General features: G+C 47.0%; 1 protein-coding gene and 1 long non-coding RNA gene across 2 annotated transcripts; both read right to left on the bottom strand.

The window, feature by feature from the left end:
- Positions 1-25746: 25746 nt before the first annotated feature.
- On the bottom strand, positions 25747-26580 carry LOC144153394 (arylamine N-acetyltransferase-like). The gene has a single exon (XM_077685043.1). It carries the CDS (start codon positions 26578-26580, stop codon positions 25747-25749), a length of 834 nt encoding a protein of 277 aa, XP_077541169.1.
- A 38644-nt stretch (positions 26581-65224) lies between these two features.
- LOC144151536 (uncharacterized) lies at positions 65225-135218 on the bottom strand. The gene is made up of 4 exons (XR_013318892.1): positions 135094-135218; positions 121960-121992; positions 120414-120522; positions 65225-65483 (listed from the first exon to the last, which is right to left on the bottom strand). It is a non-coding gene; the product is annotated as an uncharacterized LOC144151536 (long non-coding RNA).
- Positions 135219-144179: the final 8961 nt, after the last annotated feature.

The raw sequence follows: 144179 nt of genomic DNA, 5'->3' as shown, positions 1-144179 counted from the left end.
TTCGAGTCAATGCCGTCTAAAGCGCAACGCCTTGGTTACTGAGCCACCATGGGCGATACCCAACTCAGGTGCCCAACTCGGGTTTTATATTTTAACACGAAAGCGCTTTATGCCGGGATACGCCAAGATTTCACTCACATCATATCTGTCACCGAAATGACGCCAGGGCCCCTTTCCAAGCCGACCCGCATAGGACGTCGTTCGCCAAGCACACCCAAAAGACAGCCGCAGACCCGCAAATTATGCTCAGCTTCGGATTTCGCTGCTCATTTCACTTTCGTGTTTTACCTATTCCTATGAACGATTAATCAAACACAATTTTTTATGGTTTATTTCAACACAAGCCAAGTTGTAATTCAATATCGTTAGGAGCTGAGCTGTTTAGGCTTGTGTTCCGTCTATGCCCAGTGTCGCAAAAAACTAGGCCCTCCAAAGCGTAGAGGAGGACAATGTTAGGCCAAGAAGTGTGGGGGAAGCATGCGAGAATGCAAGGAGCCGACGGACAGGTGTTGGCAGTGCGCGCCTCAAGAGCAAACGCTTCCCGTGGTTGGAATCGAACCTGGATCCATCGCGTTATAATACCATCGTTTATTCAATTCTGCTATCATCGCATTTCGGGCGCTCAGATCCCCTGTGGGTTGGGAGCGCCAGCGTTGTATTTGAGCTTTTGCTGAGTTGAAGTGGACACACATTGGGGTGGGGAGGCGCGCGTCAGGGATTGCCTGCGCGTACTGATGACGTACTCTCTGAAGTGCAGGTGTTATCCCAGTTGAGAGAGACGGCATCAGTGTCCGCTTTGCCGTTAAGATACGCCAACCTAAGTAAAGTCAATTTGAAGCTAGTGAAGACCACGTGCTCCACTCTTTCATCAGCCTTCCCATCGCAGTTGCGAAGGTGGCCGAATTTTTCCTCAACACTACGATTATTCTAGCTTGACTTCCCCGGCTTGTTTCGTTTTTTTTTTCATTTTGTACAATTATGAGGCTCCCTCACTACGGAGAGTGTGTTCCGGTATTTTTGCAATCAATTTCCTGTTCTCCATCTCTGCATTACATTATCTTTACACGATTTGTCGCTGCAAGCGCAGGGGATAATTTGTAGGGACATGCTGCGTGAACTGTTCGGTACACTCATCGGCCCTAAGCTCGTTTCTCAGCGAGAACTTGTCCACGTACATAGAGGTCTACTGATCCCTGCGTTTCCTACATGCCGGATGTGCTTGCAATTGGCCAAAATGTATACCCCACATTACGTAGGCTAACTTTTTCCGTTTACTCAAGAGAATTGCTGATGACGCCTGCCCTCTGCATGTCTTCAATCACTGTGTCGTCATCGAATCTATCGTCATGTATTGTCGGCACTTTGAAAATGTGCGGTTGTTGTAGTCGGCGGCAATGCATTTGGCGTGAAATTTGAGAGTGTGGTGGTGCAATTTGGGTTATTGATGACGTTCTTTTGTATCCGCTCGCTTGAACCACCCAGGCTAGAACTTTGCAGCACCATATGCGCCACGAGATTGATGTGATTTCCCCGGGTGCTGTTGCACCGCAAACTTCAATGCTTACTCCGCCTACCATCTCGCTGATACAAGCTGTCGCTCGGCGAAGGTTTTAGAACATTTTCCTGCCCTCCGTGTGTCGTGTAAAGACCATGCAAAACTCGCTACCCTGCGCCTAGCGGAACGGTTTCACTTCTCCCATTTTCAGAAACGGATATCCTACCGAATAGAAGAGGGCGGATGGCAATCCAATCTGCATTATTGCTGCTCGCAGATCACGTTGCCAGATGCTGTCAGTGTGGCTGGGTGTAGCATAACCGCCGAGGGTCGGACTACCACCGTTCCCCGATAAAATTTATTCTATCAATGAAGACGATCACTTTTTTTTTGCACCGCCCTGACAGACGAGGTTCTGGTGCCACATCTTTTCTTTCCACCCTCTCACTGTGGCTACAAAGGGTGCTAGTCCCGCTCGTAGCAAGTCGTCGCCCTCTGTCTCGGATTACAGTTCCTGTATATGCTTCGCCAGAGTTGCGCGTCTGATTTCCATCAGCGGCGACGCAGCCGGTTCCACAATGACAGAAAAGCTCGCTTTCAGTGCTGCGTACCGAACGCCATTTCCAGTAGTGCGAAAGATCGGCGGTTGCGGCCGCCCCGCGCTAAAACGGGAGCAGAAGCGGCTGGTGCAGCCGCCAGCGTACGCACGCGCCGGCGTCGCCTCGGCGGTGCAGCCGGTGCAGCGGCTCCTACATGCGTGACGGCTGGCTTTACTGGACGGCTTTGGAACTCAGCATGGCGGATGCACGAGTAACTCGGCTCCGCATGTACGCTCCCTCCATAGGAATACTGACCAACAGGCGGCATTGAATGCAGCTCCCTGCGGTGCCGCTGCAACAACGACCAAGCCCGAGAATTGTATCCACACTTTGGCTGATCGGCAAAATTTAGTGCATCTGAACGCTCATCGTGTTCCTGTCAGCGCACCTTTTGATAAAGACGGCTTGTATCTGGTATATCATGAGCATACCTCGGCAAAGTTGGCGCGGCTCACTCATACTCACTCACAATTTTTTTTCGAATCACCACTCACTCAAACTCAGACTCAATGCTGAGCAGCACATCTGCGCTCACTCAAACTCAAACTCACATTGAGCGCAAAACTCAGAACTCACTCGGGCTCAAAACTCAAAATGTACTCAGAATTCAAAATTTACTCAAACTCAAAGTGTACTCAAACTCAGAATGTACTCAAAACTCCAAATGTATTCAAACTCAAAATGGACTCAAAACTCAAAATGGACTCAAAACTCAAAATGTACTCAAACTCAAAGTGAACTCAAAACTCAAAATGTACTCAGAACTCAAAATGTACTCAAACTCAAAATGGACTCGAAACTTAAAATGGACTCAAAACTCAAAATGTACTCAAAGTGAACTCAAAACTCAAAATGTACTCAAAACTCAAAATGTACTCAAACTCAAAATGTACTCAAAACTCAAAATGTACTCAAAACTCAAAATGTACTTAAACCTAAAATGGACTCAAAACTCAAAATGTACTCAAAGTGAACTCAAAACTCAAAATGTACTCAAAACTCAAAATGTACTCAAACTCAAAATGGACTCAAAACTCAAAATGTACTCAAAACTCAAAATGAACTCAGAACTCAAAATGGGCTGAGAAGTCAAAATGAATTCAGAACTCAAATGGCCTCACAGAGATTGAGACAGTGAGAGTGTGAGAGTGAGAGTGTGAGAGTGAGGTGAGTGTGAGAGTGTGAGTGTGAGAGTGAGGTGTGAGTGAGAGTGAAAGTGTGAGTGAGTGTGAGTGTGAGTGTGAGTGAGAGTGAGAGTGAGAGTGTGAGTGTGAGTGAGAGTGAGAGTGAGAGTGAGAGTGAGTGAGAGTGAGAGTGAGAGTGAGAGTGAGAGGGTGAGGGTGAGGGTGAGGGTGAGAGTGTGAGTGTGAGTGTGAGTGTGAGTGTGAGTGAGAGTGTGTGTGTGTGTGTGTCTGTGTGAGTGAGTGAGTGAGTGAGTGTGGGAGTGTGGGAGTGACCTTTTGCTATATACCGTTTGCTATATCCTCATAATTAAAACCCGAAAGCATTTTTATATTTGTCCCACGTGATCCCCCTCGACGAGACCTTTAATTTGATACCCCACACACCTAGGCAGGGTCATATGGAATTCATACCAGTCAAAATAACCATGACTCTCATGACTGTAACCAGGACGCTTTATTTAGGTGTCCGACGTGATTCCCCTAACTGGAACCTTCAATTTGACACCCCACATGCTTGAGCGGCCTCACCTTGAATTTAACCCAATCTATGACTCATAATGACTATCTTATGATTCGAACTACTAAGCCTTTTTTTATTTGTACCACGTGATTCCCCTCGTCAACACTATAAATTTGATACCCTACACGCCCTAGCGGGGTCACTTCGAATTTTGCCCAAATATAAGACTCGCCATGACAATCTAATGGTTATTACAAGGAAGCATTTTTGTATTTCTCCCACGTGATTCCGCTCATCAAGACCATTAATTTGATACCCATCACATCCTAGCGGAATCAATTTGAAATTAAACCAATCAATGTATAAGCATGACTATCTCAAGATATAGCCCTACCACATTTTTGTCCCACGTGATTTCCCTTATCGGAACCTTTGATTTGATGCCCCGTACACCCAGTAGCATCATTGTGAATTTTAACCTAATTTATGACCCATTTTGACTATGTCATGATAATAATCAAGAAGCACATGATTACCCTTATCGAGACCTTTAATTTGATACGCCACACGCCCTAGCGTCATGAACTTGAATTTTAACCGAATCTATGACTTACCATGAGTACGTCATGATATATCCATAACTCATTTTCGTCCCGAATGATTCCCCACATCGAGACCTTGAATTTGATTCCCCACATGCTCTCGCAGCGTCATTTTGAATTTTAACACAATCTATGACTCATTATGACTGCCTGATGACTACAATCGGGAAGCATTTTTTTTATTTACCCCCCTTGATTCCGTTAATCCGGACCTTTCATTTGATACCTTACACGCGCCTTAGCCTCATCAGTTTCACTTTTTACCCAATCTAATGTGGTCATTATTCGGTCTTAAGGGGCGCTGCCCAGTCAATTCAGCTAATTCGTTTGAAACAGCAGTAAGGACAGCCCCCGCCCCCATTTCCCCCCCGGCTCTCACCTCTTCCTTTGTGACCCTTAGTATATCAGGCCGTTAACAGTAACAGGCGAACAACCAGCACGCCAGCGCCGCCGTGTGCTTTCCCACCACCCTTCCCCACGCTCTTAGTGGATCCGTCAGGAGGAAAAGTTAAGACAACCTTTTTTTACGACCTCACCAGTCAATTATCACTCACGCGCCCAGCCGCGAAAATTAGGTATACAGCAAGTGCTTCTGGCCATGACTCGGAACTCAATGTACTCAGAACTCAAAATGTACTCAGAACTCAAAATGGACTCAAACTCAAAATGTACTCAAAACTTAAAATGGACTCAAACTCAAAATGGACTCAAACCTAAAATGGACTCAAACTCAAAATGGACTCAAATTCAAAATGTACTCCGAACTCAAAATGGACTCAAACTCAAATTGTACTCAGAACTCAAAATGGACTCAAACTCAAAATGCACTCAGAACTCAAAATGGACTCAAACTCAAATTGTACTCAGAACTTAAAATGGACTCAAACTCAAAATGAACTCAAACTCAAAATGTACTCAGGACTCAAAATGGACTGAAACTCAAAGTGTACTCAGAACTCAAAATGAACTCAAACTCAAAATGGACTCAAACTCAAAATGTACTCAGAACTCAAAATGGACTCAAACTCAAAATGTACTCAGAACTCAAAATGGACTCAGAACTCACTAGGTGTCAGGCGTACTCAAACTCAATCGGACTCAAACTCAGTCGGGATCACTCGGCTCAAACTCACTCAAGCTCAAACTGACCATGCCACACTATCCTCGCGCTCACTCAAACTCAAACTCACGCGTGAGTTTGAGTCCAAATGAGTCTGAGTGAGTGGACTCATGAGTGAGTTCGCCGACCTGTGATCATGAGTGCTCATCATCGTCGTTCTTTACGAAAGCGTATGACGCCACTGGCACATATTTCATTCAAATCGCTGATGGCGGACCCCTTTATTGAGTACAATGTGCACAGCCGGTGTTACGGTCTCTGGCCATCATACTATCGTTTTGGTTTCAGTGCTCGGACGTTGCTACCACTACCTAATTTCTGGCCTTCACATTTTATCTGATCGCGGTACCCTCACCTACTGCTCCAGCTGTATTCTTCGACTAGAGCTGCACCTTGCAGCTGCCACCCACGCCGCACAAGGCCATTAGATTTCATCCAATGATTTTGTGCGCTTGTCAACCTCAGTATTTTAGTAGCTCCTGGCGGACAGTTTGTGCTTGCCTCATATCGGTGCGACTGTTGCGAACCATAAAAGAAGTCTTCCTGTTCTCGATTTTGGGTCCTCCCAAGTTCTTCCATAGGGCGTGACTAAGGCTACGATTGTAACGGCGCATGACTACGCGGTTTCCGCAGTGACGCTCCATGCAATGCCCGATCAACATAACAACCAGAACTCCGGCTCCTTCATCGGATACCCATGATGTTTCAAAGATGAGCGGCACTGCTTTCATGCCGGCACATTCGAAACCACAGTAGGTTCTTTCGAAGTCGTACAGCGAGATTTCGCTTTTTATGATCGTTTTTAGCCCACAATTACATCGTTACGCACCCTAATAACACCTGAGACGCCAGCTCAGTGCAGAAACCACCGTACCGTGGACACCAAGTGATGTGGCTTCTAATTCAAAAGAAAGTGATAAGATGATAAACCGTGCATTATTGTGTCGTGTTCGAGTTCTAGGTCGTGACCTGTTGTGTTGGTTAAGAAGGGTGGCACATGGATATTTTCCGTCGGCTACCAATTATAGAGCGGCTGTGAGAGAGTAATGGCCTCCGCTAATAGTCGCTTGTACTCCTAAGCACGCAAGTATATCATCATGAAACTCTAGTGCTGCTAGTGCTCTACGCAGATTTCGACCGTATTTATATTCTGTCCTTTCACATTAGTGACAGACCACCCTACGCTCTGCTTGCTGCCATCCCAAAAGGCACTACTGGGTGGCTAGGTTACCGGGCGGTACGGCTGCAAGAATGCAAATTTAACGACGTAAAAAAATTCAGCCATTTTCTGACAGACGCAGTCTGTCCCGGTTATCGTCCTTTAACCGGATCGGCGTACTACGTCTATAACCATTGTTTGGCAATTTCCGATTTCCTCCTCATAGATGACTAGCGACGCCACGACTCTTTCTTGCACACAATAATGAAGTACCTCAAGGCACCCGAGTAAACTTTCCCTATGTGCGTTTCTTCTGTTTGATGGAGTCCTCTACCATCGCCACTACCTCTGTGACGGGCCTGATCCTTTGCTCATTGCACCTCCACACCTACGTCAATATTTCCACAAACAGCTCATTGTGAGCCCATGGCTGGCCATCTGTGTCTGTTACGTGTACTTATGAGTGAGCCCGGAGCTGCTTTTTCTGAATATGATCCCTACAAATCTTAGGAAGTGATATCTGCGTCTGCGATTAGTGCCAGCGTTTAAAGATACCAACTAGGTTCCCTTCACGTCACCTCCATTCTTCTGTACCGTTTTTTCTTATCGGCCTAGAACTTTTTGGTCCTTTTCCTCTGTCCCGTTGAGGCCTGAAGAGAATCTCCTTGTCCCGCACTGATCACTTGAAGTATTCATGGTGACACGGATGGCAACACCCCTGACACGAAACTCAAAAAGCTATTAAGACGACGCCTTAGAGAAAAAGCTATAGAGAGAAGCTTAGAGAAAGAGCTATAAAGAAAAAGCTATAGAGAAGAAGCCTTAAACGGTGGCAGTCGATGCCCTGGTCAAGATGAGACCGACTGGCTACCCTCATTTCTATAAAGAAAGAAGGAGATCTCGGTGATGCTGTCTGGTAACAGCGGAACTCCTGTCCACTATATAATCGTCCTTCTCCATTATCTCGCGCATGCTGTTTTCTAAACCCTGTCTTCGAAGTAGTGGGGCCCCGAAGAGGACCCGCACTGGAGTAATATAAAAACTCCTAGAAACCTGAAGTGGAGCACCCGGACAACTGGCGTCACTTCTTGGTTAGACAATCCCATAACAAAAAAAACAACAGTAACCTGCATGTCGGTCTCCTTAATAGAAAAGTTCATTGATAGTGTAGTTGGTGTCAATGTCACGTGAACGGATGGTGGGGTGGTCTTTACCAGCTTGGAGCAATGGACACAGGGAAGCCGTTAGCGAGTTTGACATAACACACATTTAATGCACACACAAAAAAAAACCTAAGGCAAAGCACTCAATATTTTAACTACACACAAATGATAACCACTCAAACCTCCACAATCCCAAAATACAACTCACATGCAAACCCCTAACTTAACAGCTCCATATACAATTCAAATCAAAACTCAAGTGTCTCTATAATAAAGTTCTACACAATTCGTCCGACTCATCTTATTCTATCACCCTCTAGGTGATCTCTCTAAACCACAACTCCCTAGTTGTGTCCTATGACTGCGTCCCTATTGGACTGGCCTACCCCGCCCCGGTCGTCGGCGCTGGCGTGTCGCACCCTTGCGTGGCCGCGACTCGGTGGTAGCCGTCGTCTTGCTTCGTCGGTGCCGGCGTTCGATGCGCGCGGTCACTCCTTGGACGGCGTGGGCTCCGCGCGTCCTGAATTCTTTCCTCTATGGCTACCCCCTGGTAGCCGCTCTCACCGGAAGTCGGCCGGCGTTCGACGCGCGCAGTCATCCCTTCGGCGGCGTGCTTCCTCGCTGGCTACCCCCTGGTAGCCGCTGCCGCTGGAGGTTCCAGGTAGGCTCGGCCCGAACGTAGCCTTTCGGGGCCGTCGAGACGAACGTCGACGGAGCGTGGACGCTGACTGCTGGTGCCCGACCGATGCCGCTGGGGCCACGAAGACACAGGTTCGTGGTACACCTAGGATGACGGTGCCGATGCGCAGTCGGCCCGCTCCCGCCCAGGTTCGGAAGGCGTGGTCGATGGCCTGGCCGCGTCCCCCTGGCTCGTTCCGTGAAGCTCACGTGCTCCGGCCGCCTCCTGGTTTCTTCGGTTTCTTGCCTCTCCTTCCTCGGCCTGTGTGCCGGGATTAAATAGCCTTTGCCAGGCCGTCGCGGCACTCTCGCATTCGCTGTGCCCGTGTCCGCCGCACGGGTCACCACCACATTGGTTAATTCTCCACGTGCCTCCATCGCGTCACTTCGTCATTAGTCCTCCCGCTTCACCGGAAATTTGCATTCTCTTCATCTTCCTCTTCGTCAGCCTCTGGCTCTACTATGACACGTCATCTTTGTTTTCAAGGGGGGATTGCCCCCTTAATCATGACAGTCAATTAAAAAGCAAAGCAGCTCACATCAGGCGATGTGGTTGTCGAATTATTTCTAAGAAACGATCTGACAGTCACTTAATACAAACACACCTGCATGACCTTAAAAACTAAGTGGAGCACCGCATCAGATCTTAACGGCACGCAGGGGATGATTTCTGAGACCTTATAATTCAAGCTGTCTCCAACCTAGTTCGGACAGTGTGCGGCTAAGGTGTTACTGCAGAAAAGACAATAACGATCAGACGACATGTTAACGAGATAAAACCATACCTCTAATTATAATTATATCTAATTGAATCCTGTACTTCAATGTCGGACAATAAATACCGAACCAACGCCGATTCTTCAAATGCTAGCTGTATGGGCGCAATGCTGTCTTCTGCCGCCGAGGATGACCACCTTTAGACAACTGCAATATAAACCTAGCTTACGTGTGGTAAACAATCTACCCTGCATCCCCACCGTCACGTCGAAAATTCAATGTAGAGGAAGAGATCATCAACATGTAGGTAAACAAGGCTGTCACCTAGCAGGAATCAGACGACCATGACTTCAGAAATGTATGCAGACGCTGCTCTATATGAGCAGAGCAGCGTTTTTTCATAGCAGCCACCTAATATTGCTCGCCGATTTATTAACGCGTAGCCCATTCCCAAATTGGTGCTCAGAGCAGCCCACCAACCGGCAGGGCGCTTACGGTGGCCGGAAGTCGGTCAGTCGCGAAGGAAGATGTGCACGTTTCTAAGCAGGTACAGCAATACGAAGGAGGCAGTATAACATAACGTGGACAGCTTTCAAGCGTTCGTCATGGTGTGGTTGAGCGGTATACGAAAGCAAAAATCACAAACGTCTGTATGTAAACTTGCATTCAGTCCGGGACTTTTTGTGCCTTTTTTTGTTTTGTTTTTACACTCATTAAAGGATAATGCGTTTCCTCGTGTGTTACCAACAAAGGTAAGCGACTGCTGTTGTCCCGCTTACGAAATTTTAAGATAATTTTCTATTTTGGTTTATATAACGATTATTCAAATTTCGAACCATTTTTACCGGTCCCTTGAAATTTATTGCTCCAATATCGGGCTGTATCCGTATTATTTGATGTATTAATTGCTTTTGACACAGCTTGTCGATATTGCATCCTGCTCGACCTTCAATCTTTCCGAAGCTGTGGAAACGCAGTAAACACGCTGGAAAGGTATGTCCATAATAAACGTTTTGAATACTGGTCGGTTTACACTTATTGAGAACATGTACACAAGAAAATTGTATGACCCAGTGTAGGTTACTTAGCTGAAAATTATTCATTGGTAAAATGAACACACTTGACAGCACTGCCACCCATGGCGATCTACATAGATAACTTGCACATCACCTTCACGTCGTGTAACTCCTCTATCTGAATGGCAAATTAAATTTTGCGTTAACAGAATACCGAAGTGGACTGACACGAGCGGTTTCAACCTAAATCCCGGGAAAAGCACTTGGATTTTGTTTTCAGGGAGCTCAGAATTTACCGGCATCCCAAGATACAACGGAATGGAGTAGGTACACCTTATAATAATGAACAAAAGGTTTTGTTTTTTAATTGCATGATAAGCTTACGTCGATCTCACATTCAAAGAGCTGAAAATAAGATGCATGAAGATACCGAACATCTTAGAAGTCTTGTACTGCGAGTCTTATCGTGCTGATAAAAAGGGCATTTTATGTGTATTATGAGGTCGTGCAACAAAGGGAGTGGACTATTTGGCTGTGCTTCAAAAAACGGCCCTACAATGTCAAACACAGCGTTACATCTACCAGTATACATTGCCTACGGGGTTCTATGGTCAATAACTATTGAAAGGATGTATGCTGAAAATAAGCAGAGGTGTTTAGAGCATCAGAGTACGTACACAAAGCTGATGTTTTGGGTGAAAGCGAAATTCAAAACAAATATTTCATTTATTTTTATCATTCAAAACACACCCTATGATATGTTTTGAAGTGTTCCGTCACTTCCTTTGCCTTTTTTTCTGCGATTGAGAGCGAAGACGAAGGAACTTACGGTAATTTTAACTGACACCTACAAAACTGATTGCACTGATCGAATTTCGCGTAAGGATTTGCTTTCTGTCGTCTGCAACAAGTCTGCAATAAAAATGACAAATTCCATGTGACAAAAAAACTAATTTCACAACATTTTTCGACACTTCTAACACAAGCACGCATACACCTTTGAGAAATGTTTCTCATATACGCAACTATGGGATTAAAAATTTCTTACTTTTCGAACACTCAACCGGAATAAAAACAGGCATTTATGTCAGCAACACATTATAAAACAGTTAGCTTTAACGTAAGAAAAAAATTGACAGCGTTTTCATCTCTGTAAGGCTACCAGACACGCCAAATCACGGTCTGGATTAATACCGTATATACGGAATATACGGAAAACATACCGCAAACATATGGGGCCGCACTTCGCACTTTATTAAAAACACAATAAAAAAACGATGATAAATCTTTTTTTTCTTAGACAGGATTTGTCAATTTTGTTTTTGAAAAAAAATGATCTGCATTCGTGACGTCTCGGTGCGTAATCCTCCGTATGAATTCTGTACTTTTATGATTCCGTGTATATGGAGCGTTCCATTAGGGACTGCTTTTCATATGCATATCCTATTGCTTGCTGCTGATGTTTTATGTGCTGCATACTGTGCCCACTGTTCCAGTCCAACGACACTAAACGAAAACACCAGTATATCTTCGCCTGAGGAAGATGCTATAATATTTACAGTAATACTCTTAACACGAAAGCAGACACAACAATCTTTATAGAGACAGAATTCGTGAATGTAGTAGTGGCGTTAGCCGCAGGGAAAACAAGTAGAAATGCGGTGTTTAATTGAGTTGTTAAAGAGATAATGTCGCCTATAAGACAGACCATAAATATGTGCTCGGTACGTGAACACAGCAGCTCGGTGATCAATCATAATTGCCATAGAAACGCCTCATTACTCTAGCTGATGGAAATACCGCAAAAATTCCGTTTTCTTTCTGACGAATAAATGTATCTGGCTATAGGCTGCTGAATTCATGGTATAAACGAGCTCCTTTTTGTTCTCCGTCGCTTGTACACCTAAAGTTTCACTGCAGCTTGACGTAGTAATAAATGTCTCGCGGCTTGTTTTTAAAAGTTGCGCGACTGTATTCAAGCATTATTATTAAGAGTATCCGCCTGATATACATTAAGGTGTGAGCTCGTAGGCCACAGGGGTTTCTCCGCCGTACTGACTGCGGGAGAATGAACATTGTAGCATCTCCATAGACTTTTAGAAAAAGCACATAAACCTTGAGTTATTTGTGTGAACATATTTTCTGGCTTTCCTTTTATTAACCATGTAGTTCTCCTCAAAACGCTTGCAAGTATTGTCTGGTTCGGCGGCAGAGGGCGTATGGCTGGTTCCTGAGGATGGTGAATTATTTCATCCTTTTAGTGTTCATATTATTGTTATTTATTTTATTTATTGGTACCCTCAGTACCATATGGTGTTACAGAGGGGAGTGGTTATACACAGAGACAGAACAGAAGTAGTGCATTATACGATACAAAAAATTTTCTTTGTACAATGTTAGCTAAGGCGTTCTTGCGTTCTTAAATAATTGGTCATCTTGGATGGTGGCCGTAAGTGCGGGAAGCTCGTTCCATTCAATGAATGTACGAGGTATATATGACTGAAAGAAACTGTTGGTTCGGCATGATGGCACACCTACTTTATGAACATGATCTAAACGAGATGTATACTGTGGAGGTAAAATGAGCTCATCACGTAGGATTGGATGGTGAAATGTTTTGTGAAACATGCTGAGGCGAAATATTTTGCGTCGAGATGCTAAAGACGGAAGGTTAAGACTAGATTTCATCGCTGTTATTCTGGCTCTTCGGTTAAGTTAGTAAGTACAAAACGGACCGAGTTGTTTTGGGTCATTTCAAGTGAATGTATTAGGTTATGTTGGGATGGATCCCAAACGGAGGCGGCGTATTCCAGTTTCGGACGAATTAGTGCTGTGTATAAAATGAGTTTTAATAAGGAAGGAGCTTTAGAAAAATTACGGCTCAAATATCCCAACATCCTGTTAGCGATATTATTGACATAATCATTGTGAAAACACCAGCCCAGATTGGAGGTTATATGAACACCTTAATATTTATAACTGTTAACAGTATCTAAAACAACGTTAGTAAGGAAGAATATTAGGCAGAGCATTACAGGTTCTCCATACTCTCATGAATTTACATTTGCTAGTGTTTAGTTGCATTGACCAATTAGTACACCAGACAGAAATTGTATTAGGTCAGCTTGGAGGGCGGCTGCTCCATCATTAGAGGTGATTTCCCGAAAAAGAACGCAATCGTCGGCGATCAAATGTATGTGACAAAATATGCCAGAAGGCAGGTCATTTATTTAGATAAGAAAAAGCAGAGCACCAAGTGCGGAACCTTGCGGCACTCTCAAACGAACGGGTGTTTGAGGTGAACAAGTATTGTTAGCTGACACGTACTGGAAACGATTCCTTAGAAATATTTCGAGTCAAGTAAGAAGTTTGGGGTCAAGACTTGGTTGGTGAAGTTAGGATAACAATACCTTATGGCAAGCTTTATCGAACGCTTTCCAAAAATCAAGAAATATGCAGTCACCTATTAAAGAACGTAAAAGCTTAAGGGTTCCGTCTAGTCGGTAATTCATTGTCAACACAGTGCGAAAAAGACCAGGGACGAACTTGTTTGTCGTCTTCAGCGCTTGTTTGTCGTCTTCGTTCGTCCCTGGTCTGTTTTGCGCTGTGTTGACAATGATATTGAAGAACGGTCAAGGATGATGTTGAATTTGTGTGTGGAAGATGTCAGTTGTGTTTCACATGAGTAAGTCTTACGGGAACCATGCTGCGTGTTTGTGAAAAATGAACTTGACTCAAAGGAATTAGCAAGTTTAGCAACAAAATGTGTTCGAATATTTTTCATGGTATACTAGAAAGAAATTTGCAACAAATTGGCAACAAAATTAGCAACAAAATATGTTCAAATCTCTTGCATGTTATATTAGTAAAAGAAACAGGGCGGTAATTCAAAGGAGAGTGCTTGCTACGTGATTTATGTAATGGAACCAGCTTCCCGCCCTGTGTATCAAGAGGCAGGCAACCATTTTCGAGGGACTGCTGAGAAATCATGGTGAATATAATAGACGAGTAAACACAAGTGCTAATTAAAAACTTGGGATTAATAAATCCCTACCGGTGGCCGAAGAAGGTTTTAGCGACTTGTTTAGGGCGGCAACGCCAGTTGGTTCAAATGTTATAGGGGGCATGTCAGGGTAATTAGATTGTTGTAAGGAACGTACAATATTACTTGAATGAGCTCAGCAATTCGCTGTAAAAGCTTCATTGGTATGGTCGCACGATCCTTCGGGTGAACTGTATTTCCAGAATTGCCACCAAGGGTTTATAGTGTCATTTTCGCTTAGTTTATTATTACGCCAAAAATTTCTTATATCAGTTCACAACATAGATGGCAATGTATTCAGTAAAGAGTTCTCTTTGGCAGTCTTTATTGCTGTTATATATTCATTAGAAGCCGATTTGTAGGCAGCCCATCGATTAGCGTTTCCAGTTTTTTTCGCTAATTGATATAAGGGTTTTTTTGTTAGAAAGACGCCTTATGTGTGAGGTGTACCATGGTGCATTGTGGTTAGAAATAACTATGCGCACAGGAATATATCGGTTGAATAAGTCATGAAACATCACAGGAAGCATGTCCCAGTTATATTGTACGCTGAGCTTATCGAAACCTTCTATGGAACGGTCAAGGAATGAAGATAGCTCGTTCTTAATCGCCGAAAAGTATGTCTATTGTAATCACGAATGGTTTTTGCTTTTTGAAAGGATTTCGGACGCGATATGTTGATACGGAAAGATATCAATAAATGTTCGTTATGCCGGGCAACAGTGTCATGTCCAAAGCTAGGTCAGGCCTAGATGTTAGGGCGAGATCAAGAGTGTTTGCTGAAATTTGTGTTTGTCTTGTTGGCTGTGTAATCACTTGGGTGAGTGAAAAAAACACCCGCATTTCCCCGAAGGGGAGCATGGGGAAGTGCGAATGCACGGGTGATGCTATGAGGGGGAGTTATGTTGAACTGTGTTGGCATTCGCCCGTTAGTTGCATTTAACACCCCCGCGTGATCAAGTGGGGATTCACACACCCCGTTAGTCGTTCTCTGGAAATCTTGGTGAATTAAAGTGTATGTTCGAGGAGATCACACACACACGCAAGTAAAGTGAAACGACAGTATTCTTTATTCAGCACTTGTTGGTGTTGTCGTTGTAGTTGACGGTCATTATGACCGCCTTGTGGTCACTGAAATGTACGGTCAAGAGTTGTTGCAAGACCGCGCGTATCAGACAGTTCCTCGCAAAGGCCAGGTCGATGTAGCTGCCGTTGATGGTGGTGGGAGCCTCTAGCGGTAGGCACGTCATGGAGTGGTTGGCGAGCATGTATTCCATCAACCACTCGCCGCCCTTTCGCACGTCCACGTTAAAGTCCCCAACAACCACGACCGGGTTCGAGGGCTTTACGCGCCTGGCCACACTCTCCATCGCCGCGTCCACGTATTCGACGACGTCGTCGCGCGAGATGTTTGGCGCGAGGTAGAGGGTGACGACCACGATTCCGTCGCCCGAGTACGCGTCGGTGTAGACGGCACTGGACGGCGACACGTCCCTGACCGGCGAGGTGAACACGGCGTGCGACACGAGGTTCGCGTAGACGTGACCGACGAGGTAGACGCCGCAGTACTCGCCCCGACTTCCGCTCCTGGCGAAGCAGCAGTCGTCGATGGGGAAGTGGGAATGCACGGGTGATGCGAAAGAATTCTTCTTGGCCAATCGCCCTAAGTGGGTATGTGCTAAAGAAATTAGGAACTCTTCTTGGCCAATCGCCCTAAGTGGGTATGTGGTGCGGACGGACGGACGCCGGTGGACGCGTGATTCAGGGTCGCTTAAGAAGTGCATTCGCACTTAAAAGAGAACAAAGGTTTAGAAAATCATTGCCTAGTGTCGTAAGCACATGCATAGTTGCAGGCGTGGTGCGCCCAGGTTACGTTTGGAATATTGAAATCACTTAGCAAAAATAGAGGCAAGTTCCGATAGCGTAGACAAACCGTGTTAATGACGTTATGAATGTCGTTGACAAAATCGGAACAAAACAAGGGGGGCGGTAGCAAGCACCGATCGAAACTTTTTGAAAAGTGGGTTCGGCAATAGCCCACACGATTTCAAGTGAAGTGTTAGCGTGAATAGAGTGTGATTGGAAATCTTTTTTTTGATTGGCAGAAGGGCCCCGCCACCTCTACTTGAAGTGCGATCACAATGATAACACAAAAAAAAACAGTGGGCATGCGATAGAATTTTATGGTTGTGTATTTGAAGTTGCAGCTAAGTTTCAGTGAGTATTAGAACAACAGCGTTACAAGTGTCAATTGTCGAAGTTAGAAAATCACGCGTGTTCATTATACTTCCGATGTTAGTAAACAGGTCCGACACATGGGATAAGCTTGATCCATCGCCCCTCGCGCAATCCTACGCATTTGCACTTGATCCAAACGTCGACTGATTGAGATCCAAAACCTGTTTAGTGTGCTTTGTCACGCTTTCGGTTTGCGGATCATACATGTATAGTTTTTTATTCAGGACATGCTTATTATACTCGAGTTTAAACTGAGGAGCATTAGGTTGGCATTTCGCAAAGTCGATAAGTTGAGCGAGCATTACGTGTGGCGGGGGAAAAATCTTCTGTAACCGAAATATCCTTTATTTCAGCTTGGGTCGAGCAGAAAGTATTTTGTCTTTCATTTTATAGGAGGAGACCTTAACTATTGTTGGACGACCATCATTTGGCAGGAACGTTCCCAAGCGATTCGCACGTTCAATAGCATTGTCAAAAGATTCCCCATCAACCACACCTGTTCGGGCTTCTTTAATGCGGTCTTTCGATTGTTGCCATGTTTCTCGAGAGTCAGGGGTACCATGAAATCATAAATTATTCCGCCGAGATCTATCTTCAAATTTATCAACGCACGACTGCACAGCGCCAAGCTGAGTGGATAAGGTCTCAATCAAGTCGTGCATGATAGTCAGAGTTTGATCAATGGGTTCGTACTTTTTTATTTTTTCTTCTAAGGCATCAAGCCTTGATTGAATGCAGCCAATCTTCTTTTCAATCTGACCAATATTTATGTGACCCTTCTGGCTTCCGGGAAAGTGTATTACGCAGGTCATTGCTGGTACAATAGGGGTAGTATTTTTACGGGATGTTGTTTATGTTTATTGATGTGTTTGAGAATATATAAATTGGGGCAAAGTGTTAGATTTTAGGATTTAGTTATTAGAGCACACAGGAGCTTTGGTTTCCACGCTGTTGGTTGATTGTTCACTACGTCCTTTTCCAGTTTGGCTGCACGTTTGTAGGCCCGATGAAGCGAGCTGACGGGCAGACTCCTGCATGCTAAGGTGGGCTTGAATTTCTCAAGATATTTTACGTAGCTTTTGTCACGACGGCGTAGTTTTTTCAGCTTGTAGACTGGCTTGCAAGTGTCCCCGGTGAGTTATATCGCGGCTGTTTTAGAGTACTGCCTGCCGTAGTTCTGCCTCTCCGTCGGTGTGTTGTGGTGTTCCCATATATATATATATATATATATATATATATATATATATATATATATATATATATATATATATATATATAAATATATATTTATATATATATATATATATATATATATATATATATATATATATATATATATATATATATATATATATATATATATATATATATATATATATATATATATATATATATATATAGCGAATCACAATAGGAAATGAGGGGCTCGTTGAATATAAAGCAGAAATAAGAGTTGGCAGTCAAGAAAACCACGGAAAGCAAAGGGTAGGGTGTGGTAGGTTATTGCAACCGATAAAGAATTTGGAAAGAAAGAAATTGGAGAAAAAAACCCCAAGCACAGGAAACAAAAATACCTAAACATAAGTACCCCAGAAAGTGGAGGGGAAAATCGCCCCGCCGGTAGCGTAGTGGTTATCATACCAGACTGGTATTCTGGAGGTCGTGGCTTCGGATCCCACCTGGAGGGCGTTTTTTCTCCACTTTCTTTCGAAAGTCTTTATCTGTTTCCATAACCTACCACACCATCCCCTTTGCTTTCCGAGGTTTTCCTGGCTTGCAAATATTAATTCTCTCTCTCTCTCTCTCTGTCTCTCTCTCTCTCTCTCTCTCTCTCTCTCTCTATATATATATATATATATATATATATATATATATATATATATAAATTTCTTTCTTACTACAAAAATTCTTCATCTCTTTCTATGACCCAACGCATATACCCCTTTGCTTTCCGAGGGTTTCTTGACTGCCAACCCTTCATCATCAGCCTATCTCGCCCACTGCAGGGCAAAGGCCTCTCCCATCATTCTCCAATTACCTCGGTCCTGTGCCAACTGTGACCAATTTATCCCCGCAGACTTCTTGATCTCATCTGCCCATCTAACTTTCTGCCTCCCCTTGCAACGCTTGCCTTCTCTAGGGATCCACTCTGTTATCCTTAATGACCAGCGGTTATCTTGCGTTCGCATTACATGCCCTGCCCACGTCCATTTCTTTTTCTTAATCTCTACTAATATGTCTTTAACACGTGTTTGTTCCCTGACCCACTCCGCTCTCTTCTTGTCCCTTATTGTTACACCCATCATTTTCCGCTCCATTGCACGCTGAGTCGTTCTCAATTTAAGTCAACCCTCCTAGTGAGCCTCCACATTTCTGCCCCGTAGGTGAGTACCAGTAAGATGCAGCTGTCATACACTTTCTTCTTCAGCGGCAATGGTAGGCTGCTATTCATTATCTGAGAATGTCTGCCATATGCACCCCACCCCATTCTTATCCTTCTGAAAAAAAAAGTTCCTGCATTTTTGCAGCCGCCCCTTTCCATAGGGGCGATTTCCCGTGCAAGCCGGGTGAACTTCCCGAGCGTTGTAGTCCCACACAAGGGCCGAACGCCAGGCCGGGGAGTCTCTTGTACCTATTTTACTGGTAGGTTCCCGGCGCCACCAAGGAACACGAATTCACATGGTGCCTTCCACAGCCACGATCGACGCTCAATCGCAACCGCCTGTGGCAGGACATGCCGCCAGACTCTTTCACCCCCGCCAATGGCGCAACGCGGCATGATGGCCGGGGCCCCGCCAGATGGACAAGGGCCAGGGGCCCCTCGATAGGGCAAAGGCAGCTTTACAGGCGTGGATTCCTCTTACAAGGTCCGCACTCGACCAGAGACGGCTGCACTTATTAAAGAAACCGGTGGGTGCCCGGCGGCATCAGGATTCGAACCCAGTACCTTCCGCATACGTGGCGAGTGCTGTACCTCTGAGCCACCGCTGTGGTTAAAGTTTCGACCCCTTCCACTGGGGCATTTCCCGATAAAGTCGGGTAACATCCGAAGCACTGGATCCCCTTTTCAGGATGTGCTTGTACCAATTTTATACTGGTTGGTGGCCAGCGGTACCGAAGTACCTACCACTTTCTTGTAACCAATGATACGGTACGGCGTGGTATTACGGTTTCCAGGAACCCCCGAGGTAGGCGCCTGTTCCCACTCTCAAACTGGAGGGTGGCCAGCGGCTGAAGTCGCGGAGCAGCAGCCTCCCACGTATGCCACAGTGGTAGAGCGGGTCCAAAGCCCTTGATCTCCTGCCAAGGAGTACAGGGGGCGCTTGTACCCTTTTGGCTGGTGGGTGCCCAGTGGTTCCTGACCCCACGCGAAGGGGTTCGAGGGACCTCCCACATCGCCTCCCACAGCTGCTTGTGGTCAAGCTCCAAGCGTTCGTTCCACCATCGAGACAAGCTGCGGTACGGGGACGCTTGTACCCTTTAAAGAAACCAGTGGGTATCCGGCGGCCCAGGATTCGAACCTGGTACCTCCCGCTTACGAGACGAGTGTTTTACCACTCGACCATCGACGTCGGTAAAAAGTTCCTGCGTGTTTGCAGCCGCCCCTTTCCATAGGGGCGATTTCCCGTGAAAGCCGGGTGAACTTCCCGAGTGTTGTAGTCCCACACAAGGGCCGAGCGCCAGGCCGGGGAGTCGCTTCTACCTATTTTACCGGCAGGTGCCCGGCGCTACCAAGGAACACGAATTTACATTGTGCCTTCCACAGACACGATGGACGCTCAACTCGCAACCGCCTGTGGCAGGACATGCCGCCAGACTCTTTGACCCCCGGCAATGGCGCAATGCTCCCGCAATGCCAACGCTTATTCTGTCTTAATTCACTGAGCCCCTCATTTCCCATTTCTGATTCGCTACATGCATAGCGAGGGCCTCTGTTCTGGCAGTCTTGGTGCCAACGGTAGCTTAAGAGGGTTGAACGCTGGTCGACCACTCTCGACATGTCGTATACACTCGAGTCACGGCTCGGGGGTTAAAAAGAATGTCCCCTTCACTCCGAGTAGTCCGAGTGGCTCTGGCTACCACCCCCAATCACAGGAAACAAGAATACCTAAACATAAACACCCCAGAAAGTGGAGGGAAAAATCGCCCCGCCGGTAGCGTAGTGGTTATCGCACCAGACCGGTATTCTGGACGTCGTGGGTTCGGATCCCACCCGGTGGACATTTTTTCACCACTTTGTTTCTGAATCAAAAAATGCTTCATCTCTTTTTATGACCTAACGCATATACCCCTTTGCTTTCCGAGGTTTTTCTTGATTGCCAACCCTTATTCTGTCTTAATTCACTGAGCCCCTTATTCCCAATTTCCGATTCGCTACATGCATAGCGAGGGCCTCTGTTCTGGCAGTCTTGGTGCCAACGGTAGCTTAAGAGGGTTCAACGCTGGTCGACCACTCTCGACATGTCGTAGACACTCGAGTCACGGCCCGGGGGTTAAAAAAATGTCCCCTTCACCCCGAGTAGTCCGAGTGGCGCTGGCTACCATCCCCAAGTGCAGGAAACAAAAAATACCTTAACACAAATACCCGAGAAGGTGGTGGATAAACAGCCCCGCCGGTAGCGTAGTAGTTATCGCACCAGACCTGTATTCTGCAGGTCGTGGGTTCGGATCCCACCCGGCGGGCATTTTTTCACCACTTTCTTTCGGCCTCAAAAAATTCCTCATCTCTTTCTATGACCCAACGCAAATACCCCTTTGCTTTCCGAGGTTTTCTTGACAGCCAAGCCTTATTCTGTCTTAATTCACTGAGCCTCTCATTTCCCATTTCTGATTCGCTACATGCATAGCGAGGGCCTCTGTTCTGGCAGTCTTGCTGCCAAAGGTAGCTTAAGAGGGTTCAACGCTGGTCGACAACTCTCGACATGTCGTAGACAATCGAGTCACGGCCCGGGGGTTAAAAAGAATGTCCCCTTCACCCTGAGTAGTCCGAGTGGCACTGGCTACCACCTCCAAGTGCAGGAAACAAAAAATACCTTAACATAAATACCCGAGAAGGTGGTGGGGAAACCGCCCCGCCGGTAGAGTAGTGGTTATCGCTCCAGACTGGTATTCTGGAGTTCGCGGGTTCGGATCCCACACGGCTGGCATTTTTTCACCACTTTCTTTCTGACTCAAAAAATTCTTCATCTCTTTCTGTGCATACATATTCACAGATATATGGGTTAATGTACACGCTCATGTATACTCTTCTAAACAAAAAGAGAAGCATCGAAGCATGAAATGAATCTATAAAATAACATTAGAATGGTTCCGCAATCTTCTTTGAAATATGTCGCACTAAAAAAGGCAGGAATATGATCACCACCCAGCTTCAGGTTTATACACTACTGAAAAGCAAAAGACAAGAAGAAAGTACAGGTTACTAAATAAACTACATTTTTCGAAGAAGTAATACAATTCACTTAGCGTTCTACAAAGTTTTAAGAAGCGTTCAAACATAAAAGTGCCCAAATTGTGTTGGTTATTTTGCCTGATGGAAATAAAGTTTCTTCAACATAATTTGTCATGGTTTGGCGTTGGCCAGATGTAAGGTTCATATTATAAAATATTGCTTTTTATTGAAATTAGTATTTTTTGTTTCTGGTGCTCAGCAGATTGAAATATTAAATACAGTCCGTTCTAAGATTTGATATGCGCCCAAAAGGCGAATCCGCTGGCAGATCAGCAAGGCTACAAGTGTCATTGCATTGCATTCTAAGGAATATTTTTATGGAGTAGTTATTTTGGCTTATATTTTTTTGCCCCACCTGTTCTTCTAAAAGAGTTTGAAAAACAGTTTTTTTCTAGGAAACTTGCTCGAACAAAAGCGGTTCAGGTGTGCAGATATAAATATTGCACAGACGCTTTTACAGAACAGGATGTTGAATTTATTATTGTGTTTAGCTCCCGTCAAGTTCACCGAACCACATGCCACTGAACATTGTCCCTTTACTTGTGTTGTTGTCAGTTCATTAGAACCAATGAGTGTTTTTTTTTAAGTTTTATATCTGGTCTGAGTTCGGAGGAAGGTGGGTTTTTTTTTAAGTTTAACTATATTGTGACGAAGCCAAAGACTACGCAGTTGTCTTTAAAGAAAACGAGTTTATTAAAGCGAACTTGTGCTCCCCTAACAACTCAAAGAATACACAGGCGGCGAGACAGCAGTCAAAAAAGTGACGTGCGTCGGCGAGCGTCGGAGAGTGGAATGGAATTAAAGCCGTGGCGTCTGCTCTGCAGGCTTCTATCTTTCGGCGCGATTGTTTCTCGAACTGTCGATTTACATCCAGAACAAAGAAGATTATTCTAGGCTGTTCAGGTTATTTCAGAATCCTCTCCCTATAAGAAGAGATAACACAGGAGGCATAGAAAGAAAGAATGGAACACGAGCTTCTCTTGGCACAAATAACACTGACCGGCCCAGCCGGGTGGTAAAAGCAAAACATAAATAAACAAACCAAATGCATGGTTTGCGGCATTATCTGGCTTTCCAACAGCTATGCGCACAACTGCTTGGGTATTTATTTTCCTACGACTCAAGTTCAGTTATGCCACCGGAATAAAAAAATCTTTACATGATCTGACGGCATATTTCGTCCTAGTGACTTTAGTATACGTATAGAATGGTTTAGATAAATTACGAGCAGCAACGTATATATTCTAGTCTTGAGTACACTTTGTGCAATGTATATAACGCCTAGGAGAGTGCTGTTAGCTGGACCTAGCTTTCTCTGTTATATGAATGGTTTCGGGGAATATTTGCCACACTGCGTATTTCATACATTTTAGCTAAATGAGATGCTTTCGTATAGAAAAGGGAAGACAGATTGCGTAACCAGGTGATGACCGCGCTTGAGACAAAAGGGGGCTAAAGAGCGTAATAAAATTTATTCAGCTGGATACAGGCGTATTGGCAAGTGTACGATAACGGGATTACGAGCGCAGAATTTATCAAAGTAAGATGACTACGCCGTTCCTAAATATCTATTTCTGGGAGCAGCAGCCCGAGCGACATGGCGGGATAAGCTGCCCGGTGACTCGAGGGAACGAGACCCGAGGTCTCACCTTGTTTTACGGGAATAGAATCTCTCTGTATCGCCGAAGAAAGGTGGAACTGTCCGCTAGTCCTTTCCTTCTCCTTGACATGGTGCCCTACAATCTGTCACCAGTGAAACTGCGCTTTCTTTGGGAATGAGGCGGTTATGGCGTATGGTGCTCCGGGCGCTCGCTGCATCAGAGTTTGAGAAGGTGACATTGTGTCAATCACACTGGAGCCCTAAGGTGGGCCACTGTAAACATAGGTATTCTATAGAAGCGAGTAATGAGTACCGCATGCATCCCAAAACACCGCGATTTCAATCCAACTCACATTTCTGAAGCGAAAGCTTTCTTACCTTAACCGATGGCGTTCTGCCAAAGAACTAATGCATTGTCTCATACACCAGTTGGTCGGCTAGAATCTCTAATAAAATATCTGGACACACGGCGCGTGCACGAAACCGGCCTTCCATTTTGCCAAAACGGTTACTTTAAAATCACGAAAAAGTAACGGGTCTAAATAGGACAATACACGCAGCGATTACCAAGAAGGAGTATAATAGTATACCTTTATCTCAAAAAGCACGTATCGTTATACATTTATAATGTTCGCAGATGCGTTTAGTAAGTGCGCGAATAACCGTCGCATGGGTTGGTTCTTCGCTTTTTATTTGGGTCTTTGAACGTTTGGTGGTCGTTTGGACGAACTTTCAGAGAAGAATGGACCAACTTTTAGATGTTGCGCGTACCTCAACTTTTGTTAGGAAGGGAAGGGAAGTTTTTAGATACCGTGCAACGGGCCGAAATGCCCACGCTGTGGGGACGTAAAATCAAACAAACGATACACAATTTTAGAACACTCAGCAATATTTCAGGGAGACTATTAGACTTTCAGTGCAGACGGCCACAGATGACTTGAATCCCTCCTGGCAAAGACCATAACCCTAATCAGAAACACCTGACTCTTTCTGTTCCTTATGTTTTTATGTTGGCACAGAAAAATTCTCAGTTCATGGGCATTACCAGCTGGCTCATTTTCTTCGCTTGAAATATTGCTGGATACAGAATCCTATGACATGCTTATTCATAGCACTAAGCATGGCACTGTTCGCGGTTCTGACGAGCTTTCGGTAAGTAGCCGTCACTTCCATTGGCCAGGCAGCAAGAAAGCAACCAGATTGTATAGTACGCCCTAAGCTTATTTATGGCTTTTTATGCAATATAGCACAGAAAAATTGCGCACGCCGCAAAAAAAGCTCATGCTAGAAACTATGAAGTGCGAACTGAATTATAACAAAGGAGCGAAAAGTTAACCCGAGAAAAGTGGGCAATAGCTACGATTTCTTTCGATTCACATCAAGAAAAAGCTTTACGTGGGTGCAACACATATAACGGTCACTTGAATCCCGCGTGTTAACAATTCTTCACAAGCACGTGAACGTTAGTTGGCTACAAAGATTTTCTGGCGAAAATAAAAAAAAACGCCGGTGTGTTCGAGATTTCGGCGCACGTTAAAAATCCCAAGGTGGTCAAAATTAATCCGGAGCCCTCCACTACGGCGCGCCCTATGGCCTGCGTTGCGTCGGCGCATTAAACCCTACAATCGATCAATTAGTTTGCTGCAAGAGTCATTCTGGCAGCAAAATACGGAAATATTTCTTTTCGGACTCTTCAACCACAAATTTAGCATGAATCATTTTTTTCGGTAGCACTACGGGGGCTGAAAGTCTAAGAATGTAATGTTTGAAGTAAAGAAGGGTTATCAGCAAGAAATATTAGGTTATCTACCAGATTTTCAGAAACTGGGTAGGGCTTTGACTTCTTTTAGATGACAAGAATTTATACTTCTAAGGTGTTTATTAGGAACAAACAATGCAGTTCTTGCAGTGGGTAATTTCCGAATTGGAGAGTATGCATCTGACATTGCATCAGGAACTTGTAACCAACAAATACACTGTTCGGTGGGATTCGCCTCTATTAGCTTCGCACACGTACAAGCACTAGAAGTAAACAAACATGATTGTAACAAAAGGGTCAACGCAATATCGTTCTGTTGTCAGGCGTTTGTTTATAGTCGTGAACTTGGAGACAAGTGAGATACCTTTGTTCCTAAACACCCTTTTCACTTCATCATAAAGTGGACAAAAATATGACTTTATCCCCAGAATTTTGCACCTCCATTTTCTGGCAGATATGGTTTTACGCTGACCAGTAATTTGCGGGCGTACTGCGGAGAATGTCAGTCAGGCGAGCACGAAGTGGTTGCACGTCGCATTCCGGGCTTAGGTGGAGACCGAACGTGTTCGCCAGGACGTGCAGCAGTTCGTCGACATCTTGGATGTTCCGCCCTTCGACGGCGTCGCAGCCTGCGAGATGCAGTCGCCGCCTGTAGCGGCCGTTCAGCAAGGTCAGCGATGCTTCACTGTCCGAGCGTGCCACCACAAGGCATCGTCGCAGTTTACTCTCCGGATGCCGGGAGGCGTACCAGTTGAGCGGCACACAGCCTGTCCATAGCTGGTCGCGAGGCTCGATTCTGTACATCGGCAGCCATTCGCCCCGACCACGCACGCACAGTTCGAGCGTACCTGATTCGCAGTCGTCGCCGGCGTCCAGAGCTCGCAGTGTGTAAGGGTGATGGGCGGTTTCCTGCCCTGGGATTAGAGGGAGAGGCAGAAACAGATTAGGTCCTCCGAACCCGACGTCTACCAAGTACTCCTCGTCGAGCAGCTGAACAATAAGTACGAGGTGAAGCTTCAGGCTGTGCGGGGCGTCCTGGCGCATTCCCCAGCGTTCTCGGGCCATTCGTAGTCGCAGATTGTAACCCAAAGTCCGAAGAAGGCGGCCGAAAAAAGAGTTGAGCTCGAAGCAGTTGCCACCGCGACCACGCTCGACGATCTTCGCAAAGAGGGAGTTGGCGTCGAGGTTGATGGGTCGATCTAGCAGGACGTCGATGTTCTCGAACGTAATGTTTCGGAGGTGCGCTTCCACGAGTGAGCGCAGGGTTTTAAGGTCGGGGGTGCAGGAGTTTGGCATGCCAAGGCGAGATAAGTACAGCGCTTTTTGTTCTGTAGTCAATGGGTTCATTCTGATGGCGCTAGCAGGCGGCGATTGAAATGCGTGAAGTGAAATGAAACGCGTGCAATGACGACCCACTGCCTTTTCAGCTTTTGAAAACAAACGGAACGCTCATGGGGCTTTTTTTATACCCACAGATGTCACGGCGCTCGGGTCGCCCAGCTGTGCCGTTCGCACAACACTCATAAAGCAGGTAATAACGGTGCCATCGCTTGGACACAGATAAAACAACCGCGCCAATTAAAGAAAACGAAGGGAGAAGGTTGGGAACGGCCACACCCTGCGGCGCGCATCGACGCACGCTCTACCTCGAGCAATTATGACGGGAATCAACTGAGCATCGACCTCGCGTTGAATAAAACTGGGCCTGCTTGTACGCTTTAAACCCGGCTTTATTGAGTGTGCATCGCTGACGCGTTGCTTATAATATAGGGTTGAAAGGGCCCTGGTCCAAGATTTTCGTACCCATAAGGTGAAGCTATATATCAGTCATTAAAATTCTCAGCGGCAGAGAACGCGGAAGAAAGCCTGCAAAACGTCTCCGTTGGCCTCGATGCATCATGAGGCTGCAAAGGCGAATACGCTGCGCTATAACGTTCTTGATACATTCAGCGGTACCCGAAAGTTATAAACAGAGCAGCGCAAAAGGGGGAACAATATACGGTCTTGTCTACGTTTATATTGTCGCGTAAAATTGAGACTTCTTAAGACTACGCAGCTAATTCTGTTAGCAAACAGGATGTAAATCCCAGGCAGTCTAATGATTACGCAGTCCTATTTAACCCAATTTAATTCCTGTCCTCTGATATATACATATAAAAACAATTCACCATCTTTCCGTTGCGCAAACCTGAGTAGTATGCGCAGCAGCCATGGGGTCTACTCAAGTTCCCATCAGTTCAGCTGAAGAGGGCAACCTTAGAAGAGGGCAACCTTAGAAGGAAATGTAATCCTTCTCTGCTACACAGTAATTGGTGAAGACAATATCTTCTGCCCATCAGCAGATTTCAGATTCGTGGGGTGGGGATAAACACGAGCGCTTTCTGTTGTAGTACGGCTTCATTGGACTACGTGCAATACCTGAGACGTTGCGTGCATTGTGAGCAGTGCGCCCTACCTACAGGTGTCACTTCAAATGTTTCGTTGTTAGGACGGCGAACAACTTTGTATGGACCGAAGCACCTACCTACGGTGCAGTTACTCCAAACGTCCGCTCTGCCGGAATGGTGTCTAAACAGACGCTGCGTCGCTTCATCATGCTCCAGCTGGAGCACACCCTTGCAGCATGCTAACGCACGTAGTACCCCAGGAGCCGATGGAGTGTGCGTTGCTCATTTACGCAATATGCCCTACGAGTACAAGCACGCTCTCCTCGTCGAGTTCAACCGTGTTTGGGAAACAGGAGTACTGCCCTCCGCATGGACGTTTTCTGTGGCCAAACCTATTCTGAAGCCTGCTAAGCCACCACATACCTTATCAAACCTCCGTCGGATCTCTTTAACTTCATGTGTTTGTACAGTAATAAAGAGCATGGTCAACACACGGCTGCTGTGGTACCTTGAAAATCGCGACCTTTTGGCTCCTACAATCTACGGATTCCGCCATGGGCTACCAACACAAGATGTGCTCCTCTGCCTAAAAGAGGATGTTCTCGGCTTTGATGCAGTGCACCCACGAGCTGTGGTTGGAGTGGACATACGCAAGGCATTTCGTGGCGTTCCACACAGTACCATTATGACCAAAGCACGTGCCCTTGGCATCAGAGGGAAAATGTACTTCATCGCGGGCTTTCTAGAAGGGCGAAGCTACCAAGTCGAAATTAGCCAAGAGGCCAGTGCTGTACCAGTCATCCAGGTAGGCGTTCCGCAAGGCTCGATGATATCACCGACCCTGTTTAACATAGCTATGCATCAGCTCCCAAGACGCCTTGCGGACGTACCGGGCCTGAAACACGCGGTGTATGCTCACAATGTCACTGTGTGCACGCATGAAGGATCCATCGGGGAGCAGGAGGACGTCTTACAAAGAGCCTTCAATATTATCCACTACGCGACGGAAACAGGTGTACACACCGCCCCAGACAAAACCGCTTTCGTCGTCATTCATGGTGGCCAACACACCCCTGTCAAACAGGAAGAAAGACGGTCTTTTAAACTTTACATCGGTGATCAACTCATAACTCGGAAATCTGCTAGTCGAATACTCGGTATGCGCCTTGACGAGAACTGCACAGCGAGCACTTGGTTCCAACGGGTTACGAGGACCAGGAAACAAATCCTGCACGCGTTACGCACAATCTCTAACTGCACTCCTGAAGTAAACGAACGTGAAATGCGACAGTTTGCTCAAGCTTTTCTCGTTTCCCGTATCGTGTATTGACTGCCGTATCATCCGGTCAACCGCACGCAAATGCTCGCCCTCGATCGGCTACCTAACGAAGCCAAACGCTTTGTTACTGCTCTTCCAAGGTACACAGGCCTCGATGCGCTCAAGAGCTGTAGCAAGCTCAACAACCTTTCTGAGCTCGTCGACATGCACACCCGCACACAGGAAACAAAGGCTTCGCGCGACAAATGCCAGGTAGTACACGCTCATGCTCCTTGGGTATGGCACCCACACATTGGCAACTCTGCCCAACAAAAGACCGCCGTGGAAAGTCACTGCACTCACCGATGGCAAGCCACTTCCGCTTAATATGGACCCCACTCAGCGAGTTCCGCGCCTTGCCTACGCCAAAAGGCACCCTAAGGCTACGAGCTCCCTCTCCTTGACTGAACGCATCGTATAAACGGACGCTGCACTACCCGTAGATGGCACCAGCAACACTTGCAATGCCACTGCGTGGTACGACCAGACAAATGGGTGCCAGAACCGACGCCATCATGTATCGACAGAGGCGATCTAAAGTACCCGCGCAGAGTTAATGGCCACTGTAGAATATTTGAAGTGGGCCCTCTAAACGTCATCTGAAACTGACCCCGTTCAGTATCATGTGTACACTGATTCTCAGGCTGCCCATCGAGCATGCGCTTATGTTCTTTACACAGACCATGTTCTGCAGAAGATCCGACACCAGGCGTGCCTACTCCGTGAACGCCGTCGCGATGTTACCATCCTCTGGTTCCCCGCGCACTGTGGTATCCCCGGAAACGAGAACGCTCATAGATTAGCGTGCGCTCACGTTTACACCGCCCTAGCTAGAGCCTCCGATACTCCTTTTCCTCTCCTAGCTGTCCCGCGTGAGCTAGCAGATCCGATGGCAGACAAGCATTTGACAAAACAACAACGTGCGGTTTACATCACAGCAGTTGGCAATCCACTCTTGATACCACCTCTCCCCTCGAAGATATTCACACGGCGAGATTCTGTCCAGCTTCGAAGAATTCAGGCATGTACTCTCTTTACTCAGTTTTTGTTCAACCGTTTCCAGAGGTGACACACCACCGCCTGTAGCTGGCACCTGTTCCACGTGCAACTGCCGCGCTGATCTCGACCACCTGTGTTGGGAGTGCGTCTCTATATTCCAGCTAGGCTTCGTGCCTTGGCCACCCTAAAACGGGGACCCTGGCCTTCTTCTCTCCGGACATGGGCCTGTCCGGATCCCAACCCTCTGGATCGAGCCACCGAGCTCTGGCGAGCACTCCTCCTGTTCTTTCAAGGCCCGGCGGCGCCACCGGTTGGTGATCGGCTTCTGGACAGGCACAAGATTAAAGTGGCCCCCACTTAGCTGCCTCCAAAGCGTCCGTTAATAAAACGGCGGCAGCCCAACCCTTTCCCTCTTCTATAACACCGTAGTACATTTGGCCGCAGTGCCCTAGGCACATTATATTGTGGAATAAACGTGCTCTCATTCATTTATCCTCACCTGACTCCCAGAAAACGGCGTCGAGAGTAGTGTCGGAACGCTGTTGACGTTTAATCAGCTTTCGTGCTAGCTCGTGTGGTTCCTCTACTTTTGGCACAAAATAGCCGATGTGACCGTTCTCGTTCTTATGTACATGTAGCATGCCATCAAGAGTAGTAGGTGCCGTACAACCACAAACCAGCCGAAATGGAGTCATTGATATTGCCGCAAACCATGTACGGGTTTGTTTATTTAATGTTTGTTTTTACTGCCCGGCCGCGCCCGGCTCTGTTATCTGTGTTCCATGCGCAGCGCATGTTCTATTCTTTATGTTTATACCGCACGGGATATCTCATTAAGAGAAGGAGGCTGTTTCGCTCTTACGTCTCTAGCGTAGAATAATATTCCTTGATCTACAATGTTCTGTATGTGAATCGACGCTTCGAGAACCACGTGCGCCGAAAGATAAAAAGCCTGCACGGCAGACGCCGCGGTATTCCTCTCGCCGACGCTCGTTAGCGCACATCACTGTATTGACTGCTGCTTCGCCGCCTGTGTTTTCTTGGAGTTGTTAGGGGAGCAAAACTTCGCTCCAATAAACATCTTTCCCTTGAAGACAATTGCATCGTGTTTGACTTCGTGACATCTGGTGGAGGTGCGGCCTACGCACCCTTTATTCTCCCTACCACATCTGGAATCCGCTAGGGCACTCCAACTAGAGCCAGCCGCTGACTGAATGGTTTGCTGCACGAGTTCGGTCTCCTGCCAGAAAGACCCAAGGCAACGAACGCTGCAACCACCACCATAGTGCAAGAAACAACGTCGCGAATCGTGCGGCAGCAGCCCCGGGAACCGTCATCATTCCGGAGAACCCCCGCTGAAGACCCGGAGGAATGGATAGAGCAGCTTGAGTGCGTCCGAATCTTCAACAGGTAGGACAGAGAAGAAACCTTCCGGCATGTTTTATTTTACTTGGAGGATGCAGCTCCAACTTGGTTCGAGAACCATGAGAGCTCCTTGACCAACTGGGCGCAATTAGAAACCGAGTTCTTTAAGACCTTCACGACGATGGTGAGAAAATAACAAGCTGCGCTTGTGCTGGAAAGTAGAACGCAACACCCCAACAAAGGAGTCGTAATCTTCGTTGAGGAAATGTAGTGACTATTTGGTCACGTGGACCCAGAAATGACGTAAGAAAAGTAACTGAGGTTTCTGATGCGAGGAGTAAAAGCAAGAACTTTTTGCTTGAAGTGTCATCAAACCCCCTAAAACAGTTGCCGAAATCGCGTCTGAGTTGCCCGCCATGAAGAAGACGTTGGAAATTCGTACGAGGCAGTACGATCGTCCCATCAATGGGCTAGTTGCGCACACGATCGATGCCGGGGCTATTACCTCTGACACACTACGTGAGACAATCTGCACTGTCGTCTGGGAAGAACTGCGGAAACTCTTCCCAACAACGCCGCAACCCCAAGTCACCTCCGTGAGCGACGTGATCCGGGAAGAAATTCAACTCGCTTTGGGGACTTCTACGCCATCCGAAGTACCACGGCAACCACAAGCTATGACCTACTCCGCGGCTGTTCGTCGACCCCACCTTGCTTCAACCCGTCTTCAAGAAATCCCGCCGTACCTCCGTCCACTGTCGCCCGCCCGACCCCTGCAGCCCAAAACCAGACGCCGAGGACGACGGACGGATGGCGAACCTCCGATAATCGTCCGTTGTGCTACCACTACGGAGCGGCCGACCCCATCAACGGCCGCTCCCCTTATAAGAGGCTCGGTAAGCGAGGGTTCTACTTCGACGCACCTCACCCCCGACCAGGCCAGCCCCCATCTGAGATCGAGGAATACCTGTCCAACACCAGCCGTGGTGCAGCCCGTTTCAGCCATTCACCGTCGCCCTATCCATATCAATCGCCGAACCGCCGTAGCAAAGCTGACTTCGCCCGTGGAAGGTCCCCCAGCCCACGCGGGGGAAACTAAAAAGCAGCAACTTCTGGAGGGGAAGTTGCTCTATGGCAAAACACCGGAAACCCTCCAACGACGCAAGCACGCACCGAAGACAATGATTCACGACATGCCCTCATCCCGACGACCCGACCTAACCCTGACGAGACCCCCGAATACGACGATAACTACACGGCGTGACGCGTACCCGACATGACCGAGACTGCCGCTGAGAAGACGACGACGGACAGGGCCCGACCATCCACACGCACAAGCCGAGATGCGACGACCCGACGCACCCGGAACTCGAGGAAGGCGGCATCCGACGTCTGTGTCCCAAGCGAAGCGCATGTTTCGTTCTTTATTTTTATGCCGCACGGTCTATCTCATTCAGATAAGGAGGCTGTTTAGCCCTTACGTCTCTAGCGTATAATAATCTTCCTTGATCTACAATGTTCTGGATGTGAATCGACGCTTCGAGAACCACGTGCGCCGAAATATAAAAAGCCTGCAGGGCAGACGCCGCGGTATTACTCTCGGCGACGCTCCTTAGCGCACGTCATTTTGTTGACTGCTGCTTCGCAGCCTGTGTATTCTTTGAGTTGTTTGGGGAGCACAAGGTCGCTCCAATAAACTTTTTTGCCTTGAAGACAACTGCATCGTATTTGGCTTCGTGACAATATAGTCTCGTGAACTGCTCACAAGGTCAGATGCGAAAACTGTGCACCTGTCTGTTTCACAATCTGTGGAGTTTCATGTCGTAAATCAATGACGCGGACCGAAAATTCGGCTACCTCAGCCGACGTTTCTTTGAGGTAGATGCAGTCTCTGCACACCTCGTGAGATAGTCAATTGCCACCGGTATCCATTCGTTGAGGTAAGAAACGTGTTCAGGAGGTCTATGCCGACTTGCTGGAAGGTGCCCTTCAGTGGTTTTATTTTACGGTCTGAAGAAGCTCTTTGGTTTCAAAGGTGGACATCAGAGGGCGCTTTTCAGGAAGCTGTCAGGCGGCACACAGACAAAGAAGGAAGCGAAGCACTTATGTGTAGTCAGTAAAGAAGGAGAGGTAAGGAAGCGGTACAGGGCGGCGGGTTTGAAGGAGGTTTTCGGGAAGTGCCTGCTGGACCTGAATGTTCGGGGAACCACGGCTTCGAGCCGCACCGTCTTCCTAGGCCGCCATACTGGCGACGACGAGGCGGCGTGCGTACTTCAGCTTCCTTCGCGAACGACTAGCGAGCGCACATCATTTCGGCAGCAGCAGCACCCAGGACAAGCACACTGTACCAGCGCACCACTCTCACCGCTCCGAATCCAGTGACTCCGCACACATGAGCCCGACCATGCTTTAGTGCATAGGACATTTGGTTAAATAGAGCTGTTCCTATAATGTTATGAAGCACAAAATGTCTCGGCAAAGGCCCGTGTAATTTGAGCATCTACCCTTCATGACACTAGATTGCAAGATGCAATTCAGGGTCTTCTCGCTGCTGTTGCAGCAAGTTAGGAGGACTGACGTCTTTGAGGGAGTGAAAGTCTTCATCGGTGCCTGGGCATGCTGAACCAATCGGCACCCAGGAGAAGCAATTAATTTCGCTATTCTTACGCCTGGACTTGTTAATGACCGCCATATCGTGCAGTCGTCCACAGGCTTAGCTGGAGCAACGCTTTACCAACTTATCGTCTCCTCCTGCTTTGGTGTAAGGTAAGTTTGTCACAAGTGCTTTATTTCTGTGACTTTTTAGGGGGCCCTTAAGCTATCCGCATTCGTTAGAACACATTTTGTTAGTATCCTTTGAGATATTACGCGCTAAAGTCAAATGAGATGCTCCAGCTAAGTCTTTGGACGACCGCACTCCTGAAGCCGGGGCCTCCATATTGCGTGGCGCCCAGATGAGTCTTTCAGGTCTGCCAGCCAGAACAACGTATGGTGGCTGCTGATAAGTCTACAATGGCTGTTTTAAGTGTATCACAGGAACTAAATAGCCCAGGCGACAGCGCAACAATTTTTTTTGGTTGTTGAGTAATTCGCCTGTACTTTTGATAGAGTGCGGACGGCATAAACTAGAACTGGTAAGGCTCCGTCCTGCCACTGAATGAGAGCTGCATGAAGACCGACATTAAACATTTGATGGCCAATGTTTCAGAGGAGAAACAGCTCAAAAAATATTTTTTTCTCCCTCGCAAGTTTTAGTTTCTTCGACATTTAACACCATCTGTTGACAGACAAAGCTTTCCGGACATTTAAAAATTAAAAAGATCGGGCAGCATGTATTGCAGTGCGCTAAAAAACTCTTGGGTGTCAACTCGTATCGAGCCCGGCGGCTCAATTGGCTAGTGAGGTAAGGAAAATTGTGCGATTTTGTTGTTTTTACAAATGGTAGCAAAATAACTTTTACGTTATTCTATTTACTCGAACAATAAATTAATCTTTTCAGGGTAGGCATCTCGTTCAACTGTTATATGAGCAGCTTCTTCCCATTGTTTTCCAGTGCCCAGTGTGTCATTGTGTCAGTCCTAATGAACCAGATTTTTTTCTGACTTCATATTTGGGATGTCAGAAGTCTGTTTATATCATAAAAAATGTTTTCACAATCTTAAGCAAGAAATAAAGTTTTTGGCATCAACGGCTTAATGGCACCGGAGCGGAATTCTGTATCCACCGTTCGTCAAAATGAACAAGTATCGGCGGTCTTTTAGCCGTTCTCGCGGTTTTATGAAGGCAATTTCTTGCTCTTTTTTTCGATAAAAAACGTACGTCGGCTTTTGTCACCCGCGTCACTGGCTTCGCGAGATAAGAATAAAGTGTCTTGAAAGTGTATGTAATAGCTGGAGAGACCTAGGAAATGCCAAACAGCTTTTTTATCGGGAGGTATAAAGAAAGATGCTACAGCAGCCGTCTCTCAGGGTGGGGATGGCTCCGCCTGCCTTAACAACGTGCCCTAGGGACATGTTCCTAGGTAGAGGGAACCAGCGCACGTCAATAACGTAGGACCGGAAAACTTACATACATAGTCAACACATTAGGCGAATAATGGTGGCAGCGGCAGAGAAAACCTCACGGATGATTGCAAAGTCCTAATTGGCTACGACGTCAATATAACCAACCAAATATATTATATACGCCTCAATGACACTGACAAGTGCTTTTGGCACTTGGAGGCTCACAACAAATCTATAAATTTTTAATGGCTGGGACGCGAACAAATCCAGTAGAAGGAATAATCTGCACTGTCCAATTGTAAAACAATGTTTTTTTATTCACAACTTGTAAGAAGTTCTTACGTCACTCCCTAATTTATTTTATGAGAAAGCCCTAAATTGTTCATTGACCAGAATAGGCGCCGTCCGGCCCGCGTCTTCCTTGCTAACGCGGCAGGCTCTCAAACAGGCCGACCGCGTCAAAAGACTCAAGGAAATGTGATTGAGCTAAATAAAGTAAAGCCAAAAAACAAAAATAAAAGGAGACCAGGGTATCTCGACTCCGGCTTTTTCATACAAACACCGACGCGTGTATACATTTTTATGGTACTGAAGACTGCCCCTAAAAACAAATAGCAAACAATATCTACAGTAACGGGATATTCCCAGACCCGACACCGCTATATCTCTGTGGCTCTAGCTGGACAAAGTTTGAGTTTGTGATCGCATTGTGACCCTGGACTTGGATGGGGATTTAGAAGACGTCTAAAACTGGTGCGCGCCGCTCCAAATACAAGCAGTTTGAAGATTGTAGTCAGTTGATTAGTCTCAACAGTAAGGTACGCCGTAGGCGCAATATAGGCGCAGTTATGTACATGCTCATGTATCCATCGCGTTGGCTCAGTCGCTGTGTCACTCAATCTACTAAATCTACTACGGCGCGCCTCGTCGCCTGCATTGCGCGGCGCGTTAAACCTACAATCAATCAATGAATACCTGCTCATGTGGCGTGACTAGTGACAATGTCAGTTAACTCCAAAAGCTCATTGCCGTTTTACCGATGCCCACTTATCTGCTACGTAAACTTAGCGCACAACAAAACTTGCACATACGCTGAAGGAAAGTTAACGATGACAGTTCTCGTGAGGGGTGATGGGCATCTAACAATAATTACCTGTCTGTTGCAACGTCAGCCAAACGAACCAAACTCATCGCATAACTACTTACTTTATCTGGCCAGGGAGGATGATAGCTGCTGTCAGAGCATGGCCCACGGTTCATAACTCATAAATTCTCATTGAGTGAGACGGCAATATATTCACTCATAGGACTTTCCGGCATTGTATTGGGCAGAAATACTTTCGCATTCCCAAAATTACTGTAGTCTCTGGCGTACACCAAGCACCGACCAAAACCGTTCAGCGTATAGAAAAAATTCCCACAGAAAAATCGGCGCAAATTGCAGTAGTGGTAGAGGCTGGAGAAACAGCAGTGCTGGCGTCCACTCTCCTTCGTCGGGGACCCGGCTGTTGCATCATCATCTGCAGCAGCCCACTAGGTGCACTGCAGGACGAAAACCTCTCCCATCGACCTCTAACCGCTGCTGTCCTGTGGCCCTCGAGTCTATTCTTTGCCTCCGAATTTTATTATTTCTTCCCTTCATCGAGTAACGGGCCTTTTCTCCAGACCCGTCTCTCGGGGTCCAGTCAGTCACCGCTGTAACCGATTATCTTTTCTCCTAATTACGTGTACAACCAAAGGCAATTTCTTTTTGTTCATTTGAACTAAACACCTTGTACTATAGTTTGTTCTCTAATGTTCTTTTATCCTGGAAGCTCGTCTCCTGTCCCTGTTTCCTGTCACTCGCACCATTATTCGTTCCATGGGTCATTGTGACGACCTAAGTTTGCTTCCAAGTTGTTTAGTAGGGTGCCGTATTTCCCCTCCATATGTCATAAAATCCCTATTACTTTCGAACTTGCCGCTCAAACTCCTCCATGGCTGGCCGTCGCGGATCGTTTCGTCCGTAGTCTTTCACATCTCTCGTAAATTGGAGTATGTTAGCAAGTGCTACAACCCGCGGAAAAGTCCAAAGCCAACGCCCGCGCTACATGCCCACAGGAAATGCTGTGCGGCCGGAATGTCATGATAAATTAGTGTGATAGACGCCGGTTTCATAACGCCAGAAATCTTGATTTCATTCCTACCACGGTAAGCGTTTTAACAGCAGTACTGTTTAAGCTCATGGTTTTGCCGTCCATACGCAAAAAATTCTAAGAAAATGTCCGGCGCACGTGAGCGTGTGTCTCGTGGGGAGCGCTCGGAAAAATACCAAGAAAATTCCGAGCTCAAAATGTTACGAGTAAGAAGAAGCGGGGAAGGCGCACTGCGCCATGACGACGAATAGAATAGCGCATAGCCTGAGTGCTCGTGGTGACATGGCCGCACATTAAATCATCCCTTCATCTGCTATGGTTCGTGTCGTCCATCTTGCCGCCGCGTAGCATGTTTCACCCGACTTCGCCATGGCTCCAGGAGAAGGTAGCGCCCGCACTTCTCAGTCTTAAGTTAACAGCGGCGAGGAGTTGTCGTTCTCGAAGATAAACCTGGGTCAGGCGCGTAAGACCAATTCCCTCCACCTGATCCAGTTCGGAATGGCCAGAAGCGACATTCAGACGACGAACAAGATTTAGACGACGAAGGAGACCAAGACGAGAGCAAAAGCATTCTAAAGCTAAATGACCTCTAGGAAAGAACGCCCCACTGCCTGAAACGCACGACATCGGGTGACGTCGAACAGTTCTAGGGCCGTTTTTTTGTTCCTTATAACCAAAGCAGTTGTAGATTCGCAGAGCCGGAGCGAGTCCAGGAGCAAGTTCGAGTCTGCAAGACCAAGAAGGAGCTCGGAGAACTTCCTTCTACCAAGGCCGCCAGCTCTGCGGTTTCTTCAGCCTTACACTACTTGTGGAAGCTATGGTAATTTTTGTCTTTGCAGTTGACTGCACATGTTCTCCACCGCGGCTTTCGTGCACTCCTCGGGCCTTTTGGGTGGCCCAGAGGTTACGTTGTCGGTTTCACGGCGTAAAGCTTCCGGTTTTGATACCCGGGACCTCCCTAACCAGGTTTTGTTCTGGAGGGTACGGGGTTTTGCTGTCTACGCCAGACGGATTTGTGTCGCCCTAAACAGCTCTGCTGAAAAAAGGTCCAAGAGTCTACACATTTTGATCCAATACGGCGTTTACTGCCTGTGCATAAATGTCTCTGCAGACATGCATTTGGTTATAGTGGTCAAGCGGAAATTTTAGTGTCAGTTTTAGCATAGACATTGTAAGCTAGCTTTCCCACATTGTGCGCCACAATTTGTTCGAACCCATACGTTTCGTAAGAGAGTCAAAGTGCTGGATCCCTACTCTTCGACGGTATTTACACGCACAGTGTTTTGTATTACCGATTTCTGGCCTCGTAAAATGCATTCAAAGGGAAGGGAAAATCAATGTGGGCGTGTAAATTTCCCTCATAATGGAAACAGCCGCCGTCACCCTAATAAACACGTGCTGTTACGGTTAGAGGTTCATGTCTACGAAGAGTCGACACGTTTACGTAGGGACAATTGCCATAATGTCTCGATGGCTGTTTGCCCCATGCATACAAAAGCCAGGTGGAACACACGCAGATAGATTTGTTTAGCGTCAAGGCAACTACTTGCGCGCGTTTTTTTGACCCAACTAGTTTTCTTGAAGAGTAATAGGAACTGCATTGACGGCCATCAACACATATCTCGGTAAATCTCCTTCTTCTAAACGCCGGTAGGTAAGCTAATTCCATCGTCATTCAGATGCCTCCATAGCCCAGAGGGCTGTACATTCTCTCAGGGTATCGCCCAGTAATCTGCTTTTTTTTTAAGAATATCCCGGAAATTCCGCTTAACTTCCCACCAAACATCAAAACCGACATTTTCTACTTTAAATTTGCTAGGGTGTTTTTTTGTCTCTCGGGCTTCGACTGCCCTTATTGATTTCCCCCCTGTTTCCGGTACTCTGACTACTTATCCCTTTGCAGCTGCGGTACCGAAATGCGAAGCAAAGGAACGCAGATAAGGTTCGGCAGCGTTACGGATATTTAGGCATGTGTGGATGTCATTCTGCGATTTTTCCCTGTCTGGCTTGGTGGCTTCTACGTTTCCCGCCAACCGTACATGCCTGTCCGGCTGCCCGCTACACTCGCGGTGCCTGTGTAAAGCTGCTAAGCTCGCGGTATTCCAGCTGTGCATGTTTACGTAGCCTGCACTCCCGGAAGTGGGAGTATTTGAGGAATTCCAATTGCAGCTGTAGTATGACGTTTGAAGGCTAATTGAAGCAGTTCTTTCGCAAACAGCCCGTTTGCGCTAACGGGCTATCAGGGTTCAGTTAGGCTTTGAGGCATTTTTGTTCATATTCAGCGAAATATCCAAAATATTCAGAGTCAAATTTAGCGCATAGTGTGTATGACATCACAGTATGTTGCATAAGCACGGCCGTTTTACGTTGCTTGCTCAGTGATGTGCTCAGCTTGACGGCTGGGTAGTGTAATTTGTGTACACGGCAACCTTTTCTGTAGACCTTCGCTGTCATGTTTTGGCTTATTAACTTCCTAACAGCTGTCATGCGGTAAATTTTACAGCGCCCGATTGCAGCTGTGTTGCTAGCAATGGCAGCGTATTGTAAATCTCGAAGCTTTAGTCCGGTTCGCTCGCATCTAATCCACAAGGCCAACCTAGTCCCAAAAGCGGAACTCAAAAACGCTATTTGTTCCTTATAACCAAAGCAACTCTTCTGAAGCTGCGCCGCTAAACCTGCATGAATTGCTGCAAACATTACGCACGCAAAGCTCAATTCCGGATTCCACAGCTAAGCATAGCCCGGGCATGATGTTGGTACAATTGATACCTATACTGGTATAATTTTAAAGACCAGAATATTAGCCTAAAACAGGTAACGAAGTTAAAGATGAAACATGACAAATAGCGTAGGTATGCCTGCAATTAGGTTAAAAACCACAGACGGGTACTCAGAACTGCTTTCATAAGCCATTCACACAATATATAGCTAAGCGGCCCTATTCCATGTACATCAACTTCATACGTGCGGTAAAATTGTTTGCCTATGCGCGAAGAAAGTGAATTATAGAAATCAAAACTGTAAACCAAAAACGCCTAAGGATGTTACAGTTGGCCAAAGCTTGCTTTTCCCACACGCATTCTGGAGGGAGTTTTGTAGTCACTCATTCGCAATGCCAAAACACGTCATTCTCCATTCAGCAAAGCAAGAGCCGGCCGGGCGATGAACCTTTTTTCTGCATTTATGGTCCGATGCATCTCAAGAGTTTTAAAGACGATAGTCTTTCTTGGGCTACTTAAACCCAGAAATTTAGGTCTGTCCGTCTGTCTGTCTGTAACTCGATTCAGACACCCGGCCAAAGTAAAATGCTTATTGTGCAGTAGTTTTATGAATTCACAGCGAAATGTAAACGTCTAAGCTCAGTTTATATGTTCATACTTGTCAACTTTGTTGAACAAGAAGAAGACATTACGCAAATATAAGACAGGCAATTAGTACACAACGGATATGTACATTGTTCCCTTATTTAAAAAATTCTGGATGCTTCACTCATAATAAAAAAGGTTGTAAAAAGGTAGTAACGGCCGAATTTACGAACTCTATACGAACCTTACTACCCCGTGGTTTTACCCCGAGGGCACTACCCCGTGGTCTGCCAGTAGCAACTGCATGGTTAATAAATTAACTGAGTGTAGGAAGTAGTAGCACTAGATTAAGGCCGTGCTTATAACTAGGTTGTGCATGGCCAGTTAATAAACGCATGTAACTCAGAAGAGTGCTATCGCTTGGACTCTACTAGTGGGCGTAGTGGTGCTTACTGCCTGCTTTGCATAGTAATTCTGACAAGGGCTACATTTACTACCTCCAGTTACTAAGTACCTAGTGCATACTGGTGCAAGTAACTTGTTAGTATTCCATTAGTGAATGCGCCGACCCTTTTTTTAAGAGTGTTGGTTTTTCGATAGCAAATGATATTCTACATCTACTGCAGAACAACGCGTACCGCCTGGTGTTGCCCGCGCCACCTCCTGGGGGCGTATGAGAAATCACGCGGCAACAGCAAAGAAAGGTTCCACTTGCTAGGTTTCATGTTCTGCCTGGAACGCACGTGGAGCACGGCAATGCGGTTCTACAAACCTTGAAGTCGGCCACCTCAATTCACCCGCGTCTCCGTCGTACCGCAGCGCTGGCATCGAGGAACCCCGCCTGTAGCAGTGGAACGCGGTAAATTCAAATCGCCTTGAGCAAACCTTTAGTGTTTTACCTTGGGATGTGCGCGACGGAACAGGAACAGCGTGAGAGGTGAGCGCGAAGGCGAAGGGGGGCATTTCTTTGGCAAGTGTCTACAAAGACTATCGTCTATTGACGACATTTCCAACGAAAGGAGCAGGTACGGGGCCACGTTTGTTGGTATTTCAATGCCTTTCACTCGAAGTGGAATTGTGGCGCTCTCTGACCAGGGAAGACAACCGCGAAGACAAAGGCTCCTGTCAGCCATGGCGCCTAAATATAATTTCCTCGTCAGTTTTGTTTTCGTAGCGTTGTATTCACAGCACTCTTCGAGTGGCCAATATGCCACCTGTGCAAGAAAACCCAGTAACACCCAGTTACGCCCGGTCGCAGTTAGCCCAGGACCGGGATAATTGGAGATTAATGGGAGAGACATTTTCCCTGGAGTGGGCGTAGATAGGCTGGTGGTGATGATGGTGATGATGACCCAGTGTGAAATCTTCTTAAACAGCGGAGCAGTAGTTCTCTTCTTTCGGTGAAAGCGCCAGCAGGCGCTCGCCCAAAAACGGCAGCGCAATAGCTGCGCAAATTCTATGGTCGGCACAAAAGAATTAGCAGCTAAACGTTTGCGGCGGGAGTCTCCCTTCTACTCACGCACGAGCGGGAGGAGGATGAACCGCAATCTGCGAGACCACTTCACCATATATCCAATGATCTGGGAACCGGGTTCTGCCGCGCCGCCGGCGCGCCTGGGAACATGCTCATACCCGTGCGTGACACACGACATTCAGCAGGCTTACACAAAAACTTGGCGTACAACGGCACCGCTGTTAAAACAAGAACCCCCCACTTTCCTGCGTGGGACAAATGTGTCCCGAGGCTTCCACAGCAGTGTAATTATCGCTTTTAACGCTCTTGCTAAGGTTAGGCGCATTTTTTCTTGCTTATTCTTACCGACATTATTATTTTGGCATCACAGTTTCCAGCCACTTCTTGTAGCCTTCGGATATAGTTCAAACCTTACAAAAAAAGCCACTTCCCGGGTGTTTCTACTACCCCAAGGTCGCATTTAGCCGACTTTGCCTCATTTATCGCCCTCTCATTGGATCTAGCATTGAAGTGGTTGCAGTATTATTCTCTCATTTTATTTTGTACCTGCTTGACGAGCACGCTGACTACAGTAAAATGCAAGCAGCATTGAGAAGTAACAGACGTCATGACCGAAGGGACAATGCTTGATTTTGATTGATTGTAGAGTGTAACGCGCCGACGCAGCACAGGGGATGAGGCGCGCAGTAGTGTATGGCTCCACATTAATTTTGACCGCGTGGGGATCTTTAACGTGCGGCGAAAGCTCGCACACACGGGCGTGTTTACTTTTCGGATCCATCATAAAAGCGGCCGCAGGAAAGGGAACCCGCGACCTCGCGCCCAGCAGCGCCACGCTTTAGCCACTGAGCCACCGCGGCGGGTCCGAAGGGACAATGATCTGCTTCGTTAACTTCGTCTGCCACCTTGATGTGAAGGAGCATTAAAATTAAGAGACATATGACTGTGCATACAGTTTTCATTCCTCTCGCCAATACCTACTTAAAAAAAAAATAGATGACAGCGCGCCTTTTTTATGCATGCAGAAGTGTGCTGTCGCTTTCGGTTTAATTATCAAAAAATTTGGGATCACCTGGGCGAATATTATAAAATAAAATCGCCCACAATCCGGAACTCCCCGCCAGCCACTCTCGTCAGCTTTGATTTTAGTGGCACATCCTCTAGACGCCAAAAAATGTTTCTTTTCGCAGGCGCCACCTGTGAGCCTATAACGGACGACTTCTTCTTTTATATTTGATTTTTGTGAGCTTTTATAAATCTTTCACCGTGTCTTTCGAAATTCTTCGCAACTGTAAATAAGAGAGTGAGATATCAAAGTGGTTCCTGCTAAATGCTCTGACAAACACGTTACTCATGACACCAGCCGCACTTAATACGACCGCTTGGAGTATCAACAATGCTAGATACAATTCTGCCTTATGGAGACGGCGAAGGCGGCGACAGCGTAAAGATTTATTAAGGAAGACAAAAAGCGCGGCACATATCGCATTATCGCAACACACATTAGCAATGGCACGATTCTGCTCAGTACAATGCTTGCCACGGGCAGCCTGCTTTCGCTGTATATTATTCCTTGCCGCGAGGGCTCCCTTCTAGGGACCCTTAAACACTTTTTTCCACGTTTATTTTTGAAATCTTAAATGCACGCACAAAATAGCAACCAAACAGACCCAGTACCTAGATTACGGAGTCGCAAAGTACATCAGCCAAAAATTACTGCTCTATGCCATCAGACAGCTTGTAAACGCGCTCAAAAGATTTTTATCTTTCCCGGTCTTGACGTTCTTCAATGGCTGGAATTACGTCACTAAGGCGATGTAGCGGTTGTTGGCCGGTTTAACGTCAGCTGCACCAACGAACGGTTTTCTATAGCAGCTTAAAAAAAGCCACAAAAACAAAATCTTCCCGTGAGGGAACCCTGGTGTGATGCGACGCATCGCTGGGTTCAATTGGTGTTTCGCTGAAGGGACCGTGGCTTCCATCACGTCTTCATCGAAAGAATCAAGTCAAGCAAAGTGACGCGTAGTCGAACGAGAGCGAGCGCTGACTGAACCGCCGAAGCGCGCTACCCTCTTTATATTCACAACGCCTGAAGGAGAGGAGGCAGCGAAGGAGAGTCGCATGCGCGCACTTTCGCGACGGGAGCGGAGCGAAGCGAGCGAAGCGCGCGCACGCAGCTGTTGTTTACGATAATGAGACGGAGTGAGAGTGTTGCGCAGAGCTGTCAGAGAGAAGAGCGGAGGAGAGTCGCGCATGCGCAGGTGGCGTGCGGACGCCGCCGACGCCGACGCAGGAGGGACATGCCTGAGAGCAAGAGATGCGTCGCATCGAAAAAAGAAATGGAAGGGTTATCTGGTCCGACGAGCAAATAAGGCAGAGGGGCTCCGTGCTGGCGATAACTATAGCTTTCGCAGTAGTTCCAGACGCGAATGAAAGAGTGAAATTGTTTATTGAAAGTGTTGCAGGGTCCCTTTCGAGTGGGATCAGTAGGGGCGCCGGAGTCATGCCCTCTGGCACGCACCTCACCGCAGATATATGGAAAGACTAGGCGTCCGGTGCACTAAACATGGAAGGGCAGGACCGCCAAATTACGAAGGCTGTAGAAACCCTGTAATTGTTTCTCAAAATGTTTGTGATGCGGCGCTGCCCTCGGAAGAGTACTGCGGCCTGCATAACGCGGTAAAGCTAGCGAGCAGGGAAGGTCACGACAGAGCAACAGGAAAGAGGCTATTTCGCCATTAGCAGCTACTACGCCATTTTGAATGCGACACAGACGTCATTGCTTAATCAAACCTGTAGACCCAAGAAGACATGAAGGCAAAATTTCACTGTATGATTTTCAAGTCTCTATATTTGGTAACTTTCTAAGCTCCATTCCAGACATTAAGGACGCTTTGAACTGAAAAAAAAACGGAAAAATATTCAAGGACCCTCCAATTTTGCGCAGCAGTGACGCGTTATTAGCAGGAATTAAGTAATACACGCCAGCACTAAAACATAAATAACAGTGTGTTAGCTGTAAGGTAGCCCTGAAGTGATAATATCAGTCAGCTCTGGAAGTCACACTGCAATTGCGCAGTCTTATTTTTCGGTGGTGGCTTTTGTAGGAGGCCACCATTGGCACAAAAAACATTTTGTGACGTCTCAGAAACGCCCTCGGAAAATGGCTGGGAAGTTGCCACTGTTTCACGTGTTTTATTTAAGAAGCGAAACATTCGCAACCATGCAATCTTTTCCGTGCGGTTCCTGTGTTCCTCGTGTAGCGGAAATACCTTGAAGACTTCCAGAGTCATTTTGACCATTTATAGCCCATTTGGTGGTGGTACTGGCTATCACCAATGTCAATAAATAGACCCTGTATATTTTTTGAAATTTCGCTGCAGCTACAGCACCGGTTGGTCATGGAAACGCTGTAGTACTTTTTTGCACAATGGAACTTCATTGTACGCTAATATTTCAGTAAAGTGCTACCGCTGTTGCGGCCGCAACCACCGTTGTACTTTCAGATACGGTAACAGGGCACGTTCTTTTATTCACGACTGTTTGTTCGAGTGGATATATAAATTTGTGCATCATCTCTGTAGTAAGAAAAATTGCCTAGTTCTAAACTGAGTGTCCAGCCAAGATTGTGGTCGCTCGTGTTGTATAAAAGCTGAGATAATTTCACTGAAAAGAAGCGTAAAAAACACGGCTGTCCGTTTGAAAAGCTCACGACTTCGTTCATGGGAAACTCCCTAAAGTAGGCGAAGAATTTTAAGAGGATCAGCAACTTTGGCACTCATCCGCTACCCTGGCACTTGTAAAACACCCTTAGAGCTCCCATAAATCGAAATCTGGATTAGTTGCTGCCACTGAAAAAGGCTGCGCCGGACATTGATGCTTACTACAGTTGGTGTAAAAAAAGGAATGGCAGAACATTGGATATCATATGTACACAAGCAAACGAAACGAAATATATTTTGAAAAAATCAGGAGATTTTTCAAAGTCCTCCTTGCACCAGCGTTATAAATATTCAAGTGGGAAAACACTACATCACCACCTTCTTAAGATGTTTAATGTGTTAATTATAATAATTATGGGTGTGTGTGCATAATAAATCGAAAACCTGCGGCGAAAGTGGAACTCTTTTGCACCCTGAACAGCTCGGTAATGGTTTCCGAGGGAAATTCTTCTGGGTATAGTCTTCTTAGTTAAGAAGAAAAATGCAGCCAAAAGTATTTGCCGAGAAAACCTAACGCTAAAAATCCTGCCGGTAGAATCACCCCATCATGCTTCAAAAAGCCTTTTTTTAACCCCAAAACTTGTTTTTCGTACACCAAACCGGTTAGAGAGCTGTTTTTAAAAGAGCTAACCCAGAATAGCTGATATTTTCCTCCTGCGCGCCACAGGATATGTCTCTTCCATACAATTCATAAAAAAGTAAAGCCGTGGCTGCACGAAAATAATTTCATGCTCTGGCGCGAGTGTCCGTATTCAGCGGCCATACTTTGCATCGAGGTTTAGCTAACCTGGTGAGGAACGAGTGCCGTAATGCGATACTCAAAGCGGAAGAAAACTATTTATTGGCTTCGCGGCCAACGTCCAAATAGCACCCCCCCCCCCTGATTGGCTGCACGAGCTCCCGTTTCCACCCGTAAATTCACTCTATGGTCTTATCGCCTCACCAGCCATGCCACCTCGCCCTTTTCAAGACCCCCGCCTCACTCGCACCCAAACCGTTCTACTTCACCAGGGTCATACCTACTCGCTCCCATCTCACCAGATTTTATATCCCATGCATATGTGCTCCAGTCACCCAACCCATCCCTCTTGCGGTACACACCCCGCTATTCCCCCTCCTGAAACTGCCACCTCCACCCTCATGAGCCTTCCCCCTCCCTCTTCCGCGTCACCTCATGGGAGACTTGGCTGGCTCCTCTGCCACCTGCCACCTTCTGCCACCTCCCCCCCTGGCACAGACGTTTGGTCTGCCATGTAGGTGGTCTCACATCATATCCAGAACATTTCTGAGGACATTCTGGACAACTAAGAAGACATACGCCTCAGCCTCCATCGTTTAACTGAGCTGAACCTAGGTCGATGACTTCGCAAAAAATATTTTCCCTCTCTCTCCCTTTTTCTCTCTCTGTCACAGTCTCTGTCTCTCGCTCTCTGTAACTACTGCGTCGTCGTCACTTTGTTCGGAGGAGGCAGGGGGATAAGAAATTGAACAAACATTTATTGGTGGTCTAATTTATTGAGGTACTCTTCTGGTGCCCAGGACTTACCTGTTTCTTCGAACTGATCTGTGTTTGACCTGAGTAGCCTGTGGCTACACTCGCTTACAACACTAACTAGCGCTAGCTTCGGGGGGTCCCCAAGCGGGACACTAAACGAACGGTTACATCATGTGTTATTCATAACTTATCATAATTAATTCACTGCGGAGTTGTACACAATTGGAAGTTGTCACTCGCACTCAATACACGGGCTCCTAAGAAGCCGTGTAGCAGAGAGAACTTCTGGGAGGAGTGTTTTACTGAAACGATTCTGAAGCAAACAGTACGACGTTGGTGCGCAGAAATGGCTACGTACCCGTGAGAAGTGTTCTATCAGTATTTATGTGATAGATATTATTGGGCGCAGTTTTACAGCAAAAAACATGGGCCGCCAAGGTAGGTCTGTGGTTTCAGAAAGCACCGTGCTGTGTTCGAACAGATTGCGTGGGAGCTATGTTAAAACGGTAAAATTGAATTGATTTACAGACCCTCGCACTGTGGTCATTATGTGAGTTACGGCGGTGGAGCGGAAGGGTGCCTGGGATTAAAAAGGGCGAAAAGGGGAGTAGCCACTTACTCTAAAGAATGGTAAACTGCAACTTACGAACTATAATGATTTGATTTTTTGGGCACGTTTGGAGGGAGGGGCGCGAGGGATGCGAGGGGAAGAAAAAAGGATGAAAATAACATAAAGGGTGGGATGGAAAGAGGAGATTGGTATTTACGTCACAGGGGTCCGCGCTTTATTTTCATCTTTGGAGGATATCTTCAGCGAAGCCAGCAGGTACGTGACCATAGGAGTTTACACGTTGCAGCGTGGCAAATTGTCTGCAGTGAAATATAAAGCTTACTTGATTTCCTTCGCCGTAATAGGAACATACTCCTGAAATATCAATCGGTGGGCTGAGAATGTTCATCAAGCATTTTATTTCACTTCCTTCCTCTTTGCCATTTTCACTTCACGTAAGGGTGTAGTTTCAAGAATACCGATAACCCTTGGCGTAGCTTGTCAGGACAAAATCTTGAAATTGTTTTTGGATATCTATGTCTGTATTTTACGCGCGAAAACAAATTAGATATTTAAACTATCTAAAAAAACTACCGATAAATGCGGAAAAACACATAAGTTACTCCTAATGCCAGGTTCGCACTTTTCCCGCTGCTGTCGTAATAACTTTGAAGACTGACGTCATTTAACGCCTCAGCCAACTGAACTGCGTGACATGCCGTTTTTTACGTCCATACATCCCGATATGGACTTTGCGTCAGCCGTCTGTACCTAGCCTAAGCCCGGATTCAGACGGTTGGTGCAACTCTCGTAATAACTTTAAAGAGTGACATCATTTCACGTGTCAGCCAACCGAACTGCCTGACACGCCGCTTATTTACGTCCATAGATCACGATATGGCTTTTGCGCATCTAGAGTGAACATAGCATAACACGGATTTGTATTGTTAGGTGTTCGATAGGCAAAACCCGGCAGGTTGTGCGAGTCTATTGCCATAAGCTGATGCTTGTTTCCGTTTTCGAGAAAATACAATGCCGCCCGTATTCTTCGGTTCTGCAGGAAAAAAAACGCTGGTGCCTCAAATCTGGCTTTAACCGCCGTTTGCTGCAGCCAAGTAGGCAAAATACCGTTTCTGTGCATAAAATCTGTTACGTTAATATTGTAGTTATTATTTGTAGTTAATATTTCAGTTAATATTGTAGTTAATATTGTATAGTAGCGCCATTATTTCTGGCGATGCTCAGCTGAGGGCCGCTCCGGTGCAGCATTGCTGAACATGGCACAATAACCTCACGATGTTGACCTTGTATTCATATGGTGTCCTCCTTAAGTTAATTTCCCATTGTGTAACTTTGCTCGTTCATTGTTACCTTTTTGTTTTTTTAAACATGCCTTTTCTTGAAACGTTGCGCCGCCACTGTGCCTTTGCCATCTTTACAAGAATCTTTATTGATATATTCGTTGGCGTTTATAACTGCAAAATACCATGACAATTGTCGGTCACACTTGGAAGCGAAGCTGGGAGAGCATGAAAAGGGAAACTAAATACCGATGTTATGAACCTATCTGCCGTGGAAGTCGGCTCATGCAAATAAATGTTTGGGATGTACTTGTTAAATGTCACAATTCCCTCATTAGATCAGTACAATCGACATAAGAATTCGGAGCCAGTGGGTCATCGTTTCTAACAAGGGTACCATTAGAGAGCGTGCAGTTTTCTGTAAGAAGATGGTACAGATATTACAATTAAATTTATATCGATGCAGTTGTTGTAATTGCCACCACACAAGTTCTAATTTTCGTTGTGAAAATGTTTTTTCACATTTCTCGGAGATAAGCACTAGATGCGTTTTGCATACTTTACAATACAAGAATGATACAACACCGTTTGGAAAAAAAAAATTATTTACGCCACAGCAATGTTAACCGTTCGTTGGATGGATTCATCCTAAGAATTAAAGGAGTTATTTCCATCCGTCAAGCAATGTTTAGGCTGCCTGACCAAAAGATTACGAAGCAGGCTTTCGGAAAAACCCACATTTTCTCTATTCGTCGGCTCAGAAACGCGCATTAAGTGTGGTGATATAATTCCTGCAATGCTCCAATCTTTAAAATATAATTTCGTTATTTTCTGTGTTTCCAATGGTCTGGACACTTGAGAGCTTCGATATGTTATCTAGGTTCGAGGGAAGCCAACCGAGCTAGTTGGTATAGGTTATTAGTGAACAGTTTCTTATATTCTACAGATTTTGAGATCAGCCAATCGAGGGAGTTGTTGTGCGCCCATACTGAAAATCTTTTTTTCCTTTTCAGCACTCCGACGCTTCCAATCCACCTTTTGCCCACCCGATCTCATTGATAACATACCGTTTGACCACCACACTAAGGTGCTGGACCTATCCACCAGCACATAAAATCATGTCCAATGAAGAGGCACGGCAGCGCCTGACCGTTTAAATGACCTCTATACCCCATTACGCTTAAAATCCATGTAATGTGCCCACTTTCATTCCCCACTATGCCGCTTTTTTGGAGCCAATGGGGAGTTTTTGTTTTTCATATCCTAGAAGCATGTGACCACGCACCACTGCACTAATATTATCCCTTTCATTCTTCCTCCGACCAATGGGCGAGCGCAACGGGATTCTCCGATCTTAATAATGAGCGCCTGCTGGTGTCGAGCAATGATGGAGGTCGAAGAGCTGTAAGTGCCTGGAACTGACTCCAAAATCCAATTCAGCGGAAAGAAGGACATGTTTAGACGAGCTCTTCTCCTCCACTACTGTATCCAATTTTATTCGTCTGTGTTCTCTTTTCTGGTGTATTTATTGCCCCCGACTCAATATTACCCTTTCCCCCTAATTTTCATCATTCCCCACTGCGCTCTTAACAGAGTCAATTGTGCGCGCAGTTTCGTCTCTGCTTGTTCATACCGAGGAATTGCTTTATCAATTTTTTTCAATGTACAAAGAAGCCCTCATTAAACACTCTTTCCCAGCCCACTCCCTCCTTGAACCCATTCTAATACCCAACCCCCATCCCCCCCCCTCTCCCTTCATAGTTTCTATTTCTCTATCCTCGCATTCCTCTCCATTCTTGCAGCTTATCCTTTCCTAATCATCTTTACTCGTAGATAGTAGAAGAAGAGGATGTGGCTCCTAGCTCTAGGGCACCACTATCATCATCATTGTTACTCTGTCATCGCCATTAAGGCATTCCATCACTGCTCCCATGGCTGCCTTCCCTGGTAGCTCGAAGGCAGGAAGTACGCTTTCAAACCGAGCAAACGGCAGAAATATAGAAAACAACTCCCAATTTTGCGCTGCAGTTACGTGTTATTGGCAGGAGTTAAGCGATACGCGCCAGCACTAAAACATAAATATCAGTGTGTAGGCTTTAAGATAGCATTCAAGTAATCATATCAGTAAGATCTAGAACTACCACTGCAATCGAGCAGTCTTGTTTAGCGGTGGCTTTTGTTGGAGACCACCAATGGTACAAACAATTCGTGTGACGTCGTAGAAATGCCGCCAGAAAATGACAGGGCACACGCCACTGCTTCATGTGTTTTATTTAAGAAGTGAAACATTTTTTTTTTTTGAAGTTGGCGTTAAAATTTATAACACTGTTATCTAAACGAAGCGACTTTAAGACAGATCCAAGCTTGTTTATTATCTTCCCGCCACATGTATACACAATCACTGGGAACCTTTCCTAAGCACTACTATCCATTCCTGCAGCTTCAAAAAGGTATATTTGCGACCATGCAATCTCTCCCGTGCGGTTCCTGTGCGGCTTGTGCGGCGGGAAAAGCGTAAAGGATTTCATAGTCATTTCGAACATTTATAACCTATCTGGTGGTGGTAGTGGCTATCACCAATGAACATACATAGTCCCTGTATATTCTTCGACGTTTCGCCGGAGCTACAGCACAGGTGGGGCCATTAAACGCTCAAGTAATTTTTTGCAGGATTCAACTTCATCTCCCACCTCATATTTCAGTAAAGAGTTACTGCTGTTGGGGCTGCCACCACAGTTGTACATTCAGATACTGTAATTGGGCACGTTTTGTTTATTCATGACTGTTTGTTCGAATGCAGATATAAATTTGTGCTTCAACTCTGTACTAAGAAGAATTGCCTAGTTTTAAACTGGCTGTCTAGCCAAGACTGAGCTTGCCTCAGTTGTATGAAGGCTGGGATAATTTCACGGAAAAGCAGTATAAAAAACACGCATGTTTGTTTGCAAAGCTGGCGGCCTAGTACGTGGGAAGCTCGGTAAAGTAAGCAGAGGAAGTTCAGAAGATCAGTTACACGGGTACTCGTGCAGCTTTCTTATAGCTCCCATTAATCGAATACTGGATAAGTTTTTGCCACTAAAAAAGACTGCGCCGGACGTTAACTCTGACTACATTTGGTGTAAAAAAAGAATGAGAAAGCATTGAATATCAAATGCGCGCAAACAAATGAAAAGGAATTTCATTTGGAAAGATCCACAAGGCTTTCTAAATCCACCGTGCAGCAGGGTTAATATTCCAGTAGGAAAAACACCACATGAGCAGCTTGTGAAGATTCAAAATGGCCTAGCTATGAAAATTACGGGGGTGTGTGGGTGTGTGCATAATAAATCGAAAAGCCGCGGGAAGAGTGTACCTGTTTCGTCAGCTTGAACGGGTCGATAATAATGGCCGAGCGAGATTCTTCAGGGTATAGTATTTTTCATAATGAGCCAAAATGCAGCCAAAATTGTTTGACGAGAGGATAGAACTATTAGGATCGTCTGGGTAGAATCACCCAAAATGCTTCAAATGGCATTTTTAACCCAAACAGCTTGTTTTTCTTATGCCAAACCGGTTACGGGAGTTATTTTGAAGTGAGCGTACCAAGAATAGCTGACATTTTTTCCGCTGCGCTACACAGCATGGGTCCTTTCCATACAATCAGTGAAAAAGTAAAGCCATGGCTGCACCAAAATATTTTCATCCTGTTCCGGCAGTGTTCATATGCAGCGGCAATTCTTTCCGTCAAGGCTTAGCTCACATGGTGAAGAGCGAGTGTCAAAATGCGAAACTCAAGGCGAAAGAAAACTATTTGTTGAATTCACGGCCAGCTTCGAAACAGAACCTCCTCGATTCGATGCACTAGCTCCTGTTTCGACCTGTAAATCAACTCTATTGTCTTATCGTCCAGCCCGACATGCCCGCCTCGCCCTTCTCAAGACCCGCGTCTCACTGGCGCCCAAACTGTTCGTCTTCAGCAGTGCATACCTCCTCCCTCCCACCTCCCCAGATTTTATATCCCATACATATGTGCTCCGGTCGCCCAACCCGCCCCTCGTGTGGCACACACCCCGCTATTCCCCACTCCTACTGGACCTACCACCTCCCCCGTCACGAACCTTCCACCTACCTTCTCCGCATCACCTCATGGGACACGTGGCTGGCTCCCCGCCTGGAACCGACGTTTCCGCCGTCCTGGAGGCTGCCTGCATTCAAGTCCAGCACATTTCCGAGGATATTCTGGGCAACTATTAAGACTAGTGACGCCGCAGCGTCCATCGGTTAGCATAGCTCAGCCTAGGTCGATGACTGGGCGAAATGTTTTGTCTTTCTCTCTAACTACTGCATTGTCGTCTTTGTGGTTGGAGGAGTCTGCGGGGTGGGAGATTGAAAAAAGATTTATTTGCGGTCAAATTTATTCAGGTACTACTTTTCCGGTGCCTAGAACATACCTGCTTCTTCGGCCATCTCTGTGACCTCTGTGACCTGGGTGACCCTCCCTTACAATAGTAACCAGTGTTAGCGGCGGGCGCTGCCTTGCGGTAAACTAAACAATTGGATATATGATCCGTTATTTAGTACTTATCATAATTAGGTTTTGGTGGAATTTTAAAGAACTGGAAATTTTCACACGTACTCAGTACATGGGCTCCTACAGGAGCCGTATACCATGAAACACGGCTGGGAGTATTGTTTTATTCAAACGATACTGAATGAAACGGTACGTAGTAGGTGCGGTCAAACGACTACGTACCCATGAGAAGTGTTCTATCAGTATTGTTGGGACATATATATTCGGGCGCACTTTTACAGCAAATATCATGGGCTCCTACAGGAGGATTGTGGTTACAGAAAACAGCGTGCGATGTTCGATGTTCGGCTATGTGAAAACGGAAAACTTGAATTGAATTTCATTCTCTTCTACTGTGGTCATTTTGCATTCTCTTCTACTGTGGTCATTATGTGAGTTACGGTGATGGATGGGAAGGGCGCGAGGGATTATGGGGGGATAAAGACGAGTAGCCCATAATTCAAAAGAATGTTAACATAAAGGCTGGGATGGAAAGAGGACAGTGGTATTTACGTAATAGTGGTACCCTTTAGCTTAATCTTTGGAAGATATGTTAGCGAAGCCAGCACATACGTGACCATAGGTTTTTATACGTGGCAGCGTGGCCAATTGGGTGCAATGAAAAATAGAGCTCACCTCATTTCCTTCGCCGTAATAGGAACTTACTTTAGAAATTTCAATCGGTGGGCTGAGCATGGTGATCGGGCTGTTTATTTCAATTCTTTGCTGTTTGCCATTTTCACTTCACGTAGGGGTGTTCGCAAAAATACCGATAACCTTTTTTTATGCTTCCATGACAAACTCTTGAAAATGGTTTTTAAGGCATTTATACATGTCAAAAGAAATTAGATATTGAAACTGTCGAAAAGCTATTGATAAGTGCGTAAAAACACTTAAAATACACATGATGCCATATTCAGACTACCCAAGCAAAAGGCTATCTTGAGCTATTGGCGTAAAAAACGGCGTGTCAGGCAGTTTGCTTGAGTGACACGGGAACTCACGTCATTCTTTCAAGATATGACATCAGTTGCACCAACAGTCAGAACCCGGCAAACTGTCGTAATACCTTGAAAGATTGATGTCAGTTGACGTGTCAGCCAACCGAAATGCCGGACAGGCCGTTTTTTTATGTCCTTAGATCAGAATCTGCCCTTTGCGTCGGTAGTCTGAACATAGCATAACACGGATTTGGATTGTTAGGTATTCGTTAGGCAAAGCCCCGCATGTGCGACTCTAATGCCATAAGCGGGGGCTTGTTGCCGTTTTTGACAAAATACAATACCGCCCGTGTTCTTCGATTACGTGCCATCCAGCACATGATTGATACTGATGATGATGATTTAGGGCTTTATGGCGCAAAGCCGACGAGGGCAAAGAGCGCCATGACAATGGCGGGATGCTATGAGACGATATTAAAACGAAATCTGTAAAAAAATCCAGTACATTAAAATTAAACTACGGAAGTTGGTGTATAAGGCCATAATTAAAAGTAAGAAATATTGGTACGCAAGGTGTTAAAAACCCCGAAATTCCGACATTGTTTTGTTGTGGAACATGAGCCAAGTGAGATCATGGGGAATATGTTATGTACTTTAAGAAGTCAACATCGGCAAGGTAATTAAAGACTCTTCTGTGAGAAAACATGGGCCTATCTGCAAAAAAATAATGAAGGGTGCAAGGGTACGCAATGAGTGTATATTTCTTGAAAGTGACGTTTTCTCTTTATGTTGCAAATATCGCATTCAATAAGCATACGAAGAACTGAGAGCTGCCCCCCAACACCGATGACAGTGTGACTTGTTTACGTCTGTTAAAAGGTATGAGTGTGTGATGTGTGTGTGGCCAATTCTCAATCTGCATAAGGCTACCTCCACAAATCTGTCATGTTTTTCAGCAGGGGGCTTTTCTATTTTGGGTTTAATGACATGTAGTTTATTCTCTGCTTCTCTGTCCCATTGTTGCTGCCAGTGGTCCCGCAGCTTTCTTTTTACAAAATGATTCATACTTTTGAGGTGCTAGACATACCGAGCACTTAGGCATTAAGCCTTGGCCGGTGCGCAGTGCGCGCTAAAACCTTGCGGCCTGACTTCCCCTTTATAGTGTTAGCGAGAGCAAGGGTAAATCGGTCTATTATGCCTCCAGCTGGGTGCGGAAAAGTGTGATATTTCTTTTGCCCAGTCAGGCATCGTGTTCGTCTAAAGAGCAGCAACATGTCGTTCCACATTTAATACTAGAGAGGGCGCTGTTTTGATTCATCTTGGGTGCTATTAGAAATGGCGCGATATTAAGCGAAACTCGGGAGACACGAGCTCTGGCGACGCCGACGTAACATAGTGGTATTATTTAGAAGCTGAGTTCAAATGATTTAAAATGCGATTCAGGCTATTTGCTGAATATTGAAGTGAAGTACCCATTCTAGAGAAGCCCGTTTCACTGAGGCGCAGCCAGGGCGTGGCGGCATTTTTCGGTAAACTCTCTCGTTAACCTCTTGCAGTGGTGACTACGGGGAGGCAAGCAATTGGTTGATTGCATATGGGGTCGCGTCGGATCGCGCCGACGCTTTACAAGTGATGAGGCACGCCGTAGTGGAGGACTTCGGATTAATTTTGACCACACGTGGATCTCTTACGTGCCCCAAAATCTCGAACACAGGCGTTCTTACTTTTGGCCTCCATCAGAAAAGTGGCTGCCGGGGTGGGGGGGTGTGGCACGGAGGGTGCAAGCAAACAAAATCACGTTATTTTACTTTGCTTTTATTTTATTAATCTGTATTTCACTTCAGAGTTCGTTTATTTTTATTTCATGCGTGCATTTGGGCCTTTTGTTTGAATATTTTTGTCCTAAGAAGCAGCTTGTACCCTCGGTGGCAGACAATGCAAAAAAATTGGTAGCCATCCCGCCCCAGAAAAGTGGATGTCCAGCAAAGCTGTTGTAAGAACTACAAATGGTGATGGAGAAGGGTTTGAACTGTGTCTCGTCGTCTCGGCGTGGCTCTCGGTTGCGCTTGGCTAGTGTCACCAGATAAGGGTACGGAGTACCTGCACTCTTTTCTCCTATTGATCCGCGCCGCTTCCATGATCATTCGTCAGTTCATATTACATGACGTTTGTTTACACTGTGACGGTTATCGGGTGCGCCTATTTGTTGTTTATGAGCTGCAGTGGTAAACTGTGGTACGATTACCTTGTCCTCCCGTCTGTGTTGCTGCGCGCGACTGACGTCGCGCGATCATAAATAACGCATCTAACAGCATTTTAGTAGAAGTGTGTCCGAAGATGCCGTTTTGCGGAACGTTTGGTAGTGTTGCTAACAATCGAATCGGTCAAAATTAACAGTCAGGACATATGTAAGACAATCTCCTAACACTGGTGAATGGCCGCCCCTGGTGACTTGCGTGCCTTGGTGGCGATATTCTAATACCTTATCTACTGACACTACGCTTGTGTTGTCTGGCTGGAAATGCTGGGTCCTGCGTAGCCCGAAGGGTGTGCTCGTCGGCCTGGGAAAGAATTGCTCAATTTATTTACACCTGGCTTGCCTATGCCTCAAAAAAGATTTGCAAACATAATATGTACCAGAAACATACGGCGGGGGGGGGGGGGGGGGGGGGGGGGGGGAGGGAGGGCGGCGGAGGTCCTATTATTGAGGGGTGCCTTATCATGCGTATCGCGGTCTGAGCGTTTGTCTTGTGGTTTTCTCAAACAAATTCTGAGCTCGGATCTGTATGCTTGGGTAGCCTGACGCATGCCCTAGGCGTCTTCGGTCTTGGCGCCGTGGCGTGTATGCCCACAGTTATGAAACCGTTCCAGGTGGAGGTATACAGCTTTGATGTAAAACGTGATAATGGCCGCATAGCAAAGAAATAATGTGGGTTAGGGAAGCTCGCAGTATCCGAATAATTGCTGCTCAGTATTCCGTTATTGAAACCCCTCTTCCGCTTTTTGATAACAAATATTCTAGGGGCACTTCAGTGTGCTTCCGTGCATTGAGTGAAGTCTGGTGACACTTAATAACTGCTTCTAGAGTCTTACATAGTACTTGCGTCTTATTTCTCGCTTTCATTTATTCGTGTTTTGGCACGAATTTCTTCCTCCGGATTCTTTTCGTGTATGCTGTGCTTTTGTCAGTTTCTTCTCTTTCAGTTCTTCGTGAACTAAGTAACAGAGAACAGTGGCACGCCGAACAGCCTTGCTAGAATAGATGTGCCACGGTTACTGTTCACCTGTCCTATTCAAGTGCCACCACGTTGAGGTGTCACGCGGATCACACTATTATACAGGTTTTACTTTTCCAGTTAACAGTTTTGTGTATTTGGAGAATCGGGCACATGAGCTGCTCAAAGCAAGGAATTGCGGGCAAATCGCCCAAGTGGGTATATGCTACGCAGAAAATGAGTAGCCCCAACGACATCTACTTTTCAAATTTGTTGGGTTTATTATGCTTTGCTCTTCACCACTGTTGTTCGACGAAGCCCTCTGCAGTCGTTGGTTTTTTATTGAGTCCAACCCCTCAATCCCCTCTTTTCCTTACGCCTTTTTGCGGTCCCGCTTACACTACTCATGGCGTCACGCTGTTACTTTAGGTCTCAACTTTCCGCTACACTCGCTTTTCATTCTCTGCGTCCTGCAGACGAAGACGACGCTGGAGAAAACTCACTGAAATGAGTAAAGATCGCCTCCTGTACCAGATACGACCCATTAATTGTATGCTATCCTGCCAGTAATATTTCAACGTGAAGAATTCGGCGCACAGCGCATTAGGCAGAACTATCTGCCACGCTGACAATAAATGGTCATGTAACGCCTGATCAGAAATAGTTTAGGGAGGAGAAAATAACTGAAGCGCACGTTTCGTCTGCACAAGGTAGTCACATGGTAGACCCTCCAGATTCCATGCCCGGCGAACCACCCAAAAAAGGTGAGGTCAGGGAAAAATGCCTGCAGTCTGCAGTTATCGAATTGCGCACATACCTGCTGACCGTCGACTGGTGGCCGTCGTTGATGCGGCCGTTACCAATGTTTTTGTGAGACCTACGCGTCGCGCAAGACCGCAGCGCACAAAAACGCTTTTGGGTGGTCATGGAGCCAAAGTCACCTCGAAGTAGTCGCAAACGTGCGTCGGTCAGCATGTTACTGAACATGCAATGCACAGTATTTTTTGAGAGACAAACACGAGCTCGAAATTCCTTCTAGGCTAAAGAAAATGCTATTTCTTTCTACAAATGCGCCTACTGCGGTGTCCGTGAACAATGAACCAGACCACAGCAGCCGCTATCATGAACGTCACGAGTTCAACACAGCCGTGCAATATCCATTCGGAGTTTTTTGCGAGTTCCCGCGCCAAAGACACCCAGTCTAGTCATGGGCTTGGCATAGTGACCGTAGCGCTACTCAACTATGGGGTCGAATTCCCTGGCTGGGTAACGTCGCAGCCAGGAAGTCAGTTTCATTTGATGCTCCACCAACCAATTTTAGCAATAAACAATGAACGAACGAAGTCCCCAAGCCACCGTCAATCAATGCTATGGCTGTAGTCCGGGGTGTGGTAGGTCAGAAGGAAGAGTTCACTCTCGTCTGAACCAATGAGAGCGACACGCGCCATGATTATTCCAATGCAGTCGTCTTCGTACGCAGTAAAACACTTTGTATTTCAGATGACACTATTTTAACGCCTATAACTCACTCATCAATGTTCAAACAAGCTCATGACACGGTTAACTGGCGCTCTTTCTAGTACTAAGCCTGACGTAAGCACGTAAACAAAGCCAGCCAAGTTTGATAGAGTCGGGTAAGGTCGCGTTCCCTTCCTTGCAAGGGACGTTTCCGCTTGCTTTGTCTGGGCTTGTGCAAAACCTGCACTGGTGCTGCCCTCAAACATCGAAGAAACACAAGTTTGTGGAAGAAAAGAGCACTGAGAAAATAGTAGCCACCCCGCTCCACTTTTACATGAGAAGCTGGAGCCAGGCTGGTGTTTCAAAATAAACATCTGTTCTAAGGACGGTCGCACGTGTACGCCACAAGCAGGAGGGAGACCCAGGAGCTCCGCGCCAGCACCAGTTTATTCCAAGATTAGTTCTAGCAAACTCCTCGCGCTCCCCTTTCACGCGCCCTGCCCGCGATGGCGATGTAGCTGCGGATGCCACGCGACTTTGGAGGTTGACCGTACATCTTCCTTCGAAATAAACGAGGCAGGGAGGTTCGAGCCGTATATTTCTTCGGTCGAGGGAGGTTCAGGCCGTGTACGTCTTCGGTCGAATTACACAGCGTCCACAGCGGCTATGCCTATGCGATGAATCTTGTCACCTTGTTACGCTTTCTTCCCCAATGGTTCTATCTTGTAGTGCAGATGCTTGTGCTTCATGGGTTGACCGATTCTGAGCTTGAGGGATAGTTGCAAGGTGTGTTCGATTCCTGCGCACAGCTCCCTCTTTTTGTCGACGGTGTACGATCGGGGCTCGGTTGCAGCCTGTACCACAGTACCCTTTTTCTTAAGGTCAACGATCCAGACGTCTTCTCTGTTTAAAATGTCGGGCAGATTCCGCGTGCCGTCTCGTCGCTTTTCGCCGGGGTTCCTTGTCCTCTTGCTGGAACTTTTGGAGAGCGCGAAAGTCTGGCAGCTCAGGAACCAGCAGTTTGGGCGCGATGGGAAGCTTAGCACGCAAGGGCCGTCCCATCAGTAGCTGGGCCGGGCTGTAGCCGTTTTGAAGCGGTGTCGTCCTGTAAGTCAGAAGTGTGGCGTAAACGTCACTTGTCTTCGAAGTCGATGCCTTAATGATTTTCACGGCTGATTCTGCCCTTCCATTACCCTGGGGGTAGTGAGGACTTGAAGTGAAGTGTTGAAATCCGTGCTCACGAGCAAAGGTGGCGAATTATGACGTTAAAACCGTGGAGAACTGACGTCCATTGTCTATGACAACAACTTCGTGTATCCCATGGCGAGCGATGATTAACTTGCAGTGGGTTATCACCGTCGCTGCCGATAGCAGATCAAGACGTGCGATCTCCGGATATCTGGAGTAATAATCTGTAATGATCAGCCACCACTTGTTATGTTGGAAGTGAAGGTTCACTGCTATCCGCTTCCATGGCCTTTCTGAAAATTGTGTAGGTTTGAGCGGCATTTTCCTGTTGAGCCTGTTTCAGCGCATTTAGGACAACGCTTAACGGCTTCTTCGATGTCCCGTGAAATTCCGTGCCACCATACTGTCTCTCTTGTTTCTTCCAACGTCTTCGTGATTCTGAAATATCTCTCATGCAGTAGCCGCAGGATAGCTGGTCGGCATAAATAAGCAACTATTACTCTGGTCCCATACCAAAGAATGTCACCTTCATGAAACAGCTCGTGACGGAACTGGAAGAACTGCTTGGCCTCCGGACACAGGTCTCTTCTAGGTGGACATTGTTTGTTGCAAAACCTCCTTAGTTGTATGCACAAACTGTCTTCTTGTTGACTGTCCTTCAGGCATTGCAGGTATGGCACTTTGATGGGCACGCTTGATGTCACAAAACGTACGAAGATGACGACTTCTTCTGCTAGATCCCAGGGATCTGTAGCCGTGAGTGGTGCTCGTGGCAGTGCGTCTGCAGCCAAAAGTTCTTTCTCTACCACATAGGCTATGTCATAGCACTAGCGCATCATGCGAATCCACAGACGCTGCAGCCTTGGCGTGAGACCATCCAATGCTTCGGAGGTGAATATTGGAACGAGCGGCTTGTGGTCGCTTTCCAAACGGAACTGCTTACCGACGAGGCAGTCGGAGAACTTCTTGTAAGCCGAGACGAGCGCTAGAACTTTTGTCTCGATCTGCGCGTAGCGTCTTTCTTTGTCCGTCCATAGGCGAAAAGGGTATGCAATGACTGCATATTTTCCTTTAGCCTGTCGCTGACGAAGAACGGGTCCAAGTCCAAATGAAGAAGTATCCGCTGTTACGACTGTTTCCTCGACAGGGTCATAGACAGCGAGGACTGGACTTGTAAGAACTTCTTCCACTTATCGAAAGCAGTTTGTTGACATGAATTCCAGGAAAACTTTTGTTTTTTGGGCAGGAGAGAAGTGAGAGGCTGTAACACCTCCGCCAAGTTGGGAACAAACCGAGCTAGGTATGTTGCCATGCCTAGTACTCTTTCAACTCTGCCCTGATCGTCGGGGATTGCATCTCTGTAATAGGCTTGATTTTGGCCTCATCCGGTCGGATGCCTCCCTGGCCGATTTTGTGCCCAAAGGAGATTAGCTCTCGGACGTTGAACACGCACTTGGCCCCATCGAGCGTCGCTTGGGCGAGGCGTCGTAGAACTGTCCGAAGGGCCTCGTTGTGCTCCTCTGTGGTAGCTCCCCAAACGAGAATGTCATCCATGTGACAAAAGACCCGTGGTATTCCATCCAAGATTGTGTTCATCTTCCTCGGAAATATCTCCGGGGCTGAGGCAATGCGAAGAGGGAGGCGATCTAAGTGAAACCTTCCATATGGTGCGATGAAAGTCGTTAGCTTCCTGCTTGATTCGGCGAGCTTATCTGCCAGAATCCTGAATTGGCATCGAGCTTTGAAAAATTTCTTGCTCCAGAGAGAAGTCCTATAGTATAATCAACAGAAGGAATCGAGTGCCATTCCCTTAGCGCAAACATGTTTAGCTCTGTGAAGTCCACACACGTATGGCTCCTGTGGACTTCACCACGGGCACCATTGGAGCGCACCACTGTGTTGGCTCGTCCACTCGAGAAAGGACGCCTGTTTGTTCAATCCGTTCCAGTACCTGTCTGGTCCTCTCGTTTACGGGAAAACGACATGCTCTGGGACTGCAGCAACGATGACGACAGCGTGACTTGCAAGAACGACGGCACAAACGTTGCCACTAGGCAATACACCTCCGTTTTCGAACTTCAAACACGTCCACCATTACGTCTTTGTTCTCTTTCGTGGCATTACAATATTGTAAAGAGGTAAATTTAAATTCGGGTCCACTGAAAATCGTATAAATACGATATACTTCGCCGAATGTTGGGTTACAGACCCTACCTCAATAGGTTATACAATAGGTACCGCTTTCCGACGCTCATGGCTCGCGCTGTCATTTTCGTTACGCGTTTTAGGTCATACTATCATACCGCTCCACGGTGTATAGGACGAGATAGGTGAGTAGTGCGGACAAGGTCTCTTTAAAGCGTTTTCTGGCCATATACGCCGTATATTATATTCGGAATTTTGCACACAAACGTTTTGCCGAACTTATAGCCTACCAAACATATTCGTGGATTCCACGAACAGTGCCATTACCAGAAGCAACAAATTAAGCCAAAGCCCTGCCCCCGCAAATTTGACAGACTGCTGTGCAACAAACAGAATAGCCCATGTCACTCAGAAAAACGAAGCGGTTTACCACCTGCCGCATAAAAAAAGATGCACCAATGAAAGTAAACCGGGTAGAAATCGTAGGAACTCGTTCGTTCGACTTGTTCGCTCCAGCGTAAAACACCACAGAAACACTGCATACAAGCGATGCAATCTTTGAACATTTGCTCGTCACCAATAGAAAGCATGCTATAGAGTTGCTCATGAAAAACCTTGGCGCAGCTTACACTAGCTGCGCCAAGCTGGCGCAGCTTATACTAGCTTCTCCGTGACTAGCAGGTCCGGATTATTTTGTCCGCAGCCTTTCATATCTCTCTCAAAGTAAAATGCGTTAGCGAGCGCTAGAAACCGCGGCAACGGGATTCGCGAACTCGCCGTCTGTAGTGCCCCACTTTAGACGCGGACGCACGTCAACTGCCGAGAAGAAGAGCACGCAAGAGACGACGCCATGAACGCTGGCCAGTGTGCACTCAAAGGCTAAGATGGCGGACTCTTCACGCGGCGCTCTTCACGCGCCGCGCGGCGCGCTCTTCACGCGGCGAAGGCTCACGTATACGCTAAGTATTTTTGCTTGAAATTTTATTGCAAGCTCCTCACGCGGTGCAATCCCACGCGCAAGCCTGAAGTATGCGATGCACTCCTCACAAGGCGACGCGCACTTATCTGGGTGCAGTTTTCTCATAACACTCCATGGCGGAATTAAAGCCTTAAACAGCTCTGGCGTTAAAATAGACTATATGCAGTCACACGTGAAAACGCAGGGAGCAGTTTCCCACATCATTTTTGTGGCTCCTCGTGCATTTTTGAAAGACGACAGTCTTTCTTGGGCTACTTAAACTGGAATGTTTTGGTCTGTCTCTCTGCATGTCTGTGTGTCACTCGATTTAGCCAGCCTGCCAAAAGGAAAGATTATCTGTGCAATAATGTATATCTACCAGCCTCAGTCCGGTGTTAATGTTAATACTTGTCAACATTGTTGAACAAGAACAAGACATTACGCGATTATAATGCCGAAAATCAATGTATTAGTGATATTTGCAGTTTTTCTTGATAAAAATATTTACGAATGCTGGGTTTTCGCGATAGAAAATAAAATACTACATGAACTGCAGAAAACGGTCGCCTGCTGTTGCCCGCGCTACCTAGCAGAATCCTAGAAAAATCGAACGGGAACAGCAGTTAAGGGCTCCACGAGATAGGCTCTGCGTTCCGATGGAACGCTCGTGGAGTGGAGCCCCGAGGTTCTATAAACGGTAAAGTCGGGTGCCATGATTCACGCGCGTCTCCGCAGTATGGCAGCGCTGGCATCGAGGCACCCGAAAGGAGCTGTGGAACGTGGTAAATTTCAATTGTCTGGGCCAACCCCTAGCATGTTGTCTTGGTAGGAACGAGCCGGGAGAGGAACTGCATGAGTAGTGAGCGGGAAAGCGAAGGAATGCATTTACTTGCCAGGGGGCCAGTCGGGGATTGTCTTACGTCGACATTTGCAACAAGAGGAGGAGATACGCGGCCAATTTTTTTCGCCTGCCTTCTCCAGTACGGCCAACAGCCCGGTTATATTTAGGGGAACATCTAAATCCCTTTGTCATCGGGACGTGCCAATTGGTTTCTTAAAGCACGATTGATTTGAAATACCCACTCGTAGTGTCAAATTCGGAAGCAGATCCCAATGCACAGCACTCCAGATTTATTTGCACAACTTTTGGAGAACATTGACATGTTCTCTTCTGCTTTTTCTATTGTGGTTAAGTGACGCGATATCACATGCATACGCGAAACACGTGCTTGCAACGGAGAACTAAGGATCCAAATATTCCTGCTAGTTCACGAACGAATAGCCCCAACACCATACAAACATCTTTTCCAAAACTTTTCTTGATGACTGGTTTATTTCAGCGTCATAATTTCACAGACATTTTTATCAAGAATTGTCTCAAGAATCAAGAATCAAATTTATCAAGAATCAAGAAGAGATTGAAGTGAGCCTATCCTCAGGAAGTCACAAGCGTTCTACTTTGATCGCCCGTGAATTAAAAAAAAGCAAACTCAAAAGGTCAATCACCTTCGTATTGTAAGCTTAAGACAGACTACTAGACCAGAAGAACCGGAAGACGGGCCACAATGACAAGCCTACTAGCAGAGCAAATGGCTAGAGGCCACTGCACACCACAAGACCTTGGCAACAATATGGGTAAGGGCCTCTCCCATATTTCACAAGCCTGCAGTCGTCCCGACCAGGTCTGCATCTGCAACGACAAACAAAAATTAAAACGTTTGATGCCCGAACGTATGCCAACTCTCATTTACACGTTACGTCGATAAAAGAGAGTTTTAGCTGACCGTTTTTGACGGTCCGGTCCGCTCCCAACGGCCCACTCAGCACAACTGGAGCGTCATCAGCAGAAAGGCGTTTAGCTAACCGATAACCGCACATCCCTCGACGGGGAATCATTCGCGTTACTGGTTGTGCCCTGTGCGTGTGTTAACCAAAACTTCACCCAAAAGGAAATATATGAATTTAAATTTTGGTCACTAAAAACAAACAAAATACGTTGTTTATAGCCTATTTTCACCTTTTTTACATAGTCTCTGAGACAACCTAATGGTCCTAAATAATTTAAAAGAAGCCGTTCAACTTTTTTATAGCCAAGAAAGAGCCGTCTTTCTGGGAGATGCGCAGAAGCAGGCTCGCGCTTCGGTCAAAATTTTCACTTCCGTTCAAAACCTCGTTGAGATATGTGCACCTTTATATATTTTGTTTATTTCCGATTTCGTACAGACATACATTGTCCAGGATGAGAGGGCTAAAGGCAACAAGCTGCCTGACTGGGTCCCTGACACTCAAAGTACATTGCACAGAAGCAATAAAATGACCAGTTCACTTGCAAGAAAAGCAACACAAGCACGATAATTCAAGCGTTACGAGGCAAGCTAGCAGTTCATTATACAATAAATTACAACAAATAACCAGGCAGTAAAACAATGACGCATGCAGATGTGTTTTACAGAATGTTTAGCAGATAATTATAACATTTCCAATGTTTTATACATAAGGCATACAAGTTTAACAACACACACACACGCATTTATTAGAAGAAAAAGAAAAGTTACAAGATCACATAAGTGAACCGTATATTTGTTACCGGAAGACGCTCCACGGTCCGCTTCTTTTAAATTAATTATGAGCGAGTGATAACAAGTACATTTTGACGTTACTTTTACATTTGTAATCAGAACGGCAATTTTTAACCCAATCGAATATACCAGGATGTGCATTTAGAAAATCGGGTATCAAGTAGGCTAGTGTCTGTGTTCCATAGTTTGTTCGAATGGCTGGTGTCCTAAAACGGCTGTGTCCTAAATCATACTGGGTGTTTGCTACAATTAATGATTAAAAACTGGTAGCTTGACTCAATATAGCCTCATTTCGTATATGCATGGCAAGTTAAGGTGAAAAAGCTGACTAACTGTAAGCAGGTTATGTTTGTAGAAAAATGGCGCTGTGTGATCCATTCGTTGTAGGTTTTCTATGCAGCGTACAGCTCGCTTTTGTAAAACCAGTAGTCTTTCTAAATTGTACTTAGTTGTAGTACCCCATATTAATAAACAGTAATGGATATGTCACTGAACTAAAGAGTAGTACAGTTGTATATTAAGCCAGTTTGGCCCTAAATTTTTTATTATGTACAGAACTGCGATTGATCTCGATACGCTTGCGTGGATCTTGTTCACATGGGGTGTCCAGCCTAAGTTTTCATTTAAGAGAACGCCAATAAACTTGTATGTACATACTTGCTCAATCGCATTATTCTGAAATTTAATGTTGACATAATTGTCTGGTTTGCTTCGGCTCTTGAAACCAACATATTTAGTTTTGCCTACATTTAATAGGAGCTCTTTAAATCCAACCACCTTGATAACTGCACCAACCATTCATTAGCGGCCGCTTCAAGAGTACCGAGATTATCACTTGAAAAAAAATAAGCTGGTATCATCAGGATATAGTATTGCCTAAGGAGTTTCCGGTATGAAAACAAGATCATTTATATAAATGATAAAAAATAACGGTCCCAAGATTGAACCCTGTGGTACCCCATATGTTATCTGTTGTAGTTGAGACTTGTGCCCATCTAGACAACAGTATTGTAATCTGTCAGTTAGGTAGCTACGTATCAAGTCTAGGGTCAAACCTTGGATTCGGTAGTAGGGAAGCTTGCGAAACAATACATCCTGTTTAATAGAATCGAATACCTTCCTAAAATCGAGGAAAAGCCCTATAGTGTACTACTTTGAGTCAATATTTGAGCATGTCTTATCTTTTATTCGCAATAGTGCAATTTCCGTCGACCTTTTTTCCCTGAATCCGAATTGTTCTGTTACAAGTAATTGTTGGCCGTCCAGAAACTTTGTAAGTCGTGTTTTCAGGGCATAATACAGAACTATAGAAAATAGAGGAAGTACAGATATTGGTCTAAAATTATTTATGTTAGCAAGAGAACCACCGTTATGTAAAACGACAACTCTCGCAATTTTCATTTTGTCTGGAAAAATACCTGTAGTTAATAATGCATTATTACAGATATGCTGTAAGGGAGCACATAAGAGATCAGCAACAGCTATAACTGGTACAGCTTTCATGTCATCATCTCTAGCAGCCCAATTTTTGTTCAATGATTTAATGAACGATAATATTTCAAGCAAAGTCAATGGGGTAAGAAAGATAGAACCGACTGGCTGTGTCAAAAGGTGCTGTTCTAGTTCTTTTCCTGGTCCATGTGATAGGGGCGTGCGCCAGAACTCAAGAAATATGAATTAAACTTATCTGCTACTAACTCACCACTGTATTCAGTACCTTCAAAAGTAAGTGTACTGGAGATTTTTTCGTTAGGCTTCCTGATAAGTGAATGCAATAAGCCCAGATTTTTTTTTATTGTTAGATATAGTAGCAAACTTCTTGGTATGATAAGTAATTCTTGCTTTCCTAAGTTCAGAGTTTAATTTATTTATGAATTTTTTGTATTGCCTAAATAAAGCTAGATCTTTAACCTGAATAAACTTGTGATATAATTTATCACAAGCTTTGATTTTCTTGTATAGCGCTTGCGCAACCCACGATTTCCTGGATTTTTGTACCTCTTTACAAGTCGCAATGGAAATGCAATGTCATAGCACTGCTTCACTTTACACAAAAATATATTGTACGATTGATTTGGGTTAGCTTCGCTGTAAACGTGATCCTAGGTTACACTTTCTATTAAGACACAAAAACAATGAATGGCATCCTCGCTGTAGTTTTTACAAGGGACTACAGTGTCGTAGCCCTTTCTGGTCTGCTTCTTAACTTGAGAAAAGAAAAACAATACTGGTAGATGATCGCTTAGATCAAAGGCCATGATTCCTGAAAAAATTGAGTTATTCTCGAAGTTTGTGACACATAGATCAATTAGGGTGACACTATTTGGAGTAATCGTTGTAGGTGAGCAAATGACATTTGAACACGAAAAAGATTGAATTAGATGCAAAAATTGTTGACATTGAGTACTAGGCGTTAGAACATCTATATTGAAGTCGCCAACAAGAACAATTTGTAGGTTTACAAGGACACATACTCGAGAATAGTGCTGACATCCTCAACAAATTCCTTAACGTCGCCAGACGGAGGGCGATAGACTGAAGCGATAAGTACTGCGCCACATTTAATAGTCATGGACTCAAAGTGAACGCTAACATAAGAGAATTCAGACAACACTTCATAAGAAATACCACCCTTAACATAAATTGAAGACCCACCACCCTTAGGATTATTTCTATAAACCCCTTCCGACTTATATCCTTGTAGTTTGACAGTGTAAGGGTTGCAGGCGCCAGCGACGCTGCAAAGTCGAAAGCGTGGGAATCGGCGGTTCCCTGAAGGGCGCCTGAAGGGCTTTATGGCAGCCAGCCTGTCAACAGCAGGCGGCCTTTGGATCATGCCGCCTGCGTGGAGACGAATTGTCTTGAGCCTCAGCTAGTCTGTGGCGTTGTTTTGAACGGCGTGTTGCCAAGCACAGTACGAGCGTGGGAAATCGTGGGTCGGATTCTCGATGCGCTTTCCGCGGACGTCCTCAGGGTCGCTTAGGGGGCCGCCTGCGCGCGCGTTTAGCCGGAGGGACGGTTGTAAAACAAAGTGGCCCGATGCGCTTCTGATAACGGGGAGCAAGGGGCTGTCAACCGTGCTGTGACGGCGGCCGATTGGGGTGGTGGTTGGGTCTTTGTTGGCCCGCGCGCACACTAAGGAGGTGCGAAGATGTTTCGTTTGGAATGCGACGCCGCGGGGTCCGCGCGACCCATATGGGTTCTGCCGAGGATCGCCTGTCAATGGCGGGGAGCCTCGAGGGCGCGCTGCGTTCGTTAAGAGAAACGGATACGGGTCACCCCGCGTTTGGGTTGTCGGTCCAACTTTGGGCAAGGCGTTATACGCGTAAAGTGCAGGCGTGGGAACGGGCAACGCAAGTCGCAGGTGTAAAAGCATGCCCCGGGCGCTTGCACGTGTTTCCCTGGGTGTCTGAGTGTTTGCTTATTTGCTTGGTTTACTTTTGATCTCTTCCTTGTTTTCTGGTGAGAGAGAGTGACCAGCGTTTGAGGGTTACGGAGGGGTGTTGCCCCCCGCGGTTTAGGCCCGGATTCGGTGATACATCCAATCAGGTCGCCGGTAGATACTGATTGGCCTGTGTATCGGGGGTGGAGCCTAAGTAAGCCATCAAAACCACGACACACGAGGTCTCGGGCTTGAATCCTCAGGGTTTAATGTGCTATGCACGGCCGGCGTCTTGCCGGGCTAGCCAGGTCAGGCTAGGGTGGATCTCACCACTTGGGTAGTCTTAGGTCAGGGTCCGTCGCTGACGGGGGTGCCGCGGGCACAAAGTCTTAGCTGACCTAGGAACCCACTTTATTTCTTACTGTCTACTTCAGTCTGTAAATATCCTGTATATGTCTTCCGTGTAAATATACAGTTTGAAAAACCCTCCATCAACCATCGTCGTCGTGTCATCAGTGGCGTCACCATCAGGCACCAACGCAGATCACCATCATCATCAACAACAACGAAAGAACCATACATCATTTACTGACAGCATCATGTTTATTTAAAAACCAAGTCTCTGTGAAAGACAGGAAATGAAACGAGTGAGATAGCGAATTTAAAGCAGTTTCATAATCAAACACTTTGTTTTTCAAACTTCTTGCATTAACGTGGAATATTGACATATTGTTACTGGCATTTAAACGGCGATTGTGTACAGCAGAGTTAAATGACGTACAGTCATAGTACGTTGCTTTGTGGGCATCGAACATTAAAAAAAAATATCAAAAGAACACCGAGGGCTCAGCGAATCTTGTCAAGATCCGCCTCACATTCAATTTGAACCACGCGTGCGCCAGTTGCCTTGCGCACAAACAACTTCCCTTCCTTCTGCCATGCAAACTGATAATGCTTTTCTTGGGCCTTCGACTTCATCATCCAGAGCAGAGCTTTATTGTGTGACGTCAGATTGTCGAGGAAATATACTGCTGTGTTTGCCGCCCTTAGTTCTGCCTTCTTTGTCATCCACTCGTTCCTTGTTACGCGTGACGCAAAGCGAACCAGCACAGCCGGTGCCTTATCCGGTTTGGGGGGTAGCCTGTGTAGGCCTTCAACGTCAGACGGGGTCAGTTCAGCAAGATCAATGTCAGCTGCAATTTTGTTTAGTTTTTCTAGTAGATTCTCGTTTTCTGTTGGAGGTAGCCCATGAATTTCTATATTCTGCTGTCGGCTGTACTGCTCTAGTCGATTCAACTGCAGCTTCAACTCATGAACCTCCTGGCTATCGTTGCGTGACTCAATTTTTTCAACCTTTGTTTTAAGGCGGTAATATCAGATGACTGCTATTTGAGGCCTGCAAGCACCGCGTCATATTGGTCTAACAAATGCTGAACCGAGTGCTCTACTTTGTCAACTGTTTTTTTCATTAGCTGATTGATTGTCCGGTTTAACGCGCCGACGCAATGCAGGCGATGAGGCGCGCCGTAGTGGAGGGCTCCAGATTAATTTGGACCACCTGGGGATCTTTAACGGGCGCCGAAATCTCGTACACACGGGCGTTTTTGCTTTTCGGCTCCATCAGACAAGCGGCCGCCGCGGCCGGGAATCGAGCCCGCGACCTCGTGCTCAACAGCGCAACGCCTTAGCCACTGAGCCACCGCGGCGGGTCTTTCATTAGCTTTAAAGCATCCACGTTGCTTTGAATTTCAGGGATCTGTGCCAGCTTGGCGTTGATTTCAGCAAGAATTTTTTCAAAGGCCGTTCCTGCCCTGGTTTTAAGTGCGAATGCACTTTATAAGCGACCCCAAACCATCCACCACCGGCGGCGGCGGCGGCGTCGGCGGCGTCCGCAGTGCTCCTCTATATTTAAAAAAAATTCTCCCGCATTTCCCCGAGGGGGAGAATGTGAAAGTGCGAATGCACGGTTGTCGGCCCGCTTGCGGGGTTGCGCTCGGCCCCCGCAGCCCACCGCCTCGCCGCCTTCTCTTCCATCGGGTTTGTAGTATCACGTGTACACCACGCAGTTATCAAGCCGCTATAACGCCGCTGAGTCGCCAACGCACGCCGCTGACGACGTAGTTTGAATGCGTTAAAGATATAAGACGCGTTACTCACACTGATATCAGCGTGGCGTCCGTGGCTTAGTCGGTAGCGCGTCGCGCTGCGGCCGCAAAGTCCTCGGATCGAAACCTGGCGCCGGATGCTGTTTCTTTTTTAAATATAGAGGAGCACTGCGGACGCCGCCGACGCCGCCGCCGCCGCCGGCGGTGGATGGTTTGGGGTCACTTTATAAGCGACCCCAAACCATCCACCGCCGGCGGCGGCGGCGGCGTCGGCGGCGTCCGCAGTGCTCCTCTATATTTCAAAAAGAAACAGCATCCGGCGCCAGGTTTCGATCCGAGGACTCTGCGGCCGCAGCGCGACGCTCTACCGACCAAGCCACGGACGCGACGGTGATATCAGTGTTAGACGCGCCTTATATCTTTAACGCATTCAAACTACGTCGTCAGCGGCGTGCGTTGGCGACTCAGCGGCGTTATAGCGGCTTGATAACTGCGTGGTGTACACGTGATACTACAAACCCGATGGAAGAGATGGAAGAGAAGGCGGCGAGGCGGTGGGCTGCGGGGGCCGAGCGCAAGCGCCGCAAGCGGGCCGAAAACCGTGCATTCGCACTTTCACATTCTCCCCCTCGGGGAAATGCGGGGGAAATTTTTTTGCTTTACTGCAATGAGCGCCTCGAGCTGCCATGATACTGCATGTTTTGCACTTCCAAGTTTTTCTGGCCTCATCATCACTGGATTTCAAGGGTGATTTGTTCACGCCTGAACATGTATCGATGTGGTATCCATAACTGCATTCACAGCATGTTGGGTATAGACCATTAACAGGAAGCGGCTCATTGCAAGCGAGACACGTATCCGACTCGGACATTTGGAAAAAGGGTACAACAATTGCAGAGCAGCTCGCATAAGAAACACTTCCAGACAGACAATATAACCCTAAGAAAAACACTTTGGTGTTTTGGTGAAGGTGCTTTGGAGGTGCTTTGGTGGTTTCGTCATCCTTGTTCTTACTAAAGGCCCGAAGTTCGCAGTAGCGCGCTCACCTAGCTGGGGGCAGTCATGTTGGAATTCCGCGAGATAGCGAAGCTGTCGCAACGGTCTCCTCAGCGAGAGAGAGAGAGGGAGAGAGAATAACTTTATTTCTGACGAGGCTTAGTCCTAGCGAGTGTCCCCTCAGGTGAGGGAGGCGCGCCAGGTAATCCTGAGCCCTGGAGCCATGTCAGCGGAGCGGGGTCTCATTCCGGTAACGCCGGTTGGGCCGAGAGCACGCCACGCATGCGTAATGACACCCACGCTTGCTACCGGAGCGGAGCGAGCCGCCAGAAACGGTCAGGTAAAAATCTCTAGTACTTGGGATTTATACACGAAATCATTTTAAGCTTGTTTTTAGGAGTTAGATGCAAGAGTAGATCCCCCAGCGTGTCCAGAAACAAACCTCGTAGCATGGACTCAACTAACGATAATAGCAGCGCACCCTCTCCAATCGCCACTCCTGCGGCGTCGAGATGGTTACACCTCTACTGCGCCCCTTCGCCGCACGCAATTCTTGCGACGTCACGTGTGCCTTAAGCGGGGGACACATGGGCGGAGAGGGACGCGTCTGTGCACGCGATTCCCCGTTCCGGTAGCCGGAACGGCCCCCGCCTGGCACCCAAAACCGGCTCTCCGCATGCGTCACAGTTCCTTCTCGCCACACACCGCATGTCTGTAGTTCAGGCGCGTTTCACAGATGCGCCGCATTGTTTTCGAGCAACACCGGCGAGCCGTGTTTGGATGGGGTATAACGAAGTCTACGGACAGAGGAAATAATAAACTAAATATAAAACAGGAAATCGTTAACATGTGTCTATTTTGTTGTTGACGTCACGCACTGCGTAGGGCAGGTTATCTGAGTTGCGTTGCGGCTGTAAAAGTCTCCTCTAGTCAACAGTCATCGTTTTACAAAGTACCGTGGTGCTGTATCTTTTGTGGTCACCTATGCACCCATCAACACCACTTGTTGCGGCTTCTTTGAGAGTGCTGCATTTGTTACACGTCAACATGTTTTTCTAGCTGTCGCGATGGCACAGTGGATAAGACGTTGTGCTGCTGAGTCCAAGGACGCGGGTTTTCTCGCGACCACAGTGGCTGTTTCTCTGGGGGAAACGAAAAGCAAAAATTGAAGCCGTTCCACTCAACGTGAAAGCTGTCGGAAATGCAGAGCAGTGATTGGCCATTATGGGCTGCAGGGCCGTTATCTGCTGACTTGCTCACTGCTACCACCCATCACGGTTTCGCCGCCCTGCCTCGCTTCTCTGTTGATGAATGGAACTGAAGTGTGTCCAATTCAATTCAAATTTCTTGCCTCCGGAGAACACGCGCACCCCTTGCCTGAAACAGCTCCAGAGGGAGTTATGTTCTTTTTGTGCTTGCGTTACACCACACACGTGCCGGCACGGTCGGAGGAGAAGGAAAACTTTTATTCGTATCAAATAAGAGCGGTCGGTGCCATACCACACAGTTTGAAACACGCTTTTTCTTGCCCTGCTGTTTCTTTCGCTACTGTCGTAAAAACCAACCCAAACGAGCATACCGCACTAAAAGAACGCGGGCGCTGCCAGTTGGTTACGTATGTCAGTTACGTATTAGTTACCTATGTTACGCCTCAAACGTACCTACAGTTTTCTTTGCTCTGAACAACGTGGAGATGTATGACAAGCGCCAGTGGTTTGCAAAGTTCGAGCGGTTATGACTATAGAAAGCGCTTGGCTTTCGAAGCCTTTGTGGGACGCCGCTACGACGGTACGCCAGGCTCTACTTGGGTCCGCTTTCTTACTGTGGCACCCGATTTCGTCAGTAGAGCGTTACGTGTTACAGCGAGCTACGACAAGGCGAGCCACTAAAGTTCTCGGCACCTAGAACCTCACGTTGTGTCACGTTAAAGTTTCCGGGGACGGGGGGAGTCAAATTAATTTTCGCAACTCGGAGCCCAGGTGTACCTTCGGTTTGTTAGACCCCAAATTACCCAATAAATAAAGTAAACAATCAACACGCTCTTTTGGTAGCTGCGATTTCTACCAGGTGGAAATAAGTAGCGATACAGTCAATTTACTCTACGCTGCTGAACCATTACTTTGAGAAATATACAATCCCCAGCTTTCTCGCTCAAAATTTCGAATTATCAGAAACCAAGTGAAACTACTGCAAGAAAGTGATATTTTGCATGGAGCAGAGACTCGACTTGACATGAAAACCCTGCAAGTTTCCAGAATTTTAAATACTTCTTGCCTTACTCGCTGTCAAAGGTTATAACACGTACATTTCAATGCGATAGTTTCCTTGGTTCTGAAACGTGGAAGAGTTAAGCGCAGACCTTCAAACACCGCACAATGCACGCTGTCGCCCTCAGTATTAGCAAGGCCAAAATTCTTTAAATTAGTCTAAATACCTGCAGAGTTATTAGTTTTGCAAGAATTGCGATGAGCCGAAAACCTGCACATGAGGTAGCAAATGTACGAGCCTGTCAGCATAATACTTGAGCGTGTGGCTTAGTGAGAGACATGCAACATTTTTCATAAAATTTAAGCTGCACAAACAAGGAGACGACGATTCTAGCACGTATGCAATGCTAATTTCGACAAAAAATTTCCCCGAATTTCCCCGAGGGGAAGAATGTGAAAGTGCGAATGCAGGAGTTGAATTTGCGCGGTTCGGTAATGTTCGCGAAAGAGAGATCACACACACACACACACACACAACTACAAAGAAAGAAAGATGCATTTATTCACAGACACCTATTTGTGTTGTCGTTGTACTTGATTGCTAGAGCGGATCTCAGCTTTGAAATTTCGTGTCAGTACTCCTTTAAGCGGGTGCATTAGCCCTTCTCACGCCCGATTCTTGGCCAATCGCCCTAAGTGGGTATGTGCTAAAGAAATTAGGAACTCTTCTTGGCCAATCGCCCTAAGTGGGTATGTGGTGCGGACGGACGGACGGCGGTGGACGCGTGATTCAGATTACTTGGCCAATCGCCCTAAGTGGGTATGTGCTAAAGAAATTACGAACTCTTCTTGGCCAATCGCCCTAAGTGGGTATGTGGTGCGGACGGACGGACGGCGGTGGACGCGTGATTCAGATTACTTGGCCAATCGCCCTAAGTGGGTATGTGCTAAAGAAATTAGGAACTCTTCTTGGCCAATCGCCCTAAGTGGGTATGTGGTGCGGACGGACGGACGGCGGTGGACGCGTGATTCAGGGTCGCTTAAGAAGTGCAGTCGCACTTAAAATGTGCATTGAATTCACTGATTACATATTACGGAAACCGGGGACAGTCTGGTGAGTGTGCACCGTACCGCATACACGCCGGCCGCGCTCTTTTCACGCTTACACGTAAACCATAGAACATGTCCAAAGAAAAATCCGTACCGTCGGTTCCTACAAATAAATAGCAACATTCCTGATATAAATAAAACACACACCTCCTTCCTTAAAAACACATTATCGCGCGTGAAATACATATTTGAAGACCATGAAGTGAACGCCTTCAAGAAAGGCGTCTAATTGGGAGTTCCCGCAGCATTACAGGTGTGAAGTTGTTTAACCTCATAATACGAATGCATAGAAATGCTTTTTAAATAATGTTTTAATTCTAACTTGAATTAGGAATGCTCTGAACAAGACGCAAACTTTAAAAGGTCCGTAATTAGATGGTCGTCATAACTTTATTATCAAACGTTTCCACGGTAAAATGAAAGCCGCTCAGGCCAAGATAGGGTGCAGTGGAATGTAGGGGGTGGGTTAAGATTAATAAGTTATTAATTTTTTTTTGCTTTGTGTGAATATTTTGGAACAATTGTTGATATCACACCATACAGTGGTATGGGACACAACGAAGAGGTGACGTTTATATTCGCGACCCCTTGTTTGTGTTCCCCACCTGGCGGCTGCCGCGAGCATCGGCCTAATGAGGTCCGGATGCAAACTTCTTTGTTGCACACCGTGCTTGTTTATCGTCGTAACGGCATAGTTCTTGTAATACCGCCGAAACAAGACCCAAAGACGAAAAAACGGATTTGTAACCACTTTTTATGCGCCCCCTTCTGTGTGTCGGTATGATTGAAGTTCAGCAGTGCAAACTTTTACCGCTTCCCGCGATGAACAGACGGCGCGCCTCGCAAAGCGTTGTGGACATTGAACGTACGGATTGGAAAAAAGGTGACGCCCACCAGGCACGTTTGCTCAAAGCACTTCGCACAAGACGGCTACCACCTTCCAGGTCAGCAGCCACTTCATTTTATTATAATGACACCGCATTGTATGCTCGCTGCGTAATTTCTGGTGGCGCGCTTCTCCGTGTGTTCTGCTCGAACTTGTACCTGCACTTTTTAGATATCTGTAAGGTGCTAAAGGTTAGATGCTAGTTATATCAAAATGGATTTGTGAAATGAAGCCTTGGTTTCGGTTACCTTGAAAGCATCGTTTATTCCTGCGTGCTTAAGCGGGCCTCAAATGCGCATCTCCGCGGACAGTCCGCGGGCTGCTCGACGTACTTTACGCTCACGTCGGTGAATGGCAGGACTCCTGCAAGCTTAGACTGTTTTCCGCAGCAAGAGCACGACCTTCGGCGCACGCTTTGTCGCCTTTTTGTTTACTTTTATCGCACTGGAGGCCAAGTTTAGTCGTTTCCCACAAGCAAATTGTGCATGTTCGAATCGCCTGCAGTCATCTGCGTGCCTGTTAACGAACATGTGCGACGTTGTGCATATTAATTAGGGAACCTCACGGACTCCTGCAAATCAATATAGTCAAGGAAGGGTCTCAAAGAGGAGAATTTCAAAATTGCGAGAAGAAAACGTGCAGACAACCTAATGTGCAGTCGGGATGTCGAGCAATTTAAAACACAGGCCGGTTGAATAGAACCCAACCTCATCCCCAGCAACCCAACGCCATAGGCATCACGCAACGGCGTAAGACGTCCGCGTAATAAGTTTATCTACCACACCCAAGCTGCAGCTGTCATCGTTGACATTAGAAGCCACATATTCTGGCAATAAACTTTACATCATTTCGATATAAACAAAGTTGTTCTAAAGAGACCTTTTTTCAGAAGTGAAGTGATATCTGCAATGGTTTGCATTGATATTTGCGTGTTCTAGAAGCTACTTATGTCCTGAACTGGGTCTTCAGCCTAAAAATTGAAGAGGAAGGTGCCAAAGAAAGCAGCAGTTTCAAGACAAGACCTGCCAAAATGATCAACCCATATATAAACAAAGTTGTTCTAAAGAGACCTTTTTTTTCAGAAGTGAAGTGATATCTGCAATGGTTTGCATTGATATTTGCGTGCTCTAGAAGCTACTTATGTCCTGAACTGGGTCTTCAGCCTACAATTTGAAGAGGAAGGTACCAAAGAAAACAGCAGTTCCAAGAGAAGACCTGCAAAAATGATCAACCCATGGTGCAGCGAAGGCTGCCCGACATGACCAAATGAGCGCAGAAGGGCAGCTAAGGGTTGTAGGTAATGCTGCCTACCGAAAGGGTTCAGGCAACAGCCTCGTCTGAACGTTACGGCACAGAACATTGCGAGAGGAATAAGGGGCTTTTCCGAAGCAGTGGAGATGAAATATATATGGCACAGAAGATACAATCACCAAAGCAGTTCAATGTCCGGAGGCTTACGGCACGACGGGACGGACGGCTGACCACTTGCTGCCATGCGGGCTCCATGAAGGTGGCTGGGGGTGGCTTGTCTCTTCTGGCTGGCGGCACTCCCGGGTGGCGACTCCCCGGGCTAACCAGCACCGCTGCACTTATCTAGCGTGCACAATAACTGCCACGCCCCCCTCCATCGCACAGTCTTTCCGCCGTGCATTCACGGATGGAAGAGAGGTGGCGCGCGGTAATTTGAATGCAGCGACGCGACGGCTGAGGGGGGAGAATCTCTACAGTCCCCCCCCCCACCTCTGAGAAGAAAAAAAAGACAAAAAAAAAGCTCTTGGCGCGTTGCCACGCGCACAAAACCGCGCACAAAACGTCGTTGTCTGGCCCACTAATTCAGTCCCGAGGTCCCGCACGTCGATCTAGTGAGCGCAGTTCAGGCCTTCGTGCTGAAGTGGGCGAAGTATAGGCGTTACACTCGCAGGCTTCGGTGCCTTGGCACAGGAGACGACGAAGTGGTGGTGGTCTGGGAGGCATGCCCGACAACGGCGTAGGGCGCTGGATTCCTCCGACGCGACGTTGCACGTAGCGCTCGGGCACGTCGCGGTTGCAGGTGGCTCAGGCCCACTAGCGCCGCAACCAGTCCCCGGAGCTGCCTTGCTCGCGCTGCTCGAGGAGGTGGGACCCTTCGGGGTGCTGTGGGGTTGCTTAGGAGTCTCAGCACCTGGGTTGCGGCAACATCTGCGAAAACCATGTTCCCTTGCGGACGACATTGATTTCACTCTAAAAGCAAGAGTAGCGTGGGCACTTTCACGCAACTCGTCGTTCGGGCGGGACTGCTTGTCCGGCAATAGATAGTCTGGAAAAATCCGATTGACTGAGATCGGCAACGGCAATTTACCGTTCGGGCTCAGGCTCCTCATACTTTCTGAACCGGCCTTCGTCAGCTGTGGCACTCGCAATTCGTGCGTGCGGCTGATGAGCACCTGGGCCGGCTGACAGGCCTCATTTGCAGTCAGGTTGGTCCGCACCTGGAAAAGAGCTTTCAGGCTGCCTGAAACCTGGTCATCATCTATGCTGTGCTCGTCGCCGATGCTGGCTGATGCAGTAGCATTATTCGGAAGCGGCCATTCTTTGATATACATATCAGCGGTGGACTCACCAGTATTTATTCCGGGTTCATCTGGGACCGGGTGGCTTTCAGCTCCGTTGCCCATGTTGTAAGAGACCGGGGGGCCTCCGGCCCCGTAGCTCGCGTTGGCAGAGACCGGGTGGCATCTGGCCCCATAGCTCGCGTCGGCAGAAACCGGGTGGCCTCCGGCGCGGTAGGTCGCGTCGGCAGAGACCGGTTGGCCTCCGGCCCCGTAGCTCACGCCGGCAGAGACCGGGTGGCCTCCGGCCCCGTAGCTTGCGCCGGCACGGAACGGGTGCCCTTCATCATCAGGACCATGGGTTGAACCCGAGCGTCTGGGGCAGCGCTTTAGTGAGGCTGCGGAATGCGGTTCGTGTGTGGGCTGACCGGAAAAGCCAGTGGGGCTGTCGCATGGGAGTAGTTGCTCTAGCCATTGCTGAGCACTATCCGCAGTCTCATCCGCCGCACGCCAGAAGCGGGCTCAACCCGGAGATAGTCACCATTAGGAGCTGCAGGGCTTGTCGCGCCCTCGTCAGTGCTTGGACTTCACGACATCTGCGGCTTACTGAAAAGCTGTGCCTGCAAACTTCGCCATAGAATTCCGAGCTCGCGGAAGTCAGCAGCCAGGGCTTCCCGGTCGGATGGGGGAAGAGCAAACATGTTGCCCCGGCGTGAAAAGCGGTTCTTCAATTTAGAGGGCTATGCCAAAAACGAAAAGGAACCGTCTATTTAGGAGCGCGCAAGGCGGAGATTGCATTTTGTGCAATTGTGCAAATAATTCTAGTACTGGAATTTCTGAAGCTTGGCCGTAATGCGCGTGCTCTACGGATAAAGGATGCCACCGTATAACCGAGCACGCTGCAGCACAAAGTCTACTGCGGGTAATGCTTATCAGTTGCGGCGCTCGCCGGGAAACTGGACATTCGGTGCCGCGGAAAAGAAAGCTGGGCAGTGCGCAGGCTCGTTGAAAAGAAATGAACTCGGGCGAAAAAGCAACAACATTGTGCACGTGTTTCAGAGCGTCTAGCGCAGACGGGAACAACAAGATATACATTTCGCTAAGCTGAACTGCTCAGTTTCAAAAAAAAAAATCGCGCCGATCCACCCCGTGAATGTGGTTGGAAAGCAAAGATGTAAACGGCACCCATAACGATTTCCCATGCGAAGTCACTTAAATTCAGTCACATCGCTCTACAAATAGTAAAACCAGAGAGAAGTGAAATGAACTTAACCACACCATTTATTACTTGAAAGAGATATTCTTGGTAAGGTTAAATCAAAGCATGATGCATGAACGGTGTTTGTTTGAGTTGTATCGGTGTAGCACAAGCGTGGAAACATTTTTTATAAAATTAAAGGAAGCTCCAACCCGGTGTTAGACGATCTGATTTCTCCGTCTGTGCGCCGCGGACGGAGGCGACAAGATTTGCGGCAGAGAAGGGGGTGGAGGAGGAAGAAATACTTCTGTTCAGATTTCTGAACTGCCCAGAGTGCAGCCCTGGGGAGTGATTCCTTCTTCTGTGGGGCCCATATGCAGTCAGCGCGGCCTGTGTTCTGTCCACCCGCTGAAGCTGGGTAGGAGGAGAGGGCCTGGACAGCAGCATCTCCCATTGCTCTTGTTGGGTAGTTGACGGAAAGAGAGGAGGGTGCTCAGGGGTAAAGTCGCACACCCCAATTACGGGCGGAGTGTTCCTACTTCTGAGCAAAATTTAAATTCAGCGTCGTAGCGATTCGGATGCATTAAGTGAAGACGCGTAGGTTGTGGGAAGGAGCCCGGATTGTATAAGCCGTAGGAAGTTTGTTGTTCTCTTGAAATGTCAGGCTAAGGCGAAGGTATGGTCTGTCTCAGAAAGCGATAATGCTGGGTTATCTCCCTGAACGTGACAAGCGGGTGACTGTCCTTGTGCAGCTTCCATAGCACGGGAGGTAAAAGCGCAGGCTTGTTGGATGGGTACATTTGTTGCCCTCCATTGAAGCGTGAGGGGGTGTCCAGATGAGCTGAATGGAACCGTTTGAAGAGTGGGTTTTTAGCCCACGCAGTGCAAGTCGGAACACCCAACCTGACGGGTAATTCCGGTAGGCTTTCGGAAGCGGTGACTACCTTGCGATCCTCTGGTTGAGTGAGAGCCAAGGTGATGGCTGCCTCTTCTGCTGCCGTCATTTCTTCGGTCCTAAGCGAGGTACACGCAAGGAGGTTGGTTCTGGAGGTAGCCACAATGATGGCGTATTGCTGCCCGCGATGTTTGGAGGCATCTGTGTAGTTCACTATATGACCCCACCGAGGGTGGTGTTTAGCGCTTGAGCCCGTGCTTTTTGCTGACCCTCGTCATGCTAGGGGTTCATATTTCTAAGCAAAGGGAGCATCTTTAGTTTTAGTCGCCAAGAGTCTGGGAGTACGTCAAGCAGAGTGACATTCTGGGCTGCCCAGCCAATCTGGTGAAGCATGCGGTTACCCACCGCAGTTCTGAGTCGGACCTTCTGGTTAGAAAGATGGCCTTCTATTAGCTCTTCCACCGTGTTGTGGAGCCCCGTGCTAAGCAGCCTCTGTGTGGACGCACTCATGAGAAGACCAATGGCCTGCTCGACCCCCTTTCTAATCATTATATAAAGCATCTCTATGTCTTCCTTGTCGAGAAGAAGACAGATGGTTGACGTAAGTGATTCTCAAGAGGACAAAAGCATCAAATAATTGAAGGGTACTCGATTCCTTTACGCCGCGCTTCTTGGTGGCAACTCGCCTGATCATGTGCTATGTGTATGATTTGATTATTGCTGTTTTTGAGGCGCTTCAAGCAGACGTCACTCTTGGTGTTAGCCTCGAGATGTAGGCCCAGTATCTTTATGCTGGGGCTTGGAGTGATGGCCTGGACATCAAGGAGTATTTGAATGTATTCCTTGATTTGGCGTAATGGTGGACGACAAGGAGGTGTGATTTTTACGTGAACACTGGAGGCCACAGGCTTTAGCACATTGGCGTACTAGAAGTGAGATACCATGCATTGTTGTGAGGTTCCTTTAATTTTGTAACTCTTAGCACATGAGCAAGGTGCGCACAGGGCCGCTAGACGGCCGTGAGTGGTCGCCTGACACATTCACGTGGCATTCAGCGATAACGCAGGGGGTAAACCCGTAGATGTGCTTGGTGAGTACACCACTTGTCTTCCTCGTCTTCGCGTGGGCTCGTAGCAAAATCGGTAAGACAACGGGCTCTGGCTTTGTTAGTCTATCAGTTCCAGGTTCGATTCCCGGTGGGGCCAGCGAATTCTTTTATTTGTTCGCTGGAGTTTTCTGGTGGCACCAACGGTCGCGAAAGAACCCTTGGGGGGTAAAGGTAAAATGCTTTGCTTTAAAACAGCTGCCACTTGCAAACCAAATGTCCGAAAGGTTTACTCGCAACTTGCTACTGTGCGTAATCGTCTTGCTGACAAAGGAATGTGCCAGCCTAAATACACGTTTGGCGCCACTGTAAGTACTGCTGCCTACCGGAAGGGTTCAGGCAACCGCCTCGTCAAAACATTACGGCACAGAACATTGCGAGAGGAATAAGGGGCTTTACTGAAGCAGTGAAACCGAAATATAAAGGGCACAGAAAATACAATCACCAAAGCACATCACCAAAACACTTCAATGTCCGGAGGCTTACTGCACGACGGGACGGACGGCGACCGCTTGCTGCCGTGCGGGCTCCTTGAAGGTGGTTGGCTGCACTCCCGGGCGGCGACTCCTTCGGCTAACCACCACCGCTGCGCTTATCTAGCGTGCACAATAAGTGCCACGCCCCCCTCCATCGCACAGTCTTTCCGTCGTGCGTTCACAGATGGCAGGAGAGGTGGCGCGCGGTAATTCCAATGCAGCTGGGCTGAGAGGGGAAAAATCCCTACAGGGTGAAGCGTTCCACCATCCACCACTGTAGGCATAAGTGAAAAACCCTATTCTAAAATGTGCACAGTACTCATTCTCTCCTACCTTCTTGGAAATCAAGGCAGGTAGACGTCTACAGCCGCATAGTGCATCTCAGAGGGTCTTGACTCGCCAATGATCACCACTGCTGGTACTTGTGCTGTTCAGGTGGCACAACAGTGCTTATTTTCTATGCCATTTTAACCAACCTTATTATTTGTGCCAATCAGAACATTCTACCAATTTCCAGGAAGAAGGAGTGTAGGAGCACCAACGTCTATAGCTTGTGTCACAAGTCAGTAACCACACCTAACAGCAAGCGCAGCAAGTAATGGCACCGAAAGACTGGACACCTTTCTGCACACTAGGTCTTTGACCGCTTTCAGCCTAGTTTCACATATTGCTGCCGAAAATTCCGAGTGCCGAGACAACAAGGCAAGCAAATTTAGGCAATTACGCCATGTTATTATGAATAACAGTAAGATCTCGTGACATACAGCTGTGAGATAATGATGTTTGTCCGGGGGAAACTTTTTATTCAGCACACCCTAAAGTTGACGCTTTTTAATGAGTAGAAGACTCCGTTCCACGGAAATCTGCCACGTCGCAATATGTGGGTATTGTTCCGGGGCGCTTGGCTGTTCAGACATCCTAGTAAGGCACTGCTATTCTTTTGTTCTCTATGTGGATATGTCACATATGTGTCAGCATGGGTCTTATTCAGCCACAGCGTGTAGTTTTGAATTGCTGCTTCTATTTATAGTGAACTATATCAGACGTATTGGACGTTTATTAAGCCACGTATGCCCTAAAACAGCCCACACTTTCACAAAAATTTGCAGCCTCTGCAAGTTAATACCAAAGCTTGTGGGTGGGCGGTCACGTTTCTTGCAGAGAAGAACAGAGACTTCGATTCAAAACCCAAAACATTTGGACAGTAAAATCAGTACGATTTTTAAATCTGTTTGGCCAAGTGTAACCCTTTAATATAAAATGGGAAGCAGACGTATCGTGATACCCACCGACATGTCGCGAAAAAAAGCCCCCTTGTAATAAGCTACCGACAGTTGTCACTAAAATGGCCAACCATGCACAGTTTGTCAACACCACGTGTTTTATCATTATGTTTTGTATATATAAAATTGTCCTTAGCGGAAAATAGGTTGCCAGTGAGCTATTGTCCTGTCGTTTTAAGTACGGAGACGTTTACGGGCCCGGGTTGCTTTCGTAGCTCGTACGGGGTCACGGCATCATGCACCGAAACAGGCTCCGAAAAGAACACCGCTTCCCCTCGTTGGGATTTAGCTGAGTTTCTTGCGCTATGAAGATACTAGGTATCCCATTGCGCCACAAAAACACGAAATAGAATACTGAGCAAATTGCACATGCTGTTTCCTTGAAAGGGTACTGAAGGTTCTGACAACCTTAAATAATCCAAAGTCATCACCCACCCAAGAAAGCTCATCGCTGCGCCATTGCGTAGCAACACGTAAAAAGCCCTGGAGAGTTTCTTTAGGCCTGATCAGTGGTTCCAACCTTCCGGTTTTCTCATTACGGTATGTCGAGTCACTGTTCTAAGTGCTCATATTTGGTTGCTCATTCAAATAAGTTACAGAGCCCTTAAAACATCATAAGGTACAGTATGCAGATCCTTTGAAATCCACTCCATGGAGCAATTACTGTTTCATGATGGCTTCAAAGTTTCCATCGACGAAAATTGCGGCAAGATCTAGACTCCAGAACTTTTATATTAAACAAAGTTGTATGTCACCTTCGTGGTAGCAAAAACCTCAAAGCTTGTTTGTGCTAGTTACTTGAATAAAACATATTATTCACCAGCTGGCACCACAAACTTCTTGTTAATTTTTCATTGTTGTCCTTTTTGCAGGCAATGCATGGGAGCCCATTTTCACTCCTGAAGACCAAGGCACTGCTACTGCTGTTTCAGAACTGGCGTCTCAAGCTTATGTGAAAATTGATAAAGGCTGTTCATGTTAAATCAGCAGCATTTGCAGAAAAACCTGTGTGTGCCCTAGATGCTTGAATTTTTAATTCTTTCACCGTAACACTCTCACCGGATTTGCAAAAGCATGTGGCCACAGCCTATGAGAGAATACAGCATGTTGCCAATGAACAGTCCACATCGGTGCATTCCATTCCTGAAAAACAACAGACACTTGATTACTACCTACGAAGTTGTACTTAAGTGAGGGTTACTTTTACAGAAGTCACCTATATATTCTTCAATAGCTCCACTCGACTCCCGTTAACTAAACCCCTGCACACTTGCAAGACTGCAAGCTCTCGTAGAACAAACCAGGTTAACCAAAATTTTTATTCTTTGCTTGAAATGGTCTACATTATTTTTTTTTCCCATTGAATCATGCATTACTCCCTTAGCAAAGACAAATTTTGAAATGCTGCTACAGCATCAGACTCTGACCAAATATCAACAATAAGAAGTCAATTTAACAGCTTACGGGCAAATACCCCAAGCGAGGTGGGTGCTCGACTTTCTCAGTCGTTAAGTCTGGCAAGATGATAAGTTTTAACTCTCCTTCACAACGTGAATAGCTAAGAACATACGTGACCTGCTGGGAAGCCGTAAGAGTACACGATAAGATGGGGTTAAGCAAACAGTTTTTTATAGATATTGTGCATGCATGCCACGACCACTACGTGTTGAATTATTCAACACGTAGACATAATGAAAGTAAGCCGTACTTAGATAAAACGCCAGAATAAAACTGACTTATTTTACATATTAGGGCAAAACAATTACAAATTGACAACATATTTGTTTCAAGGCATTGAAAGTGACCCTAATGCGGCTTAAATTACAATGGAGCCATCGAACAAACCGAAGGCAGGTATCACAACAGTGAGCGAAAAGAATAAAAATTGGACGGCATTGCGGAACTGCACACAGTGTTACAACATGTACCAAACAATGTGATGCCCTTGCTAATGCAATGCGACGTGAAAGGCAGTTGAAATGTTGCGCGTATTGTCGCGTACACAAATTGGCGAACTGAACATCCATTCCATAAATATATGCCGTTTCCGCTTTTCTCCACCATCCGAAATACTGCCTCCCCGAGGGCGACCGAGCCCACTGCATATCTAACGCAGTTCGGCAGTACACAATACTGCGCACAATCTAAAAATCTTCCGGGACTTAGAGGAACCACCGTCGCGCATTTTTGTGCAGGTAGCGCTCCCGCCACATCATTATGATAAGGCTACGGCTAAACTCTATCACAGCCCGAACAGTGGTAGTTAAAACTGAATGACTTACCTGTAGCAGTTGATGACAGCTGCGGCAAGGTGCTCGGAGTCCTATGATAGGCCTGGTGCGCACGACCAGTGCCCTTCCATGATTTGTGGCTAGTTAGAGCGGTAGCTCAACTACAGCGAAATGCGATGCGGTTCCTAGGGAACGTCCGAATTTTGCACGCAAATAGCGACCATTTCTTCTGTTTTCACCGCTTTGATCGTTGACCCCGATCAAGATAAGGTCGTCGGCTGAAATTGTGCGCTCCTTCTCGCTAAAACAACGCGAATCAACGTGCAGTCTAAGAACCTTAGCATGGCAGCAAGCGAAACTGCGACATGTGACCTGTCTTCCGACGCCATTTTAGTTGTGAATAATGTTGCCAGACTGCATCGCTGAACTTGGAGTTGCGAATATCAAGGCGGCTGCACTCACACAAAGCACGCCGAGTTAACAAAAATGCGCGCCATCGCTCTTGTTTTGACAAAGGAGTAGTCAGAATTTTGTACTGTTTGGCAGTTCAGTAGTTCGGAAACCTATGAAGGTTTCGGTTTAGACCAGTAGTGTTTCATTTCACATTTATTAGACAAATTTCCTCATTACAAATATGCAACAAGATTTTGGGCCAATATCCGAAGAAAGTATAGGCCCAGAGAAAAGAAGACAGCAGGGAAAAAATGAAATTAATTAACAAATCAATGAAACAAGTACAGTTGTTTGTGTGCGTACAATGTGTTAATGCAAGATACAAAGGCACTCATAAGCCGCCAGTGGAGAAAATAAAAATAAATATCAATCAATGCTAGTTAAAAGAAAATGTACAATTTTACTGATTTGAGTCTTACACTGTAGATGAAGTGTTAGCTTTGCAGTCCTGTTTTCTTCAAATAAATCCATTCAACACCTATGTAGACACAGATACACAGCTACATGTACAGAACGTAGAGCCACAAAAACCGAGTACACAGGAATACAAACTCCGATGCATTTCGACAATAATAGCCTCTTAACAGATCCGAACCATATAACTGAATGCTAAAATAAAACTCTTCCAACAATGTATTTTCACACACCAACCATTTGGCTGTCCAGTTGTCTTCTTGCTATTTGTATTGTTTTTTTTCCTTCCGCCTAGTTCTGAACAACACAGCCTTTTTATCGATAAAAAGGAAATTTTTAACCATCTTTATTTCAAGGGGTACACTGTTCAAAATTCTGGATTAATCGTTCAACACAGGTATTAGGAGTTATCGGCAAGTTAAAGTTTACATTATTACCATGCCCAGAATTGCTGGTTGAAATCATAAATTTATAGACAACGAGTGAATGTTATTGAAATCTTATTCACAGTAATTGAAATTTTATTTTCGGAAAATGAAGCTTCAGAGGTAAGATCTGAAGGTTACGAAAGAATATGTCAGTGTGAGTCTGGAACTGGGAAAAAGAAATAATACGCAAGGCTGTATTACGCAGTTAAAACATAGGATCGAGGTATGTTTTGAAAGTAACAGCCCAAGACCCGCAGCACAGTGCGGACACATTCCGGTCGCAGTGAAACAGAGGCAAATAAATCATTTTCCAGATTGTTCAGGATAAAGTAAAGAAAGAAGACGTGAAAACCACCATGATCAACGCAGGCACGATGACCAGCGCTACCAATCCTGCCCTCGTGCTTCAGCACCCCAGGGAGCCCCCATCATTCCATGGGCCACCTTCTGAAGATCCCGAAGACTGCTTGGACCAAGTTTAACGGGTCAGGCTGTTTAACTGATGGGACGACGCGGAGACACTGAGACAAGTGTTCTACCTTGAAGATTCAGCACGTAGCTGGTTCGAAAATCGTGAGAGCTCCCTTGAGTCTTGGAACGATTTTATAACGCAATTTTTAGCGACTTTGACGAGGGTTGTAGAAAAAGAGCGGGCCGCAGTATTGCTGCGGACGCGGACACAACACCCTAACGAAAACATTGTTGTGTTCGTCGAGAGATGAAGAGGCTTTTCAGGCGTGCTGACCCTTGCATGGCAGAAGACAAGAAGTTACGTTTCTTGATGTGCGGTGTGAAGGAGGAACTGTTTGCTGGACTTGTCCGCAACCCGCCCAAAACCGTCGCAGAACTTGTGACTGAAGCTAGCACAATTGAGAAGGCCCTCGAAATGCGTGCTAAGCAGTATGACCACAACTTTGTTGTCGTGGCTAATGCGAACTACGTCGACAGCATGCGGATTTCGGCTGACAGCCTACGCAAGACTATCCACGCTGTAGTGAGGGAGCAGCTGCGGAAACCTCTCCCAACGCTGCCGCAACCCCAACTCGCTTCCCTTACCGACGTCATTTGGGAAGAAGTGCAGCAAAAGGGTACATCAACAACGCCAGAAGCACCCCGCGAGCCGCAAGCCATGACCTACGCGGCTGCTGCCCGTGCACCTCGCCCACCTGCACCCGATCGTCACGAGGCTCCATACCGTCATCCCCTGTCGCCGGCCCGACCACTTGCGGTGCAACGCCCCACCCCGAGGAAGACCGACGTGTGGCGAACGCCAGATAATCGTCGGCTGTGCTACCACTGCGGAGAGGCCGACCACATCTACCGTCGCTGCCCCTAGAAGAGGCTTGGTTTGCGAGGGTTCTCCGTCGGCGCACCACACCCCCAACACGACCAGCACCATACTGAGATCGTCGCTGCCCCTAGATGAGGCTTGGTTTGCGAGGGTTCTCCGTCGGCCCACCACACCCCCGACACGACCAGCGCCCTACTGAGATTGAAGAAAATTTGTCGAATACCAGCCGTGAACCAGCCCATTTCAACCATTCGCCGTGACACTACCCATACCAGTCCCCAAACCGCCGTGCCAATGCTGACTTTGCACGTGGAAGATCCCCAAGCCCACCCGGGGAAAACTAAAAGCAGGAGCTTCTGGAGGTGAAGTTGCAGCACCGCGGCAAAATGAAAACCCTCCAACAAAGCAACGACTTGCCGAAGACCATGATTCACGACATGCCCTTATCCCAACGACCCGCTATAACGCGGGTGTGACTCCCGAACACAACGAAAACGACACGGCGCGATGCGTACCCGACATGATCAAGCCTGTCGCTGAGAAAACGACGATAACTACGGCGCATAGTGCTCAACCGCCTAGACGCACAAGCCGAGATACGACACCCCGGCGCACCCGGAACTCGAGGAAGGTGGCGTCTGACGTCCAGTTGTCCATCTACGGCTTTGATGCAGTCGCCCTCATAGACACGGGAGCGGACTACTCGGTAATGAGCGGATCAGGCGCGTTTAAGCTGAAGAAAGTTACGACCAAATGGGACGGTCCGCACATACGCACCGCAGGAGGCGCCATCTGGTAAAGCGAAGTGGAACGTGCACAACACGCGTCACCATAGGCGGCACGACGTACCCTGCTGGATTAGTAATTTTGCCTTGCTGCTCCCGTGAAGCAATTCTTGGAATGGACTTTTTGAGGAACAACGGTGCAATATTCGATGTGCAGACCAAGTCGATAACGTTTCCCCCCGATCACTTCATGACGCCCGAAACAATCCCTGAACATCGTGCTGCTGTAAGGATCGCGGATGATCATGACACCCTGCCACTCCGCGCAACCTTGATGATCCCCATCTACGGTGAAGATGCTGCTCCGGACGTCGACGCTATCTTTGAGAGTGACCAAAGGCTGCTTCTTCTCTGCGTTTCTCCGTCGAAGCATTGCGCGCTTTAAGCAACGCTAATCCCACGTTTTCTTCACTAATTTCACCGAGGAGTACCAGCATTTAAACAATGGAGCTGCACTCGCGTTCCTGGAAGAAACGCAAGAAGCTAGTGAAGTGATCGTGGTCGCCGACTTTCAACGCGCATCCGAAGATACCATCAAGCTTCCGCATCCCTTCGACGTGAACCCGACGCTAACCCCCAAAAAACGGAACGATTATTGACTTTGCTGCGTCGCTACAGCGAGTGGTTTTAGTCGAACTCGAAATTGCGTCAGACACTGCTAGCAAAGCATCGAATAATAACGGAAGATGGAGCCCTACCTACAAGACAGTCACCATACTGCGTGTCTTCCCACTAGCGGGAAACCATCCCGACACAATTGGAAGACATGCTCAGCGACGACGACATGCAGCGATCGAAAAGCCCCTGTGCTGCGCCGGAGCTACTGGTGAAGAAAAAAGATTGCACTTTAAGTTTTGCGTTGACGACCGGCGACAGAACAAAATCACCAAAAAAAAGACGTGTACCCCGTGCCCCGAATCGATGACGCCGTCGACCACCTCTGCCACGCGAAGTACTTCTCATCGATGGATATAAAGACAGGCTACTGACAAATAGAAGTGAACGACAGAGACCGACAGAAGACTGCATTCATAACCCCGGGCGGCCTTTAGGAGATCAAGCTGATGCCGTTCGGGGTGTGCATGGCACCAACAACTTTTCAAACAGTCATGGACACCGTGACAGCTGGCCTGAAGTGGCACACTTGTCTCTATACCTCGACGACGTTGTCGTATTCGCCGGAAATTTTGACGAGCACACTGCAACACTGGAATCTGTACTCGAGGATATTCACACGTCGGTATTAACGCTGAAGCCTGAAAAGTGCCGTTTCGCGTACGAGGAACTGAAATTTTTGGCCACATCGTCAACGCCGTAGGCGTCCTGCCTGACCCGGCAAAAACTTCAGCCATAGCGAACTTCCCCAGACCCGAAGACAAAAAGAGCATCCGAAGATTTCTAGCACTCTGCGCATACTACCGGCGCTTCGTCGCAAACTTCGCATGCATTGCAGAGCCACTCACGCGCTTGACGAGCTTCAGCAATGATAGCACCCCTTTCAGCTGGGAAAGCGCCCAAGAAAAAGCATTCTGCGAGCTGCAACAACGCCTGCGAAACGCGCCCGCCCTCGCTAATTTTGACGAAGACGCCGAAACAGAAATGCACACGGACGCCTGTGATTGAGGCTTGGGTGCCGTCCTCGCGGAAAAGCAAAGCGGCTGCGAGGAAGTAATTGCCTATGCCAGCCATGGTCTGTCGAAGGACGAGAAAAACTACTCAGCCTCTGAGAAAGATTGCCTCGCTAATGTATGGGAGATTTCAAAATTTCGGCCATACGTGTATGGTAGACCGTTCTAGGTTATGACACACCACCACACGCTGTGTTGGCTCGGCAATTTAAAAGACCCTTCTGGCCGTCTTGGGGGGTGGAGCTCGCGCCTGCAAGAATTTGACGTTATAATCGTCTCTCAATCCGGCAGGAAACACTGACGCCGATTTCTTCTCCCGCATCCCCGTTGACCCACCACCAGAAGACTTCGATGAGTACAGCGCATTCTTCGGAGTCGTGACAGAGAGCGACCTTGCCGCCCAGCAGCGTGCCGACCCCGACTTACGTGACATGACCGACTACCTCGAAGGACGCAACGTCGCCGTACCTTAAGCTTTCAAACACAAATTACCAGCATTCAGACTGAAAAACTCCGTCCTCGTCAAGAAGAATTTAAGCCCCGGAACGAGAACATCCCCGTGCACCTTCGTGAGGAAATTTTGAAAGCGTTCCACGACAACCCGTTTTCCGGACAGATCGGCACAGCTCGCATTATGGGAAAAATTAAGGCGAGGTACTACTGTCCCCGCCTTACCTCTGACGCCACCCACTACGTTGGGAGCTGCCGTGACTGCCAGCGATGAAAAACGCCCCCGGTGAGATCCGCCAGACTTCTGCAGCCAATCGCCGTCCCATCTTCCAACAGATTGGAATGGACCTTCTGGGCCCGTTCCCTACGTCATGATTCGAGAACAAGTGGATTGTCGTAGCTGAAGACTACATGACGCGCTACGCCGAGACGGCCGCTCTTCTGAGGGGGACTGCACAAGAAGTCGCGAAGTTCTTCATTACCCAGGTTGTGCTGCAACATGGAGCCCCTGAAGTCCAAATCTGAGACCGCGGAACGGCCTTCACTGCGGAGATTATGCAAGCAGTCTTACGCCCCAGCAACACGGATCACCGAAGAACGACGGCGTACCACCCCCAAACGAACGGACTTACAGAGCGCCTTTACAAGACGATCGCCGGTATGCTGTCTGTACGTTGACGTTGAACATAAGACTTGGTACGAAGACCTCCCGTATGTCACGTTAGCGTGCAATACGGCTATGCAGGAAACTACGCAGATGACACCGTTCCAACTTGTGTACGAAAGACGGCCGGCTACGATGCTCGACGCCATGCTTCCGCACGTAGAAGACGACTACCCCAACGTCGACGTCCAAGGATACCTTCAACGTGCGGATGAGGCCCGCCAGCTCGCTCGAGTTCATACAACGGACCAGCAGCTGGCGGATGCCGGGCGCTACAACCTCCGACGTCGAGACGCCGAGTACCACCCGGGTGATCGGGTGTGGGTTTGGACTCCCATCCGATGACTCGGACTCAGTGAGAAGCTTTTGCGACGGTATTTCGAACGCTACCGGATTGTACGACGTTGTTGTTAACTTACCTATGAGGTGGTCCCCGATGGTGATTCCGGCACATCATGACGACGCACGCGGCTCCAAGTCGTCCGCGTGGTTCAGCTCAAACCTTACTGCGCAAGATGATGGACTTTTTTTGTTGTTGTTTTCTGTTCGGACTGTCGTTCTGTTTTAGCATCGGGTCGGTGCACACTTACAGGGGGAGTAATGCCGAGAACTAGGCATTCGGTTTGTTTGTTTGTTTTGTTTTTACTGCCCAGCCGCGGCCGGCTACGTTATCTGTGTGTCAAGAGAACCGCATGTTTCATTCTTTATTTTGATGTCGCACGGGTTATCTCATTCTGATACGGAGAGCGTTTCGCCCTAACGTCACTAGCTTCGAATAACCTTCTTTGATCTACAACGTTCTAGATGTAAATCGACGGTTCGAGAAATGCTCGCGCCGAAAGATAAAAGTCTGCAGAGCAGACGCCGTGGGATTCTCATCGCCGACGATCGCTAGCGTACGTCACTTGGCTGCCTGCTGCTTCGCAGCCTGTGTATTAGATGCAACGCATCTCCTGCTCGCCCCTCTCTCCTTCCTGCGTCTGTCCGGCGTTGTCCGCATAGCTGCGCCTCTCCTCCGAAACAGCTGCGAACACTCCTAAACAAAGCGAACACTCTCTCCTAAACAGCTGCGGGTTGGCGCAGCGCGCTCTCACTCCGTTGCTCTTCGCCGGTTGGCGGCGCTGCGCGCGCTGCGAATGTGCAGTACTCTGTCTCTCCGCGCTCTCCTCTCTTTTGGGCGCAGTGAATATAAAGCGGCATGCCCCACTCCGGCGCCATGAGTCGACGGTCGTCCACCCACCTCCCCTTCGCGTGAGAATCCCTGCTATAAGCGTAAGCAATAAATACGATGGAAAACGGCAATGGAACCCCCCATGAGATGCGTTGCATCACACCAGGGTTCCCGTAAGGGGAGGTGGGCGTAATTTTCTTTGAATTGTTAAGGAAGCACAAGTTCGCTCCAATAAACTGGTTTTCCTTGAAGACAACTGCGTCAGGGTTAGGGTCGTTAGGGTTAGGGCCTGACGTCGTCTGCATCGTCAGACGTCACGAAGCCAGAGACGACGCAGTTGCCTTCCTGGAAAACACGTTTATTGGAGCGAACTTGTGCTGCCCTAACAACTCAAAGGATACACAGGCGGCGAAGCAGCAATCAACAAAGTGACGTGCGAAGGTGAGCGACGACGATTCGAATGTCGAGGCGTCTTTTCTGCAGGCTTTTATCTTTCGGTGCGAGTTGTTCAGGAACCGTCGACTTATATCCAGGATATTGCAGATCAAAGAAGAATATTCTAGGCTAGTAACTCTAGGGCGAAAGAGTCTGCTTATCTGAACGAGATAGCCCGTGCGGCATAAAATTAAAGAATTGAAGACGCGCTTCGCTGGGGACACATAAAACAGACCCGGGCCTGGCCTGGAAGTAAAATCAAACAGTAAATAAACATACCCATACATGGTTCGCGGCATTACCTCCCCTCTAAGAGTGCATCGACCTGATGATAAAGTAGAAGACAGTCCGAACAAGCAACAAAAAAGTCCGTCAGCGTGCGTAGTGAGATTTCAAGCGAACCATGTGGACGACTTCGGGCCGCATTCGTCGTCGTGATGTTCCCGAATCACCATCGGGGATCACCTCGTTTGTAAGCTGGCCGACACGTCGTAGAACCTGGTAGGGTACACAATGCCGACACAGAAGCTTCTCACTCAGTCCGCATCGTCGAATGGGAGTCCGAACCCAAACGCGATCCGTCTTGTCATCGGAGGTTGTAGTGCTCGGCATCTCCCAGCTGCTGGTCTGTTGAACGAACTCGAGCGAGCTGGCGGGTTTCCTCCGCACGCTGAAGGTATCCTTGAACGTCGAGGTTGAGGTCGTCGTCTTCTACATGTGGAAGCATGGCGTCAAGCATCGTAGTCGGCCGTCTTCCGTAGAGAAGCTCGAATGTCGTAATCTGCGTAGTTTCCTGAATAGCTGTGTTGTAAGCAAACGTGACATACTAAGCACTTCGTCCTGAGTCTTATGTTCAACGTTGACGTACATTGACAGCATATCCGCGATTGTCTTGTTCAGACGTTCTTCGGTGATCCGTGTTGCTGTAGCGTAATATTCCTTGCATCAGCTCCGCAGTAAAGGCCGTTCCATGGTCCGTGATTAGGACTTCTGGGGCTCCATGTCGCAGCGCAACTTGGCTTATAAAAAACTTTGCGACTTCTTGTGCAGTACCCGTTGGAAATGCTGCGGTCTCTGCGTAGCGCGTCATGTAGTCTGTCGCTACGAGAGTCCACTTGTTCTCGGATCGGGATGTAGAGAACGGGCCCAGAAGGTCCATTCCAATCTGTTGGAAGGGCCTCCATGGGACGGCGATCGGCTGCTGAAGTCCGCCGGGTGTCGTCGGTGGCGTTTTTCGTCGCTGGCAGTCACGGAAGCTCCGGATGTAGTCGGTGACGTCGGATGTAAGACGGGGCCAATAGTACTTAGCCTTGATTTTTCCAATTGTGCGGGCTGTGCCGAGATGTCCGGAGGACGAGTCGGCGTGGCACCCTTCCAAAATGTCGTCACGAAGGTCTGCGAGGATGACAAGAAGAGAATTCGTTGTCGTTCCGGGGCTGAACTTCTTCTTCACGAGAACGGAGTTTTTCAGGCTGAATGGAGGTAGTTTGCGTTTGAAGGTCCTAGGCACGGCGACGTTGCATCCTTCGAGGTAGTTGATTATGATGCGGAAGTCGGGGTCGGCCCACTGCTGGGCAGCTAGGTCGCTCTCCGTCACGACTCCGAAGAACGCGCTGTCTTCATCAGAGTCTTGATGTCGTGGGTCGATAGAAGCGCGGGATAGGCAGTCGGTGTCGGAGTGTTTCCTGCCGGATTTTTACACGATTGTAACGTCGAACTCTTGCAGGCGCAAGCTCCACCGACCAAGATGGCCAGAGGGGTCCTACAAATTGGCGAGCCAACACAGCGCATGGTGGTCTGTAACAACCTCGAATGGTCTACAATACAGGTATGGGCGAAATTTTGAAATCGCCGATTCAGTGGCGAGGCACTCTTTTTCAGACGCTGAGTTGTTTTTCTCCTCCTTCGACAGACCACGGCTGGCGAAGGCGATTACTTTTTAGCAACCGCTTTGTTTATGGACGCCGACGGCACCGAAGCCTATATCACTGTTGTCTGTGTGCATTTCCGTTTCGGAGTCTTCGTCGAAATGAGCGAGCACGGGCGGGCTTTGCGGGCATTTTTGCAGCTCGCAGAATGCTTTTTTTTGCTGGTTTTCCCAGCTGAAAAGGGTGCTTTCTTTCATCAAGCTTGTGAGTGGCTCTGCAATGCGTGTGAAGTTTGCGACGAAGCGCCTGTAGTATGCGCACAGTTCCAGAAATCTTCGCATGCCCTTCTTGCCTTTTGGCCTTGGAGAGATTGCAATGGCTGAAGTTTTTTTCGGGTCAGGTAGGTCTCTCGCGGCGTTGACGACGTGGCCCAAAAACGTGAGCTCCTCGTACGCGAAACAGCACTTTTCAGGCTTCAGCGTTAACCTTCACAAGGTTCTTGAGCAGACAAAAGGCAAGAACGTTTGTTATTAGTGCCCGTATGTTGTTTGGTTGAAGCTTTTGGTCCCATGCTGAGTAGGACTGTAGGAGTTTGCCGAGAGGATCAGAAGAGTTTGTAATGGCATGACACAGTGAATTACAGGCAAGCTAGTATTGTGGTGTCGTCTTTGGAAGCGGCCATTTGGTGAAATCCATCGTAGTCAAGCGTGCACTAAAAAGTGTCAGAGAGTTTAGCACGTGTTTTTAAGCAGTCATTCGCTGAAGGAGGTCGGCATGATGAGCGCGGATCTCACATTTGCAATACTTTTATGTAGCTTTTTATAGTATCCAGTGACAAGACGTAACCAATCTTTGAGCTCCATTTCCTTTTCCCACTTTTTACAATATTTGTTTTATATTTTGACCACTTTCAAGCCATGGCAACACACTACGGCGACGACGACCACTTTTCAGACACAGAGAGGAAACAGGAAGGCAACGAGAATGAGTCACGAACGTAGCCACAACCCACAAGCCAACTGATGATGACCATCATGATGATGACGAATTGTGGCCATTCCAGCCGTGGCCATCCCAGGAAAGGGAGCGATTGTATCAGTCAACCGTCTTTGTCACTGTACATAAGGAGATTGCATACCTAGCATTACTAGTCGTCTATAAATCGCCATGGGGAGGATAAATGTGTTGTTGCCATTCTAGGAAATCGGTTGGTATCACTCTTCGCTCAAAATTACGTTTCGATTTTTTTCGTTTCTTCTCTTCCCCCCGCTTTCCATGTGTATGTTCCCGCTAATGAAAATGCACGCATTTGTTCGTCAGTGGATGTGTTGCCTTTTCATTCCTCATCCCCGTTTTCAGCACCATTTTTATACGCTCAAATGTACCAACAAGCCCTTCAGTGCCCCTGCCCGCCCCGCTTTGCCACTATGTCCGCTGCCGGATGAAGGCCTCACCCACCGACCTCTAACCGCTCCCCTCTCGCGCCACTCAAAGTACAGTCTTTGCCTTCAAATTTCCTTATTGTGTCCCTCCATCGAATAACTGGCCTCCTTCTTTTTCTACATCCGTATTTCGGTGTCCACTGTTACACTGGTAATTCCCCGATTGACATTTCGCCTTATTACGTGGCCAGGCAAAGTCCTTTTGTTTAATTATTTAAGCTATGATATATTGTACTCTAGTTTGTTCTGTGATCCAGGAAGCTCGTTTGCTGTCTCTTAGTGTTTCACCGATCATTGTTAGTTCTATGGCCTGTTGAACCGACCTAAGTTTGCTTTCAAGTTGTTTAGTAAGGCACCAAGTTTCATCTCGATATCAAAACACCCCGCATTTATTTTTGAACTTGCCACTGAAATTTCTCCATGACTGGCAGGCCTAGATTGCTTTGTCCCCAGGGTTCCACATGTATCCCAAGGTAGACCGCCTTAGCCCGCACTAGAACCTGCGGCCAAGTGCAAAGAAAACGCCCGCGCTATGAACCCAAAGGAAATGTTGTGCGTCGGGAATACGATGATTAGCTCAATCGGATAGATGCCGGATCAAAAGGCGCGGGACCCATATTCAAAACCAACTTCGGGAAGTGTTTTCTTTTCTTTTCATGTGGCTGCACATGTAATTGTTTTCCACCGCTGCTAACCCGTACCCATTGGGTCTCGGGGTAGCAAAGTTGTTACGCCACCAGCTTTACGCCGTAAAGGTCCCGGGATCCATCCCCTGGGCCTCCCTAACCATACTTTCTTCGCCAGGCTTCGAGGTTTTCTGTCCACGGCAAATGAATGTGTGTCGGACTAAACAGGTCTGCTGTTAACATAGTACTTAAGGTAATGAATCACAATACAAGGTTATACAAGGCCTTTCAAAAGTGCATTTGTTTCCCCCTGGAGCAGGAATGGCGTTGAAAGCTTCCTTTTGACTACGGAACGAATATTTGTTTTTACTTTTTACGCTTTCTTGACTCCACTAAATAAATTGGAATTTTGGAAGGTGTTCAACTTGTACAGCTCTCTTTGTTTTTACTTACGCATAAATATCCTCTTCAAGTGCGGTCGTAGTAACTAAAAGAAAACCGACAGATAAGCTACCAATTAATAGGTCTCCTGCTATTAGATCTCGTCCATTGCACAATTAATTTTTTTTAGGTCAGCTGGACATATAATATGCACGCAATGTCGGAAACGGTATTTTGCAATGGCGCACGATGATTGTAGCGTGATTTTTTTGTGCTCGGTATCTCAGTGCCTGCAAGAAAATAATTTATCTATTTATTGGTTAGTATTTTGGCAACATCTTGGCTGCAAACGAAGAAGTGTACAGACCGTAGTGAAACAGTGCATGTTGCAAAACTGCAAGCACACAGGAGTTGCAAAGAATATCCTAGGCACAGATCACAAATTCACAGATTTTTAAGGCACTGGGACAAACAAAAGAAAAACCACTATTAGTGATTTCCTCATTTTGTGCGCGAAAAGTTTATAACAACATTGTTGGGCATGTAAAAAGGGAAACGACTGAGTAAAATAAACACGGCTTGCATGACAACAGTTTCAGTTTACAAAGAGTGCAATGAGACAGTAAAATCACACATGGGACAATTGCTCTCAGTGAGGTCAACACAGAGCATGCGTGAACAGAGGCAATACAAGAGAAATAAAAGTAGCAAAGGCATCAGCTAGCACATTTAAATTCTTATTAACGAATGGTTCAATGACAGTCCTATGCCCGAAAGGTTTTCGCAGAAATTGTTGCGATTGATATAAAAAGAGCAGATGGAGTCCAAGGATCAGAGCCGAGCGCCCACAAGAAATAGTCCAAGGATGCCGCATTGGCCACATCATCACAAAGAACATTCTAATCACTTTTAGCGTCCTTGATGAACACGCACCGGGGTTGCCCCAAATCCAACGCGGTACACAGTGCCCCACGACGGTGCGCACCGGCACGGAGAGTTGATCGAGGACAAACTGAGCGGTTGTACCGTAGCGTCATCTCTAAGGCTGTGAAAGAAACTCACTAAAACGTTCACAAGTGGCGGAAAAGCAGCGTAATATGACACAGTGACACTAAAAAGTGTATTTATTTAAAGCCAATGATTATATGTACACACAAGCCATACCCGTCATACATGCGCGCCAACGTACTTTCTACGCTTCCACTACAAGCTGCTTCCCAACTTCGTTCTGAGAGCCATGACGCGTGTGCCTGTTATGTTCCGCCCTACCGCTACAAAAAAACATTTAGTTCTTCGTGGTCTGGGAACTCCAGTGACTGTTCGTGTAATTCAATCGAACTAAACCAATGCAAAGCTCCAACTGGCTGGCCATGTAATCAGCCTTCTGTCAGTATATGAATTTGGCGTCCTCATTTCCAAACTCTGGTCGTTATTAGCGCCTGTCATGAGCCCGTCGCATCATTGTCCGATGAATTATACAGAAAACCACCCCCGTCAGCAACGTTCTACAGCCCGTTCTGTCTTCACACGAGTGCGCTGGTGTTACAGTTCACTGTACCGATGCGCCGTTGCTGCAGCAGACGACGGAGAAAGCCCCTTCGCCGGTGTCGTCCGCGATGCATCTCGGGATTGCACTGCGGCGCACCGTCGACTCGCACGGTGCGCGATGGGACAACCAAAAAAAAATTCCCCCGCACCTCCCCGAAGGGAATCGTGCAGAAATGCGAATGCATTGGGTGCACCGATAAGTGTGTTGCGAGTAATGGCTTAATTAATGACGAGAGTGTGAACGTAATCATTTATTCATCAGCACCTGTTTGTGTTATCGTTGTACCTGACGGCCACAATCACTGCCTTGTGATCGCTAAAGTGCACGGTCAAAGCCTAAAGGTCTTTGAGAAGCATACGCGCGTCACAGTTTCGCGTAAAGACCAGATCAATGCAACTCCCGTGAATTGTAGTGGAGCACGTGTCGAAGCCGGCAGAGAGACAATGCGTAGAGTGCCTGGTCTGCATGTACTCGACCAGCCACTCGCCACTCTTCTTGCGCAAGTCAATGTTGAAGTCGCCAACCACGACTATGGGGTCAGAGGGTTTGGAGCGCACGCGCACACTTTCCATAGCCGCGTCCAGCTGCGCGGCAACGGCGTCTCGAGCGAGGTTGGGCGCGAGGTACACGGTCACCACAAAGACTCCGTCTCCGGTGTAGGCAAGGGTGTACAAGTCCTTGTACGGAGGCGTGTCTCGAACGGGAGTCGTGGCAACGGTGTGCGATATCAAGTTCCCATACACGTTAGACACGAGACTAACACCGCAGTACTCGCCGTCCTTGCCGCTTCGAGCAAACTAGTACAGCTCGCTTCAAGCGCATGCGTTCGGCATTGAGCGCGGAGAGATAACACCTGCGGGCGCACGCCGACGGAGCACGACAACCCCCGACTAAGAAATGCATTCGCATTTACGACGACGACAACGACAAAGGCAGAACTACAAGGCGCGCGCTCACGCGCGCTCGCGCTGGAGGAATGCAGGCGCACGCCGCTCGATGGACGCAAGACAACCCCCGACTAATAAATGCGTTCGCATTTAAAATTGCGCCGCGAGGGTGCGCCGGGTTTATCGAGGACAGATGGTGCGCACCGGTGCGGTTTGTCGAGGATGAAAAAGCACACCGGTGCGCCCTGGTGTACACCGGTGCAGTTTATCGAGGATGCTATTACTGACATGGGGAAAAAGGGAAAGGGCGGATGCTTGTTTTGTAATGCTTTCTTCGTGTCTCGGACGCTGTTATTTTACACGTAGTCATGATCGCATAGTCTAATGTGATTACTGATAATGTTGAAAAGCTTTTGAGGCGGTGAACTTTGCGCCGTCATTCAAGCGTTGGGAGCACGGAGCTGTCGCTTAATTCGGTGATGAAAACGTGCATCCCGCATGCGTGATAGATAACACAGCGCTTTGTTTTGAACACCTCCAATTCTTCCGTTCTATTTTTTTAGTGCGATTTCCAGATGCCGTCAACATATCGCAACATTGGACGTACCAGTTGCGTGTAGGCTAGAAGTTTTGCCTTGCTAGTGCAGCATTTTAATGGATGTTTTATGAACCAGAAACACTGTGATTCCACAGAGATGATTTCGGTGATACGGGCATGCATTCCAAGATAGATTAGATGTTATAATAAGGCCTCGGTTTTTGCAGTGCGTGATATGTTTGATTCAACAATGATTTATTTCAAAGACAAGCTGCAGCTAATTTCACGTCCTATTGCCAGTTGAGTGCATTGGGAACAATGTAAGGCGACTTCCCAGCGTTTAAACCGTTTTTAAACGACAGAAGATACGTATCTATTCATCGGGGATCCACGGTTGATCGTATGTCATGGTGAACGACGCAGCTATATGCAAAAAAAAGCGACCTTGCTCAGGGTTTATTAAGGCTATATTTCTTAAATAAATAAGAAAAAGAAGCAGCCTAAGGCCGGAAGCCAGCGACACGCCCGAGAGAACTGCCATCAAAGCAGTTCCTCATGCTAAGAAATTGGTGCCATTCGGAACGATAGCAATCTCGCATCTGGGTGTTTTTTTGTTTTGCGTAATATTTGGCGCAGTTGAATTTTCAGACGGGTATGAGAGTCCTGAACGAAGGCCTCGCGAAAATCAAGAAACATAACGTTGATTTATGCAACCATTACTTCACTTAGCAATCGAGTTAAGTGATGATTTGATTACTCATGTGGATCACTAGAGTCTTCGTTGATCCACGCTGTAACCCATGCTGTGTTTCAAGGAAAAAGTTGTTGGTTTCTAGAAATGACCTGACGTGCTTGAGCAGAAATTGTTTCAATGCTTTGATGCAAGTGCATAGCAAAGAAACGGGTCTCTAGTTCGATACTAGGTCTAGTAGTCTCCGGATTGGTGGACGAGTTCAGCCTTTGGTACCCTCCGATCGTGCGGTATTTGGGTTCGCCCTACACTTCAATAAATATTGTTCCAATGCACTTGGTGGAGATACGCTTGGAGGAAGACGCAGCGCAACCACATGCTTTAAGCATGGAATACCATAGAGGCTATGCGCCTGGCGCTTCCGCGAAAGAATCTCGCTTTTTCCCCGGTCACCTTGCCTGATTTGTAACCCCTCCCACTTGAACTGCGCCTGCTGTGAATTGCCAATTCCTGCCAACGTAGACTGAGATTCCCGCTCGGAGGCCGTGAATTTCAGTCGCAACGTACATCGTCTCCGCTTTTTGACCCCTTTGCTGCAGGCTAAATGCCTGCCCTGATGACGAACTGCGTACTAAGGTGCTCGATACATGACAGTGACCCTCTGGACACGATTTGTGTTGTAAGTGGTGTATTTTGAGCGAACCAACGAACTCCTCAATTTTGCGCCCAGCCGATGGTACTGCTATGCCTCCACAGGCCTAGCACCTTCGCCTCGGCGCCGCTTTTGCACGAGCGCTCCTCGTCGCCAACTGCAGCGCGCCAAGGGCAAATCTCGCTTCGCTGATGCAGAACATCGTGGAAGGAGAAGAAATGGACGCTGCGGAATTTGAAAGCCTTGGCTGGGCAGCAGTTTGCCCCCGTCAGCGGGCCCTAAATGCGGATTCTAACATCCTCGATAAGCTAAAAATCACCCCCGGGAACCGCTCAACTCTGCGACCTCAGCAAAAGCACCTAGCACAACGGACACCGCCAGCCACACCGCTCCGCCCTGAGGATATTGAGATCGTCCTCTGCCTGCGTGTTGTATAGGCCCTAAATTCCGTCCCTCAGGCTAACCTCGCTGATGCTATCCAAGACCAGGCACGAATTTCACCAAACAGGAAATACTTTTTTTTTTCTTTAATGCCGGTCTTCGACACAACACAGAAACACAAAACAAACTTATTCACATGAGCAACTCGAGCGACAAGCCACCAACCTATATGAAGGCTGATGTCTCTCTAAAATTCCCTGAGCGTAGTCAAGGGTTCTATCCTTGACAGCCACTCAGGAGTGCATGCCTTGCGCTTCTGGACTTCGACGTACTGGGATATAGACTCACGAGAACATTGCCGCGTAGGGCGGGCGTCACATCATCGTGGAGCCAGGTCATGCGCGAGCGCCATATGCTATGCAAGGCCACCAACATAACGAGGTCCAAGGGCGTCCCCTCCTCGTTTTCCACCTCTAGATAGCGTATGCCATGGGGGCTCAGCGGGAAATCTTTATGAAGGGTCCTCTGGAGGACATCCCACAAAAATACCGCAGCCCAACAATGCAGAAAAACGAGCTCTATCGTTTCCGGTTGTTTACAAATTGCACACTCAGTTCCCCATGGCACAGATATCCCTCTATCCTGCATCCAGGTTCCAACAGACAAGGTGCCTCTGTGTAATTTGAAGAAAAAGGTTTTCACACCACGGTGAACCGCCATTCTTTTGACGCGCTTTAGCACATTTTGGCCTGGCCCAGCACGGTAATCATATCTATACATAGGGACGGGCAAAACAACATCGCAAATGTCCTTATACAGTTTTTTGCGTGTCACAGAGGACAGGTACTCGCCAGAAAAACGTCGGAATAGAAAACGGGCCGTCATAACTATTTCCTTAAAATACCCATACACGCCACCTGGCAAGCACCATGTTGATACTACATATTCCGGCATAGCACGCGCCAGCCGTACTTGCATGACACTCTGCAAGAACGGGTCACGAACATCTCGCCAAAACAAAAACCGGTTTACCAGCTGTCGCACATAAAGGTGCGCCAGCCCCAAGCCGCCATCTCGGACTCTCCGAAACAGGTTTGTTCTGCTGCACCTCTCCCATGTTGAGCCCCAAACGAACACCGCAAATACCCGGTGAAGCCTTTGGACGTTGATTCGCGAACAATGCACTACCTGCATGATATACCAAATCTTCGTTACAAAAAATAGGTTACATGCCGTGGCCCTTGCAAAAATTGACAACCTTGCCCCCTTCCATTTCTCGGCCGTCGCCCTCACCGCCTGTGTCTGGCTACGCCAATATGGTTCACTATCCCTGTAATATTCCAGTTCAACGCCCAAGTACTTCACTGGAGTTTGTGACCCAACTAATATTAGCGAAGGTTGGCGGTGTTGATGACCATTCCCCATGGCAAAATCCGAGGCACTTTGCCCAGTTCACAAAACTACCCGTCACCATGCCAACCTTTTTGACAGTGTCAACTACCCACTGAACGCTTTCTTCGTTCATACAAAAAACGGCCACGTCGTCTGCGTAAGCCAAAAGTTTAACTTCCGACTCATGCAGTCGGAAACCTTCGATGGCACTATTTCTGATTATACTCATACACAGGGCTTCGATGTATATGCAAAACAATAGGGGGCTGAGGGGGCAGCCCTGGCGCACCGAACGCTGCACTTCAATTGGGGCTCCCAACTTCTTGTTCACGATCACCCGCGTAGTGCAATTGCGGTACGCCAGGGCGACTCCCTCTTTAATTACAAACACAACGTTCACATGGTCCAAAATACAAAACAATATCTCGTGTGACACACAATCAAACGCTTTCTCCAAGTCAATTTGCAGGACTGCCACTCCCGTGTGCAGGGCGTCGCAGCGCTCGAGGACACAACTTGCTGTATGGATATTTGTAAAAATATTGCGACACTTAATGTCGCACGTCTGATGTGGCCCTACTATTTGTTGGACAACACTTTGAAGCCTTTGTGCCAGAACTTTCATAAAGATTTTGTAGTCGACGTCTGTTAATGATATTGGCCGGTACGACTTGACAAATTTAAGTTTCTCCGCTTCATCTGTCTTAGGAATGAGGACTGTGTGGGACGTGGAATATGATGGGGGCAGTGTTTTAATATGATACGCTGCATTAAAGTTCTTCGTTAGCACAGGTACTTTTTCGTATTTAAACATCTTATAAAAAGCAGCGCTTAACATATCCGTCCCCGGCGACTTTCCCGGGTTCAGGCTTTCAATAGCACATTTCACTTCGTCTTCCGAAATAGGTCGTTCAAGCCAGTCCATCATTTCGTCTTCCAAACGAGGCAGCCCGTCTATGAAATCCCGCTGAAGCTTTCTGCGTCTACCGCCTTAAGAGCGAACAGTGCTTGTTAATACTCATAAAAACCGTTATCGATTTCGCTTTTTTCACTCGTTAATTTACCCATGTAAGTTATCTCCTTGATCTGATTGCGTCGTGCATGTGCTTTTTCTATTCCGAGCGCACGCTTTGTGGGCGCCTCACCTACTGCCCATTGCTCTGCTATCGCGCGTACTAGGGCACCGCGATAGCGTTCTTCGTCCATAAGTTCAAGCTTATGCTTTATCTGTGCAATGTCGTCCTTAAACACCCCGGGCATTCTCCCTCCTCTAACGTTAATTTTTGTAGGTTGTTTCTAAGCATTCTTTCCTTTTTGGTTTCTTCATATTTAATACAGCTATCACGTTGTATGGGTTTTATTTTTATCTCTTGCTTGCTTAACTCCCACAGCGCCCCGATGTCACTATGTGTTCCTTCTAGTTCTGCAGTTTTCTTTCTAACAAACGTCGTATATGTTTCGTCCTCCAAAAGTTTAGAGTTTAATTTCCATAGGTCCCTTGTAAAGGGGGACTCTCCTTTCTTGCCCCCAATCCACCACTTAACTAAACAATGCTCGGAAAAGGAAACCGCGTGCACATCATAGCTTTGGCATTTATGTATTAAATCCAGTGAAACGTAAATCCTATCCAGCCTCGCGTGGCTGAAACCTTGAAAGTGGGTGAATCGGACGTCTTTTTCCCCGTCTAGACATTGCCCGACATCAACGAGTCCATAATCCGAAAAAATTTCGGATAACAAATTAGTACTAGCATTTCTATACGCGTTGTTACTTGTTTTATGCCGGCCACAAAGTACGCAGTTGAAATCACCTGTTATAATGAGCATTCTGTCTGTATCGACGTGTTGCCTGAGAGACCCCAAAAAATTTTCCCTCTCTATTACAGCATTTGGAGCGTATACACAGACAATTCGAAAGTTCACATTATCAAGGCTGCAATCACACACAACAAGCCTGCCCGAACGACACGACGTCACACCCTCCACAACCAGACCCGGCAGTTTCGTCAGCAACAATAGACATCCCGCGGAAATCCCCACAGCATGACTTACGCAAGCATAGTACCTCGACGTGAAACGACGCACCATGGCCTCGGTCTCCTCCTCCCCCTCGACTTTCGTCTCCTGAACGGCTACAACGTCAATGTCCTGCTCTGTTAACAGACGGTAAACCTGACTTTGCTTTCGACGTGTCGACAACCCCCGGACATTTAATGTTGCTACGCTCAGGGACCCACTCATTAACGTTCACTTATGAAGGCTACAGACCGGGCGCATGGTGCTTATGACACGTGAGGACTACGCTACGCGTTCTTAAACGGCGCCAAAGAATCTGGCGGAAGTTGCCGCACCGGCTGCGTCTATGGAGGCCCCCGACCGCGATGGACGTTCGCTCGAGGCTTGGATAACAGCCGTCGCCCCTGCTTCGCTTTCAGTGGCGGCTCCTCGCTGCCGGTTGTGGTTTCGTGGCCGCTCCCTTCACCCGACTTGTCAAGGCTGCGCTTGACTGTGCCTCCTGTACCACCTAGCGTATCCGCGGGCTGGTGCTCGGCGTCCCCCGTTGGCGGCTGAGACGCCGCTGCGGCCCGTTGCTCGGCGTCCCCCGTTGTTGGCTGAGACGCCGCTGCGGCCGGTTGCTCGGCGTCCCCCGTTGGTCGCTGAGGCGCCGTTGCGGCTTGGTCCTCCTGCGTCCTAGGCTCCGAGCTCTGAGAGAAATCCGTTATGCTTGTAGTCTCCTCCGCAGTCGACTGGTGTCCCGTGCCTTCCGCGGCCGCTTCCGCTTTGACCACGTCTATGAGGTGCTCGTCAAGTTCCTCGCGTTGCAGAGGCCCCGTGACCGCCGCGTAAGTGCGAACGCACTGCGCTTCCGAGTGGCCGAAACGCCGGCACCGGGAGCAGCGTGGCACTTTGCAGTCTCTGCGGACGTGACCCGTTCCCTGGCAGCGAAGGCATTGCATCGGCCGACCCGGTGCGACGAGGAGGGCCAGCTCCCCAGCCACCCGAATTTGATGGGGCAAATCTTCCAAAGTCACGCCAGATTTTAGCTTCAGCGTCACCACCCTCGTCGTAGACCCTTTGTCAAGGACACCTTGTACTCGCCATCTTTCTTTGGTGATCTCGATGACCTCGCCGAAGGTAGCGAGTGCTGCCCGGAGTCCTCGTCATCAACGCCGTGCAGCAGCTAGTGTAGCTTAAGCCTCACATGGTGGTCTTGCGGGTCGATCACGAGACACCGGCGTCTCTTCACCTCCTGCTCGCCGGCCGCTAGCATTTTCTTTGTGGCCTCGGCACTCTTGAAGGTCACCGCCCACACGTGGTTGATTTGGTACGCCCCCAGCGCAATCACGTCGGGGAGCATACCAACACGAGCGAGCATGTCTCGGAAGTCCTCTACACGAAACGGTCGATTTTTCACGTCACCGTGAAGAAACACCGTATTGGAAACAGTACGCCCTGTAGGCAACTGAGGCAAAATAACTTTATACTCACTATCTCCCTTAGCATCTACCCTGTTTCCGCGGCCGGCCTGGGCCGCTGTCGCCGCTCCGACAGAGCTCATGATTCGGCGTCTGCACGCTACGGTGGCAAGAAACAGGAAAGACGAAATACTACTCCAATACGTTGCTAACTATGTCATCGCTAGCTCGCCCTCGGGTCGGAGAAACGTGCCCACAGGTACGCAAGAATTGCAGCCCTCTCACTTTGTGCCCTCTCACTTGCAGTCCTCTCACACAACAAGCCACACTGTGTGCCATGGTGAATGACAAAAAGGTTCCCAGGGCTGCTTGTGGGAAGAAACATGAAAAACAGTATGTCAAATGCGTGGATTGTATAGTATACGAGATCCCACTTAATTGCGGGCCAGTATACGTGGGCCAGAGTGGCAGGTGCGTCAACGACCGTGTTCGTGAGCACGCATATAGCATGCGCACAGGGACTGGTAGCAATCTGGCCTTACACTGCAAGAATTTCAAAGATTGCTACCCCAAGATCAATGAAACCCGCATTTTAAAACGGTATCGTGATGCCCGATCCCACGAAATCTTTGAGGCTTCAGTCATAGCCACTAAGGGGGAGGATTGCGTGTGGTCGCCTTCGGTGGTACTCTTTGAGTGCGAGATTGCTTATCTGGCCGGATAAAAAGAAATGTGTGTGTTTTATCAACTTTTACTCCCGAAGCTGCTTTTAATCTGTTTATTTATCTCGTTTGTACTGGAGTATGATTGCTTTCTTTTCTTCTATTTATTGCCAACATCTCTACGTCCGAGTTTTTTGCGCTGTTTTTCAAGGTGTAACGCTCCTCCAGACATTAACTCCTTCGGGGCTCGAACAATGGGTGGACGAACTTCTTACTGATTCTCGAAGCACGGCGACTCCGCGGGATCCCGGTACCCTATCAGGAGCTCTAGACACCCATCTGCAAAAGCTTCAGAATGTCTTCCGTAACATCCAGCGCAGGTGGCGGAAAAATAAACGCCAGAGAAGATTAAAGGGGCCCTGAAAGGCATTTTGAGCACACTAAATGAACTAGCGCAACCGTTAGATTGGGTCGTCAACGTCCTCTGTGCCAAGTATTACTCTTGTACGCGCAGCGGAAAGCTCACACTTTTGTTGCAAAGTTTGTCGTTTTTTTCTCACCCTTCCCTTCGTATTTTTGGGCGCCGCCATCTTCACATGTCTACATCATCGATTCCCAGATGTTCGTCATGAGCTAGACATCCTGCTATTGGGCGGCTTTTTCACGCACTTCCGGCAAAGAGATGAGTCGTCTGCTCAGCGTCGGCTAGCCGGCTGATCTGCCAGCGGAGTGCTTGGGCATTTTACGACAAACGAAACAAGTGTAAAACAAACGCTTAACCGTTTGTATTGAATGCAACACGGCCATAACACGACATGGATATTCTGTTACCTGAGTACGTTCCATAAAGAAAACGTTGAAGCCCCGTGGCACTTCTTTCGTGCAATCGCAGAGAACGCCCTGAGCCGAATGCCCGGGTTTGACGCATACATTTTATTCAACTTCAAAACAATCCAGAGATGCGTTTCTAACGAACACAACGTCACAACATGCGTTGAAAGTCTTAAGCACAATTGACAGAGGATGGGTTGCCTCCTGCCCGTCGTAAATTCGGTACTCACCTCGCGCGCGGTTTGCGGGGACGAACAGCAAGTCACTTAACTCTGGCGCACAAGCCGATGGCTTTTAGCCACGCACACTGCACATACCCCATGCGAGGTTGAGTCGTACGTCGCACGAGAAAGATAATCCAGACCATGGGAAGCACTATCCACCCGCAGAAGCACAACGTCGCATTTCATCGCGAAACAAAGGCGCCCACAACACATACACCATCGCCTCCTGTGATGCCAAACGCATCTCGCACTTCCCAATGGGAGTGAGTGGTACGCCTGCAGTGCCCACATGTCGCGAAGTGGGGCCCCAAGCTGAACCGGGATCACGCAACCGTAACTGACTTCTGGAGCGGTTTGTGCCTTGTTGCCAAGGCAGCCGATGTTTGAGATTGTCAAAGAAATGGCGCTCGCTCCAGCGCTAGAAAGCTCAGAGCCGCGACGGAGCATGTTTTGCCAACGTTGCCGCTCTCCACCACGCGTCGCCCCAAGCTGAACTGGTCACATGATTGAAGCGTTTTGTGCACGGGTTCTCTATCGATTTAATATGACTTCTTCACATGCCGCCAGCAGGAATTACCACCGCCGCAAAATAAGACCCGGCACCCGCGGGGCCACATCTGATACGGCGCTTTTTGGATAAACAGTGCGCGGTGCATCAAGGGAACGAGCGCACGACCCTCCTTGTGCGGCTGCGAGTTCGCCGCTGATAAAAAGTCATGTGCCGCCAACAACGCACACCGCGAAACGGCAAGGCCAGGCCGCCGCATACATGCGGCCAGATTTTTCGTTCGCTTTTCCAGCCTTGAGCGGAGTGCATGATTCATGGTGTCAACAAAGCTTGCCCGTAGCAGACGACAATAGCGGAAGTACGTCACCTCTGCGGAGCGCAGCATCATGGGATGCAAGGCTCGCGCGCGGTCAACAGCGGAGAGTAAGTCGAAAGGAGGAGGAAACGCGGAGCGACGATAATGCGCGGTTTTTGATTTACGATTTCTCAGCTAATACTCATCGCTTTAACATAATTCTTGCGGGAGGAGATTGCAAATACATTGCTTTATTTGGGTACATGTACATCCATGCATCGGCGGAAGGTATTTCAGGACCCCTTTAAGACTGAAAATGGTTCAGATAAATACTGAAATCGAGAACTATTCTGTCCAACTTTCTGAGAGTCAATGGCAGGAAATTTGCAATAATATGAAAGGCAACTTTAGCATGATGAGAACGTGGTCCCTCTTGAGACACCTCTCAGACCCCACTCGCGCAAAAGCAGAACTGGTTCATCGGCTCACAGCCATCGAACAAAAGTTCCCGGTTACTGATCAGCAACTAATCGATAGAGTTTGCTGCTTATATTGTCCTTCAGGAAACGCCGAGGAGTTTTTATCATATGAAGGAGCACCCAATAGTGATCTAGATGCCGCCATAACCGAGGCGGAAGTGCGCAGCGCCCTACTGGCTATCCGCCCAGGATCAGCCCCGACGCGGGATGGAGTGACCAGGAAAACGCTCCTTAACCTTGAATGTCCTTACATCTCGGCTCTCGCGGAATACTTCAATTATTTTTGGGAACGCGGTACACGCCCTTCCGAATGGAAGCACGATAAGGTTACGCTCATCCTGAAACGTCGAAAGCCCCTTAGCATCGATATGCATTGGTCAGGTCACGGAGCACATAATTCTCGCCCACGTCACGCTTCACCTAAATGCCACCAACGATCTTACTAACTCGATGATTGGTTTCCACATTGTACTCCACACTGAGGACGTCCTTGTGGAACTTCCCGAGAGATTAACACCCCTCCATCCCGACTCGACCCTGCCGCCATTCTGGCGCTGGATCTGACCAAAGCATTCGACCGGGTTACCCACGCCGCCATCCTGCGTGACATAGAACTAATATCAGCTGGAGAGCGTATGTACACCTACGAGCGTAACTTCCAAACATCTCGTACAGCCTTCGCTTAAATAGGGGACCTTGAACCTTATACACTCACTCTTCCTTCCATAGGGACTCCACCAGGGGCCGTTTTGTTGCCTTAATATTCAGTTTGTCTCTCCTCAATATCCCAAAGAAACTTGAGACAATTCTGCCCCTTCAGTTTAGCCTATACGCGGACAATATTACGCTGTGGATCACTGGTGGTAGCGATGCACTCATTGAAGACATATTACGGAAGGGGTCGTGAATCAGGAAGCACGTTTGGCGGGTCCGGAGTGTTCTGGTCCTACCAGCTTCTGGTCTTACCAGCCGAATCGACCTCTCAAAAGTCTCCTGACATCAAAATTATTTGAATGAATGCAGACGCGCAATCCCAGCCCAGAGGTGCGCGTCCTCAAGGACTTTGGTCTCGTCAATCACCATAATTGTAGTAACACAAAATATACCTCACAGATAAGCAAGCACGTTTATCAAACAATTGGACTCATCCTAAAAATACTGGATGCCACCATGGCCTTAAGGAGATGTAGAGAATCAGGCTTATCCAGGCCTTAATCATCAGTCGTATAACATATTATCTCCCATATCTTTTTATTTCGAACGCAGAAATGACCAAAATTAGCTGTCTTATCAGAGGAGCCCGCACAGATGAGCTACAAATTCCTTTGAGTACATCCGCTGCCAGGATTGAGCGCCTCGGCGTTCATAATACCGCCAAAGAAATGGTCGAGGCGCATCATATTAATCAGCTCCGTCGTCTCTAAACTGCTCTCACTGGACAACATGTAGGGATGCGTCTTGTTATCGGGGCCCCAGGGGGGCCCCATCCCTCTGCCTCTATGTACCCGTGCCTACCTCCGTGTCAGTCCTATTCCGAGGAAAATGCACCCCACCTGCCAGAGGTAGAAGCGAGGAACTGGCGCGAGCGCTCACCAAGAAAGTCCCCATCAGACCCGAGAGAGAGAGATCACTTTATTGAGCCTTAACCGGGTTCACGGGAGCGGTGTGGCCGTCGGATCAGACCCGACATACTGTATGTAGGTGCGGCAGAATACCGTCGCCTCGACGCCTTTGCCCTCGCAGTGGTTATCAGCCAGAATGTTCCCCCTGTTAACTCCATAACTGTCCCCACCCCCTTCCCGGCAGTGGCAGAGGATGCAGCAATAGCGCTCGCACTAAGGACTCCGCCTTCACCCACAATTGCAATCACGGATTCAAATCGGCTATTGAAAACTTCATGGGGCCAGGTACTCGTGTACACAACTCCGAAAGCCTGCGTTGCTCTGATAAGACGGTAGGGACGCGGGACAATGAATTAGCACTGGCCACCATAATTAAAACCGGATAACCTGACGATTGAAGGTTTTCTTTTTATGATACAAATACGGCTCTTCGAAAGACTGTAAAGGGTGCTATTTGCTGGCTTGGTATAAAGTAGGGCCTCCAAAGTCGTGCGACGCCACACCATATGTCAGTTTTTATGAAGTATACATGTTGCGGCTTTCAGCTTATCCAGTTATTGTTTTGGTCGGCATTGTTGCGTCCCTGCTCCAGAACGTAAAACGGCGGGTAGGAGGATCAAAAGCGAAAAAAGGGCCACAAGCCTACGGGTGATACTGTATACCCCGCAATGTTACGTATAACATTGTGGAAGTGCTGACTAGGCACAACGTATGTATTGTTTTCTCAGCGCTTGGCATGCTGTCAAAGTTGCGTGTATGAATGCCTGTCATGCTGAAAAGGAATGCGACCAGTGAAAAAAAGTTTGGCCACTTTCGCAATTGAGGTGCGCAGACTGAGAAAGCCGCAGAGAAGGTTGTCTTCGCTAGCTTTAACTTGGCTTTTCTTAGGTCTGGCCCCTTTTTAAGAGAAAGACGGATAAAAAGCTAAGCTTTACACATGAAAGCTAAGTTATTTTGAGGTCTAAAATCCACACTGAAAAGTTTGAAATCCCAACTGTTAAAGCCTACCTATTCTACCAACCCCAAAGAAATGGTGGTCCTCGAATACGGTGTCCCGTAACTCAAGTGTCAATACCAGAATGCTCTAAAATGTGTGTTCCGCCGGGTGTTACAACACCTTTCTTTAAATTACATACTGGTACGCTCCTTGTTAAAACTGTAATGAAAGAAAGGGGTCTTCTTATAGCTTAGTCACCGAGATTACCGCCTTTGTTTAAGGACATAGACAAATGGACACTACTTTTTAAATTGCAAAGACGCTGTCTTATGAACGTGAAAGTGTTTTATGCAGGGATACACCAAGATTTCACTAACGTCAGGTCGGTAACAAAAATGACACCGCCAGAAAAAATTTCATTGATGCGGTTGCACTCGGTTCGAGCTCACAACCTCCCTCGCCGCATCATGAGGTAGGAAGCGCTGTGCCAACTTCACTTTCACCTCTTTTTTCTTTATTCGCGGTATTGGACAGTACAACGCATCACCAATGTACAAAGAAAAACATACAATCAACAATAAGGCAGCCATGCAACGGTGGGCTGGTGTTGTATTTTAAAATTCCCTGAGCGTGGCGAGGTGTTCTACCTTTGGCAGCTACTCAGGAACAGAAAACTTTGTGCTGTGTACCTCAATGAACTGGTAAAAACGTTCGCGGAAAGCCATGCCATGCGCTGCCGCAAAATACTGTGCAGTAGGAACAACATCATTAGATTATATGGAACTCCATCATCTCCTATACACAATAACAGTATTTCAGGGGGATTCAGCGGGGTGTACTTTCGAAGTGTCCTTTGGAGAACATGCCACAACAGCACTGCTGCCCAACGATAGAGTTCCTGTTATTTACAAAGAAAACAATCAGTTCGGCATGGAATAAAATTCCCGTTATCCTTCATGCATGTTGCAACTAAGAAGTGATTTCGTATGTTGTCTGAAGAAGAAAAACTTGATTGATTGATTGTAGGGTTTAGCGCGCCGACGCAACGCAGGCGATGAGGCGCGCCGTAGTGGAGGGCTCCGGATTAATTTTGACCACCTGGGGATCTTTATCGTGCGCCGAAATCTCGTATACACGGGCGTTTTTGCTTTTCGCCTCCATCAGAAAAGCGGCCGCCGCGGCCGGGAATCGAACCCGCGACCTCGTGAAGAAGAAAAACTTGGCTAATGGTGATGGTTCCATTCGCTTCCCCATTTTTGGCGCATCTTGTGATGGGACTACACAATATAAAACTCTGTGCACTGGTACCGGGAAGCCTACATCGCATACATCGCTATTTTTTCCCGCGTAACCTTGGCTTAATAGCGCATCGAAAAGTAAGCAAACAATGAACGGGATGGTACAATATTCTCTTTAAAGTATCCGTAAAGGCCCCCTGTCATACTACTCGTACAAACTACGAATTCAGGCAAAGCCCGCGTTAGCCGTACTTGATATTCTGCGAGCAGTTTAAGAAGGGGCTCGAACTTCCTGCAAAATATAAAACCGATTCTTGAGTCCTCTTACAAATAGATGTGTCCGCCTTAAACCGCCATGGCGGGTTTGTCGAAACAAATTCATTCTACTGGTCCTCTCCAAAGTGGAAGCCCTGCGCTATGAACTCATGCCTAACAGGTCTACGAATGCGCCGTATATACCTTCCCATGACTTTCTTAATCACAGGGTGCGGCCGCTCACGATAGGCGCAGCAAAGTAGTGGATCGTGACGTTAAATATCACCCACAGTTGGCGCCAAGATGCCAGGGTCTACGTGTACTGGGGACGTGCGTGAATGAAGGTACCCTAGCAGCGAAAGCGACGGTGTTTCTGTGACGCCTACTGCATCCGTTCTGAATGCCCCTAGTAAGAAAACTGTTGTATTAAGTGCTGCAGTAAGGCAACGACGCTGACTGCGAATGTGGCGCGCGCGACTGCGTTGGGGCGAAGACAGACACGCCAGCAGGAAGCGGGACGCATTCATGCATTCACGCTCCAAGATACAAACTCTGCCTGTCGCATTCCCCTAGCTGATGTCGTCGCAGTGCAACCGTTGGCCATACACGCCACGGAGCAGGACTGAAGTGGTCGAACCTATGCCGAAGCGGCCCCCAGCAGGACGTCGGTAGCAAAGAATTACCATAAGACAGCTGCCGATCCGCAAGTCATGCTCCTATCGCTGCAGAGGATCGTGTTTTCACCAAACGAATCGCTGACAACACGATCGGTTTCCTTCACATGGTTTGCGAGCACCTGTGGTTTCACTTCGATTTACTTAATGCTCCTGCGCGTAGAATCCAGTTGATGTGCCTAACGTTGCCATACCTACGAAATATAAATTGCGAGGTGCAAGTTCATACTGATGCACAATAAGCATTCAACTGTTCCTGGGAAGGCATACTTCACTTTTGTGTTTTCCCGATTCCCAATAAAAACGACCAATCAAATTTTTCTGGGTCATTTTGCAGCACACATTCAGAAAAAAGGATGAATGTCACGTCTTTCTCAAACCGAATTTTGCAATTCGGATACCCTGATAAAGGACCCTGTGAAATGCTTGTTTTAAACTGGTCTGTGAAGTCTGTGAAGTCGTGGCTTATGTGATATGCATAGACCGCCACCTAGATTCCTAAACCATATTTGTGAGAAGCTGTGGCGTTTTTATGTAGCGTGTGTAAATCTTTCGCCAACCAGCTGACTGGTGTCCTCTTTTGAGCGCTGTGTGTGTTTCCCTAGATTTTAGGTATTTGCTCTTGTCCAAACCTTAGTACATTCACTTGTTTGCTTAACTATTTAGAGTCCTGGTACTTGTCATGTTTGAGAGTATTCTCTTATGTAATATTATTTTTTTTGCAATGATAGCGCAGTCGAATAGACGCCTCGTTCATAACGTGAGGGACCCAGGTTCGATTCCAGGTCCATTTTTTATTTCCCAATTGGCTGCACATGTAATTCTTCTCCGCCACTGCTAACCCTCTACTCATCATTTCTTTCGGGTGTCCTAATGGTTATGTCGTCTGTTTCATAGCACCGGGTGAAATTGGCTAGGCCTTCCCAATCATTTTTTTTCTTTAGGCGCGCGCTCCTTACACCCGCTCGAGGGCTACTTGCCTCCTCGCCACTTTTCTTCACAAGTATTGGCCTAGCACTCTCCCCCCTGTCCAGATTGAAGAAGCCGATAGTTTCCTGTTAACGATTTGCACGTACACAGCTCAAGCTTAAACAGCAACGATGTGAAAAGCATAACACTCCGTATTTTTACGTGTGTGGTACCAGTGTGTAGGAGTTGGCCCTCAGCTGCGATAAATCCTGTATAGCACAACTCCAGGGGCTGTGAGCGTGAGTCCACGCTCATAGTAGCCGCCAACCTGCGCTTTGCACAATGTATGACTGTCCGCTTTTGTTTTTTTTTATTTGAGGGTGCTGGTCCGCCGCATAGAAATGGCGGCACGCAAGCTCACGGTTGGCTTTCTATACAAGGAAAAGGGGCACAGTTTGTCAGTATGCTTGCGGTAAAGTGAGTTTGGGCTTTTATATTAAGTGCGATGCACTTTATAAGCGACCCTGAATCCGCCGTCCGCATTGCTCCTCCTCTCCCCTAGCAACGGCGCGAGGAGCGGAGCAACGGCGCAGCGACGTCACACCCCACGTGACCCGCGCGCGCTCCGCTTCCCGCGCCGTGGCTGCGCGCGCCCGCGCCGGCTCCCGCACCGCTCCTCGCGCCGTGACGTCACACTCCCACGTGACCGCGCGCTGGCGCCTTTGCGTCTGCTCCCCCTCTCCTCGCGCCGTGACGTCACATGCTCTGCAGCTGGCGCGCCTCTCCCCCCGTTAGGTTTGCACTCACCCTCGGCGCGCGCCTCTCCCCTCGCCTGACAGCTCCCCCTCGCCGGTACTGCGCCTCTCAAGGCGATGGCAGAATTACTACGCCGTGTACTCTCGGTGCAAGAAATGCATTCGCACTTCCTCACGATTCCCTTCGGGGAGGTGGGGGCAATTTTTTATGAATTGTAGCTTACCGTTTGTCTGGGTTTAGCCAGGTGGATGTGTGCGCACCTGCGGCCATGGTGCATTGGGATTTTTAGTGTCTCGCATTTAAAAAAAAATAGTTTGCACGGAGCGCTTGGCCCATGTTCCTGCCTTGTTGTTCCCCGTACTTTACGCACCTAGTTTTATTTTGATATCATGAGGCGGGTAGCCGAGCAAAGAGTTATATTAGGGATTGACGGAATCTTTGAACTTTCAGGTGTTTGATTGCCCAAAAAGAAAACAACAAGTTCCGATGCCTACGTTGCAAAGAAAACTAGTATTATGTGCACCTTGAAAGAACAAGCAAATTGAGAAATTGCAGGTGCCTGCGCTATATTTGGGGAGAATATATACGAAAAGGGAAAGAAGGTGGGAAGAATACGCCGAATTTCTCCCTAAAAAATGCCGGACGAATAATTCACAAAAGCAGCCAATTCAGCTGCAGAACAGAGTTCTTTTGTTTTAACACAGCTCTGTTTTCTGATCTTTTAGTGCAGTCGGTCATGTGGGGCTATACGAGGGGATTTATCAACCTTGTAAAGGGGCATATTTGCCTACGTGAAGCCAGTTCCACTGTATAACTTAAGTGCGATAGCCTTTATTTGTTGAGTTTCCTAGCTATGTGTTCGATCTTGAGTAATGCTTTGTGTTGAAAGGACGCGAAAGTCAGATCACACATGAAATATTACACGTGCATGATATGAATAAGAGGAGGTGGCTTTGTTAATTCCTTGTATAATTTTGGGGTAAAAAAAGTGTCCATCAAGGCTCGTCCGGCAGTCTCGAGTTGCATTGCCATTGCATGCGTTATCTGCTAATGGCCGCCTCCCATGTAACACGTATATTTCGCAATATTTCATACATAAACATTTAGTAAGTAGTCAGAGCTGGTCTAAATTGGATCCTTGTACCTAGAGCACTCCACGAGCCCAGGCTAGCCCAAAAGGCCGGGCCCGGACCGTGGGTCGGGCGGCCCGAAGCGCGTATAGGAGGCCCGGTCCGGCCCCCGAGCGCTGGCCCTCGGGGGGCTTGGGGTCAAAGCCGATGGTCGTGGGCGGGTTCGGGCTTTGACGCTATGGTTCTTGGCCGTCATAGTTTGCGAAGTGTTGTGGAGAAAATAGCGTTAGAAAGTTATGGTCAGAATTTACTTCCACGCGGCTCTTGATGTTCGTTCATAAACACTTGTTTTAAGAACATTTTTTGCTACGTGTGCCAGTCAGTTTACTCTTATTTTAATTGCATTTGATTTAAAACATCCGGGTTTTTTATTTTGTACAATAACATAACGCACGATTACAGCTAACGGAGTCGCGGGGAACGAATTATGGTCATGCCATGTTCACGTGAGTTAGTCCCACTACGGATATGCGGCTGCCGCTGTCGGGAAGGGACCTCGTGCGCTACAAAAACAGCACCTCTGAGAAACCACTGCAGGTAAAACATTTGAATTCACGTATAGTACTTCTGGCATCAAAAATTTTAGCATACCAACTTTTGCCCAACACAAGCACGTAATATCGCCAAGTATCTGGTCAACAAAGGTGATTGTTGCTCTGATGTAAGAATACGAGCTATTATTTCGCCGATGTGATGTAAGCTGAAGACGTTCTAAGTACGCGTGCTACTTAACCCTCAAAGCTCGCATTATAATCCATCAGCGCTGTACGCACTAGATTTTCCGCCTGATTGCCCGGTACGAAGGACAGTTAACAAAGTATAATAAACAAAACTTTTTTCAGCGTTGAAGACCGTGTCTGGTCAAGCACACGCGTGCCCTCCCTGGGTTTAGAAATAAATGATCTGGCTCGGGTCACGCCTTGGCTTGAGACGAGGGGCTCGGATCAGGCCTAGGCTAGGTGCTACAGGCCCGCGTCGGGCCCGGGCTTTTTAACGAGGGCTTCGGCCAGGCCGGACATTAAAATCATTCCCAAGAAGCGCGCTACTTGTGCCATCCCCCTTTTACATAAAGTTTCGTTTCGCTACCGGCAGCGATATTATCATTGGAAAAATACGACAAGTTATTTCGCAACTTAAGTTTGCAGCGTAGCTAAACTGTTATTGATTGTTGTTAACCAAAAGGCCTCTTCAGCCATGGGATTGACCTTCACTAAATCTTACGATGTTTTACACAAGATGGGAGATCTATAAGAAATTAAATCTGTGGCTCCAATGCTCTAGGCCAAAGAAGGTTTAGCACTGCAGCATACGTGTCTTTGTTTGTATGGCCACATGTAAATTGTATGCCATTGTCATTTAAGTAAACCGCGGTTTCCTTGCTAGCCATTCATTTCAGAGCGTTTAGGGAGAAATGAAGTATCTCCTTGCACTTCCTCAGACTTTTGACCTTTATAAGTGGTGGAGAACATCCTTTCGTTTTCCTGGGACATATCAAAATATTTCTATTGTAGCCTTATGGAACCAATATGAGGTTTCTATCGAACTAGATGATCAATTACTGAAATAAAGTTTACTTACACGTTAAAATGGCACCCCCCATAACCGCACCAGAATATTCCGCATGGGTGTTCGGAGCGGTATTTGGACCCGTTTTTAAGTACTGTCCCATTTGATAGCTTGCATTCACCTGCCGAATAAGAAGATAGAAATAAGACAAACAATTTTAAAATGAAATCACCGAGTTATTGAGGGTTTCCTGTCGCGCAAAAGGTGCGTCCGCGTTAGAGGCTCCTAAAATAGTCCAAAAATAGCCATCAGTGCAAATAAAATAGAAGCAACTAAATGAAAACTAATGGGGCGGTAGTCGAACCAGTTTACTACACAACACCAGTCATAGACGCATCACACGTACCTACACCAATTTCTTTGCAGGTCCTGTCAAGCCGTGCTGTTAAATACTAAAGCTCGGCCTAATAAATGCCTGGTATTTTCTAATTTAGAAACAGCTATTACAGACTTCTACTTAAACCACAGGAGTAATTTTAGCATTCTAATTACACAAGTTGCAAAGCAACTTTACGTTTAAAGTACCGTATGTAGGGCTTGCAAGTGCGAAGAACAAGGAAACAAAAGGTAGGACGACAGCTATCCCCTCCGTAGGTACGAGCAAATACACTAAGGCACGCCAAGAAGAAAAACAAAAGTCAAAATAAACACCTCTCAAAGATGAAAGGATCACGATGACGGTACTAAGGGTACGCCATAGCACGACTGGGTGTCAACGGATGTATTTTTGTCTGGCTAATGATTAAAGTAGCGGCGCCTAATCAAGCTAAGAGCGTATGATATAGGGCTGACCACGGAAAGGGGTAGAGCCTTTGTATTATATTGCTGAGAGGAGAACAAAAAGGCGGACAGCAAAATATATTGTAAGGAACAATATACGAGAGCACGACCCTACCACTGGAGGGCTACGCTATTAATTTTAACTTGATAATTATAGTGACAGGAAAGCCCGGGTACCCTAGCCCCGTGTCTGTGCTTCTAAAATGGGCAATTTGCCGAGTCTTTTCGCCTAAGAACGCAGGAAAGAAAATGAAGCAATCGCAAAAGGGCAATGACGATGGTAATGAAACCACAGTCGCCACACTGGACGCGTTTGTGTATGTCTGTCTCCTCTATAATTTCGCCCGTTGGTTGAAGCAGAAGCGATCATGCAGGAAACGTATATGTTAATGATCAACGACTTACACCAGTCATTTGTAAACACAAATATATCAAAACTGTGTTACTCCACAAGGACACAGAGATTCCATGCCTCAACTGTAGCATAAGATAGCCTAAGAAGACCAGGTGTTGGCATCGTAACGTGAATAAACTTTTAAAACGCGTGATCCACTGCATTATCGTATTGGCACATGAGATTTTTGCACCCTCACAAGAATCGCGCACTTATTTCCCCACTGATGTATTTGCTAACTATCACTGGTAGAACATTCGCTGGCTGTGGCGTAGCTGAAACAGTAGAACCAATTTCTGAAATACATCAGAAGGTGTCGCAAAGTCGGTAGCGGGTCAACAGTATAGCAAACCTGGCCGGGTGGTACTAAGAATAATAGCTTACCATCCCTCCCAGAGTAAGGCGAACACCAAAGATCTGAAATCAATAAAACAGGCACGTTACTCATTGAAAACATAATTTTCCGTGCAGTAAAAGTCATCCCAGATATCCCCCAGAGAAGTTTAGGCAATAACACCAAACCCCTTCACAATGTAATAAGCAGCAGAAGAGCTCCTAGCTGGTCTATTGGGAGAGAGATTACTTGGATGGCACCCGCGCGAACAAACGAAGACAAAAGCAGGCACACAGCAGCCGTTCTTGCCGTCCTTGCGTTCGCCAGCGGCCATCCCAGCGGCTCTTCTTGTGTTCCTTCCTCTCGGTTTTGTTCGCGCTAGTTCCATCCAAGTAATAAGCGCAAACTTGTATAGAGTGGAAAATGGAAATTTGTCGTTGGGGAGGGCATTTTAACGGTAAAATAAAAAAGGGAAGCAGAATTATTTTTTATGCACAACAAAAACTGTTTCCCAGCAATATAAACCAAGTATCAGCCGATGCTGTGAGTTGCTCAGCTAAAAAATTAATCCCCGCAATTTTGAAACCGACGGAGATACTCGAGAGCTTCGTTGTGCGGTGAGCTTTCCCACTCTGTCCACGCCCCGCCATGGTAAGAAAAATGACCCCCAACTAAACTTCCGATTTTTGCGGAAGCTACCTGCCCTTCAGAGAGCAACCAGCGCTGTAGCTTCAATGCATTCGATAATGAAGCTACGGCACAGTGCTCAAGGTCGTGCATCTGAAGTAACGCTCAGGTCAAGTATCCAATGTATGATGTGCTTCCTGAGGGCCACATACCGAGTTCAGATGTTGCCTTGCTCATGCAGTTCATAGAAAAGCTATTCCAACTGCCGAACTCAGACGCGGATATCTAATTATGCCGTTGCGACGTCTAGTGATGGCCTAGATGCGGCACCAGCTTCCTCTGGGTGAGCTCATTTAAAGGGGCCTTGAAAGGCGTTTTGAGCACACTAAATGAACTTGCGCCGTCGTTAGATTGGGTCGTCAACCTCAGCTGTGCCAAGTATTACTCTTTTGCGTGCAGCGGAAAGCTTACACATTTGTTGCAAAGTTTGTCGCCCTTTTCACACCCTTCCCTGCGATTTTTTGGACACCGCCATCTTCACATGTTTACGTCATCGATTCCAAGATGTTCGTCATGGGGTAGACGTCCTGCTATTTGGCGGATTTTTCACGCACGTCCGGCAAAGAGATGTGTCGTCTGCTCAGCGTTGGCTCGCCGGCTGATCAGCCAGCGTAGTGCCGGAGTGCTTGGGCATTTTACGACAAACGAAGCAAGTGTAAACAAACGCTTAACTGTTTTTCTTTGAATGACGGCCATAACACGACATCGATATTATTTTACGTGAGTACGTAACATAAACAGAGCGTCGAATCCCTCTGGCACTTCTTTCATACAATCGCAGAGAACGGCCTGGGACGAATGCCAGGGTTTGACGCATACATTTTATTCAACTTTAAAACAATCCAGAGATGCGTTTCGAGCGAAAACAACGTCACAACATGCGTTGCAAGTCTGAACCGCGATTGACAGATGATGGGTAGCCTCCTCCTGCCCGTCGTAAATTCGGCACTCACCTCGTGCCCGATTTGCTTGGACGAACAGCAAGTCACTTAACTGTGGCGCGCAAGCCGAGAAGGCTGTTAGCCAGGCACACTGCATATACCCCATGCGAGGTTGAGTCGTACGTCGCTCGAGAAAGATAATCCAGACCATGGGAAGCTTGATTGATGGTAGGGTTTAACGCGCCGACGCAAAGCAGGCGATGAGTCGCGCCGTAGTGGAGGGCTCCGGATTAATTTTGACCACCTGGGGATCTTTAACGTGCGCCGAAATCTCGAACACACGGGCGTTTTTGCTTTTCGCCTCCATCAGAAAAGCGGCCGCCGCAGCCGGGAACCGAACCCGCGACCTCGTGTTCAGCAGCGCATTGCCTTAGCCACTGAGCCACCGCGGCGGGTACCATGGGAAGCACTATCCACCCGCAGAAGTGCAACGTCGCATTTCATCGCGAAACGTACGCGTCTACAACACGGGAGGTGATGCACACACACACACACATCTTCGGTCGCTGCATTGGCTTAGCTGCAAGCATCGTTCGGATAGTCAGCGATGTTACTACAATACAGAGCTGCGTGAGGGCGACGTGCTAACCACTTGACGTATTTAGAAACACAGGGGCAAAAAATTTGGTTCATCGGAAGCAAACAATCTTTCCTCCATCTTGCGCGACTTGCCGCCATGTTGCGGCCGCAAGTACTCACGCTATTTTGCTGCTAATAGCGAGTTTTTCTACAGCGTTTGCTGCCTTTGCTTACGCTAAGCGCTAAAGTTTTGCGTTCCGCTACGCAAACACCGCGAGGGGAGTTTTAGTAGAGCGTCTTATCAGTTTTGCGTAGCGACACGCTAATGTCGAATGTTTTGCGAAATGACTCACTGGCTGATCTGCTTGCGGAGTTTCGAAGTGCTTGGACATTTTACGACTATCCAAACAAGTGCAAACAAACCGTTTCCCGTCAGCGTTCAATGCAACACATGGGTGCAGCTTGTCAGAACACGGGTGCTCGCTGGTCTAGTGCGGGGCTGGTTTGCTTTGCGCCTTCCCGTTCATCGCCACTGATAAAGCGATCCGATCCCGCGCGTTTTGTGCGCGAGTTCTGTGTCGGTTTAAAATGTTTTTTTTAAAACGCCGCATAATAAGAGCCGGCACCAGCGGGGCCGCACCTGAGACGGCTTCTTGGATAAACAGTGCGCGGTGCATCAAATTGAACGAGCGCGCGATTCTCTCCGTGCGGCTGCGAGTCCGCCGCCGATAAAAAGTCACGTGCCGCCGATAGCAACTGCAGCAACGTACACCGCGAAAGGGCAAGGCCAGGTCGCACACATGTGGCCAGGTCTTTCGTTCGCTTTTCCAGCCTTGAGTGGAGTGCGGGATCCATGTCCATGGTGTCAACAAAGATGAAAAGGCTAAAAGAACTTGCCCGTAGCTGACGGCAGTCTGAGGAGCGCATTAGCGGAAGTACGTCACCGCTGAGGAGCCCAGCATTATGGGAGGGAAGGCTCTCGCGCCGACAACAGCGAATAAAAACTTGAAAGGAGGAGGAAATACGGCGCGACGATAATGCGCGGTTTTTGATTTACGATTTCTAAGCTAACATTCATCGCTTTAACAAATTCTTGCAGGAGGGGATTGCTAATACATTCATTTATTTGCTTACTTGTACATCCATGCATCGGTGGAAGGTATTTAAGGACCCCTTTAATGAAGAATACCTCAGTAAACTAAGATTACCTAATGACGTTGCCTTGCTAAGTAACTCGGGGGACAATTTGCAAAGCATGCTTTCCGAACTGGACAAACGCCCGAATAAAAATATATTAGAAAATAAAAACCTCTGTAGGCTGTAGTGTTTAGGGCGTTGACCATATTGATGATTTACTTCAACAGGTTTTATCCTCAGCGTAGCTCCGCCTGGTCAGGGCTCGTATGCGGGTACTTCACGGGAAATGGCACTCCATTTACTGATTGGATTATGTCATAACTACAAATGTATCGTGACTTAGTAACACTCAGAGACACCCTCCTCGCGAAACGTGGCTTTCTCCCAACAATATCTTGTTTATCCGAAATTTACCTGCTTTTTATTTGCATCGGCACTGTTGGCAATAAATTTCTCCAATTCCGTCACAATTACGCGCACATTTTTTTTGTTTTCCCTGAATCTGAGAATAAAACTTATGCAGTCAACTTTGATTTGCAAAATGTTGTGTCTTCTTGTATATGATTACTTTCCCTGTAGGTTGACCTTCACTGGGTAAATAGAAGTATCTTTTGAGGCTTTACACATGCGGTCCGTATCGTCGGAGATACGTTCACATTATCTTGACGGGATAACGCTTGTCGAAGGAGCTTAGGGGGATAGGCTAGCGCACACACCCGACTAAAAATTGAATTCTTTTTCATTATATTGCCAAAATATCCCACCATTCTCCAAAAATGTCTGCACGAAGTGGTATTTTCCCTGATGCGCTCCAGAAGCCACCTAAAAATGGTGCCACACTTACCAGATTTCGGCCTTGCCTAGTCACGGCAAATTTTGTGCTATGGAAAATATTATTTTATTTGTTATTTTGAAAGGGGACAAATACATTCACTGTTATAAATACCTTAAAATTTAGCATCCCGTTACTTCAACTTAGCGGTTGTTCAGTATATGACCCAAGGACGCTGCGTAAGTTAAATTGGGATTGCGCATGCAGTGACGCCTAAATTATGCTTGCGCGTACGTAATTATTTTTCAGACATGTTAGAGCAATCATTCACGCCTGAAAAGCGCTTGGCTAGCAGCACTGAGTGGCTTTTCTCCAGATCCGCGCAAGCTCAATTTCAAAAAACAAAACAACTTTGAGGTTGGACTTCTTAAAACACAATTTCCGCTTACAAAATCAACATTTTCGCATCAACTATTCAACTGTTTTAAATAATTTTGTATGAGTTGATTCCCAATGGTAGCCACACACACATAAACCAAAATAAGTAAGTTGTAATAACAATTGGTTTTTTATTCACCATTCCCTCGGTCCAAAATAAATAAACTTTGAGCGTGGGCAGAGTAAATAGGGTTTTTTCAACGGTTGTTGTTAAGTAATCGTCAGGTTCAAAAGAAAGACTGAACAATTTACCGGAAATAGAAAATGTTTCGGCTCTGCGCCTGTAAACTAAATTTTCGGAAAATGTTCCTTACGCCTACAAGAAAAACTAAAAACTGAAGAATAGAAATATAAAAAAATATTTAGTATTTCTGTATAAAATTATACGCACGGTAGTAGAAACACATCCTACAAAATGTCAAGTTCATTGCTTGAAAAGCAGCGATGTTAGCCGAAGATGTTGTTTGAAACCTACGTCCAATATTCGTCTACTATCCGTCCCTTATTATAAAAACGTGATCAGAAACATGTTCGAAAATCAAAGCAAATTGAGCCCCTTGAAAGTAATTTGGTGTGGAATTTACCTGTTTTATTACAAGGTCGTCTTCCTGGGGGGTGTATGCAGAGTCTGCGGCATCTGGTGCTATATATATCCCGATTCTTTTCTCATATATTCCGAACGAAACCCGCGATTTCAAATGCACCATACTTTGTCGATATGCCGCAGTACACTGAATTCATTCGTTAGGTCCTATCATATGTTCCACCACGAGAAAGCCGCTCGTGTCAAGAAGCTCCTGCCATTATTACAAGGTTAATCCGCTGAGGAATATTTGTGTTCTCTATGGTACAAAAAAAGCCTTGCAGTCCAATTGGCGTATTGGTGTACTAGACGTCACCCGTGCATAAAGGCGATCTGTAAAACGCTACGATGCAATCAGTGCCCAGCTAATTGGAGCTAGCTTTTTCTCAGAGCTAGACAAAATATACCTATACCACAAGGTGCTTCTTTGTTCTGCGGATAATTTGCAATAGGCCTACGCGCTCTGCTTTTTGGGGATTAAGAAAAATGGCTATGGCTCACCAATTCTTCATTCTTTTATGCGCACGAAGCGTCGCAAAAGTATTCCAGGATCACGAGGGCTCCTTCCCCATTCTTTGTTCCTGACTTACTGGTACAGCGATCACACGGTTCGGGCATTTTATTTATTTTATTTTACTCATTTTTACCCTTACAGCTTACAAGAAGCGTTATAGACGGGAGGGGCTATGTCATTAGTAGAATACAAGGCACGCAAGGAAAGGGAACTCCAATAAATAAACTAAGAACAAGAAGTCATGAGCCAAGACAAGCATGTTACGGTAGTATAACAAGTAGAAAGTGAATGTGATGGAAAATAAAAAACACACACTGCTTAGCAAGAATGCAAGTATAAAGGAACATAACGAAGAACTCACAAATACACTGCTGGGCGAAAATTCAGAGGTTATTTTAGTGCGCACACTTTCACGTCACCACCATAAAGGGAAAAAGATATCTTAAGCAGATACGGCTTAGGGGCGTACGTTTTAGATGAGGTTTGTAACAGCAACGCGAAAAAGATGAGTGTGTGTGATAGTGCCCATTGAGGCAGGCAGATTATTCCAATCAGCGCACCTTTTTGGGAAGAAACGAATCACTGAATTACTGCTCGTATTGCGCTGAAATGGAATGCAAACTTTATGGTGGTCAGCACGGGTAGAAGTAACAGAAGGAAATGCGATTAAACGTGATAGCAGAGATGATTGTGGTAATATATGTTGTGAAACAAGCGTAGTCGAGAAAGCTTCCTGTGAGAGGCAAAACAGGGAATGTTGAGTGTGGCCTTCATTAGTAACGCTTGCTGTGGGTTGGTAGTTGGAAAGAATGAAGCGGATTGAGTGGTTCGGAGAGCTTTCGAAATTATTTGTTAATGTAACGTTGTGGGGGTCTTAAGCAGAAGTGGCGAATTCTAGGTTAGTTTGAACGTAAGTGAAATACACTTGTTTTTAAGTGAAGGTGGCGCAAGAGGGGAGTTAAGTTTCAGGTATCCCAGCATACGGTTCGATTTTGAAACCATATACTCGATATGCCGTTTCCAGGAAAGGTAATTAGGCATAGGTATACCAAGGTACTTGTATGAAACTACGGAATCAAAGAGAATATCGTTAAGAAAATGGTTTTCACAGGATGATTGGATGCACAAAATTCTTATTTATTTAGATTTAAAAAGGTTCAGAGTCATATGCGAGAACCTACACAACGCAGTGATATTCTCGAGGTCAGCCTGTAGTGCTGTGATATCTGAGTTTGTAGTTTGCTTACAGTACACAACGCAATAATCGGCAAAAAGATAGAGAGAACTGGATACAATTTCTAGCAAGGTCGTTGATGTGGAATAAGAAGAGAAATTGTAATAAAACAGATCCTTGAGGCGCATGGCACCGGATGAAGGTAAGTTCGTTTTATTAGAGAAAACATACTTAGTTCTATTATTTAGGAAGCCAATAATCCACTGGAAGGCTTGACAATCGATGCCTAACCGGCGGAGTTTTAGTTTTACAAGTTGATGGCTAACTGGGCCGAAGGCTATAGCAAAATTCAAAAGTACAAATTCGGTTTCCAATCCAGACTCAACAAATGTGTGCAAGTCGTTAGTGAACGTTAGAACTTGCGTTTCACAAAAAATAATGCTTTCGAAATTCAGCCTGAGACGGGTGGAAAAAATTATTCGATTGAAGGAAGTAACCAGGTGCGTAAAAACGTAGTGTTCAAGAAGTATGCATGGCAAAAATGTGAGTGAGATTGGAAGGGATTTAGATGGGTTTCGCATGTCTCCATAATGGTGAAGCGGAACTAGTTTGCGAGTTTTCCAATCAGTCGGCAAACATCCATCGTTAGGAGATTTGCCGATTGAACGCTCCTTTGTTTCCTTTATAAGTTTAAACATTTCAGTGTTTGATTTATATACAGGTCCAGGAGTTTCTTCAAGTCACCACACCTTAACAACAAAAGGGCACAGAATATGTCAAACGCCGCTTTAAGATTTTGAAGCACGAATATAAATCTGTTTCCTGACTTCAAACACTGAATAATTACAAAGGATTGACAAACCTGTGCAAAGAAGACGTGTTGTGAATTGTTGGTCATTCTAGTGGTGCCTCTATGCCCACTAAATAGCGAGCACGCGAACTCAGCTTTTAAATGTACCGATGAAAGGGTGGCCGATGTTACTGAGGCTGCGCGGACGAAGATTGGGAGCAGGTGCGCAGGATCGGTAGTGTACGTAGAGGACAACGACGCTCCGCAGATAAACGTGGGTAGTAGATAATCCGTCGACAGGCTGGGCGCATCGTCGAAGCGTGTTGCAGGGTGCCGTACCGACCCCGTAAGGAGGCCTAGGATCTGCACAAAGAAGTCGAGTAATGAATTGTCGGCCATTCTAGTAGTACCTTCATGCCCACTGAGTAGCAAGCATACGAACACAGCTTTTAAATGTCCGGGCGGAAAGGTGGCCGATGTCACTGAGGCTGCCCTATCGAAGATGGGGAACAGGTGCGCTGTCTCAGTAGTGTCCGTAGAGCACAACCACGCTCCGCAGATAAGCGTGGGTAGTAGGTCATCAGTCGACAGTCTGGGCCCATCGTCGAAGCTTTTTGCAGGGTACAGTACCGACCATGTAAGCAGGCCTAGGATCTACGCAAAGACGAGTATTGAATTGTTAGTCATTCCAGTCGTCCTTCATGCCCATTTATGAGGTAATGACGGGTGAACCGTAAGCAAGCTTTCCCGTATTGCCAAATACGCCCCAGGCCCAGACGGTGTTATATTGCTTATTATAGAGATGTTTTTGACTGAGCACTTGAAGAACTACTGACCATTTTCAGCCACTCGTTGCTTTAGTACAGCATTCGTTTCCAATGGCGTGTGTATGATTTCATTGATTACCTTAGAAACGGAATCCAGGATATTCATTGTACAATACAAGAACTCAAAACCTTCTGAAGTTATTGAGAGGGTCTCAACTTCCTTAAATGAGAAAATTTTAACCACTGGTTTTTGTGTCATAGTAACATGGGTGTTAGTATAGGCAGCCGCAAGGTCCCGCGCCACAAATATCTGAAACCCGCCTGCAGATTCGAGATGGCGCTTGAGAGACGTGGCATCACTCTTTAAACAGGAATTGTACTAAAGCTCATTACAGCGTTGAGAACTGCATTTATTTAGAAAACATTGTTCACTGATCTTTCCCGGACGATATTCATTCGTATCCCCCGGGATGGCTCAGTGGTTAAGCCCTTGTGCTGCTGAGCCCAAAAACGTGGGTTCGATTCCCGCCCGTGGCAGCCGCTTCTCTGATGTAGGCGAGAAGCAACAACGCCCGTGTGTTTTTCAGCTGAAATACTCTTTCCCTAACATAAACTATATATCCGCACTACTACTATGAAATGCCCAGCCTAGTTTTGGCTACGCCCCGTGCGAGGCGGTCTGTTTTTCTTGGTGTTCTGTTCTTCCACTGAATTATGCTTGCTACGCCGCTTAGTGCCAGACCCGGTGCAGCTCTGCGCAACCACAAAACCACAAAGCAAAGGGGTTCACGGTAGCAACGGAACGCACCCTGCTCCCTACCATCAAATATGGCTTTTGTTTACGGTAGGTGGCGCTGCATGCGGATGATATCAAAGCCGAACTTTATTAACATTAGCGATTCCAATACGGCATGCTGAATATGCCAGGCGTGCTGCGCGCGATTGCGCCGGTTTTGCTCAATGTGTATTGGGCGCTCCAATATCACTGCTTTCTTACCCCAAGCAGCTTGAAATTATGGTGTCGGCAGACTAGGGCCTTCTGGAATAGTGCCCCTGATCACATAACCAAACAAGTGGTGTTTTGATATTAGGATAAACAAGGTCTTGTGTGAGTCTCCCCCCTCTGCTTCCCCCCCCCCCAAGCAATGTGTTTCTTAAGGCTTAAAATGCCAAATATCCATTTTATGCGCTCGCATTATCATTACACGCAATGTCTGCACCTTAAGAAGCCACCAGATACATAGGACACTTCTCGTGGAAGCATCCATGCCGTAGGTAGATTGTAAGATAGCAAGCTGCGCCCCACACCCTGATAAATTAAGGAAGGTAACTAAGTGACGTCTTCGCTGAAATCCAATAGGCATAGGTGATTTATTTCGGACAAACCGCGAGTCAGATGGTAGGACTTCCTTATTGAACATCTCTCAGGATTTTCGGATAATTTATGACCGCTGGGTAGTATATTACTTCCTGTCAATGGTGCTCTGAGCGCTGCTAAGGCTATGCATGAATAGAAGTCTGTCGAACATTTGCAGTCTGACGGGTGTGGACAGAGTTCTCATTGTGTAGTTTGCGACTGGCCGGGAGAACTTTCACCTGTAGAGTGAACGTTCTCAGGCTCAGGGTAATTTAGGAAGTTAATAATCACACATATGAACGTCAGAAAAATACCTTTTAAAAAGGACACAGTGCAACAGTGTTTGTGCAAAAAGTGACTTCCTTGTACCTCATGACGGTACCGCACTCTATACATCTGCTTCACTGCACTGAAAATATTTTACGCAGTGAGATTATTTTTAGTTTAGGACGTTGAATCCCCAGACCTTTCGGGAAATAAAAATTTTTCTAAAGAATATAATGAAGCGTTGTCTGTAGAATCATTACTCTGGGCCTTCACTAACCAGCATACTATGAATGTAACAAATATATAACAGAGTTATAAATGAGTACGACAAGACAGATGAGAGCGCGCACGTAGCACACCCATTTTGTGCAGAGCCTTCATTGTCTCTTTTGTTCATGTAACAGCTTCACAGGGTTCCTGGCTTCACTGAGACACTGTTGCCTCATGCGCATAGCGACGTAATACCTCAATATCTTGGCTATGGCCTCATATTTGCGCTCATCGCATAGAAAGGTCAGAGAAAATTTGTCCATAACGTGCCCAATTGCCGACCGAAAAATGCCGCAGTCATTCCTGTGTGCTTAAAAGTATACTTCGGCGCAGCGAAGCATCCCTAAAGGCGTGATTTCTTTTGCGTGAGGCCCCCTAGCGTCTTCGAGAGTGTACGGGACGCCTCCTGCCTTGTCGCAGTTGCCACAGAAAGTGCGTGAATGCACTTTGTGCAGGGACGCAGTTTTGTCATTTTGCGACTTTCAAATCCGGTCACATTTGCATAGTACAACAAGGCGTCAACCACTTCGGCCCCGTCCCAATCCTCTGCTACAACTTCGTCACAATCTTACTCTTCTGTGTCAATTACACCATCTAGCTGTGCCTTGAGCTGGTTCAAAAGCGACTATTAGATTTCTTGCTTCTGACTGCGACTCTAGAAGCCGCTAAATCCAGCAGCGGGCTTTCTTATCGTGCTTCGCAGTTAGTTCCCGACTTTATGCGGCTCCAGGAAGCTGTACACGGCAAGCATTGTGGGCACTTGCAGAAACGTCGGCATAATAGGGGGGTTGTTGTCCCTTCCTGCTCGTCCGGATTTCCCAGAAAAATTGTTGCACGGGTTCCTGAATAAATTTCGCAGTAGGAACATATTGAACCCAAACTCTGTCAGCAGACGTTCTGTCAGACTTCGTGAAAACGAGATGGTTACCCGGACGCCTTCGGCCGTTGATGGAGTAACAAACATGTCCTTGATGATACCTCCACACATCAATTCGCGTTCCAATTCATCAAGCGACTTTATAAATTCCATGACTGCAGAAACACCCTTGATTCCTTTGGGCACAGCCTCACTGAGATGGCGCCTGTTCATTCTGACATAGAGGTCATTCGTGCGTTCAGTGAACGCGATGGTGACCGCCGCCTGCGGCCCGCTGAACAAGTTGCGTGCTGTGCAGTATTTGACTGCCGAAGCCATAGGCCGACTGAGCACTTCAGTTGCAAGTTTTTGAGGTCCATGCTTGAGGCGTTTACTAGGCTGGACGTTATTTTAGGGCAGACCTTCCAGCCTCCTGCATTCTCCAGGTCTTATGTGTAGACCGCCACGTAATACCGCTATTTCACCCGCTGTTCTTCTGATTTGAGCAGGTGCTGTTTCACTAGTACATTCCTGATACACCTAAAAAGGTGCGGTACATTGGAGAACACTAAACCTTTCTGTCTCCAGATATCAGGTGTCCAAAGAAATGCTTCGGTACGCCAACACTAATTTTCGGCACTTGGAAATGCAATGTGTCTTCGAAACTGTTTGACATCTTTGATTCACTCGGATAGTAGAGAAGACAAATTGTTGGTCGCATCTTTCTTTACAAGAAGTTGACGAGGCATTCTACATCTTCATTCAATGAAAGGTGGATAGTTTTACCTGCCGTGTGTAAAGTTCCCGCCGAGAGACACCCAGATAAGGGTTCAGATAAATCTACCTCCGAATGGCCGATCCCTGTCCTAAAGTTTCGAGAGAGAAATATTGCTGAATTATCGGTCAAACCAATAAAGGAAAGGAGCATATTGACAAAACAATAAAATTTAAGTGCCTGCGTTGATCCTACACCCAAGTTCATTCAAGGGAGTGTGTTTAGAATGCACTAACACACCGTAGCTTGCTTGGCCATAGAGGTGTTAGGCAAAGACAGCTTTTCTTTTAATGCGATGTGTGCGTTAAATTAAAGACCACAATAAAGTTCTTAAAGTTCTCCGAAGTATGCGAAAGCACTCTCATTGAAACGAAGTATTGGATCAGACGGAATTTCAAGGTTATAGTTTTCAGAACAGAAGACAGGGCAGAGAACACGGGACACGGAACATTTACACAGAACATTCCTGCATCCATGAAAGATGCAGTTTTAGTCCCCGTATTCAAGAAGCTCAAACGTTGACAGCTGCATTATTCATATTTATATGTAGAATTATCAGCCGATGTACAGTGATATTCAAACTGAAATAGTTATATTATTGTCGCCGAACGTAATACTAGGCGTATTTCGTTGTATTTACAATTATTACGCTGTTCCTATGTTACATCTACGTATTATCTACTACGTAATAAATAAATGCCGACTAACAATTAGGCGACCGTCGAGTCGGCAGATCAGCCCTGAGCTGACAATAACATCTGTGAGGGCTGTGAGGGTGACTGAACAGTTTGCGTATGACGGAGCTAATAAAAGTAAATTGATTTTATGTTATGAAACCAACGGCAACTCGCTTGCTTTTATTTTGAGGCATTCTTCTTGGGTACAACGAAACAAAAATAGGTTATATAACAGCTGACCATCTGTTTCAGCAGAATTCAAAACCTAATATTCCTGCTTTGTGCCTGTCACCACGTTGTCAGTAACCAAATAAATGCGGCTTCCTTTTATTTTCTAGTAAATCGTATTTTCAAATTTCTTCCTTCGTTTTTACTCTCTTGTGTGGTTAGTTGTGCCCTCAGAAAAGGGCTGTCCTTCGAGGGGTTCATAGAACCTTTCATCCGCAACGGCAATTTAAAACCTCAGTCGAATTCAATAACATTATCGCATTGTTGCTAAAAAAGTAATGTGGTAGTACCCAATCATGAGTATCTTGAAACGCATTCTCCTAATGACGATCGCAGCAGCCCTCTGGCACGAGCAACCTTGGGGGTATGTGTTGGGTCTTTTAATTTTTAACGAATTAGCTTTTAATAAACCAGTAAAGCGATGGTACTTACCCTCCTCCTCACCCGAACGAACGATCGGATCCGAAATGCAGTTTGAAGAAAGCAGCATCGTAAAAAGCACAGGGGCAATAATTGCAGCCCATATCATGTTTTCAGTTTGTGATTGTGTATTTGCTCTTGGTTATCTGGAAAAAGTAGTTTCCGGTATTTCAACCTTAAAATTGTTCATGAGAGTTTGGCAACAAGCACAAAACATGGAAACGTAATGTTGCATAAAATTGCTTGTGCTCACTCACGCTAACGAGAACTAGTAATTGTATTTATCTGTATTCATATCTCCTAGCCCTGTAATTTATCCTGTGCCAGTACACGCTTCAATGTATTTCCAGACATATTTGCAGGCTATTGTTGATACTCACCACATTTACCTCTCAATAAAACATACACATGTATTAGGCTCTGCGTGTATACCTTGCAAGCAGCTGTTAAAGGAGTTTGTCCTCGTTCTAAGTTGTTTTGTTGCTATCTTGATGCGATATTCACCCAAACCTACGTTCGTACTTGATCAGCTTGAAGTGCCAAACCCAGCTTCCTCTTCTGCAACGGGGAGCAGCAAACACATTTTAATATTGACATAAATGTTGTTCAATGCCACCAACATTCTCTGACGACAGGATAAAAGAAAGACGCTAACAAAGTGCTGATTTCCGTTTTCTGTTTTAGGCGTGTTTATGAGTCCTAGTGCTGCGAGCGTAGCATTGAACTTATTTGGTCACATAAAGTGATACTGGGGGACTATTTGCTACTGGAAATAGTAGAACCTCGATCTTTTTAAAGTTTTGACCGTCCATGTGTCTATTCATGAAGCCAATGGGACTTAATGAGCGGCCATAACGGAGTTCTTATGCCCTTTTGCCATAAGAACGAATATGAAAGGCTTCTTTGGAAACGACACGTTTGGAAACACTTAAACCGGGATGAAGCAAACCGCTTTTACGATTCAAGGTGGAGAAGGTACAAATGCGCTATGCGGCACTGGTTTTGTATGGTAATGCGAAATTACTAGTACCAAAGTATTATGACTCTTTTGGGCAAAAATTTTGCATCGGGCCGTGAACACAGCGAGAGACAGAATAGCACAAAACAAAAGTAGAGAAGAAAGAGCTCGTAGAGACAGCTGTCACCCAACCGCGTCGGGACAGGGGCTAAGGTGTCGTGCTGCTGAGCCCAAGGAATAATGTTTGATTCCCTAATGTGGTGGTAGCTTTTCTGGTAAGGCGAGAAGCAAACACGCCCGTGTGTCAAAATTTCAGCGCACGTTAGAGATCTCTGTTTGACCAAAATTGATCCTGAGCCCTCCATTACCTTGCGTTTCATATACCAGGTGTGGTTTCGGCACATAATACCCCAAAATTCGATTTGATTGTTGAGATGAAGACGTTGATAAGAATGCAAGAGGACATTTGTTCTTCAGCTGTTTTTTTATTTTACTCATTTTCTAAGTTACCTTCATGCTCTCTGCTTGGTAATTGTTGGCCGGCAAGCGCCTAATGGCTAACGGGTGAACGCCGTCTCCAAACTGTTGTTATACATGCGGTGTAATTGCTGGGTGCAGCCTGAGCTCTAGGTAGCGGCACCTGAGCTTAAAATTACTTTTCCACATCTTGTCGATGTTTGTCACTGTTGATGCGTACTGTGAAAGGGAGCGTGCAGCTATTACATGGCTTAGTAGATGTCAAACGAACGCTGAATGTGTTGTACGCCGACGTGATACCAAAAGGGCTTAACAACAGAAGAAGATTTTTGGGAATTCCTTATGATCCACCATGAATCTTTCTTCTTTTTCTGGGACACCTGTTTTCATTCATGGTGCGTAGTCAATTTTGGATACTTTATTAGCCAATATCATGCATTTCTGGTTTCAACAAAAACAATTAACCCGAAAGTGTATGCGACTTCAGGTTTCTCGACCACAACTATGTGCCCCTCGATAACCACCTTGTTATGGTGCTGCGGTTAAACCCAGAAATCGGCGCCTACTCAGCACACATGCTTCCAAAAATGTATACAAATATTGGAATGTGCTATTGTGGAGGTATACAAGCCATTTTCTCGTCTGTTGTCTCTCCGTATAAAATAAAAGACATTTTAAACAACGAAACTTTCTCTTACAGCATTTGTTGCGTACCAACTTCCCATTACAAATCTATTAGATGCTAACTGGCCATGAAGTTGACGCTTGGTCAAAAACAACAAATGGTGACACTTACTTTAAATTCTAGTTTATTTTCGCAGACAACGCTGTAACGCTAAGCATACTCGTCTCATTCCTATGTTTTTTATAGCCGCTCCAGCTAGGGTCAAAGTTTGACCTGCAGTATTTGTGAATAAACAAATAAAATAAAAATAATGCTCGTGCACGTTGTGCACTCCGGTGCGGCGAGTGCTGAAAGAAAGTATTTTGATGCAATGAAGCGTATGTAAAACGTCCCTACAGATTGTAAAACATAGAGCCATCCTGCTTTCGTACGAACGTTGCGTGCAAACTATGTCCCCAGACTACCAGTACAAAAAGAAAAATAAAACAATACAAACCTCAACTGGCTTTGGGGTTAATCTTATAATACAATGAATATTACACTTATGCAATGGATATGATGCGAAAGGTTGAGTGTCGAATTGCTGAATGTGTCCTGTTAATATATCATCACTCTTTATCTTGATTTAAGGTATACGGCTTGGTTACTGTGAATCACTGGTTTCGCATCGCCGATACAAGACCCTTCGGTGGGACGTACTTAAATATTCCTGGCATTGCTAGTTCTGTCATACGAATGCTCAAATTACTAATGTAAGCGGAAGTACGTGTCTCCCAAAGTTAAGTGGGCATAAGTACATGTCTACTATACAAAGCAATCCTTGGAGGATGCCGATGGTACGAGAGGTTATCGTGCCCTCTGAAAGGTTGCAGAAACCAAGGAAGCTTCGAGATGAAAAAGCATTTACGAGTGTTTTAAATTAGCTGCCATACAAAAGAAAACTAGCGGACTGAACACCTAAGTGTAAAGCGACAAAGTACGAGTTGGCGAGAACGTTTTTGCTTGTTTCACGTATGCTAAGTAGTTTACAAGTACCTTCCAGCCATTCTTACGAATGCCACAACGACACGTTGCAACGGCGTAAAAATTAAAACGGCTTACGATTACACCACACCGTAATGCAAAATTTGAGTGCAGCACGCAATTCTGATTCTTCTTGGCGACGGGGACGCATAGCTGCTGCTTCGACGGCGGCCACCTCTGGATTCTGGCATTGGTGGTGCTAAGCCTCTGCTTGGGCAGCTCCTTTAGCTGCAGCGGAAGACGAAACACTTCCTTTGTCTCAGGGACTTGCCGCGTCATAGGCGAACGGACAACGGCACGCGCAACTCTGGTGCTATCTCGTAGTGGGTCGCCGCTGCGGGTCACGTCTCGGGCGGCACCATCGGCACACCACCCTCATCCTCACACCTTCGACAGACTGTCTTCTGCCGCTTTTCTCCTCGTTTTATGTTCTGCATCCTCCTGATTCTCCAGTACATTGGAGGACGACGGCGCGGAACACTGTGAATCCAGAGGAGCGGCTGCTTAATATCTGTGCTCTAAAATAGAGGCAAGAAATAAAGAATGCATAAGGGCATACAAAACTGAATGAAGTATGAACACTTGCGGTTGAGATGATGCAAGCATAAGGTCGCACCTCGCAAAAGGGATCACAACAATCTGGTTGAACCGAAAATTGCGCGCCATTGGAATTTCTCGGAATATGCCTTCACGCGACCAAATGATCTTCCTAAAGAGTGCCAAGGAATAGGGGTGTCAGCAGGCAGTGGCGTTACTAGAAAGAATGTAAGACAAGGAATGGTTTCGCGCACTGCTATCGTTGTCGATTACATCAGACTTTTCGGAGCCAGTTGCTCGTCTTTCTGTTTGGCTGAATGCTTTCGCCGCCAAGAGATTTATACGTTACCTGAGCGCGTAAGCATTCTACAATGGTGTGCATGAGCATCCCTTTACGCTATGTTTTGTACTAATTGGTATAATAACGCAGATGTCGGTGTAACATTTGGTGCATTGGCCGTGAGGTCCTCATGGCTCCATGTATTGGAGTGCACAGAAGCGGTAATGCCAGGAGGCATAACCGTTACAAGTAAAAGTGGAAGCGCGAAACTTGCTGTGGGGATTATTTTTTAATGTGCCGATGCCGACGTGATAGAGCGTAACGCCTGGCACCGCTTGTATACCCCGCTGCTTTGAAAGCGCTACTCAAGCGGTTCTGTCAGCGCTGCAACCGTTTTATTACCCAGTTTTGGCGTGATTGAGACGTATAGTCATGGATTTTTGAAATACAAACCCCAGAGCGCATCGCCGCATATACCGGTGCCGCCACCTGGCAGCGGCCAGGGAAGACGCGCGGACGTGTGCAGTTGAGATGTCGCGAGCGAGGCCGCTTGTCCCACTGCGATATGTTGCCCTCTGCTCGCTCGCATGCTTGCCTCGTCGCCATGCCGCAAGAGCGCTGAAAACAATTGTTGGCAATGCGACGCGAGATAGTATCTGGGGGCACTGCATGCTCTGCTCAAACGAGCGCCTGCTCCTCGTGTGTGCCGGCGTGATATTGCAGACATATGTTTTCACGTGGAAAGCATTAAATTTAGCAGATCAACACTTGGGTCGCGCCCAAACCATGCTCCGCAGATTTCTAGAAGCACTGATCAGGTTCCTGGCAAAAGAAAAAAACAAAAAATCAGGTCGCCGAAAATTGTTGTGCAAGGGCAACTGGCTTTTAGAATGGTTGGACCTGCCTATCTTCTAATTTCTGTGAATATTAAAATTCTACCAGTAATTTGCCCAGCCCACACAATGCTTGCAGTTAATGTATATCGTTGGAGACTAATTCCGGTGGTATATCTATTGTTTGCTGCACCGAATCCGCGAACTGCCGCATTCATGACTCCGTCCAACAAAGGCGCGGCAAGGAATTACGCGCCGCATTGCTCTCAACTCGACCAACCCCTTCAGCTGCAGCGGCGGTAGTACTTTCAGCGCTTGCAGCTCTCTTGCGGCATGGCGACAAGGCGGGCATGCGAGCGAGGAGATGGCGACATATTGCAGTGGGGCAAGCACCCTCACACCCAACATCTGAACTGCGCATGTCCGTGCGTTTTTGACCGCCGCTGCCAGGTGACCGCACCGGTATCTTCGGCCATGCGCTCCACTGTTCTTATTTGAATTGTCCATGACAGTACTTTCCCAATCATGTATGTAACGAGAACTACAAATAATGTGTGTGTTATCGATATAAGCGTAATAGGATAAAACTGTGCCAAGGAACTTTATTGCTGCTTTGTTTCACATACTTTTTTTCTATATAAACTCTGTCAGTGTTCATGCCGCGAAACTACGACGAATATTCATTTAACCAATAAAATATATCGTTGGGGCACCTAAGTCTGCTTCTGTACGCACCTGTTCGGTTTGCGTGCCATCACTTTCAGGCGTCCCGTGGAATGTGCTGTTGCACAATTGTTACGTATCAGTTTCACTGTTTTGTAAATTTTTTTGGCCATACAAAGCTTCCAATTCCAGAAAAAAAGCCGAAGTGTGCATGTGGCTCAAGAAAATAACAGCAACAACCACAAATTTGCTTTTACTCGGCAACATGCCTGGATAGCACAGTTGGGTCTGCATGCCAGTTGGTGATAAATGATTCCGGTGTAACATGCTGATACAAATTGGCTAGCGGTGAGAATGCACATCGCCCAAAATGTCAGATGGCTGTAAAATATGCACAAATTGTTGAACTGCGATCATAAATGGCTCTGCGTTTTGGAAGCGTTCAGAACATTTGATGTTTATTTCAGATCCCTCGATCAGCCAGTTTCGCAGGCAGTTTTTTTTTCCTTTGCACTTGACTGGCATTGTGTTTGGGCAAAATGCGATATTTGGGCAAAAAGCTCAAATGCACTGTTAATAGAGCACTGCGCTGCCGAATGGCACAAGACCCAGAGTTTATAGAATTGCACAGGGGTTTTTTCAACCAATCATTACCGAGGTGGGCATTTTCAATTCACCCAACAAAAATAACAGCAAGGGCGCTTTTTCGCAAAATGGGCGACTAAAGGGTTTCAACTAAAAAATAGTGATGGTAAGCATCATCAGCCTGTGGTGTGCGTTTCTCCTAGAATTATTCCCGTAAAGTCATACCTATTTCACTGCAGAGGGTTCAAATGTTTCGGGTACAAAAGCACCCAAAAAAAGTTTGCAAATTTTTGTGTATCTGTAAAGAGTAGGTTAAGTATAATTCGAAGGGGCGCGTAATGTCTCTTGAATAGCCCGAGTGATACAATGCCTATATCCGGCCTTGTTGTTAGCGAAACGAGTCAGATGCATACAATGCGCGCACCACAACGTTGGCGATTGTGATATAGAGTTCCAGGAAGCCTGTTTGAGTGCTCCCAAAAACACGAGGAAATTCTCAGAAAGGCTACAAAAGCTTCGGTGGTTTTAATAGCTTGCACAAACAAGTAGTCAGCTGTGTTGACCGTAGCTGCTCTGTAGGTATCAGCCCTTTATTGTTGTTGCACAAGAATGATTGCCTATTTTTGTAGTTATGCAGATGTCCGCTTTTCCATGTGGACCTTTGTGGGACAAGAAACTTGTTCAGGTGTGTCTTTGTATACCCGTTGTATTATACCGGATATTACGATTTTCAGACGATGACCATGTTTTAGGAAGCAGGAAAGTGCTATACCAATGTGCAGAGGAAAACTGGTAAATGCTGCGTGGTGCATTCAAGCAATAGTCTTGTGGTGGCAGTCTCTTCCGATTGTGTAAAGACAGAGTTGCAGACGTGGTCAGAATTCTTGTCTAAGGGGTTCTCCAAACCACCAGCGTGCGCCTGCCATACCAACCGCTATATGATCATGTGAGACATTAATGGGGCGACTCAGCAAAAATATTCGCCAGGGTTTCGACCACAGAGACGCACAGAACGACCGAGAATGGCAAACTGGTTGTGGAGAGGGCTGACACCAGGTACTTTGCCGATGCGAGTTGCTGTGGAGGCGGAGCCCGATGATTCTGTCTGTGTAATGGTGAGCCAACCGCATTGGTTGTGACCTTCGAATGAGCAAGTGGTGTCGCATACTTTCACTTTCTACTACTTTTTATTACAACAAAAGAAGTTTGAGCATGGTACTTACACGTGTAACAAAAAGACGAGTTTCGAAGCAAGTTCCCGCTGCTGCTTGTATGAGGATTGACGAGTGTTGCAAAACTTGGCTGCGGTAAGTATCCGCCGGCTAATTCAATTGGAATAAGTCAATATTCTTGTACAATAAACGAGGCATGAATTTCCGGACAATGCTCCTGTGCGCTTGCATTGCGTTGTCTGCGTACCATTGTAAGCGCTCTTTGTTCTGTCCTCGCTATACCGTTGCTTCCCTGCTTCTGCGATCTTGAGGCCCACTTAAACACGTGCAAGGAAAAGCTATGAAAGAAAAGATAACAGTGCAAACTCGTCATAAAAATAAATCGTGCCAATACGTTACAAATTGAATTTTATATGCTCGGCAAAATAATGTGAGCATGCTCAATAACGGCCAATTCGGTTCTCCGTGCCGTTAATGCGGCTGCCTGATAGTGCCTACAAGCTGCCTGCATTACCTACATTGCCGTAGTTCAATCATCCCGCGTTACCTCCATCTTCTGCCCCTGCTGTGAGGGGCTCTCTGGAACATTTCTAACCGGCACATCGCGTATCCATTGCCCACCTAAGCTTACCAGAAAACTGGTTTCTGCAAAAATGGTATCGGCTGAAAATAATTTGCCGTGGGGACAGGTGGCGGGAGCCCTCCTCCCCCTGCTGGAGCGGGCTAACTGTGAGTGCTCGCCCCGAGGCACACAAAAAGTTCCAACGAGCACCTGATCTGGGCATTCTAGTAAGTCCTTGACGACTTTGAAGCTGTGCGCACTCGTGCTATAAAAAGCTGCGCCTCTGTGATCAATATCTGCCTATTTGTTCCCACATCGTGAGCGCACTCCGATGATCGCACGAAGGTTAAAGCGGATTTACGCGCATGAGCTTTGCGGTGAAATTCCAGTACACCCACGGCCCCTGGAACTCGCACATTTCAGAATATCGGTTAAGCCGGAAGTTTTCCCCGCCGTGCACTTACCTCCCGTAAGTGCTGTGTATTTCCCCCGTTAATCTCGAAATGTTTTTTCGGGGAACCTTGGATATCTCTAAATGTCGACAGAGGGCACACAAGGCAATGTGTAGGCTACAGGCAGCTAAGGGTGCCGTGCGTCTCTTAGCTCCCACTATGCGCTCCTTAAGGGCAAATTTGAATTTCCCGCCACTGCGGGGGTTTTCTTTTAAACGTGTCAAGCGATTGCAGGAGCGATAATGATGCAGGTGATCATGCGGACGATGAGAAGCGCAAGAAGTGGGGACGACACAGAAACAAGAAACATGCCTTCTTGCTTCGCAACAACATAGAACGTTGTGGTGGTGACCCACGATTGATGCAATGCATTGAGCAGCTAGAGAACGCTTTTTTGGGACCAACAATAAAAATTCTTATTTCCCGCGGAATATTTTGCCTTCTAGGAAGGGTCCCTGCGCAATGAAGATATTGTTAACACAACTACTTTTAATGTCAGTGATCTGGCCCCAAATATTCCGCACTTCTCTTAGCTCAACCCTCCGGTGATATCAAAATTTTAGTGGACTTTTCGACTCCGAATTAACGAGGTATTGTACATTTCAAAGGCGGCACGGCATCTTTCGCTTTTCTGTTCCACTGCAACGGGTAAACTGTATTGATAATTGCGTAGTTTAACCATATTACCCTCAGTTAACAGCAGCGTAGTGCCTGCCAACTTTTAGACGGTATTTAACGGTCGTATTTGCCTGTCACTGCCAGCCGTAAGTAACAATGCCTAAGTGTATTGTTTCCATTAGTGGCGAGCTGCTTGACACGGCGGTTCCTTTCCCGTTCCTCTATAATCATCTGGACTGCACCAAGGTTGAACAGATGAAGATAATTGAGGCTGAAACAATTTTAAACATCTTCTCTTCATGAAAGGCCCCTG

This window comes from Haemaphysalis longicornis, unplaced genomic scaffold, assembly GCF_048455015.1.
Source record: "Haemaphysalis longicornis isolate Haplotype H1 unplaced genomic scaffold, Haemaphysalis longicornis Haplotype H1 scaffold_9, whole genome shotgun sequence".
Lineage (NCBI taxonomy): Eukaryota > Metazoa > Arthropoda > Arachnida > Ixodida > Ixodidae > Haemaphysalis > Haemaphysalis longicornis.
Note: the sequence above shows the minus strand (reverse complement) of the source record. Positions and strands in the feature narration are given on the sequence as shown.

Bases quoted from the DNA above. Each gene is read 5' to 3' on its own strand.
- LOC144153394 (XM_077685043.1), bottom strand. From the start codon at position 26,580: ATGCCAAACTCCTGCACCCCCGACCTTAAAACCCTGCGCTCACTCGTG.